The 135,159-nt window shown below is 37.7% G+C and overlaps 2 protein-coding genes across 3 annotated transcripts; both read right to left on the bottom strand.

Annotated features, from left to right (window-relative positions):
* Positions 1-7,524: 7,524 nt before the first annotated feature.
* LOC117329626 (methionine aminopeptidase 1-like) lies at positions 7,525-19,271 on the bottom strand. Of its 2 annotated transcripts, none has more exons than XM_033887653.1 (13): positions 19,144-19,271; positions 18,464-18,515; positions 18,011-18,093; positions 17,772-17,832; positions 17,286-17,377; positions 16,820-16,903; positions 16,527-16,594; positions 16,042-16,112; positions 15,711-15,842; positions 14,352-14,457; positions 13,862-13,899; positions 13,056-13,121; positions 7,525-10,457 (listed from the first exon to the last, which is right to left on the bottom strand). In XM_033887653.1, the coding sequence occupies exons 1-13, from the start codon at positions 19,258-19,260 to the stop codon at positions 10,291-10,293; spliced, it is 1,137 nt and encodes a 378-aa protein (XP_033743544.1). In that variant the 5' UTR covers positions 19,261-19,271; the 3' UTR covers positions 7,525-10,290. The 2 variants fall into 2 exon arrangements, with proteins under 2 accessions (XP_033743544.1, XP_033743551.1); XM_033887660.1 differs by lacking the exon at positions 7,525-10,457 and adding an exon at positions 10,762-10,823.
* A 46,832-nt stretch (positions 19,272-66,103) lies between these two features.
* LOC117329616 (FAD-dependent oxidoreductase domain-containing protein 2-like) lies at positions 66,104-129,891 on the bottom strand. The gene is made up of 10 exons (XM_033887642.1): positions 129,596-129,891; positions 114,825-115,037; positions 96,595-96,925; positions 94,997-95,130; positions 81,222-81,342; positions 80,725-80,955; positions 80,117-80,283; positions 79,475-79,640; positions 71,043-71,281; positions 66,104-70,722 (listed from the first exon to the last, which is right to left on the bottom strand). Exons 2-10 carry the CDS (start codon positions 115,012-115,014, stop codon positions 70,448-70,450), a joined length of 1,854 nt encoding a protein of 617 aa, XP_033743533.1. The 5' UTR covers positions 115,015-115,037; positions 129,596-129,891; the 3' UTR covers positions 66,104-70,447.
* Positions 129,892-135,159: the final 5,268 nt, after the last annotated feature.

Below are 135,159 nucleotides of genomic sequence, written 5' to 3'. Positions count from 1 at the left end.
AGGGACCTGATATTAGGCATGTAGCATGCTTGGGTGAAGGGCTACCAAGTTTGTTCAAATAAATGACCTTGACCTTCATTCAAGGTCATATGGATCAAATAGGCTATAATCTTCAAACGACTTCTTCTTGATAACTAAGAGGCCAAGGGACCTGATATTAGGCCTGTAGCATACTGGGGTGAAGGGCTACCAAGTTTGTTCAAATAAATGACCCTGACCTTCATTCAAGGTCACATGGGTCAAAAAGGCTATAATCTTCAAACAACTTCTTCTCAATAACCAAGAGATCCAGGAACTTGATATTAGGCCTGTAGCATGCTGGGGTGAAGGGCTACTAAGTTTGTTCAAATAAATGACCTTGACCTTCATTCAATGTCACATGGATCAAATAGGCTATAATCTTCAAACAACTTCTTCTTGATAACTAAGAGGCCAAGGGACCTGATATTAGGCCTGTAGCATGCTGGGGTGAAGGGCTACAAAGTTTGTTCAAATAATTGACCTTGACCTTCATTCAAGGTCACAGGGGTCAAATAGGCTATAATCTTCATACGACTTCTTCTCAATAACCAAGAGGCCCAGGGACTTGATATTAGGCCTGTAGCATGCTGGGGTGAAGGGCTACAAAGTTTGTTTAAATAATTGACCTTGACCTTCATTTAAGGTCACATGGGTCAAATAGGCTATAATCTTCAAACGACTTCTTCTCAATAACCAAGAGGCCCAGGAACTTGATATTAGGCCTGTGGCATGCTGTGGTGAAGGGCTACCAAGTTTGTTCAAATAAATGACCTTGACCTTCATTCAGGGTCACATGGGTCAAAAAGTCTCTAATCTTCAAACAACTTCTTCTCAATAACCAAGATGCCAAGGGACTTGATATTGGGCCTGTAGCATGCTGGGGTGAAGGGCTACCAAGTTGTTCAAATAAATGACCTTGACCTTCATTCAAGGTCGCATGGTTCAAAAAGGCTATAATCTTCAAACGTCTTCTCCTCAATAACCAAGATGCCCAGGGACTTGATATTAGGCCTGTAGCATGCTGGGGTGAAGGGCTACCAAGTTTGTTCAAATAAATTACCTTGACTTTCATTCAATGTCACATGGGTCAAATAGGCTATAATCTTCAAAAGACTTCCTCTCAATAACCAAGAGGCCCAGGAACCTGATATTAGGCCTGTGGCATGCTGGGGTGAAGGGCTACCAAGTTTGTTCAACTGAATGACATTGACCTACATTCAAGGTCACAGGGTTGAAATATTTTTAAATCTTGCCATAGCCAAGAGTCACCAAGACCTGATATTAGGCCAATAGTATGCTGGAATGAAGGACTAGAATATTTATTGACATGAATAAATCTAGCTTACTCTGATATTTGAATAAATTGGTTATCGGCATAGTATCTGTAGAAATAACTTCAATCAACTGCAAATTTGCTGTATAGCCAGGTGAGCGATACAGGCCCATTGGGCCTCTTGTTTCTTAATTTGATTTGCATTATTTTTTTCTGAACTTATATCATTCTATACCTCTACATACCAGACACCTGAATAAACCCGTCAATATGTTTAGTCTCAATGACTTACAGTTTAGATACATGTAGGTTACAATGTAATAATTAAGAAACAGCTTATTTTTACTTTCTAATTTCAGTATAGAATAACTTCATTTCAATAAAGTTGGTCTTCTAAAACCTGTTTACCAGTTTGTTAATGGTTTTACAGCTTATTTTGACATTTCCACCTCAATTACATCGGTATTTCGTTTATAATTTTGGTCTGATTAAGGCCTCTCAGATGGAGAGCTACAATCCTTTCCTTCAGGTCAGGAGCTAATCTTACTGTTCTGATGGCCTGAGGCTACACACCCTGCTTTGCACAGCTTCATCATTTGAAGCCATACAACCACAAATAAGGACATAGGTATTTCTGTGAACCCAGGACAGTACCTGTAGCTGGCTCCTAAAACGCACCTGGCATAGTTCTCAGGTGTGTCAGGCCAGAGTCAGTCATGCATAGCCAAATAAATAATAGCAATTATAACAGATATATACTGTCATTTATTATTGGTAGTACATAACTACATACTTGTGTGTACATTATGTCAGAACATTAATTTAACCAGGTTATGCCCCTAAATATTTAAAGTTGTAAATGTATATTTTTTAACAATACATTTAAAAATATAAACCTATATAAGCTATATTGATTATGTTTATTTTATAATTACTTGCCTGAACTGAGTACATGCATGTATCTGTAGTTATGTTTTCCTTTCACGTAGAGAATGTCTTATTAAAAAAAACACATAAGTCATTAAGTACTTTATATTTTCAATATTTTGAATAATCAATAACATAATATAGATACATTATCTAAACTTCCTTTACAGAAGTCATAAAGATGTATGTGTGCAGAAATAAATATTCTAATTGAAATAATTTTCACTTCCCTAATAAAATGAAATACAATTTAATTACATTCTAATAAAATAAGAAATAATAAGCAATTAACTTTCATAAAAACCTGATTACAGCATAAATTGTATAACTGTATTTTATGGATCTTAATCAATATAGATTTAACCACATGTAGGCATCATTACCATGTATTAACAATAAAATAAATATATAGACTAAACAAATGTAAATAGTAATATTAACAGAACAAAAGTAATTTGTAAAAATCTATTTATTTATAATAAATTATATTAAAAGCATCAAAGTATTAATATATTTATATGATATAGTCTGATTATAGACCCGGGGCAGACATGGTGTCTTATAGGACTCCAGGTAGACTCGGAGTCCACTTGGAGTGCACTCCAAGTTTACCTGGAGTCCAAACGGAGTGCACTCCAAGTCCAAATGGAGTGCACTCGGAGTGCACTTGGGTGTAACCTTTAGTCTACACTCAACTGTAGATGACGGGTGTCGTCGTGACCTAGATGACGGGTGTCGTCGTGACCTACATATGTAGATGATGGGTGCCGTCGTGACCTAGATGACGGGTCAATCAATCAATCAAATCTTTTATTCCTCTGTTAAGAAATTTACAAAATGAAAAGTTAATATTTACATAAAATTAGGTTGAATGTGATCAATTGAATTATTTTCTACATGTCCATGTATGAATTACATTACTATTGCTGTCACATTTAATACTGGTACTGTTTGTAGTATTGCATAAGTTACATGATGAGATAGTTTAGGAGAAAAACACATGTGCAGCACTTCTAATGTATTTAGCACTGTCCAATAAAAAGCCTAAGTAATCCTCTATAGATTCGTATATCTCTGCTGGAATTGTTTTGCCAAGAAGAGTTCTAAGGAAATTCTCATGGTGTAAGTTGTCCAAGTAGATAAATAATTCGATGCCATATTTATATATTACCAGTATTGTGAATATGTCACGAAGGTCAGCTGTAGCACTACACACAGTTACAAAGTGGAGAATGGCGTCTATGTACGATACATTACATAATTTACATCGTTGCTCCCTCCACACACGAACTTGACAATTTGGAGGTCTTAACAGTTTTTGGTGTATTCCATAGAATATATGGATATTTATTTGTATCATGGATGTCTCTAAATCTCAAAAAGTCTAAATCTGTCACAAGTCTGTCTTTCAGGAGGTGTCTTCCATTGTTTTAATAGAATGTGAGACAATCCGTTTCCAAGCCGTTTTAGAAGGGAAGTAGATATTTACCAAGTACTCCTGGGTGTCGTCGTGACCTAGATGATGGGTGTCGTCGTGACCTAGATGATGGGTGTCGTCGTGACCTAGATGACGGGTGTCGTCGTGACCTAGATGACGGGTATCGTCGTGACCTAGATGGTGGGTGTCGTCGTGACCTAGATGGTGGGTGTCGTCGTGACCTAGATGATGGGTGTCGTCATGACCTAGATGACGGGTATCGTCGTGACCTAGATGGTGGGTGTCGTCGTGACCTAGATGGTGGGTGTCGTCGTGACCTAGTGATGGGTGTCGTCGATGATGACACTTTCCCTTCCGTAACACCCATCTTATTATCCTTGTATTTCTATTTAACGGTATAGGTGTAAATATGTGTGGTCTATAACGTTTGGCATCGTTTTAACATATAGTCATACACAGGGTGTTACTATTAACATGTGGTAACATATAGTCATACACAGGGTGTAACTATTAATGGTCTCTGGTAACATATAGTCATACACAGGGTGTAACTATTAATGGCCTGTGATAACATATAGTCATACACAGGGTGTAACTATTAACGGCCTGTGATAACATATAGTCATACACAGGGTGTAACTATTAACGGCCTGTGATAACATATAGTCATACACAGGGTGTAACTATTAACGACCAGTGATAACATATAGTCATACACAGGGTGTAACTATTAACGGTCTCTGGTAACATATAGTCATACACAGGGTGTAACTATTAACAACATGTGGTAACATATAGTCATACACAGGGTGTAACTATTAACAACATGTGGTATCATATAGTCATACACAGGGTGTAACTATTAACGACCAGTGATAACATATAGTCATACACAGGGTGTAACTATTGATGGTCTCTGGTAACATATAGTCATTCACAGGGTGTTACTATTAACAACATGTGGTAACATATAGTCATACACAGGGTGTAACTAATAACGGTCTCTGGTAACATATAGTCATATACAGGGTGTTACTATTAACAACATGTAACATATAGTCATACACAGGGTGTAACTATTAATGGTCTCTGGTAACATATAGTCATACACAGGGTTTAACTATTAACGGCCTGTGTCATCATATAGTCATACACAGGGTGTAACTATTAACGGTCTCTGGTAACATATAGTCATACACAGGGTGTTACTATTAACGGTCTCTGGTAACATATAGTCATACACAGGGTGTAACTATTAACAACATGTGGTAACATATAGTCATACACAAGGTGTAACTATTAACGGTCTCTGGTAACATATAGTCATACACAGGGTGTAACTATTAACGGTCTCTGGTAACATATAGTCATACACAGGGTGTAACTATTAATGGCCTGTGATAACATATAGTCATACACAGGGTGTAACTATTAACGGCCTGTGATAACATATAGTCATACACAGGGTGTAACTATTAACGGCCTGTGATAACATATAGTCTTACACAGGTTGTAACTATTAACGGCCTGTGGTATCATATAGTCATACACAGGGTGTAACTATTAACGGCCTGTAGTAACATATAGTCATACACAGCGTGTAACTATTAACGACCAGTGATAACATATAGTCATACACAGGGTGTAACTATTAACGGCCTGTGATAACATATAGTCATACACAGGGTGTAACTATTAACGACCAGTGATAACATATAGTCATACACAGGGTGTAACTATTAACGGCCTGTGGTAACATATAGTCATACACAGGGTGTAACTATTGATGGTCTCTGGTAACATATAGTCATTCACAGGGTGTTACTATTAACAACATGTGGTAACATATAGTCATACACAGGGTGTAACTAATAACGGTCTCTGGTAACATATAGTCATATACAGGGTGTTACTATTAACAACATGTAACATATAGTCATACACAGGGTGTAACTATTAATGGTCTCTGGTAACATATAGTCATACACAGGGTTTAACTATTAACGGCCTGTGTCATCATATAGTCATACACAGGGTGTAACTATTAACGGTCTCTGGTAACATATAGTCATACACAGGGTGTTACTATTAACGGTCTCTGGTAACATATAGTCATACACAGGGTGTAACTATTAACAACATGTGGTAACATATAGTCATACACAGGGTGTAACTATTAACGGCCTGTGGTATCATATAGTCATACACAGGGTGTAACTATTAACGGCCTGTAGTAACATATAGTCATACACAGGGTGTTACTATTAACGGTCTCTGGTAACATATAGTCATACACAGGGTGTTACTATTAACGGTCTCTGGTAACATATAGTCATACACAGGGTGTTACTATTAACGGTCTCTGGTAACATATAGTCATACACAGGGTGTAACTATTAATGGCCTGTGATAACATATAGTCATACACAGGTTGTAACTATTAACGGCCTGTGGTATCATATAGTCATACACAGGGTGTAACTATTAACGGCCTGTAGTAACATATAGTCATACACAGCGTGTAACTATTAACGACCAGTGATAACATATAGTCATACACAGGGTGTAACTATTAACGGTCTCTGGTAACATATAGTCATACACAGGGTGTAACTATTAACAGCATGTGGTAACATATAGTCATACACAGGGTGTAACGAAACTATTGTTGAACCAATACTGTTTTACTGTTCAGCCATATGGGGACAGACTGAGCATAGGCTAATAAATAATATTCAGAACCGAGCTATGAGGATGTATTTAGGTGTGTCCAGAAATACTTCTTACGCGGGTAAAATCGGTGATATGGGTTGGATATCGTGTCTAGCCAAACAGCGGATAGAGGTTTTTAGACTGTGCTGTAGACTGAAATCAGTGGATTGTGATAGACTTTTGTATAAAGTCCATAAGTGGTCAGAGAGGAAGGGAAAGTCCTGGGATGCTAACGCAAATAAACTAGCAAAACATTACCAAGTCGACCAAATCATCACGAGGGCTACCGGAGCTACGAAAGCGGTCATGCGCGATATTTCTAAAAAAAATTTGAAGTTAGATGAACAGTCATGGTTTACAAGGGTCTGGACAGATAGTGGACAACAAAATGGTAATAAGCTGAGAACTTATAGATTGTTTAAGAAAGATTTAATACCCAAAACTTATGTGACCAGTATTATGCCTAGATCACACAGGAGCGTCTTAGCTAAACTATGATGTGGAAGTTTGCCACTATGTATAGAGACTGGTCGCTATTTTAAACCTGCAATACAATTATGTGATAGACTGTGTACATATTGTAAATCTAAATCTATTGAATCTGAAATTCATTTTGAATGAGGCATCTCTGCAGTATTTTATAGCTAGAACAGTGTTTTTTTATGTATGAGAAAACGTCGTTCTTTTAATCACGATTGATTTGTGTTAATGTTGTATATTAATTTCTGTGTCTCGTAAGCCAAATACTGGCTGGGCATTTTATAAATCATGCATTGTTTTAGTTGAAACTATTATGTATGTATTTTAAAATGTGTGACACGCTAATAAAATATTTATTATTATTATTATTATTTACTTTTAACGGCCTGTGGTAACATTAAAGTGCTACAGAGGTGTAACTGTTAACTCATTATTAGTGATGTTTGCATTATATTTTGTATGTTTGTGGACTTTTCCAACAGTTAAGATTTTGTCATACTGTGTATAGCTCTTTTTCTATCAAAACGGCAGTAGAGACATACATATTTCATCAATATTGTCTAATTCATGTAGAACATTGGCATTATCATCAATATTGTCCAATTCATGTAGAACATTGGCATATATCAACAAAATATGTCTCAAAATGAAAAAAAAAATATCAAGAAAAAGATTTTTTGCAAGTGAAAGATTTAATAGACTTCCAATGATTTAAGGAAAAAACCCTTAAATCTTTAAAATGTATCATACTGTATCATACACTCCTAGCAATTGTACTGGGCAATTGATTATCCAACCCGTCACATGTGTATCACTCACTGCAGAATCCATTAGAGGTACATGTATGCAAAACACAATGCTGTGATGTCACAATGGAAAAGGAACAATAAGGTAAAGCCATTAGAACAATCAAGTATAAAACTCCAAGAGAACATGATCAAATCGGGAAACATAAATTACCAGCACTAATTACCATTACTCTGCATCATTAACGAGAGATCCCAGAGGCATCTTGGCGCCTATCATTGAATAAACTTTATTTGGTACGTGTAAGACTGATTTTTTTTCAGTCTCATAATGGAATATGTACAACTAGGGACCAAATGGAACCTACATATGAAATTTGAGAAAGATCCATGGTGTACTCTCTGAGATATAGCGTAACAAGGACAGTTTACGTACAAACGATGAACAGATGGAGTGATGACAGACCACAGACGAAGGGAGATTTAAATAACACACCAATCAGTAAACGATGTTTAGTATAGCATATAAAATACATTGTTAACAAAAAGTTATGCTCTTCAATTAGTTTAAACATACATGTATGTATATTTGTATGAAAGTTACCTCCAATAACATTTTATTTTAAAAACACACCAGGATGACCAAAATAATAGATATACATTGTATAGGTATATGTACAGGTACTGTACCATTTTTTCACTATAACATAGAAAATACCAAGTTTTCACTCACAACAGTTATTAATGGTTTCTTATTGTCTTTGAAATGAAATGCACAAATGTACAATAAGGCAGTATACACCCTTAAGATAAAGTGTACAATTATACATTGTATGATATATATCTATAGTAGTATACACCCTTAAGATAAAGTATACAATTATACATTGTATGATATATATCTATAGTAGTATACACTCTTAAGATAAAGTGTACAATTATACATTGTATGATATATATCTATAGTAGTATACACCCTTAAGATAAAGTATACAATTATACATTGTCTGATATATATCTATAGTAGTATACACTCTTAAGATAAAGTGTACAATTATACATTGTCTGATCCAATTAAAAAAATAAGGTAGTATACATCCTTAAGATAGAATTTCCAATTATACATAGTAGTATATCTCCTTAAGATAAATTGTACACTTATACATTGTATGAATTGATACAAATCTACAATAAGGTAGTACACACCCTTAAAATGAATTGTACATTTGTACATTTATGATACGTACATTCAGACCTCTAATGGGCAATGATACTTATACAAGGACATTCAGCAACACAGTACATCAGCAGTCAAAAACATTTAGACCAAGATCCAAAGGATATGTGCTAGCATTACCAGTACAGTCACACCCAGTACAGATACACTATAATGCACAAATATAAACATTTCTTATCACATGCAAAATATAATTTCATCAGATCTTGTGATTCGATACATTCAGAAATAGTTCCAAAGCAAGGGACTGATAAACCATACCAAGAAAGTCTCCTTTATTAGATAATTCTGCTAGATATAGCGAGTTTTCTACCTAAAGCTTGATTTTAGTAACAACTGCATATTTTGGCGAGTTAAGTAACAATGCCATATTGTAGCGAGTTTACAATGCCACGCTATGGTGAGTTCATTTGAATTATAATCTATAGGCTCCTTTGAGATTTCATATCAAAGAAAAAGAAAATTTTCTTGTTATCAATCAAGGTGGTATAGTGAATGTTACACGTGCCTTTTCCAATGATGACCTCAGATCCATTTTCCAGGGTGACCTCGGATCGATTCCCAAATCAGACATGAAAAGGTATGAGATCACCTGGTCTGTGAAAGTTAATTCTAAGTTTGTATGTTTCCTTGCCCTTTAAGGCCCACTTCTATTGGAGCCAATAACAGTGATTATGATCAGTTGGTAAAACTTGACTCATATTTGTTGTTAATAACTCTGTTTCTATTTTATACAATCTTGCTTAATGACACCCCACAGCAGGCTACCACATGTCTAACACTTGGCCATTCTAAACACAAACATATTCAGAACTCTCCACAATGTTACTCAATATGTTTATAACTTCATAACTGTCTACTTGTGAGGAGAAATAATATAAATACAAAACAAAACAAATCAAAACATATCAATATGATATCAAAGTTGTACTAAAATTAATGCTTTGAAGTTTTGCAGAGTTTAAATGGCACTTACACAGTGACGGGTCTGCAGCAAAAACAAGTGTGTTACAGATCTCTACAGGACTAAATGATATGGTACACACATGCACAACAAAACAAAAGCTACAGCACTGATCAGATTTATTATGACATTAAACCATCAAAGCCGACAGAAGTAAAACATATCATAGTTTGTTTTTATGTGTATTATATGCAGTAAGATGCCTATGGTAGTAATCTGGTTATTTGCCATTGGACAATTCAAGCGATTTGAAATCTGGAGTGGGGAACGTAGGCTTGAGTTAATCTCGTGTGGTCAAACTTTACATAAATGAACAGCGACTTGACCAACTGTAGCATTTCTTTAACATCAAAAATGAATATAAAACATAAACATTTCATCAATTATTTGATATCACTTGCACAGGTACTGGCTCAGTGTTAATCTGATACCCCATACTTGTAGAAGTTGTATGATAATGTTTACTGTAGGTACATCACGGACACATCACCATCACATTTTGTCCATAAAGTGTGGTTGTCCATCATTATCCCTACGCCGTGTGAGAATCTCACAACCTATATCTGTGACAAGTAATGTCTGCTCAAACTGGGCTGACCTCTTCCCATCCTGAGTGACTGCTGTCCAGTTATCGGGCCACATCTCATCTCTCCATGTTCCTGTAAATATATGATCAACAAAGATCACAAGAAATGAATTCTATATCATCTCTCCAGGTCTCTGTAAATATATGATCAACAAAGATCACAAGAAATGAATTCTATACCATCTCTCCAGGTCTCTGTAAATATATGATCAACAAAGATCACAAGAAATGAATTCTATATCATCTCTCCAGGTCTCTGTAAATATATGATCAACAAAGACCACAAGAAATGAATACTATATCATCTCTCCATGTTCCTGTAAATATATGATCAACAAAGATCACAAGAAATGAATACTATATCATCTCTCCATGTTCCTGTAAATATATGATCAACAAAGATCACAAGAAATGAATTCTATATCATCTCTCCATGTTCCTGTAAATATATGATCAACAAAGATCACAAGAAATGAATTCTATATCATCTCTCTAGGTCTCTGTAAATATATGATCAACAAAGATCACAAGAAATGAATTCTATACCATCTCTCCAGGTCTCTGTAAATATATGATCAACAAAGATCACAAGAAATGAATTCTATATCATCTCTCCAGGTCTCTGTAAATATATGATCAACAAAGACCACAAGAAATGAATACTATATCATCTCTCCAGGTCTCTGTAAATATATGATCAACAAAGACCACAAGAAATGAATTCTATATCATCTCTCCAGGTCTCTGTAAATATATGATCAACAAAGATCACAAGAAATGAATTCTATATCATCTCTCTAGGTCTCTGTAAATATATGATCAACAAAGATCACAAAAAATGAATTCTATATCATCTCTCCAGGTCTCTGTAAATATATGATCAACAAAGATCACAAAAAATGAATTCTATATCATCTCTCCAGGTCTCTGTAAATATATGATCAACAAAGACTACAAGAAATGAATTCCATATCATCTCTCTTTTTATACTGTTTCCACACACAAGCAGATTACATTTGTCTCACAAGCAGATTATATTTGTCTATTCGATTATTTCAAAAGTTGATTTCAGGACCTTCAACCAAGGCCATCCTCATCCATACATTTTTGAATGAAAGGTCAATATTGGGTTCTATTGTATTTGAACCTACCTTCAGAGATCATGGGTTCTACTGTAAATGTGAACCTACCTTCAGAGATCATGGGTTCTACTGTAAATGTGAACCTACAAATGTACCTTCAGAGATCATTGGTTCTATTGTAAATGTGAACCTACCTTCAGAGATCATGGGTTCTACTGTAAATGTGAACCTACCTTCAGAGATCATGGGTTCTAATATAAATGTGAACCTACCTTCAGAGATCATGGGTTCTAATGTAAATGTGAACCTACCTTCAGAGATCATGGGTTCTATCGTAAATGTGAACCTACCTTCAGAGATCATGGGTTCTACTGTAAATGTGAACCTACCTTCAGAGATCATGGGTTCTACTGTAAATGTGAACCTACATGTACCTTCAGAGATCATGGGTTCTACTGTAAATGTGAACCTACCTTCAGAGATCATGGGTTCTACTGTAAATGTGAACCTACATGTACCTTCAGAGATCATGGGTTCTAATGTAAATATGAACCTAGCTTCAGAGATCATTGGTTCTACCCTAAATGTGAACCTACCTTCAGAGATCATGGGTTCTACTGAAAACGTGAACCTACCTTCAGAGATCATGGGTTCTACTGTAAATGTGAACCTACCTTCAGAGATCATGGGTTCTACTGTAAATATGAACCTACCTTCAAAGATCATGGGTTCTACTGTAAATGTGAACCTACCTTCAGAGATCATGGGTTCTACTGTAAATGTGAACCTACCTTCAGAGATCATGGGTTCTACTGTAAATGTGAACCTACCTTCAGAGATCATGGGTTCTACTGTAAATGTGAACCTACCTTCGAAATCAGAGATCATTGGTTCTACTCTAAATGTGAACCTACCTTCAGAGATCATGGGTTCTAATGTAAATGTGAACCTACCTTCAGAGATCATGGGTTCTACTGTAAATGTGAACCTAGCTTCGAAATCTGAGATCATTGGTTCTACTCTAAATGTGAACCTACCTTCAGAGATCATGGGTTCTAATGTAAATGTGAACCTACCTTCAGAGATCATGGGTTCTACTGTAAATGTGAACCTACCTTCAGAGATCATTGGTTCTACCCTAAATGTGAACCTACCTTCAGAGATCATGGGTTCTAATGTAAATGTGAACCTAGCTTCAGAGATCATTGGTTCTACCCTAAATGTGAACCTACCTTCAGAGATCATGGGTTCTACTGAAAACGTGAACCTACCTTCAGAGATCATGGGTTCTACTGTAAATGTGAACCTACCTTCAGAGATCATGGGATCTACTGTAAATATGAACCTACCTTCAGAGATCATGGGTTCTAATGTAAATGTGAACCTAGCTTCAGAGATCATTGGTTCTACCCTAAATGTGAACCTACCTTCAGAGATCATGGGTTCTACTGTAAATGTGAACCTACCTTCAGAGATCATGGGTTCTACTGTAAATGTGAACCTAGCTTCGAAATCAGAGATCATTGGTTCTACTCTAAATGTGAACCTACCTTCAGAGATCATGGGTTCTACTGTAAATGTGAACCTACCTTCAGAGATCATGGGTTCTATCGTAAATGTATGCCCTGGCTTCATCACACCGATTGCTTTGTTTTCTGAAAAGTGAATATTTCAAACATTTCAAAAGGGTTACATTAACAAATATTGTTAAATTCAGCTGGAAGCTTCAATTGTATTTTCATTGACTCCATCAGTATTGATGACTTTTTGTATATAAATTTCTAAGAATTAATATGTAATATCAAAACCTATTATTCAAATGATTTTAAATCATCATTAATAATTTGTTAAAATTTTAAGTAGTACTGGCAGAATGCAATATAAACTTTCCTACACACATGTAAAAATACATATCTGTTAATGTATTGTTAAAGAACAGTTCAATTGTTTAAAGACAAATACAAGATAATATTACTACACCTCTACAGATCAGGGACTGTACCACCTGAACTCCTTACTTAGCAATACCTATTTTTTTAACCTATCAACCTAATAGCTTTATACTTGATGTTCCTAAGAGACTAGCTAGTTCACTGTCGGTATAAGTGACTGGGAGGGGTGTCATGCCATTGTGTTGAGGTCATCACATTTCAGTATGAAGGCACTATAAAAGTTCCTTTGAATAGCATCCATCATCCACTAACAGTTTGATGACCTTGGCTGTGGCATGTAAGAAAAACTCCAAACCAATACACAAAATTAGGATTCTGAAACTATGACTGCCAATACATAAGAACGCCATGAAAAGCTTATGGCCAACTGTGTTTGGTAACATGATTACAGATGTATACATGTAAAAAAAGTAACAAACATGTTCTATAAACAAAATACTCACTGGCATAATGTGGTACACTTGGAGCTGTGTGGAAAAGTCTGAAAGTTTGTGAAACATAAGGTTAGACTTTACAAGCTGATGCTAGGCAGGGGAGATAAATCTTCTAAAAATGTTATTCAAATCTCAACAATTACAAAATAGATGTCAGAAAAATAAATTTTGCTTGGCTTACCTAGAAAAAAAACCTTGAAGTGATCAACACACAGATGTTGATGACAGTATATACGGAATCAAAGCTGATATCCAATCTAATCAAAATTATTTCTGCTCCTCTATGATGTACTGCAATTGTTTATAGTTTATAAGTTTTTAAGTTTATAATTACTGAGGTAAAAAAAATCAGTGCCAAAAACATACATGTTTAGTAAAAAAAGGCCAAAAACCTAAATCTAGAATGCAAAGCTTCCAAATTCTGCAGGACCATATTCAGGTATTAATAATCATACACTAATCATATATGTTGTGTAAGGAGTACATATGGTATACTGACTGGTGAATGCCATGTCCACAGTAGCTCCGCACTACAGAGTAGCCATGGGCCTGGGCATGTTTCTGTATTATGTTACCCATCTCTCTATAACGTACACCAGGTTTTACTGAAAAAAAAGACATTCATGCTGGATAAAAAATTGTTTAAAATCATGAAGAACTAGAACTGTCGCCAGGAAGGCTGACTTATACCCCCGCAATCTGCACAAGTCAATGGTGAATTGGAACTGTTAATTAGCTAACTAAGATAACCCAGTAATATAGTGACCAGTTGCCATAGCAACCATAATTTTGAAAAAAAAAGAAAGTGGCATGCACATCTACACATGGTCCTCTATATTTGTGTGAAGTTTCATTGAAATTGGCCATTTAGTTTAGGAGGAGTTGTCCGGACAAACTTAAAGCTATGGTTCTTATCGGAAAACCTGTTTATAGTGACCAGTTGCCATAGCAACCATAATTTTGAGAAAAATAAAGTGGCATGCACATCTACACATGATCATTAATATTTGTGTGAAGTTTCATAGGAATTGGCCCATCGGTTTAGGAGGAGTTGTCCGGACAAAATGCGTCTACAGACAGACGGACGGACGGACGGACGGACGGACAGACAGACAACCTGATTCCAGTATACCCCCCCTAACTTCGTTGCGGGGGTATAATTATTAGTACCTCACAATTACAAACTTGAAGAACAAAATCTAAAATTATCTTAAGGTAAAACATACATATGCTCACTCTAGGCCAATAAAGTAACATACATTCTTGTATCGGAATGGGAAAAAAACGGAAATGTAACAAACAAAAATTTCAAATCAGAATACAATCAGAATCAAGGAAGCAAACTACATCTAAATACTTTAGTTCACCAAGCCTCAAAGAGATCTGATGAAATCTGAAAGAGATCTCTCGACAAGATTAAATGCTATTAACATGAAAGGAAATAAATCTTTCAAAATCGTTTGTCATGATGATTGACTGTAATCATCTGTCCTATACCCATCCACTACATCATATGTCTGAGTTTAACCAATGTTATTACAAGTTTCAGGTGATAGCATGACCAATTTCTTTCATTTCTAATATTGTCTGTTAAAACCCTTAATGATTCAATCCATGTCAAATTATTACGTTGGTTGAAAATACTGTCTTCTAACATGTGTTGACTGAACTCAGTAATTGACAATTTTTTTCATTATAAAAAAGGTGATAAACACATATTATACTAAATCATAATGGTTTCCCTAACAAGTTTTAATTGGAGTATAAAAATGGTTTTGAATATTGTATTATTACATAGAGGACAAACTCGGAGAAGCTGCTGTAAAATTCAGAAAAAAACAATGAGAAAGATACTTACCTTCATCAATAGCAAATTTCAGACATTCATAAGTTGTCTTCACCAAAGATTTACTTCCTTCATTCACATTGCCAACAAAAAAGGTTTCGTTCAAATCCCCATGGAATCCACGGTGGAAAGTTGTAATATCAACTGTTAACAGAAAGATCACGTTAAATAACAACTATTTCAATAAACTATAGCAACCACTTCTGAGGAAATATTTCTGATATGAAATGTGAATGCATCATCTGGCCAATAAATAACTTCACTTTTGCCTTTGGTGACGTCAGAGAAATTGATATACTTTAAAACAAGGAATAACCACTGGTGAATGTTGTAGTGAACTTACTATTCACTATGTCGCCATCCTCTAGAGGTCTCATGTCTGGAATACCGTGACATATCACTTCATTTACAGACCTGTATCACAGAACATTTAAACAAATACAGGGAACTTTCTTCTGTCTAATTAATCGTTGAGCATATTTCGAAATATTTTACAATTCAAAAAGGACTCATACTTCAGAGTTGATTTAATAAATGAAAATATCATTTGCACTTTAAAATCATTTGCACTGTGAAATGGCCAAGAACATATTCAAAGTTAATGCAGTATTTTGTCATTGTTCCAAATGATTAATTCAAAGTATTTTATTCCACATGAACAAGGTTAACTTAACAATCTTTTTAGTTATACAGATAACTTTCTTTTGTATAATTAATTTAAATCAAAATATTTAAAAAATTTGAATTGTCATCAACAAAGAAGGTAGATCAGAAAAATCAATATTAGAGTATGTCTTCATACATATCACATAAGGCCTTCATACTTACGTGCAACAGGACTTTGGGAATTCGTAGTAATTTAAGGGAGAAGGATAACATTCTCGATCCACACAGGCCTGTTAATGAAACTTTATTATACTTACTAACAACAGTCTAACATCATTTTAATATCTCCAAAGTTCTTATGATAGGTTTTTATTTTCATATTTGATGAGTTGCTATCTCTAAATTTTGAAACAAATTCTGAATTATTTTCCAACATAGTCTTGATTTTTCTTCAGAAGGTTTTCATACTTTTACAAGACCACTGAGTTAAAATTGTGAGAAGAATAAGAAGCTACCTCATGGACAAGTCTGTCGATCTCTTCTGTTGTAACTCCTACACCTATGGCTGCTGCCCCTATATCGAGGACCTCTCGACCAAGCTATAGTGAAATTTAAAAGAAAACATGTATGCATAAATATTCAAGTATGAAGTTCATAGGTAAGAATTAAGATGTATTTTTTTTCTGAATGTACAGAAAACACAAGCATACTATATTTAACACATCTGTCAAGATTTCAAACTTATGCAAGAACATGGGACTTGAAAATTACAAGAGTGTACTAGGAATAAAATGAAACTCTCACTACTTTGATCTGGTCATTTCACCACCAGTAAGTTCATCATATGTACAGTTTCTTCTTACTTTGAAATAATGAATTCAAAAATTTTACAGAGTGTTATATAAATGTTGAATACAGTATAACAAGGTGTTAATATCAACTTTGAACACTGTTTAACCAACAGTGTGAATCCATACCTACCTTACAAGCGACTCTGAGTCCCTCTTGTTCCTCGTCTGACAAAACCTTTATGTTAGTTGTCCCTCTCATCTGTCTTTCCGATATTGGCACACCTGAAAACATAACAGTTACACAGAAGGTACTATCACTTTACAATTGAGCTGATATCTATATGTTCAGTGAAATGATAGAACTAAAATCATAGAAAAACTATTGTTCACACTTTAAACAGTTGGTGTGGAATTATCAAAAAGTAAAAAGAGCCTGAATTAACTGAAAACCAATAAAAGTCAAACAATGACTAATTAAAGTGTACTTTGAAAATCAAAGTTTCTTTTATTTAGTCAAAAAAAGAAGGTTAAGTAAAACTGCCCTGGTCTATGCAATATGAATACTACAGACAGGTATATATTAGCTATCACTTGTCTGTGGTATTTTATGGGTTTATGTCTCTCAAAACTGATGTCATTCTATGTGTACAGAATGCTCTGTAACAATGTGTGTTACCTTCTGGATGGTCAGCATAGTCTGGCCTTGGTATGTGGTCAGGAACAATCCTTCTGGGTGTCTACAAATCATATCGAAATAATGACTGGAAATCAATTTTAAAGTCAGCAATAAAAGATGTTGAAGATATATAACATCTAGGTAGAAGTTGTTATCAGAGATGTTTCATTTCCCTTCAGAAGTTGAGAATGTACCAGATGGTATCAACTTTGTTAGCAGTACAGACTAGTAGTACTCACCACCTTGGCTGCCCGCACCAGCCCTGTATATTTGAAGCCTGGCCATGGATTATATTGGTCTGATGACTGCTTATCATTCCCTTCTGTTAAAATAGAAAATTGTATATAATGTTAATAATCTTATAAAAATTAATAATATGACATATATGCATTTAGAATACAGGTTAGAGGTACATTTACATATATATGTATTACTTGTTATATTATTTACAGAAGTCAGAATGATTCTTATCTACTCTAATATACTGTAGGTAGTGGATAAATCACACCCTTCATGATACCTACATTATATTAAAGCCGATAGATATATACATGTATATACATTCTATATGCAGTCAGATTCATTCAGACTCACTTAACAGGTACAAAGTAATGTAATGCACACACAAATGTATCATTTTCTACAATATTTCTGATGTATACACTACATGCAGCATATAGCTTCATACTTACTGACCAACTTGTGAATTTTCTTGTGTTCAGACCAAAAAGCCTTGAAACAGTCCTAGTAAATAATGAAAATAATTGGTCAACTAGGCAATTTGTCAGGGAAACCAGACATATTGATTATGTAATTATAAGTTAAATTGGCAGGTAAATAGGACAGAAAAGGTAACTTATTTTACAGTATACACATTCTTCACAAACATCACAATAGTGAAACAATTAATATAGCATAGAGAATTATTTGGCCATTCCAAACTGTAAAGGAGTTAGGAATGGACATTTTTTAAAGTTGAAAAAAAATAAGTCTGCTGTACATGTCCTGAATTTGATTTTTGTAAATCAAATTCCAATCAGTGTGGACCACATACATTTAGAATATATATATATATATATATTATTTTTCTGTAATGGACATATCATGGCCATAGTGTTTTGTTAGAGCCTCCCGTGTACTCTAGTTTATATAGTTTGTAAGTTATGACCATATATATTATTTCAAAATTGGTCATGAACCGCCTTGTCCAATCAATAGACATGATATTTCAAACATACTATACGATATTACACAGTTCAAACGAGCTAACTAACTTAACCAGCACATTGTCAATACAATTTACACAAGTAGAGTGCACATATTCACATATGTAATTGACTTGATATTTATAGATCTTTAACGTAGTGAGAACCTGTGCACAAAAGAATGATCCTGGAACCCCAAGCTTAATACAAGTTGGACACTGTAATTTGGCATCTTTACTACAGCCTGGCGTTTCACACAATCGTGCTACCATGGGCGCCGCCATTTTATCACAGATACCGGAAGTAGCAAAAGTTATCTTTCTTAGAGTACGCGTTCGATCCGAATAACGTAGTCAGCAGATTTATATCCGGACTTTGGCCCCGGATATGACGCGACAGGTGGCATTACTGGTCAAGATGAAGTATGTGATTGGTCAATGTAACAGTAAATGCAATATGCAGATATGCAGTTAAAAACGAAACAAAGTTAAGATTGAATGCAAGCTGAATAAGTGAATGTATCTTTTCAAATGAAATATCAATATAATTATATTCCCGATTCAAATGCAGTTTTATTATCACCAAAAATGATTCAAACTGATATAATTTTGTTATCCGTGCTGAAACGCATTAGTTCGTTGATTTATTTCACCAGCCGTTATACATTATAACCACCAGCATTAAAACTATGCCGTTTATCTTTTTTAAAGATATTTCTTGTTTCGAGTGTTGTCGCAGCAAAATAAGAATTTGAAAATAACAGGACCGGAAACAGGAAAACACGAAACAAATAAAAAGAAACAAGGACTGTGGTATATCTCTGAATACAACAAAAAGACTTAGGATCAAACCAAACAGCCTAGCCATTGATAGACGATCTGATTTTAAGCTATAGCTCTAGGCCAACAATTGTAATTTGCTCGTACATTGACGTAAAGTCGGACGTTGACGCACCGATGTAAAATCGCGTTTTTCACTTAATACGATATCAAAAAATACGATGAGTGGCTAATGAAAATATTGGCGTTTTTAATTGGTTGTGCCAATCAAAAATCAATTATGACGTCATAATAGAATTTTGAATAGCCCGACAAAATGGCTGTCTCCGCTTGATTAATTATAAGTCATCCACGTTTTCCTGTTAAAATGTAAGTTTTCTAAGTTATATTATTTTCATCTCATGTATGAATTTTTTAAGAAGCTGGTCTCAAAGATTCAATTTTTGCTCGACAAATTAACGCTCGCAAAAAAAAAAAGAAAAAACAAAACAAAGTGTCAAAGATTGTTCCATAAGATCAGATATGAAACGAAAACTCATTTAGGTCTTATAATTTTGCATTTCATACATCAAGTTCATTGCGAAATTGCCCTCCGTGAACAAATAGTGTGATTTTCTCTGTTAAAAGTTAAAATTTGCAGTCATACTCCGATCAGATGTATCTCTAAGTTGTTTAAAATCACAACAGTAACATGGGGATGCTGTCGTTATTATGTAGTATAGATTAAAATTATAGGATACCTTAACTGTAAAATACACTGCGGCGTTCAAAATAGAAATCTGGTCTCTTTTTTTTTCAGGGATATTCAATTATTGCTTCAATAAATAAGCAAGATATCGCAAGCGTTGCAACTCCACTCACATGCCAAGTATGGTGGATGCAAAACATTCTACAGAAAAGAAGAATAATGAGAATAATGATATTTAAGGGGTAGTAAGGAAACTGATAAGATGCAATACGATGGAGGAACAGCCACATCATACATACGTTTGGAGGAATACTGTGAAAATTCGGTTTTGATGCAATTTAGGAGGGCAACTAGCGGTTAGCGCAAACACAAAATGGCGACCATGATAGCGTTGATAAACAACGAAAGTAACCCGGTAGGCCGGCAAGATCAGCTTCGAACCCAAACTCCAGAAATAACTCCAGAGTTGGTGCTGTAGACTGCAAAATTTCGTTCTCGAGTTCTAACGACAAGCTATTGGATTGGCAGAGATGTACAGAACACTTGTATATAAAATGTAATGGGGGGGGGGGGGGGGGGGGGGGGTGAGATTATGTGGTTTTGTAGCCCCTGCAGAAAAAAACGTTTAAAAAAAAACCATTGTAATGGATAGGGAAATTGAGGAGAGATGTAATGCCATGATGAAGCTGTTTAAAAGTAGGATAAAATTTCTTGAAGGAGAAATGGGAAAGAAATGTAACGAGGAACGGGTGAAGGCTATAGTCAATAACCAAATGCACAAGGTGCCAGGGCAAAGAACCAATGGGGGTCTCGAGGAAGAGCCAGAGAAAAGCGCAGCAGCTCTCATGAGTGAAATAAATGAGAAAAAAGAAAGAAAAAACAGAATGCAACATGACAAGATAGACAGGGAAGCAAGGAAAGACGGCGATGGAGAACTACTACAGGACAATGAATGTGGAGTGGACATGATACTATCACAAAGTGTATAAACTCAGTAGCCCCTACTAGTCACGTGTAGACATATAGAAGAGAGAGGAGGAACAAACTAGAAGAACAATACAAATCTGCAAAAACTGTTGTAATTATGTAATTATGTAATTTAAACACCAATATAAGCCCTTCTGGCTTCTGGAGGCGTATCCTGGTAGTGACCAATTAATCGATCAGGTAACACTGTAATACGTCGGAGCGAGTTTGGAGGGTTCAATGTGCCAGTGCTGGTTTAGACGCGATTTAAAAGAGTTCACAGAATTCGCAGACACCACATTTTCTGGTAAATTGTTCCAAATATCTACAACTCTGCTGTTAAACCGATGTTTGGTTACTTCTAGTCTGGACACTGGCTTCAAGATCTTCTTAGAATGACCTCTTGTGAAGGTAATGGGAGACATTGTAAACAATTTATCTTTGTCGACCCTATCGATGTTGTTGATAATCTTGAACACTTGAACGATATCTGTACGTTTTCTTCGATATTCAAGGCTTGGTAATCCTAAGGATCTGAGTCGTTGTTCGTAGGATAAGTTGGTTAATCCAATAACTCTTAGTGGCTCTCCTCTGGACACTCTCTATCACAATTTTATCCTTGAGCAGCATAGGGTTCCAAACGCAAGATGCATATTCCAGATGAGGCCGAATTACAAGTACAAGTTTAGGAACATTTTTCTGTCGATATAGGTGAAAGTTTTGGAAACCAGACCAGTTAATCTGTTAGCTTTCGAAACACAAATGGAGGCATGTTCACTAAATTTCATTTTGCTATCAAAAGTTACGCCGAGATCTTTTTCGGATTTAGTATTGGTTATTTCGCTCTTTTGACCTTCTTTTTCAATGTTATATTTATTAGTGTTTTCCTTGGAATTGCTAATACACAGGTGTTTACATTTTTTGGCGTTTAAGGAGTTGAGAGATGAGCCATCCATATCACTAGCCATTATACTCAGAAAATCACCAGAGGAGAGAAACGTACCAGTGGAGTGGAAACGATACAAAATCATAGCTATCTTTAAAAAAGGGGGAGTAAATCTCTTGCCAGCAACTATAGGCCTGTCAACCTAACATTAGTGATATACAAGACTATATAGAGAGGATTATAAAACATCACATCATACATATTTTACAGGTACATCCTCGTCACTCCTAGACAATATGGTTTCATACCAGGAAGATCTACACGGCTACAGCTACTAAGGTATGGCAGGGACACTGGGCATATCGACTATATGAAAGTCCTCAACACTGTCCTTAACAAGCGGCTACTAAAGAAGATGGAGTCATATGGAGTGGATGAAGATCTCCTTTCATGGATTCAAGACTATCTTAGAGAGAACAACAGATGGAAGTAAATGGAAGTACGTTGTAATGGCACAATGTCGGAATACTCCAGGGATCATATTTCGGAGCGATATTGTTCGTTATGTCCATTAACTACCTTCCTGACATCGTGGACGCTAGTGTGTACCTGTATACGGACAATACCAAGATCTATATGATTATGAAAGATGGAAATGATAGAGAAACATTACAAGAGGATCTGACAAGGACATTGGTGTCACGATAGATGACCGGCTGCATTTTGACCATCACATAATGGAAAAAGTGAAAAAGGCAAACTCAATATCTGTGGTCAAATATACAGGATCCTCCAGCAACAAGATGGGAAATCCTTCACACCTCTCTACAAAAGTCTGGTAAGGACTAAGGACACACCTGGATTACATCAGCTCGGTCAGGTTTCCACATAGAAAACAACATAAAGAGGCTATAGAAGGAGTAGATTCTTGACGTCACCGTGAAAACACGATAGAAGTGTACAAGACGACAATCAGAAATTCTGACAAAGAGGCAGTCAACTTTATCAAAATGAGGAACGACAACGTATCAAGGGCGCAAGGGGGAGGTAACTCTAAAATCATCCATGCACAAAGATTGTAGCGTGTTCCATTTAGCGGAACGTTCCGGTTGTTCCGGAACGAACCAGTCGTTCCGCTAAATGGTACGAACCGGTTCGTCGGGAACGTCTCATTTGTAGGGTACCAAGTTGGATCAAATATGGCCGCCAGTGATAGATTTACGATTACAATTTACACAAAATGCGTTATATATGTATGCATGATGTGTTAACCTGTACTTCAGCTGTTCCGTATCCTTTTAGCGATCCCAACTGCGGGAATTGTAATTGCTTTGAAAGGATTACGACTTGACTCTTCAGGTTATATCCGGTAAATTGTGTTTTTCGGTAACAAGCACAACAAAAGATGACAACAGGTGAAAAAATGATCAAAATTTATAGTACTTTCAGTGCGCTTCGTGTCAAATTTATCACAAGTGTCTAAAAGTATCCATAAGTTTTTTACGGGGAGAAGACAAACATACCTCAGATCTCTAAATGTCTCGACATGTTTGACGATGCTACTGTTTATATCAGAAACTTCCAATCACATTTTTGGAGCAGTGATGTTCAACAACTACGTAAACGTTTATGTATAAAGTTTTTGTAACCACCGTTGGAACGATCATTAGCCAAAACTATTTCTTTTTACTCTGAGGCATTTAGGAATGACTTGTTAGTAAATTAAATGATGATATTGTATATTGAAATATAAAACCAGATATTTGAAGAAAGAGAGTAAGTCTTTGGATTTGGCCAGTCTTTAAAAACAATATTAGACCGTTTACAACAGAATGTATTTACTGTCATTTTCCTCCTTAACGATTTTCCTGATAGCCAAATGATTCAAGAAAAGTCTGTCGAAACACTTGAAGGTAATTAAACTGGAATGGCTCATTATTTGGTCTTGAACCTATCTTAATTTCAAAAATTGATCTTTAAATATTTTTACCAAATTAAGGGCTACACACATAAAAGATTTTCTAGTCGACAGAAATGCTGACGAAAAAATAAAATAAACAGTTTCAGTTCAATAATTATCACCGTTCCTATATTTTTTTTCAAATTATCAACCAGGAACTCGCCATTTTGTAGTCACTAAAAATGGACATTTCGCCCTCAATCGATATGAACAGATTTTGTCCATAAAAATCACTCGTTCTTGCCTATTTTTTTTTTAAAGATAAACAATAAGAAGAACATTGGGAAATTGCGTATAACCGTTTTTTATCGATTCATCGACGTTGTTATGCTTTACAAGGAAAACATGTTTGTTTTTATGTGATATGACATGTAGACACGACATAGCGGAAGTAACGGAACATGACATACACACCAACAATCTGTCCTTGTTACGTTAGTTTGTAATTTCAACATTATGAACCCCGAGGGGTTATGCTGTGAAATATTATGGCATCATGTATATTGAATTAATTGTTACCATGCCCATTTGTGTTGAATAGTAAAAAATACTCCACGTAACAGTGTCTGTCAAGATTGTCAATGACTGGTGTCTGTCATGTTACGTGAAATGTCTGTCATCTTACGTGACTTGTCCTGTCAAAAACTGGGTAAAAAAGCATTCATTAAAATTCAGGTGATTGTTCGGGAAAAAATGCCCTAGACCAAATAATGAGCCATATGTTAATAGATAGCCTACATCGAAGTTTAATGTGACAAGAATGTTTGATTAATTGTGTCAATCGAATGCACGTGCAGGAGTTATCGCGCTTGTGAACTTTCCACCCACAATGTTTTGAATTGACTGAAACGTTCAAGTTCAAAAGTGAAATTAGAAGGCATCGTAAAAGGTAGATTGTGTGTTAGTTACCAGTTGGCCAGACGATGAACTCCTTCAACAATTCCATTATGGCGAGGACGACTCGGGCCTTAGTCCTGGCGATACTACTGACAGTGACATCGAAACGGTCTGCTATCTCTCTGTGTGAATCTTTATTGGCTAAGTACCATATGGTTACCAAAACTTGCTTTTCAATAGATATGGGCTTACGGCCCTGCCCATGATAGACAGGCACTTTACCAGTGCCATGAATAAGATCTATTAAGATTTCAAAACAACTCCTGGTCATTCTGAAATGTGAATGAAACTCCTGTTCTTCATAATATTAGACAATAGTCTCTACATAAAAAGGAATTCGGGTACGTTCGTTTCCTTTTGTACAAACCGCCGCTACTGTTTCTACAGTATCGTCTTCGTCCTCGTTGAAAAACGACAAAAACGTATAGGACGCTGACGCAATTATGGTCAAGTCCGCCATGTTGGATTTCGGCGTGCACAGAACGTGATTGGAACGTCATGTACCATTTAGCGAACCCGAAAACATCAGGGAAATATAGTTTCAGTGTCAGAGTCCCATATCTTTGGAACATTCTGCCAGAGAAGGCGGTGTGCTAAACCAGAAACCCTTTCATGAATAAGCTGGATAGTTTTTGGAAAGGACTAGAAGTGTTGTATAATTACAGGTTTAACTTCACCCTGGATACCATCAGCAGTCACAAATAAAATGACGAAATAAAGAAGTTCAACGAAGTGGACCTAATTCGGATCTTTGTTGGAAATCCACCATAAGTAAGTACATTGTAAGTACATTGTATATCCGCCTATATGTCCTACAATAAGGCTAACTAGCTCGGGGGTAGGCTTATATTGGACCAATATATTAAGCTTGATCAAAATCAATTTAAAGATGAGGTGGCTAGAGGGATGAAAAAGGATTTTATTGAAATGATAACATTGTCCTTGACCTTGGTACAGCGAAACACGAACTCGTTCGAGGTATTATCATACTTGATCAATATATGAAATTTGATTGCAATTACATTGAATGGTTAAGTCGCTGGAGCACTGACAAAAAAACTATAAACAGTACCAGTTTCTATGACCTTAACCTTGAAACCGTAAAACACGAACTCGCTTGAGGTACATTTTGTATTATCGTGCACTTGACAAGTATTTGAAGTTTGATCAAAATCTGTTTAAAAATGAAACTACTAGGGAGCCGACAAAATATTTTCTACAAATACCAACAACGATCTTGTCCTTGGGCTTGGCATAATGAAACACACACTTTGTTTGAGGTATTCTCGCACTTGACCATTATATAAAGTTCTATGTAAATCCGTTTAAAAGTGCAGTCACTAGAGCGATGACAAAGACTTCCCCGACATAAGTACGTATATAGTAACGTACACACGCGCCCACGTACAAACGGACCGTTTTATCCCCTCTCCGACTTCGTCACAAGGAGATAATGAAAACAGAACAGTAACAGACTTTCACACTTAGTCATTGTATCGGTATACTCTAATAGCTACACAGATAATAAAATAAATACGATGACACTATTCTGGATAGTAAAAATTCTAGATATTTTGCTGCAAAGAAAATGATAGAACCAAGGTGTGTAAATATAGGTATTTTAACTGCAAATTCCACGAGATGAAGATATATTCAATATTGTCACAGACGTGCCCATTAAGCTCAACAGCTGAAAACATGATTTATTGCAATTTGATAAAGTCCTCGATTTTTAACTGCAAAAGTATTTGTTTGGAATTGGTTAGCACGTTTTGCAGCTTCTATTGTTCCCACAATATTTTTCTGCAATAATCCGTTTCCACTTCTTGTTTTCACTTCTTTCTACCCTAGCTTATCACACCTTCACATCTTTGAGTACTTCAAAGTTATGCTTACACGTGTTTTTCTTTGTTTAATCCTCACCAGAGATGTCGTTAGCTGACGTTAGCTGCCTGTTCTACTATAAAGTCCTATTGTCGTGAGCTCGATGGCGTACTCCAAACACATCAATTCCTTGGGTGACAGATTCGCTCAAGGCTCTCAACAGTTGACGATACTGTATCGTAAAACATCATTGTACGTAGGAGTCCACGTTGGCCACTTTATTTCGATCGTACGATTTTTATTTTGTTTTTAAATCTCGTTCACACGACTTAAAATATCTTTTGTTCTAGCTTAAGTACCCCTACGCTCTTCACTTAGCACTCCTCTTAAAACAGTACCAAATGTCGGAGACATAACTACTTAATTATACCAACATGGTAGGGATTATATACCAGAGCCAGGAACCAAGTATTTTACACTTGGTTATAACAAATAAAGAGGAAATGGTTATGGGTATATCTCATCAAAGTCCAACAGGTAGTAGTGACCATCTTGCTCTACGTGTTGACTTCCTCCACACTCTACACAATACTGGTAAGGTATCGCACCTTCGTTTCAATAAGAGGGTTACACATTAGAGAGAAGATATGTCACGTGACTGTACAGGAATCTTACAACAAAATGCACAATACATTTACTAATCTAATCAGAAACAGTTCAAACAGAAACATTCCTAAATATATAGGCCATGAGCAACAGAACACTACTTATTACATTTTTACCAGTGAAATATCAAAAATTATTCATTCTATAAAAGTGATATTATCATATTTTTCACTAGTGACAATATCACTTTTGCTGATTTGACCAATCAAATTAATGATTAGAAAATACCAAAAGAATTGACCAATCAGAAAGTCCGATATATATGTCAGCACCTGGACAGGGGGAACTACTTTTTTGTTTACAAATTAGCGCTGTTTTATTTGATTTAAACATATTTTATTGTATCTTAATATATACATGGGAATTGGGCACAAGTTATCAAACTTATATTAAGCCCTTTCCCTATATAATTTTACATACATATAATACATTTATTTTACAAGATGACATATATTTACATATGAGAGAGAGAGAGAGAGAGAGAGAGAGAGAGAGAGAGAGAGTTATAATGAAGATATAATTTAAAAAAAAAATCATTATGACTATAGATTATCAAATGAATAAACAATTCAAGTAAACTATTCCAATAAACTATTCCGATGCCGATAGCAGAAGTTCACACTATTCACTTTTCAAAACACTCTGCTGTTTCTAAAGTTCATCACATCCTGTGCCATGGTTAGCTCTCTCCGTTCGCTTCCTATGCCTCCTGGAAATTCAATTCTCTTTTGCCATCGGCATCGGAATAGATATGATAAGCACACATAAATTTACACAGATATATTTAGAAAGATAAGGGGAATTAAAATCTATACGAATCAAGAATGTACTTCTGAGTGTTTTTACATATTGTAACATTATCCTCTATGGATAAATCACTGCTTCCATACAGTAATAGCTGCAGATCTAGCGGTATGAAATTGTTCAGATTTCGGTACAATTCGATTCTCTGTTCAACATAATTATTACAGACGAAGAAGAAATGATATGTATCCTCAATAGGATGACCACATTGACAGTAACTATAATCAATCAGATGAGATCGGAAAAGATCATTATTTAAAGTACTACAACTATTTCTTAATCTTGCATGCAATATATTAGATTTTCTATTTCCAACAGAGTAATAATAAGGGACTTTTGATATATTAGTGATAGACTTTTTAAAAACTAAGTATGAGTTACTTTGCCTAGTTTCTAAATCTAATTGGTTCCAAAGTCGAATAGTAGCCGGGAAAAACGAAATATTGGTCAAATGAAGTCGGAAATTTGGTAAAGAGTAGTTATTGGCGTCTCGGAGGTTATAGTGAGAGTTTTCAGATACTAAAGGAGGAAGTAGAGTGGATAAATAATTTGGTGTTAGGTGATAAACAATTATCGCTGTAGGCCTAGTTAGCATACGGGGTCGGTTTTTCGTTGATGAAAAATGTAATAAACAGAATATCTAACAGTGTCTTCAGTAATACCAAATATATTTCACTCGTGGGGCTAATATTTTGATATTTTTCACGAGTGCGCGAAAGTGAAAAATATCAAAATATTAGCCACACGAGTGAAATATATTTGGTATTACTGAAGACACTGTTAGATATCCTGTATTTATTTCTTTTTCAGAATTGACTCTTTCAAATGCGCCATTGAAAGAGTCAATTCGGAAGAAAAAAAAACAGACACGATGAACAAAAAGAAGCAGAAATTTAAAAAATAAACAAACATACGTAATCCACTAAAATAGGGAACTATAAAATCGAAGAGGACCTAAAATAGAAACCTAAGACACTTTCGAACTATCACACATACTAAAGTATACATAGAACAATTGATGCGTACAAGACATTAGGGGCTGGACAGACCGGGTCTTAAAACCTTCTCTCATCCTGAGAAGCTGCAACGATTAAACATACCATCACTGGAACACAACGTATCTAATATTCTATATAACATCTGTGACCATCGTGCCATATCCGATATTTTCCAGATGGATGTCAACCAGAGAACAAGAGGCCATATATAGGAAATAATCAAGGAAAATGGCCGATTAGAGATAAGAATAATCTGTTTCAGCTTCCGACTTGTAATAGACTGTGGGAACAATCAACGTGTTATTGATGCAACTGATGTAAAATAATTTGATATGAAATTTTATTAGACAGCACGTGTGTTTCATAGAGTTTAATGAGACACCAGTTGATAACATTAAGTATTTTGTTATCAACGAGGCGAACGTTCACATCAATACATCTTTGGAGTGAAAACTACATAAACACGTGAATCGTCAATGATTACTGGCAGTTCATTACGTTTGCAAATATAATACAGTTGGAATGTAACTCATAGGTTAAATAGATATAGTGTTGTATGTTACGACGAAAAAAAAATTGTTATGAGAACATTTTCCATAACGATTTTCACTGATCATGATATTTAGGACTTCAACTTTTTTGTCATGCATGTTTTATTTGACCGCATATTATAAAATGTATATGCCCATCTTATAGTAACCATACAGATCCACGAATATTGTTATAACTACGAGTATGCATGATATCATTCTTTATTCGGTCGAAGGCGATGCCAGAGATTATCACTCTACACGTGGTGGCGATCCCTAAAAACATTACGCAGGCATCCTATTTTGCAGACTTGTCAGATATCGCCCCGCCAGCCCAATCGTCCTGTCAATTCTATGTCGATTCCTTATTCGAAGATGGTGAGTCCTTTGCTAGAAGAAAACATTTTTTTCTTGGAACATTTCCTGGCTATTGTAATGCACACACAATGTAGTAAAGTTATGTGTATAGTTTTGCTTAATATTTTGTTTTGTCGGAGTCCTAAAACAGTTGTGGCCAAGACAAGACTTGGACGAAACCGCCAAATAGTGAAGTAGAAAGGTGATGTTGTGTTGTTAATAGGTGTGTGGGTGTTGGTGGGTGTTATTGCCTTTTTTCTGCTGTTGTTGTTTATCACATTTTACGTGTGTATAGCAAGATGAAAATAAATCCCCGCTGGTCTCCGCGTCAAATCATCATACATTTGTATGAGCTTCAATTGATAGAACAACATTTATTCACTTTAAATAAGCATTTCTACTGGATAAAACATTGCATTGTCACCCTTATTATCAGTCTCTACACAGGGAGAGGACAACAGGAAGGTGACTACAGGAAAGGGACAACAGGGAAGGGACAACAGGGAGGGGACAACAGGGAGGGCACAACAGGGAGGTGACTACAGGGAAGGGACAACAGGGAGGAGACCACGGAGGGCACAACAGGAAGGGACAGAGAGGGGACAACAGGGAGAGGACCACAGGGAGAGGACCACAGGGAGGGGGCAACAAGGAGGGGACCACAGGGAGGGGACCACAGGGAGGGGGCAACAAGGAGGGGACCACAGGGAGGGGACCACAGGGAGGAGACCACGGAGGGCAAAACAGGAAGGGCACAACAGGGAAGGGAAAACAGGAAGGGCACAACAGGGAGGGCACAACAGGGAGAGGACAACAGGAAGGTGACTATAGGTAAGGGACAACAGGAAGGTGACTATAGGTAAGGGACAACAGGAAGGGGACAACAGAGAGGGGACCACAGAGAGGGGACAACAGGGAGGGGACCACAGGGAGGGGACCACAGGGAGGGGACAACAGGGAGAGGACCACAGGGAGAGGACTACAGGGAGGGGACAACAGGAAGGGGACAACAAGGAGGAAACCACAGGGAGAGGACCACAAGGAGAGGACAACAGGGAGGGGACAACATGGAAGGGACAACATGGTGGTGAATACAGGGAGGGAACAACAGAGAGGGGACAACAGGGAGGGGACAACAGGAAGGGGACATCAGGAAGGGGACAACAGGGAGGGACCACAGGGAGGGGACAACAGGAAGGTGACAACAAGGAGGAAACCACAGGGAGGGGACAACAGAGAGGGGACAACAGGGAGGGGACAACAGAGAAGAGACAACATGGAGGGGACAACAGACAGGGGACCACAGGGAGAGGACCAAAGGGAGGAGACCAAAGGGAGGGGACCACAGGGAGGGATCACAAGGAGGGGACCACAGGGAGGAGACCACAGGGAGGAGACCACAGGGAGGGGACAACAGGGAGGGGACAACAGGGAGGAACCACAGGCAGAACGGACCACAGGTAGGGGATAACAGGGAGGGACATAGGGAGGGGAAAATGGGGAGAGGACCACAGGGAGGGGATAACGGGGAGAGGACCACAGGGAGGGGACAACAGGGAGGGGACCACAGGGAGGAGACCACAGGGAGGGGACCACAGCGAGGAGACCACAGGGAGGGGACCACAGGGAGGGACCACAGCGAGGGACCACAGCGAGGAGACCACAGGGAGGGACCACAGCGAGGGACCACAGCGAGGAGACCACAGGGAGGGGACCACGGGGAGTGACCACAGGGAGGGACCACAGGGAGGGACCAACAGGGAGGGACATAGGAAGGGACCACAGGGAGGGACCACAAGGAGGGGACCACAGGGAGGGGACCGCGGGGAGGGGACCACGGGGAGGTACCACGGGGAGGGGAACACAGGGAGGGGACCACAGGGAGGGGACCACAATGCGCCCTGCAAGAAATCGTGATATTAAAGATGTCTTATTAAAGCTTGATTGTAAATACCACATTGGGATGTGAATTTAGTGACGACACAACATTTTCTGATAAATGAAAAAAACCACGTCACACAGCGGTTATGTCCTTCTAGGGCTCAGCGGAAATTCACGGGGGAAGTAAGAATTTCAAAACGGCGCACGATGATAACAAGAATTAAAACATAGGAGGAAACAAGTAGGAATTAGTACAGGCTTACCGTCATATGGTAACGTTGCAGCTTTCTATTCAGGCAATTAGATTACAACTAATCTTACCAACATACCAAACCGCAGCTGTGACATGTACAGTACTTTCATATTCTTTATTTCTTATTACAGAATAACCTTACTTGTTCACTTACGGAACTTCAGTGTTAATTAAAAACTTAGAGTTTTTTGGGGGAAGTCAACGGTAAAGTTGAGTAAAATATTTTTAATTTAAATATGTACAGTGCGTAATGAATTGATGTTGTCTACAGGTTTATTGTATCCTCTATGTTTTATTATATTTTGATAGGTTTTTAATAAGTTAAATATTTTTTGTCCAAAATCGAAAATCAATAAGGTGGGATTATGATAATAGATAATTTCTAAACAGCTAATACTTGTCATGAATAGATATGGCAATCGACAATTGTACCAAAGCCCAAGTAAATGTGTAGAGATGTACTTAATCAAACAGCATCGAACAGCTGTTTCGTCCTTCTAAGACGCATAACACGAAAATGTGGGAATCTAGAAGTTGGAACAATCCCTTCGGTATGAACAATGTGAAATTCCAATATTGAAATAAGTATATGTTAAATTCTGAAACAGAGGCACAATTATCTATAATTTATATCAAAAGGCTGGATTAAATAATGTGTTGGCCAGGTTAGATTGTACTTTATATATCATACGTGTAGACCTCGTCAGGATTTGTTTAAAACACACGCCCACGATTTGTATGTTATGACTGTTTCATGTAAACTAAAATAATTCAACTTTTCCTTGAATAATTCACAGTGTTTATTCATTTAAACAGCAAATATCGATGCATGTGTCGATTCTGCCGGTGTAACGTTGAAAATGGACCCCCGTGGAAAATGGAACCCGGGTCCATTTTCAACGTTGAAAATGGAACCGGGATGCCGTGGAAAACGGAACCAAATATTAAATTTTCTTTACATACCCGTTGAAAATGGACCTCGTTGAATATAGAACCACATAAAAGTATTGGATCTCGGTACTAGTTTATATTGTCATGGACGTTGCGATAAGATATGCTTACATGCTACAATGTATAAACGATATTGAAGGGCAATGGTAAAATAAAATGGCCCGTGACCTTAGGTGACCTTTGATATCACATTAGGCTGTTATGAGAAGTGTATATAAAATGTATATAATAATTATGTACATTGATTAACACTTTAACTCGTGACATCTGGTGACCCAGATAATGACCATTAGCATTACTTTAAATAAGATGTCCCTATACATGTATACTATTTATCGACATTGATTGATAATTTGACCCGTGACCTTAATTGAACCTGATAATGACCTTTCGTATAACTTTACACTGTTTTAAAATATGCATATAAAATGTATACGACATTGATCGACATTAGTTAGCAATTTTACCTGTGACCTTTGGTGACCCATATAATGACCTTTGGTAAAACTTATCACTGTTCTTAGATATTCATATGGCACGTACACGATATTGATCGTCATTGATAAACAATTTAACCTTTGACCTTTGGTGACCCAGATAATGACCTTTCGTATAACTTATCACCGTTATAAGATATGCATATGAAATGTATACGACATTGGTCCACATTAATTAAGAATTTGACCTGTGACCTTTGGTGACCCATAAAATGACCTTTGGTATATATTCAAACTAAATTATGATATGCATAGTGAATGTATACGATATTGATCGACATTGATTAACAATTTGATCTTTGACCTCTTGTGACCCATATAATGACCTTTGCTATAACTCATCGCTGTTATAAGATATTCATTTAACATGTACACGATATTGATCGCCATTGGTACACAATTGAACCTTTGACCTTTGGTGACCCAGATAATGACCTTTCGTATAACACATCACCGTTATAAATTATGCATATGAAATGTATACGACATTGGTCCACATAAATTAATAATTTGACCTGTGACCTTTGGTGACCCATATAATGACCTTTGGTATATATTCAAACTGAAATATAATATGTATATGGGATGTATACGATATTGATCGACATTGATTAATAATTTGACCTTTGACACTTGGTGACCCATAAAATGATCTTTGAAATAACTTAACGCTGTTACAAGATATTCATGTAACATGAACACGATTTTGATCGACATTGATTAACAATTTGACCTGTGACCTCTTGTGACCCATATAATGACCTTTGCTATAACTCATTACTGTTATAAGATATTCATTTAACATGTACACGATATTGATCGCCATTAGTACACAATTCAACCTTTGACCTTTGGTGACCCAGATAATGACCTTTCGTATAACTCATCACCGTTGTAAGTTATGCATATGAAATGTATACGACATTGGTCCACATTAATTAATAATTTGACCTGTGACCTTTGGTGACCCATAAAATGACCTTTGAAATAACTTAACATTGGTACAAGATATTCATGTAACATGAACACGATTTTGATCGACATTGATTAACAATTGGAACTGTGACCTATTGTGACCCATATAATGACCTTTGCTATAACTCATTACTGTTATAAGATATTCACTTAACATGTTCACGATATTGATCGACATTGGTACACAATTCAACCTTTGACCTTTGGTGAGCCATATAATGACCTTTGGTATATATTCAATCTGTAATAGGTTATATATATGAAATGTATATGATATTGATCAACATTGAAACACAATTTGACCTTTGGTATAACTTATCACTGCTATATATTATTCACATAGCATGAAAACGATATAGATCGACATTGATAAACATTTTGACCTATGATCTTTGGTGACCCATATAATGACCTTTTGTGTAACTTTCAACTATATACGCATATGGCATGTTCACGACGTTGGTCCATATTTTTGAAAAAATCTGACTTGTGACCTTTGGTGTCAATTTTAATGACCTTTGGTATAAACTTCAAACTGTTATTTGATATGCATACTCTTACGTATACGATGTTAATCGACATTGACCTTTGAAGTTTGGTGACACATATAATGACATATTGTATAAATATTAACTGTCATAAGCTACATAAAACATGTATACGATATTGATCGACATAGATTTGTCCAATTATGTTTTTGGTAATTTATTAATTAACCAAGATCCACTATAACGTTTGAATATGGAACTGGTGTCACTTTGAAAATCTAATAACCGGGGTAATTTTCAGCAAATGATATGGAAATGGGTCAGTATATCGTGGGTTCCATTTTCAACGTTGAATATGGACCCGGGGTCATTTTCAGTACATAATATTGAAGTTGGTCAGTATGTCGTGGGGTCCATTTTAAACGTTGAATATGGAACCGGGGTCATTTAAAAAAAAATATTAAAATGGGTCAGTAAGTCGTGGGGTCCATTTTCAACGTTGAACATGGAACCGGTGTCATTTCCAGTAAATAATATGGACATGAGTCAGTATATTGTGGGGTCCATTTTCAACGTTGAATATGGAACTGCGCCATTAAAAAAAATATCTTGAAATGGGTCAGTATGTCGTGGGGTCCATTTTCAACGTTGAATATGGAACCGGGGTCATTTTCAGTAAATAATATGGAAATGAGTCAGTATATTGTGGGGTCCATTTTCAACGTTGAATATGGAACCGGGGTCATTTTCAGTGAATAATATGGAAGTTGGTCAGTATGTCGTGGGGTCCATTTTCAACGTTGAATATGGAACCGGGGTAATTTTAAACTTATGATATGGAAATGGGTCAGTATATTGTGGGGTCCATTTTCAACGTTGAATATGGAACCAGGATCAATTTTAAAAAAAATATGGAAATTTGTCAGTTTGTTGTAGGGTCCATTTTCAACGTTGAATATGGAACCGGGGTTACTTTTTAAAAATAATATGGAAAGGGGTCAGTATGTTGTGGGGTCCATTTTAGGACCACATATCACTCTAGACCACTTTGTGGGGGTATGGGGTATATCTATCAGAGCTCCTGCACAGTTTATTTCTATTACTTTTGACACCATGTCTCGCATGCTTTGTAGTAACCAATGACATCAGGTCTCAAATTGTGCATAATTACTGATAACCGTCGCCATATCTTCATAGATGACAATGCCAGTTCTTGAGCATTGTTGTTTCCTGGTGATTTAACATAGCATAATTATGCTACACAGTATTCGATGTTGATATGTCCCATGTTATACAATGTATATATATAATTACCTATGACATCATTTTCCATACTTAATGAATGTAACGATGACTTCATATCGTATTAACCAGATATGTATACAATGTATACTGTAGTTATCAATGACGCCACTGCTGACGCATTGTCTCATATTCTAAATCTATGATATTGCCCATTATATATTTCTTATGGTTTTTGGTGCTTGGACTAAAAAAAAGAAGAGAAATGGTTATTTCTTATTGAGCAATAATGACAGTTTAAATTTATTTGATGCAAAAGTTTGTGAAAGCTTCCGTTGCAAAGTGTATATATAATGCACATTCATATACAGTAAACCCCCACTTACTCGAATTCGTGTGGACCTGATCGAGGTTCGGGGATACATAGTATTCGAGTAATTCGAGGTAGATTTAATACGTATGAACTCTGTCGGGACGAAAGGAAATGTTCGACGAATGAGGGTATTCGAGTAAACCGGGTTCGAGTAAGTGGGGTTTTACTGTATTCAATCATTATCATATTGTTCTTGACGGCATATGGATTATCAACTTCGCTAGCCAAGGGTGTTCAATGCGATACTCTCCTTTTCAGTAGGAGAGTATCGTATTGAACACCCTTGGCTAGCGAAGTTGATGGATTATCAGTCCCCACACTATTAGAACAGAGGGAGTAATTTAAAGTTCACACCTTCTAAGAGTCTTTTACCATTTAAATGTACTCCGTTTGAATTAAAAGTTTTTAAAGTTAACATTATTTTTTCTGATTAGAAAAGACTTAATATAGAAAAATATAGAGTGATGTCAATGATGTGATTAAATACCCCAGTTCCATATTTAACGTTGAAAATGGACCCCACAACATACTGACCCATTTCCACATCATTTGCTGAAAATGACACCGGTTCCATGTTCAACGTTGAAAATGGACACCACAACATACTGACCCATTTGCATATCATTTGCTGAAAATGACCCCGGTTCCATATTCAAATGTTACAGCGGATCTCGGTTAACGACCCCCCCCCCAAAACAAAAAAAACTAAACAAAACAAAACAACGAACAAACAAACAAAAACGAACGCTTAATAGGAGAAATTGTTTATTCATGTCGATGAATATAATATACATGATTATCTTATTATTGTTTGAATTTATACGAAAGGTCATTATATGGGTCAACCAAGGTCAATGGTAAATATCGATCAATATTGTATACATTTTGTATGCATATCCTATTACCGTTTGAAGATATACCAAAGGTTATTATATGGGTCACCAAAGGTCAAAGGTCAAATTATCAACCAATGTCGATCAATATCGTTTGCATGTCATATGCATATCTGATAACAGTGATAAGTTATACCAAAGGTCATTATATGGGTCACCAAAGGTCATAGGTGAAATGTTGATCAATATTTTGTACATTTTATATGCATATCCTATTACAGTTTGAAGATATACCAAAGGTCATTATATGGGTCACCAAAGGTCAAAGGTCAAGTTTTCAACCAATGTCGATCGATATCGTTTACATGTCATATGCATATCTGATAACAGTGATAAGTTATACCAAAGGTCATAATATGGGTCACCAAAGGTCAAAGGTCAAATGTTTTACCGATATTGATCAATATTGTATACATTTTATATGCATATTATACAACAGTTTGAAGATATACCAAAGGTCATTATATGGGTCACCAAAGATCGAATTGTTAATCAATATCGATCAAAATTGTATGCTTGTTTAATTGTATACAGACTTGTTACTTATAACAGTGCTATTATTCAGAGAAACATGTACATGTGGCTCACTTTTCAACGGGTTCAGTTTTCAACAGGCTACACGTGGAAAAGAGAGACCTGATGGGGTCCATTTTCAACAGGAGGGTCAGTTTTCCACGGCATCCCGGTTCCATTTTCAACGTTGAAAATGGAACCGGGTTCCATTTTCCACGGGGGTCCATTTTCAACGTTACACTGGCACCTTCCATTTATAGGCGAGGCAAGACGCCAATAAAATCTTAATTTGTTATAAACATGTTAACGGTATATCGTCTAGTCCTATCGCTGTAACAATGGACATTAAGTGTCACTAATGACAACAGTACAGGTTGTAACTATAACCGATGTATCCATGTGCTGTTCAATGGTCGGAGCATACGAGGGAGCATGGCAAGTTGTCATTTATCCGTGGAGCAATGTTGATCCAGTATTTTACCAAATAATATAAGATATCAGATATAACTATATAAGATATCTTACAAGATGTATATATCGGAAAGAGGATGTGCGAAAAATACTTAGTAAAATAACAAAGTAAAAACTATCAATTGGATTTGGAATCCCCTTAAAGTCCTACTGACAATATACAAAACTATCAATTGGATTTGGAATCCCCTTAAAGTCCTACTGACAATATACTTGCCTAGCAGGTTTGTCGTAAGAATTGTACCTGATCTCCCAATTACATAATAATAAGAAGCATCAAAGTTTGGGATTTTATTTTTCCTCTTCTTTCCAAACACCCATTTTTCTCCCTTAACATTGCCCCACTTTTTGCATTTATTTGTGCGCGGGCATTTAGAAATGGTAGGTATTAATTCCTGCTTCGCGCTAATTCTGGAAGTGTAACGGTTGGTTTACCTGTTGTCAGTACAATGTTAACGGCGGGAGGGGGACATCGTCATGTGTTCGATCCGCAGTACACTTCCATGTGGAAGAATTATGAAGTCAACATCCGTTTTTCATGACCACAGGCGGCTTTCATGAACATATCAAACCATAAAAACACACCTACTTAATACATGATCACCTAGCATTCGTAGGGTGGCCGTTCTTAAATGACTGTAGCCGGTGACCGGAACTTTAGGAATATAAAAACAAATCTGGCAATATGCAGTAAGTGATGCAGAGATGTTAACAAGAGTACCGAGGACGGTACATAATACATCCACCCCAAAACCTATTCCCGCACTCACGGAAATCGCACATTTCCCGCCAACATGTTCAAATTAAGAAGTCAATACATTACAAGTATTACGATGAAATACTGATTCAGTAATTAAAGGATTTTAAAGAACATATACACTGATAGAAATACAAAAAAAAAGTTTTGAATTATGTGTATATACCAAATTTCAACTTCTTTTCAAATAAGAAAATTCAATAGCCATATTCAAATTTGCTTAGATTTTCCATGTTCAAAGGCCGACAGTCAGAAACGAAAACTGGATAAATCTCAAAATCGACTGTTATCTTCCTCAGCCAAATCCAGGTATACTATAAAAAAATTCATGAAAATCCTCTTGAGTAATCTCACGCTGTTGTCGGATGTAGAAAGCACAAATGAGAACGAAAAGTAACGGCACATGAAAATATCAAGAATGTGGTAACCGTGAATTCAGCAAAAACCAGAAATATATATGAAAGTCCATTTAATTATATAGAAAATTTGAAGTCTATATCTTTTGAAATGAAACAAAGCTTTGGCCATCATTATATTTGTTGAAAGTTGAAAGTGAATGAATCTCAAAATCGATCGGCTTCAGATATTCTTGCATACAACATTTGTATGAAGTTTCATTCGAGAAAGTCATTGCAAACGAAATGTTCACGGACTAACCACTGAAAGAACGGGCAAAGCCATGCCAATATACATCTACCCTTTGTGAAGGCATATAAAATTAAATTGTAGAACAAAAAGGCCTCTATTTATTGGCTCTGGTCCGGTCGAAATGAAGGTACTGTCAGATTTCAACGAAATTGGTGATAGGTGTATTATGACACTTCAACACATTGATGACATACTTAATGGGTAAAACGACAATTTGCTGGTCCCTAGAACATAAACAAAATAATATTTCGTTCCCACGCAATAATATTTCGTTCCCACGCAATAATGTTTCGTTCCCACGCAAAAATATTTCGTTCCCACGCAATAATATTTCGTTCGCACGCAAAATAATATTTCGTTCCCACGCAATAATATTTCGTTCGAACGCAATAATTTTTCATTCCTACGCAATAATATTTCGTTCCCACGCAATAATATTTTTATATGATGTCCGTTCCCAGCCACCGTAGGTTCCCAAGTTAAGATCATCGAGAAGAAAACATTATCAACCTTTACCAATTACTTTCAAAATTAACCCGGTTCCATATTCAACGTTGAACATGGACCCCACAACATACTAACACATTTCTATATTATATGTTAAAAATGGCACCGGTTCCATATGCAAATGTTACAGTGGATCTCGGTTTATGAATAAATAACTGAACGCTTAATAGGACAAATTGTTTATCCATGTCGATCAATATCATATACATGAATATCTTATTATTGTTAAAATGTATACGAAAGGTCATTATATTGGTCAACCAAGGTCAAAGGTCAATATCGATCAATATCGTATACATTTTATATGCATATCATATTACAGTTTGAAGATATATCACAGGTCATTATATGGGTCACCAAAGGTCACAGGTCACATCGTCAATCAATGTCGATAACTATCGTGTACATGTTACATATATGCATAACTTATGTCAGTCATAAGTTATACAAAAGATCGTTATACGGGTCACCAAAGGTCACAGGTCAAATTGTTAATCAATGTCGATCAAAATCGTGTACTTGTTACATGAATATCTTATCATGGTGATAAGTTATACCAAAGGTCATTATATGGGTCACCAAAGCTCAAAGGTCAAATTGTTTATCAATGTTGATCAATATCGTATACATTTTATATGCATATCATATTACAGTTTGAAGATATATCACAGGTCATTATATGGGTCACCAAAGGTCACAGGTCAAATTATCAATCAATGTTGATCAATATTGTATAAATTTTACGTGCACACCATGTTACAGTTTGAAGATATACCAAAGGTCATTATATGGGTCACCAAAGATCGAATTGTTAATCAATATCTATCAATATTTTATGCTTGTTAAATTGTATACAGACTTGCATCTTATAACAGTGCTGTTTTCAGAGCAACATGTGCATGTGGCCCACTTTTCAACAGGCTATATGTGGAAAAGAGAGACCTGATGGAATTCATTTTCAACAGGAGAGTCAGTTTTCCAGGCGTCCCGGTTCCATTTTCAACGTTGAAAACGGGTTCCACTTTCCACGGGGGTCCATTTTCAACGTTACACCGGCACCAAAGAATCTGGCGCAGTGGCGATGGTTCTGAAAAATCTCAAACTGGAATGGATATGGACGGATCTATTACGTGGTGAGGTAGATGTTAAGATCAACATGTGTATTACGTGGTGAGGTAGATGTTAAGATCTACATGTGTATGACGTGGTGAGGTAGATGTTAAGATCTATTACGTGGTGAGGTAGATGTTAAGATCTACATGTGTATGACGTGGTGAGGTAGATGTTAAGATCTATTACGTGGTGAGGTAGATGTTAAGATCTACATGTGTATGACGTGGTGAGGTAGATGTTAAGATCTACATGTGTATGACGTGGTGAGGTAGATGTTAAGATCTACATGTGTATTACGTGGTGAGGTAGATGTTAAGATCTACATGTGTATTGCGTGGTGAGGTAGATGTTAAGATCTACATGTGTATTACGTGGTGAGGTAGATGTTAAGATCTACATGTGTATTACGTGGTGAGGTAGATGTTAAGATCTACATGTGTATGACGTGGTGAGGTAGATGTTATAAGATCTACATGTGTATTACGTGGTGAGGTAGATGTTATAAGATCTACATGTGTATTACGTGGTGAGGTAGATGTTAAGATCTACATGTGTATTACGTGGTGAGGTAGATGTTAAGATCTACATGTGTATTACGTGGTGAGGTAGATGTTAAGATCTACATATGTATTACGTGGTGAGGTAGATGTTAAGATCTACATGTGTATGACGTGGTGAGGTAGATGTTAAGATCTACATGTGTATTACGTGGTGAGGTAGATGTTAAGATCTATTACGTGGTGAGGTAGATGTTAAGATCTACATGTGTATTACGTGGTGAGGTAGATGTTAAGATCTATTACGTGGTGAGGTAGATGTTAAGATCTATTACGTGGTGAGGTAGATGTTAAGATATATTACGTGGTGAGGTAGATGTTAAGATCTACATGTGTATTACGTGGTGAGGTAGATGTTAATATCTACATGTGTATTACGTGGTGAGGTAGATGTTAAGATCTATTACGTGGTGAGGTAGATGTTAAGATCTACATGTGTATTACGTGGTGAGGTAGATGTTAAGATCTACATGTGTATTACGTGGTGAGGTAGATGTTAAGATCTACATGTGTATTACGTGGTGAGGTAGATGTTAAGATCTACATGTGTATTACGTGGTGAGGTAGATGTTAATATCTACATGTGTATTACGTGGTGAGGTAGATGTTAAGATCTACATGTGTATTACGTGGTGAGGTAGATGTTAAGATCTACATGTGTATTACGTGGTGAGGTAGATGTTAAGATCTACATGTGTATTACGTGGTGAGGTAGATGTTAAGATCTATTACGTGGTGAGGTAGATGTTAAGATCTACATGTGTATTACGTGGTGAGGTAGATGTTAAGATCTACATGTGTATTACGTGGTGAGGTAGATGTTAACATCTATTACGTGGTGAGGTAGATGTTAAGATCTACATGTGTATTACGTGGTGAGGTAGATGTTAAGATCTACATGTGTATTACGTGGTGAGGTAGATGTTAAGATCTACATGTGTATTACGTGGTGAGGTAGATGTTAAGATCTATTACGTGGTGAGGTAGATGTTAAGATCTATTACGTGGTGAGGTGGATGTTAAGATCTACATGTGTATTACGTGGTGAGGTAGATGTTAAGATCTATTACGTGGTGAGGTAGATGTTAAGATCTACATGTGTATGACGTGGTGAGGTAGATGTTAAGATCTACATGTGTATGACGTGGTGAGGTAGATGTTAAGATCTACATGTGTATTACGTGGTGAGGTAGATGTTAAGATCTACATGTGTATTGCGTGGTGAGGTAGATGTTAAGATCTACATGTGTATTACGTGGTGAGGTAGATGTTAAGATCTACATGTGTATGACGTGGTGAGGTAGATGTTAAGATCTATTACGTGGTGAGGTAGATGTTAAGATCTACATGTGTATTACGTGGTGAGGTAGATGTTAAGATCTACATGTGTATTACGTGGTGAGGTAGATGTTAAGATCTACATGTGTATGACGTGGTGAGGTAGATGTTATAAGATCTACATGTGTATTACGTGGTGAGGTAGATGTTATAAGATCTACATGTGTATTACGTGGTGAGGTAGATGTTAAGATCTACATGTGTATTACGTGGTGAGGTAGATGTTAAGATCTACATGTGTATTACGTGGTGAGGTAGATGTTAAGATCTACATATGTATTACGTGGTGAGGTAGATGTTAAGATCTACATGTGTATGACGTGGTGAGGTAGATGTTAAGATCTACATGTGTATTACGTGGTGAGGTAGATGTTAAGATCTATTACGTGGTGAGGTAGATGTTAAGATCTACATGTGTATTACGTGGTGAGGTAGATGTTAAGATCTATTACGTGGTGAGGTAGATGTTAAGATCTATTACGTGGTGAGGTAGATGTTAAGATATATTACGTGGTGAGGTAGATGTTAAGATCTACATGTGTATTACGTGGTGAGGTAGATGTTAATATCTACATGTGTATTACATGGTGAGGTAGATGTTAAGATCTATTACGTGGTGAGGTAGATGTTAATATCTACATGTGTATTACGTGGTGAGGTAGATGTTAAGATCTATTACGTGGTGAGGTAGATGTTAAGATCTACATGTGTATTACGTGGTGAGGTAGATGTTAAGATCTACATGTGTATTACGTGGTGAGGTAGATGTTAAGATCTACATGTGTATTACGTGGTGAGGTAGATGTTAAGATCTACATGTGTATTACGTGGTGAGGTAGATGTTAAGATCTACATGTGTATTACGTGGTGAGGTAGATGTTAAGATCTACATGTGTATTACGTGGTGAGGTAGATGTTAAGATCTACATGTGTATTACGTGGTGAGGTAGATGTTAAGATCTACATGTGTATTACGTGGTGAGGTAGATGTTAAGATCTATTACGTGGTGAGGTAGATGTTAAGATCTACATGTGTATTACGTGGTGAGGTAGATGTTAAGATCTACATGTGTATTACGTGGTGAGGTAGATGTTAAGATCTATTACGTGGTGAGGTAGATGTTAAGATCTACATGTGTATTACGTGGTGAGGTAGATGTTAAGATCTACATGTGTATTACGTGGTGAGGTAGATGTTAAGATCTACATGTGTATTACGTGGTGAGGTAGATGTTAAGATCTACATGTGTATTACGTGGTGAGGTAGATGTTAAGATCTACATGTGTATTACGTGGTGAGGTAGATGTTAAGATCTACATGTGTATTACGTGGTGAGGTAGATGTTAAGATCTACATATGTATTACGTGGTGAGGTAGATGTTAAGATCTACATGTGTATGACGTGGTGAGGTAGATGTTAAGATCTACATGTGTATTACGTGGTGAGGTAGATGTTAAGATCTATTACGTGGTGAGGTAGATGTTAAGATCTACATGTGTATTACGTGGTGAGGTAGATGTTAAGATCTATTACGTGGTGAGGTAGATGTTAAGATCTATTACGTGGTGAGGTAGATGTTAAGATCTACATGTGTATTACGTGGTGAGGTAGATGTTAATATCTACATGTGTATTACGTGGTGAGGTAGATGTTAAGATCTACATGTGTATTACGTGGTGAGGTAGATGTTAAGATCTACATGTGTATTACGTGGTGAGGTAGATGTTAAGATCTACATGTGTATTACGTGGTGAGGTAGATGTTAAGATCTATTACGTGGTGAGGTAGATGTTAAGATCTACATGTGTATTACGTGGTGAGGTAGATGTTAAGATCTACATGTGTATTACGTGGTGAGGTAGATGTTAAGATCTACATGTGTATTACGTGGTGAGGTAGATGTTAAGATCTACATGTGTAAAACGTGGTGAGGTAGATGTTAAGATCTATTACGTGGTGAGGTAGATGTTAAGATGTATTACGTGGTGAGGTAGATGTTAAGATCTACATGTGTATTACGTGGTGAGGTAGATGTTAAGATGTATTACGTGGTGAGGTAGATATTAAGATCTACATGTGTATTACGTGGTGAGGTAGATGTTAAGATCTATTACGTGGTGAGGTAGATGTTAAGATGTATTACGTGGTGAGGTAGATGTTAAGATCTACATGTGTATTACGTGGTGAGGTAGATGTTAAGATCTATTACGTGGTGAGGTGGATGTTAAGATCTACATGTGTATTACGTGGTGAGGTAGATGTTAAGATCTACATGTGTATTACGTGGTGAGGTAGATGTTAAGATCTATTACGTGGTGAGGTAGATGTTAAGATCTATTACGTGGTGAGGTAGATGTTAAGATCTACATGTGTATTACGTGGTGAGGTAGATGTTAAGATCTATTACGTGGTGAGGTAGATGTTAAGATCTACATGTGTATTACGTGGTGAGGTAGATGTTAAGATCTACATGTGTATTACGTGGTGAGGTAGATGTTAAGATCTACATGTGTATTACGTGGTGAGGTAGATGTTAAGATATACATGTGTATTACGTGGTGAGGTAGATGTTAAGATCTACATGTGTATGACGTGGTGAAGTAGATGTTAAGATCTACATGTGTATTACGTGGTGAGGTAGATGTTAAGATCTATTACGTGGTGAGGTAGATGTTAAGATCTACATGTGTATTACGTGGTGAGGTAGATGTTAAGATCTACATGTGTATTACGTGGTAAGGTAGGTGTTAAGATCTACATGTGTATTACGTGTGAGGTAGATGTTAAGATCTATTACGTGGTGAGGTAGATGTTAAGATCTACATGTGTATTACGTGGTGAGGTAGATGTTAAGATCTACATGTGTATGACGTGGTGAGGTAGATGTTAAGATCTACATGTGTATGACGTGGTGAGGTAGATGTTAAGATCTACATGTGTATGACGTGGTGAGGTAGATGTTAAGATCTATTACGTGGTGAGGTAGATGTTAAGATCTACATGTGTATGACGTGGTGAGGTAGATGTTAAGATCTACATGTGTATGACGTGGTGAGGTAGATGTTAAGATCTATTACGTGGTGAGGTAGATGTTAAGATCTACATGTGTATTACGTGGTGAGGTAGATGTTAAGATCTACATGTGTATGACGTGGTGAAGTAGATGTTAAGATCTACATGTGTATTACGTGGTGAGGTAGATGTTAAGATCTACATGTGTATTACGTGGTGAGGTAGATGTTAAGATCTACATGTGTATGACATGGTGAGGTAGATGTTATAAGATCTACATGTGTATTACGTGGTGAGGTAGATGTTAAGATCTACATGTGTATTACGTGGTGAGGTAGGTGTTAAGATCTACATGTGTATTACGTGTGAGGTAGATGTTAAGGTGTATTACGTGGTGAGGTAGATGTTAATATCTACATGTGTATTACGTGGTGAGGTAGATGTTAAGATCTACATGTGTATTACGTGGTGAGGTAGATGTTAAGATCTACATGTGTATTACGTGGTGAGGTAGATGTTAAGATCTACATGTGTATTACGTGGTGAGGTAGATGTTAAGATCTACATGTGTATTACGTGGTGAGGTAGATGTTAAGATCTACATATGTATTACGTGGTGAGGTAGATGTTAAGATCTACATGTGTATTACGTGGTGAGGTAGATGTTATAAGATCTACATGTGTATGACGTGGTGAGGTAGATGTTCAGATCTACATGTGTATTACGTGGTGAGGTAGATGTTAAGATCTATTACGTGGTGAGGTAGATGTTAAGATCTATTACGTGGTGAGGTAGATGTTAAGATCTATTACGTGGCGAGGTAGATGTTAAGATCTACATGTGTATTACGTGGTGAGGTAGATGTTAACATCTACATGTGTATTACGTGGTGAGGTAGATGTTAAGATCTACATGTGTATTACGTGGTGAGGTAGATGTTAAGATGTACATGTGTATTACGTGGTGAGGTAGATGTTAAGATGTACATGTGTATGACGTGGTGAGGTAGATGTTAAGATCTATTACGTGGTGAGGTAGATGTTAAGATCTATTACGTGGTGAGGTAGATGTTAAGATCTACATGTGTATTACGTGGTGAGGTAGATGTTAAGATCTACATGTGTATTACGTGGTGAGGTAGATGTTAAGATATACATGTGTATTACATGGTGAGGTAGATGTTAAGATCTACATGTGTATTACGTGGTGAGGTTGTGTATTACGTGGTGAGGTAGATGTTAAGATCTATTACGTGGCGTGGTAGATGTTAAGATCTACACGTGTATTACGTGGTGAGGTAGATGTTAAAATCTACATGTGTATTACGTGGTGAGGTAGATGTTAAGATGTACATGTGTATTACGTGGTGAGGTAGATGTTAAGATGTACATGTGTATGACGTGGTGAGGTAGATGTTAAGATCTATTACGTGGTGAGGTAGATGTTAAGATCTATTACGTGGTGAGGTAGATGTTAAGATCTACATGTGTATTACGTGGTGATGTAGATGTTAAGATGTACATGTGTATTACGTGGTGAGGTAGATGTTAAGATGTACATGTGTATGACGTGGTGAGGTAGATGTTAAGATCTATTACGTGGTGAGGTAGATGTTAAGATCTATTACATGGTGAGGTAGATGTTAAGATCTACATGTGTATTACGTGGTGAGGTAGATGTTAATATCTACATGTGTATTACGTGGTGAGGTAGATGTTAAGATCTACATGTGTATTACGTGGTGAGGTAGATGTTAAGATATACATGTGTATTACATGGTGAGGTAGATGTTTACATGTGTATTACGTGGTGAGGTAGATGTTAAGATCTACATGTGTATTACGTGGTGAGGTAGATGTTTACATGTGTATTACGTGGTGAGGTAGATGTTAAGATCTATTACGTGGTGAGGTAGATGTTAAGATCTACATGTGTATTACGTGGTGAGGTAGATGTTAAGATCTATTACGTGGTGAGGTAGATGTTAAGATCTACATGTGTATTACGTGGTGAGGTAGATGTTTACATGTGTATTACGTGGTGAGGTAGATGTTAAGATCTATTACGTGGTGAGGTAGATGTTAAGATGTACATGTGTATTACGTGGTGAGGTAGATGTTAAGATCTACATGTGTATTACGTGGTGAGGTAGATGTTTAAGATCTACATGTGTATTACGTGGTGAGGTAGATGTTAAGATCAACATGTGTATTACGTGGTGAGGTAGATGTTAAGATCTACATGTGTATTACGTGGTGAGGTAGATGTTAAGATCTATTACGTGGTGAGGTAGATGTTAAGATCTATTACGTGGTGAGGTAGATGTTAAGATCTACATGTGTATTACGTGGTGAGGTAGATGTTTAAGATCTACATGTGTAAAACGTGGTGAGGTAGATTTTAAGATCTATTACGTGGTGAGGTAGATGTTAAGATCTACATGTGTATTACGTGGTGAGGTAGATATTAAGATGTACATGTGTGTTACGTGGTGAGGTAGATGTTAAGATGTATTACGTGGTGAGGTAGATGTTAAGATGTATTACGTGGTGAGGTAGATGTTAAGATCTGTTACGTGGTGAGGTAGATGTTAAGATGTATAATGTCCTTGGCTGTGATGAGTTACTCCCTTTCCACGAATACTTTCACAAGTTCACGACGTTATCTTTCAACGACACATCAGAAATAATAGCCACAGTAATGAAACATATACAAATGAAAACTGTTTATCATTTTTTTTTAATTATATAAACTATCTTATCTGCATGTAGTAAATATGGTAGCGATGGTTGGATTGGTGACAATAGAGACTTTGTTCAAATGCGACATTTCAGTATACAGTGCCCTAAAGTTAATTGTGCGAGGGCGTAGATGTGTGCTGTAGATCAATTTCGGGGATGTCTCACAAGGTGTGGAGACATATTAAACAAAAAGCCAGATTCTACTGGGCCAAAAATATGTCGCCGTTGAATTATATACAGTGAAACACAACAAGTATATCGGTTGAGATTTTAGATGTCTCCAAACAAGAAATCGCGAGCACAACTTCCTGATTCTGCATCACAATCTAGCCGATAGCATGTCTTACATTTCACTTGTGAGATGTACGTTCCGTGTAAAGAAGTAAAGAAAACGACCAGGGATGTGATTGTATTTCAATTAGATTGCTTCAACCGGAAACATACAATATGATACTCATGGTTTCTCCAGACGTATTTAAGTGTACTGAACGCATAAGTGGCCTCTCACGTAGGGCTGAGACAATCCTACAGAGATTTTACGTGTGACGATTTCGTGGTTCATAAATACATGTATTTGACAACATTTTCCATACTTTTTTACCCTAACACCACTGACAGGTCTTATATAAGAAAGAAACAGCTGTATCCCTAACATTACTGACAGGTCTTATCAGGACGAAACAGCTGTATCCCTAGCATTACTGACAGGTCTTATATAAGGAAGAAACAGCTGTATCCCAAACACCACTGACAGGTCTTAAAAGGACGAAAAAGTTGTATCCCTAACACCACTGACAGGTCCTAAAAGGACGAAACAGCATCACTGACAGGTCTGAAAAGAACGAAACAGCTGTATCTATAACATCACTGACAGGTCTGAAAAGAACGAAATAGCTGTATATATAACATCACTGACAGGCCCTAAAAGGACAAAACAACATCACTGAAAAGTCTGAAAAGGACGAAATAGCTGTATCTATAACATCACTGAGGTGTCTTAAAAAGACGAAACAACTGTATCCCTAACATGCCTGATAATTAAGTCCTAAAATGACTATTAAAGCAACTGTATCCCTAGCACTACTGACAGTTCCTAAAAGGAAGAAACAACTGTATCTATAACATTACTGACAGGTCTTAAAAGGATGAAACAGTTGTATCCCAAACATCACTTGCGTATCTTCAAAAGATGAAACAGTTGTATCCCAAACATCACTGGCGTATCTTCAAAAGATGAAACAGTTGTATCCCAAACATCACTGGCGTATCTTCAAAAGATGAAACAGTTGTATCCCAAACATCACTGGCGTATCTTCAAAAGATGAAACAGTTGTATCCCTAACATCACTGATAAGTCCTAAAAGTAAGAAACCACTTTAAGATGCATTTTCATATATTCATTTTTCGGAATAAAATTATCATTCACTATATTCTCATTTATAAAGATACTATTTGATTGCTAGTCTTGTGTGCAATCCTTTGAAAATGTGATTTTTGATCTCTGTTTGTCCACTTCCGGTCCAAGTATATCACAGAATATCAAATGTCATCCGTACCGCTATAAACAAATAGGGAGGGACCGTAGTCATAGCGGGCGTAAACCCCGTTAAATAAATAAATAAAACCGCAGTCTAGGACTTTCTCTATGTACGTGTCAATTCTCGCGTTGACTGATTTAGACTTGTTTTAATTGAGTAGCAATTCCACCCATTTCCCGGGACAAGCGGAATACGCCTAGAAATCATTGCCCTCGACTGAATGTTCCTTGTAAAATCTGATAAAACCAGATCTGGACAGCCATACTTGGTCAAGCCCTCGGAGGAGACACTATGACCTTATACGACTGTATAACATACTGAAGATAAGTTAACTCGTGGCCATGATACTCATTTGCCAGCTGTCCCCAATGCGTACGTCGCACTAGTTTACATGAAAGTTAATTACTCACAGAGGAGATTGACGCTGGTGATCAGCGACTTGTCGTCTTAATCAAACCTATCGATAGTCTGACTGCTACAAAATGGTTAACCACATGATTATCACCGACTCTCTACTGAACCCACATTGGTATTTAGTCTCCGTTACTAACAAGATGAATAGATGTACTTGTATCATCTTAGCCTGTCTCTGTGATTTATAAACAAAACCCCGTACCTGTTAGTCACACATACTGTTAGTCCCCGTACCTGTTACACACATACTGTTAGTCCCCGTACCTGTTATAGTCACACACATACTGTTAGTCCCCGTACCTGTTATAGTCACACATACTGTTAGTCCCCGTACCTGTTATAGTCACACATACTGTTAGTCCCCGTACCTGTTACACACATACTGTTAGTCCCCGTACCTGTTATAGTCACACACATACTGTTAGTCCCCGTACCTGTTATAGTCACACATACTGTTAGTCCCCGTACCTGTTATATTCACACACATACTGTTAGTCCCCGTACCTGTTATAGTCACACATACTGTTAGTCCCCGTACCTGTTATAGTCACACATACTGTTAGTCCCCGTACCTGTTACACACATACTGTTAGTCCCCGTACCTGTTATAGTCACACACATACTGTTAGTCCCCGTACCTGTTATAGTCACACATACTGTTAGTCCCCGTACCTGTTATAGTCACACATACTGTTAGTCCCCGTATCTGTTATAGTCACACATACTGTTAGTCCCCGTACCTGTTACACACATACTGTTAGTCCCCGTACCTGTTATAGTCACACAAACTGTTAGTCCCCGTACCTGTTATAGTCACACATACTGTTTGTCCCCGTACCTGTTATAGTCACACATACTGTTAGTCCCCGTACCTGTTATAGTCACACATACTGTTAGTCCCCGTACCTGTTATAGTCACACAAACTGTTAGTCCCCGTACCTGTTATAGTCACACATACTGTTAGTCCCCGTACCTGTTATAGTCACACATACTGTTAGTCCCCGTACCTGTCACACACATACTGTTAGTCCCCGTACCTGTTATAGTCACACATACTGTTAGTCCCCGTACCTGTTATAGTCACACATACTGTTAGTCCCCGTACCTGTTATAGTCACACATACTGTTAGTCCCCGTACCTGTTATAGTCACACACACTGTTAGTCCCCGTACCTGTTATAGTCACACATACTGTTAGTCCCCGTACCTGTTATAGTCACACATACTGTTAGTCCCCGTACCTGTTATAGTCACACATACTGTTAGTCCCCGTACCTGTTATAGTCACACATACTGTTAGTCCCCGTACCTGTTACACACATACTGTTAGTCCCCGTACCTGTTATAGTCACACATACTGTTAGTCCCCGTACCTGTTATAGTCACACATACTGTTAGTCCCCGTACCTGTTATAGTCACACATACTGTTAGTCCCCGTACCTGTTATAGTCATACATACTGTTAGTCCCCGTACCTGTTATAGTCACACACACTGTTAGTCCCCGTACCTGTTATAGTCACACATACTGTTAGTCCCCGTACCTGTTATAGTCACACATACTGTTAGTCCCCGTACCTGTTATAGTCACACATACTGTTAGTCCCCGTACCTGTTATAGTTACACACACACTGTTAGTCCCCGTACCTGTTATAGTCACACATACTGTTAGTCCCCGTACCTGTTATAGTCACACATACTGTTAGTCCTCGTACCTGTTATAGTCACACACACTGTTAGTCCCCGTACCTGTTATAGTCACACACATACTGTTAGTCCCCGTACCTGTTATAGTCACACATACTGTTAGTCCCCGTACCTGTTATAGTCACACATACTGTTAGTCCTCGTATCTGTTATAGTCACACATACTGTTAGTCCCCGTACCTGTTATAGTCACACATACTGTTAGTCCCCGTACCTGTTATAGTCACACACATACTGTTAGTCCTCGTACCTGTTATAGTCACACATACTGTTAGTCCTCGTACCTGTTATAGTCACACATACTATTAGTCCTCGTATCTGTTATAGTCACACATACTCTTAGTCCTCGTATCTGTTATAGTCACACATACTGTTAGTCCCCGTACCTGTTATAGTCACACATACTGTTAGTCCCCGTACCTGTCACACACATACTGTTAGTCCCCGTATCTGTTATAGTCACACATACTGTTAGTCCCCGTACCTGTTATAGTCACACACATACTGTTAGTCCCCGTACCTGTTATAGTTACACACATACTGTTAGTCCCCGTACCTGTTATAGTCAAACACATACTGTTAGTCCCCGTACCTGTTATAGTTACACACATACTGTTAGTCCCCGTACCTGTTATAGTCACACATACTGTTAGTCCTCGTATCTGTTATAGTCACACATACTGTTAGTCCCCGTACCTGTTATAGTCACACATACTGTTAGTCCCCGTACCTGTTATAGTCACACACATACTGTTAATCCTCGTACCTGTTATAGTCACACATACTGTTAGTCCTCGTACCTGTTATAGTCACACATACTGTTAGTCCTCGTATCTGTTATAGTCACACATACTCTTAGTCCTCGTATCTGTTATAGTCACACATACTGTTAGTCCCCGTACCTGTTATAGTCACACATACTGTTAGTCCCCGTACCTGTCACACACATACTGTTAGTCCCCGTATCTGTTATAGTCACACATACTGTTAGTCCCCGTACCTGTTATAGTCACACACATACTGTTAGTCCCCGTACCTGTTATAGTCACACATACTGTTAGTCCCCGTACCTGTTATAGGCACACATACTGTTAGTCCCCGTACCTGTTATAGTCACACACATACTGTTAGTCCCCGTACCTGTTATAGTCACACATACTGTTAGTCCCCGTACCTGTTATAGTTACACACATACTGTTAGTCCCCGTACCTGTTATAGTCACACATACTGTTAGTCCCCGTACCTGTTATAGTCACACATACTGTTAGTCCCCGTACCTGTTATAGTCACACACATACTGTTAGTCCCCGTACCTGTCACACACATACTGTTAGTCCCCGTACCTGTTATAGTCACACATACTGTTAGTCCCCGTACCTGTTATAGTCACACATACTGTTAGTCCCCGTACCTGTTATAGTCACACATACTGTTAGTCCCCGTACCTGTTATAGTCACACATACTGTTAGTCCCCGTACCTGTCACACACATACTATTAGTCCCCGTACCTGTTATAGTCACACATACTGTTAGTCCCCGTACCTGTCACACACATACTGTTAGTCCCCGTACCTGTTACACACATACTGTTAGTCCCCGTACCTGATATAGTCACACAAACTGTTAGTCCCCGTACCTGTTATAGTCACACATACTGTTAGTCCCCGTACCTGTTATAGTCACACATACTGTTAGTCCCCGTACCTGTTATAGTCACACACATACTGTTAGTCCTCGTACCTGTTATAGTCACACATACTGTTAGTCCCCGTACCTGTTATAGTCACACATACTGTTAGTCCCCGTACCTGATATAGTCACACATACTGTTAGTCCCCGTACCTGTTATAGTCACACATACTGTTTGTCCCCGTACCTGTTATAGTCACACATACTGTTAGTCCCCGTACCTGCTACAGTCAAATATCATTAGTCAATGATGTTCCCGACCTTCCACTATTACGTTTTTAATAATGACCTACCGATTTCCAACATACAGAAATCGCTTTTCTCGCGTAATATTTCCTAATACATTCGCCTCTTATATTGTACCATATTGTACCATTTGTACCGATACATTTCACGGAATTATATGACAGTAGCTAACAGATCGTACTGATACACAGGAAGACATACAGACTATAGGTTTAATTCCTGGTGACAAGGGCACCATACTTTCCTTTAAGACAGCGTTTTTATTACTTAACCGCACCTGAGTATCTATCTGTTACGGAAACATTCCAAAAAAGGATTGGCATATTACCGTTAATCTCTAGCCAGGTAATTGTGATCGCTACATACTAAGCGCCACTGCGTGGGTTTGAATGCTTTGGAAAATTACTGCTAGCTCAATGGAATTGTATCGAATGGGCACCGTCGTCAAAAGATATACGGTAACATGCCCAGAGGGTTGCCGTGTGTTATCGTCTGAAGATAAACGAGTATAACACGGCGTTCCATTTTCAGAATATTGTTCAAGATATGATGTTTCCGATGAATAATTGTCATCGGGGACTTGTTCTTCGAGACGCTTAGCAATGTTTTGATGAATTAATGTACACCCTATCATGCAGACACTGTTTTCTAAGATATGAATATAGCACGCGCTCTCGTGAAGTCATGGTCGTGATGACGAACACATATATGCCGCATACGATGTAGGTAATCAAAAGAATCGAAACAAGAGTAAGTATTCCCTACCCTATATTAAGTACTAATAGACCATGGTTTCGGCCAATCCCACGTACGCGGTGCCTACGTCATCAGACGCAGCAACATCACGAGCTCAGCAGCAATATCTGTCATATAAACACGATTTATTTACCGCCTAGTGAAGGAGTCATTGAAAAGCCAACACCACAGCGAGTACAATCGAATTTAGATTAACGCCAGAACAATATTCGTATAAACGTATCCGGTATGAATAAACGTCCAGCCGATATTTCTACAATCATAACAAATGGGCATGGAACCACATCAAAATCCTCGCGAGACTTCACAATATAGAATACACGAGTAAAGCTGACAACCTGGAGCCAATTTATTAATATCTCCGCCGACTAAGCATACCGGTCTAGCCGTACCGTCCTCCTATCCCCGGACATAATCTCTAATCCGTCAATGAATGTCCAAGTCGGTGATCACCGGGGATAGTCCATTGTCCTAAACCTTGGTATGTGTTAATCACTGTCCCCTCCGGATTTCCTCGCGTCAAGTCTGTCTTATATTGAAGGCCATTAATGACTGTTGCCATGGTATCCAGTTCTTTTCATTGGTTATCGTTGAATCCATTTCTGTTTCAAGTGTAACCAATGTTACAACGGAAACCCCTATACCCCAGTAACAGTTTTAACACCCGGGACATCCCCGATATCATACCGATAATCTGTGTATCCTTACCTCCCAATATTAAATCATACCTTCCCAATCTTTACAATGTGTTAATATAAACAATGTTTCATGACGGTACTTACCTTTGTCGACGGGGTTTTACTTGAGAAAAGGTTTGTAATTTAAGCAGGATGCCATAATTCTGATCAAAAGAACATAAAACAACAACGAACTGGTCTGGAGAGAGCAAAGAAGTCAATGTTCGTCGGAAACATACAAACAAGCCTTGGTTCGTCACAAACATACAAACAAGCCTTGGTTCGTCACAAACATACAAACAAGTCTTGGTTCGTCACGAATATATATACAATTGTATACAAACAAGCCTTGGTTCGCCACGAATATACAGACAAGTCTTGGTTCGTAACGAATATACAAGCAAGCCTTGGTTCGTCACGAATATACAAACAAGTCTTGGTTCGTCACGAAATACAAACAAGTCTTGGTTCGTCACGAATATACAAACAAGCCTTGGTTCGTCACGAATATACATACAAACAAGCCTTGGTTCGTCACGAATATACAAACAAGTCTTGGTTCGTCACGAATATACAAACAAGCCTTGGTTCGTCACGAATATATATATACAAACAAGCCTTGGTTCGTCACGAATATACAAACAAGCCTTGGTTCGTCACGAATATATATATACAAACAAGCCTTGGTTCGTCACGAATATACAAACAAGTCTTGGTTCGTCACGAATATACAAACAAGTCTTGGTTCGTCACGAATATATATATACAAACAAGCTTTGGTTCGTCACGAAGATACAAACAAGTCTTGGTTCGTCACGAATATACAAACAAGCCTTGGTTCGTCACGAATATATATATACAAACAAGCCTTGGTTCGTCACGAATATACATACAAACAAGCCTTGGTTCGTCACGAATATACATACAAACAAGCCTTGGTTCGTCACGAATATACAAACAAGTCTTGGTTCGTCACGAATATACAAACAAGCCTTGGTTCGTCACGAATATATATATACAAACAAGCCTTGGTTCGTCACGAATATACAAACAAGTCTTGGTTCGTCACGAATATACAAACAAGTCTTGGTTCGTCACGAATATATATATACAAACAAGCATTGGTTCGTCACGAATATACAAACAAGCTTTGGTTCGTCACAAACATACAAGCAAGCCTTAGTTCGTCACAAACATACAAACAAGCCTTGGTTCGTCACGAATATACATACAAACAAGCCTTGGTTCGTCACGAATATACAAACAAGTCTTGGTTCGTCACGAATATACAAACAAACAAGCCTTAACAACGGGAAACGTTCAGGAATTGTTTATAGAAATGGATTTGTTCGCTTTATTTGCTCACTTGTGAGTTGAGATAAAACTTTCATTGGTAACCGAGTCTTCCGTTGATGACAAAATGTTGGCTTGATAAGGAAACCTGAATGATATCCAACACATAATTGAAAATCATTTTGATTAAAAAAATACGTTATGTAGATGTTTGGAAGAATAGTGCATTCCTGAAATTCCTCAGCTATAACTATCAGGGTTTCGAGATGTTACCATGGGATACTCGCTAAAACAAAACAAACCATGTAATTTAATGGTTTGATAATGCGAACAGTGCCTGATAGATCTTCAAATCGGGTCTCGATGTACAACATCAAAGAAGGCGTATATAAGGTCTACAGGCCAGACCTTTCTTCACATGGGACTCCGTTGTCTGTTTGGTATACCAGTAAAGAACTTGAATCTAAGGACACTGCAGACTCTTCAACCTCAGCCACTAGCCTCCTTTACAATTAACCGGAACAGTTTACATCTAAGCTCTCTGAAAAGCATGTTTCCAACGTTCCAATTGTATGCTTTTTCCTTTTCTAGATAGTAGCACCCCGTTCTCCTACGGTGCCACGTGTCCCAGTTGATTAGACATTTTCAAGGACTTGTTCCCCTTATCACGATTTCTGCGAGAGAGATGTCGACTACTGGCGGAAGGTGAAGGTCGATGATGACCATTTAGATGCTTCGCGAGACATCATTACCTCATTCGATATACGTCAGACGCATTCGATGTTTGTTGATATGTCTGATGGTCCCGATGTCACCATCCTGGTTCTCATTTTCAGGATGCAACATATCCTAGATTTTACCAAGATGTTACCTATATCTGACCTAAATTTTTTACCTATATTTTGACCTAGATTTAACCTAGATTCTAGATTTAACCTAGATTTGACCTAATTTTGACCTAGATTAATATGGCAGGCTGTGTCGGGTAAGCAGAAGACACTTAACCTTTCAGAACGCCTGTATTTTTCAGAGATCTACAAACAAATCTACTTACCTGTGTATGGTTTACATTAATTCAAAAACTGGATGGATAACTACACTGTACATATGTCAAATGAACCGAAACAATTATGTATATACTTGTCACCGGTACAAGTATGGCGGTGACATACTGATCTGGATATCCATGATACTGAACAGAAACCCAAACGATTTCCTCAGTAGCACAAAACGGATGTAATACCCTAGAACACTTATTTCAGTTATTTTTATCTGTGCAGACAGCTGCTGTGTTTAACACCGAAAGGACCGACACAGCTAACGGTACACTAAGATACGTTTTATGCCGTCCAAATCCACTACGTTCACTTCTAATAACAGGAAAGAAGTCAGATAATGGAAAAGTGATTTTGTCAGAGCGCCCACACACAAACAGAAGACTGACTACTGACGGGACCACTCTTTCATGACTTTCAGTTCTGGCTATATTTGGTAAAATGATTTATAGGTTGTATTAAATGTGATCGAACGTTAACAAGGCAAACTGACTGAGAATTACCAGGAGATTTCAGCGATGGTCACTGTTTGTACATTCTGTCGTGTAACGTTTACTCAGCTTAATATAAACATGTTTTCTCTCATTTACAAAAACTACTTGATGCAGTGTTGATTTATACTGAAATGAGTCCAAGCATCTTACATTATGAAAATTTAATGAATATTTCAAGATGATGTATTACAGTTAAGTACATGTATATGGATTTTAACAATGTCCCTTATCTCTTGGATGGAAACAATCATTTTGCATTGTCTTGTCAATATTTCTACAAACTGTAAGTTAGCACAGTACGGGTGTCAAGATTTGACATTGAAACCCCGCAGAGTTCATTTCGTTTTCAGTAGCAATAATAGAATAACCCTTGAATTGTGTTTAGTAATTATACAACGCCAAATTAGACGCTGAAGGCATAGGGGAATAGTTCTCATTCGTACTCTGCCTTCAACCCCAAATAACTGTATTGGCATAGCAGCTACAAACCACAACAATTAATGTTTACTGTCATTTCTACGATTGCTTGTTTAAATGTAGTTACATCTATCAAAGACGGTGTTGCTCTCTCGTCACACTACAGTATCCGTCTGCACGTAATCATCACGTGCTGATAGGAGATGAACACGGTATAAAGACAGGCACGTGAGACAATATCTCACAGTGAGGGGACTGGGCTGTCAAAGATAATTCACTGTTTGTAGTTGCTGTGTTCACACGTACCAGATCACTACGGCCCGTTTCCTGGCGTGAATTTCACGATCGGAAATAGCCACATAAAATACCTTTACTTGACTACCTCTGTGTCATGATAAATCTATTTAACACCACATATCTTAGATAGCATATCAAAAGTGAAAGCATCGACACACTTAATGACCACATTTGGGAAAGAGATCCATCCTGTCCATATCTAAGCATTCAAATCTCGGAATCATCACTTGTAAACAATCGAAACTCTACAAGCTCTCAGATCCTACCTATGTAACTTACGACACTGTCCAAGAGGATTTAGAAGATTAGCGTATGCATCTCTTTTTACATCAATTGTGGAAAACGGAACAATCATTTGGGACCCTTACTAATCCAAAGAGGCAACAAAATTAGAAAAAAATAAAAGAGACGTGATGCAGGGTTCCTAACATAGAAGCCGAGAGAGATAGAATGCATGACGAAATGTTACAATAACTTATCTTCCACCCGTCATCCCAAACCATAAAACAACATCGACGTTGTAAAGGCAGATGTCAGCAATGCCATTTAATTGTACTTTAAAAAGCCTTCACCCTAGCATATTGTTGGGGAGATACCCACACCATAGACTTCTTGTATATTCAGAAGACGTTTAAAAAAATTTAACTTTGATCCATGTGACCTTGAATAAAAGTAAAGGTCATTCACTTTAGCGAAAAAGTAGCTCTTCATCGAAGCATATCACTGACTTCTTGTCATCACTCTAAGCATTTTGGGTTTCAGAATTGTTTAAATGTTTTAAACTTGTTTCACCCTTTTGACTGTCAATATATGCCGTCCTTAAATAACCATAGCTACTACCAGAACATTAAACAATATAAAGCAAAACCTTCAATATTAGTTCATTTCATTCATTGATACAAGCATGGTAGCCTTCATTCTAGCATGTTACTGGTCAAATACCATTATCCTAGGCATCCTGGTAGACGTTTAATCATATCTGACCCCTATGACTTGGATGTATCTAGGTCGAACACTTGATCAATGATACAATATCATGACCCTGGGCCTCTTGATTACTAAGAAGTCGATTAAACATTTTAACAAAACTTATCCTTGTGACGTTGTAAGTAGGTCAAGGTCAGACATTTGAACAAACTTGGTAGCCCTTCATATCACCATGGTACTGGTCCAATATCATATTTTGTTTTGATATTGGGCCACATGTTTGTTGATAAGAAGTCATTTAGAATTTGAAACTCAGTTGACCCTTGAAGCGGGTCAAGGTCACTTATATAAACTTGGTATACTGTCATACCAGGTATTAGCACATTTCAGTACGACTTGGGGTTTAACTTGGTTAATAATGGATGTCGAAAAAAAGCAATGTCTCTATCCGAATCTAAAATTGCATTATCAGGAGATTGTTCAACATTATAATTCATATTATAATTTTTATATGTATCACAGCTCGTATGCTAATTTGAAGACCTTTCTGCAGTGTATATAACTGTCTAAGATTAAGAAATGACCTTTTATCCTTTTATACCGTGTATCTCGTTTTCTCTATCACATCTTGTTTTATCGTTTCTGATTTGTGCTGAGTAAAATTCACGATGACTTATGAATCTTCTAATATTTTTGAAAATTCCTTCTTTGGTGTCTGCGATTCAAAGCGAATACGAATACAGTGTAGATCGTTTGCTACTGGCTGTGTCTCCGGACTCTCCTTCCTAGTCATATCACTTTCACTCATCATTCTTTATTTGATAGTTTTCATTTAGTTTGGTATCCTATTCCATACGTATCTTTATTTAAGCATTGAACTGTTTTTGAATGGTATTTATGATATATTTGATTGCCAGAGCTTTGCAAGCAAACAAATCATAATGTGCTAACGCACATTATATTGTTTGCTTGCAAAGCTCTGGCATTCAAATAGATCATAAATGCCATACAAAAACAGTTCAACGCTTATATTAACATTCCTTTTACTTTTTTATTTTTTAAATGCTATAATTCATATTTAAAATTCATAATTCCCGGCTTACCGACAGTCAGCAGATTTTTTGTCAGTCGTTGAACAGCTGGAACATGGTCACGTGCTTTTTGGCAAACAAAATAGCACATGGAAATTTAAAAAAAACTCAATTTTGTTAATCATTTCATTATCAACGTAATGCGCAAATTGCATATCTTTTGTAACAAATAATGTAGACAAAATAATTAGTCGTTAAACTTAATTATCCTGGATATTGTAGTTCCGGTTTGTGTTGTATTAATACGCTGATTAGTGTAGCGCGTGATGGATGGCATTTCAACTTACATCAATGCCAGAGCTCTCAAACAGACTATATAGTGACAATGCCAGACAAATGTAAATATATAAAGATAAATTTGTTCCGGAACTCCAAAAAGAAGAATGTTGTTTTCTCTCTCATTCCTTTCTTTAATTTCATAAACTATTTCTTCTCTGGTAGTTTCATACAATAGAGCCAAAACATTTATTAAACTGTCATACAACTGTTTCGTCCTTCTAGGACTCGTTAGTGTTGTTAGGGACATCATACAACTATTTCGTCCTTCTAGGACTCGTCAGTGATGTTAGGGACATCATACAGCTGTTTCGTCCTTCTAGGAGACTCGTCAGTGTTGTTAGGAACACCATACAGCTGTTTCGTCCTTCTAGGACTCGTCAGTGTTGTTAGGGACACCATACAGCTGTTTCGTCCTTCTAGGACTCGTCAGTGATGTTAGGGACATCATACAGCTGTTACGTCCTTCTAGGACTCGTCAGTGATGTTAGGGACATCATACAACTGTTTCGTCCTTCTAGGACTCGTCAGTGATGTTAGGGACATCATACAGCTGTTTCGTCCTTCTAGGACACGTCAGTGTTGTTAGGGACATCATACAGCTGTTTCGTCCTTCTAGGACTCGTCAGTGATGTTAAGGACATCATACAGCTGTTTCGTCCTTCTAGGACTCGTCAGTGATGTTAAGGACATCATACAACTGTTTCGTCCTTCTAGGACTCGTCAGTGATGTTAGGGACATCATACAGCTGTTTCGTCCTTCTAGGACTCGTCAGTGTTGTTAGGAACACCATACAGCTGTTTCGTCCTTCTAGGACTCGTCAGTGTTGTTAGCGACACCATACAGCTGTTTCGTCCTTCAAGGACTCGTCAGTGATGTTAGGGACATCATACAGCTGTTACGTCCTTCTAGGACTCGTCAGTGATGTTAGGGACATCATACAACTGTTTCGTCCTTCTAGGACTCGTCAGTGATGTTAGGGACATCATACAGCTGTTTCGTCCTTCTAGGACACGTCAGTGTTGTTAGGGACATCATACAGCTGTTTCGTCCTTCTTGGACTCGTCAGTGATGTTAAGGACATCATACAGCTGTTTCGTCCTTCTAGGACTCGTCAGTGATGTTAAGGACATCATACAACTGTTTCGTCCTTCTAGGACTCGTCAGTGATGTTAAGGACATCACACAGCTGTTTAGTCCTTCTAGGACTCGTCAGTGATGTTAAGGACATCATACAGCCGTTTCGTCCTTCTAGGACTCGCAAGTGATGCTAAGTATGGGGCGCCGTTTTACTATTTATTCCCATTTGGTGATATCACCTATTCAAATGAGTGATATCACCTATTCGAATAGGTGATATCACTTAATGAAACGAATAGGTGATATCACCTATTCGAATAGGTGATATCACCTATTCGAATGAGTGATATCACCTATTCGAATAAGTGATATCACCTATTCGTTTCATTAAGTGATATCACCCATTTGAATAGGTGATATCACTCATTCGAATAGGTGATATCACTTATTGAAACGAATAGGTGATATCACCAATTCGAATAGGTGATATCACTCATTCGAATAGGTGATGTCACTTAATGAAACGAATAGGTGATATCACCAATTCGAATAGGTGATATCACTTATTTGAAAAATGAATGAGTGATATCACCTATTCGAATGGGTGATATCACCAAATGGGAATAAATAGTAAAACGGCGGCCCATAGTGATATCACTCATTCGAATAGGTGATATCACTTATAAAATTTCATAAGTGATATCACTCATTCGAATAGGTGATATCACTTAAGAATTTTATAAGTGATATCACCTATTCGAATTGGTGATATCACCTATTCGAATGAGTGATATCACCTATTCGAATAAGTGATATCACCTATTCGTTTCATTAAGTGATATCACCTATTCGAATTGGTGATATCACCTATTCGAATAGGTGATATCACTCATTTGAAAAATGAATTGGTGATATCACCTATTCGAATAGGTGATATCACCAAATGGGAATAAATAGTAAAACGGCGCCCCATAGCTAAGGGCATAAAGTGTTAATACCCAGGAGGCGACTGAAATAGGTCGAAAGAAATGTCAAAACTAGATAGGGCAATAGCCCATTAGATCAATAGTTTCCACTTTTGGATTTCAAAAGAATATGGATTAAACCGTGAGGAATAGTTACGACTAAAGTCCACCGGCAGTAAATACAGTCATGACCCCAAAAATAAATCCTGAACCACAGACTTATTGCAGAAGGGTGGAACCTGAACCTCAAACTTATTGCAGAAGAGTGGAATTCCCTGTTAAAACCATTTGGTTGGTTGGTCCCAAAATAAATACTAAACGCCCTTATGTTTCGGATGTTTGTTTCTGCCATTACATTCCAGCTTATAGCCTCTAAATTTATTGATCAGATATTTAACACAAGCCTTATACGTAGAATGTCAAAAGCAGATAACCAAGCGATCTCACCGATATACAGATGAGAAGACCGCGTTCCTATGATTACGTATCCAATCATGGTTATCAAACAGTGATACACAGACTTAACTAGGAAAAAAACCTTAATGAGGACCAATTCATTCCAAGCATTCATATTAATGACTTCCAAAACAAAAAAATTGTCGAGGCGCACATGCCAATCACTGACCTTACCTAATCTAATTATTCAACCAAGCCCCCTGACTGGCTACTAATTGGATTAAATTAAGCAACACTACTCCGAGATCGTCATCTTGCAAAGCGAGTCTCCATCTTACGTTAGACAAGGAAATTACATCCTGTATTTATGACCAAGTCAGCTATCAATATTAGTTTTTTTTCTGATTGTTATATTACGAAATAACGTTATGTTGACCAACAAATGCCTGTACAATGCACGTCCTTTTGAGTTCTATCCAATGTCTCCGTTCCTAAAACCTTTAGACTATGCTAAATAAACACTTACAGGAGTGGAGACTATTCAACGTCACATGAAATGAACACTGCATTATCATAAAGATACCGATTTAAAATATTTATCAATAGCCAATGACAATGTTTTATTAAAAAGCCAATGACAATGTCCTATCAATAGCCAATGACAATGTCCTATCAATAGCCAGTGACAACGCTTTATCAAATAGCGAATGACAATGTTTTATCAATAGCCAATGACAATGTGTTATCAACAGCCAATGACAAAGTTTTATCAAATAGCCAATGACAATGTCTTATCAACAGCCAATGACAAAGTTTTATCAAATAGCGAATGACAATGTTTTATCAATAGCCAATGACAATGTGTTATTTATAGCCAATGACGATGTTTTATCAAATTGCCAATGACAATGTTTTATCAATAGCCAATGACAATATTTTACTGATAGCTAATGGCGGCAATTTATCAATAGCCAATGACAATGCTTTATCAATAGCCAATGACAATGCTCTATCAATAGCCAATAGCAATGCTTTATCAATAGCCAATGGCAATGCTTTATCAATAGCCAATAGCAATGTTTTATTAATAGCCAATAGCAATGCTTTATCAATGGTCAATTGCAGTGTTTTGTATCAATACCCAATGGTCATGTTTCATCATAAACGCAATGCCATGGTGACGTTTCCATGAACTGTCCAGGGTAGCAGTATGTAGATGAAACAACAAACTCTAGTGAATAGGAAAATATATTATTTTATTATGTGTCTTTGTTTAATAATTTTCTAGACACCAAATGTATTTTGGCAGGACATGTTTTGATGAAATTTGAATAATGACATTGGAAATGTCACTCTATTTACAGCAATGTGCCATTCTTTAAAAAAAATCTTTTTCCTGATTTTGCTTACGTTTGTAAAAAGAGCTATTTCCTCACCATAAACAGATTCCTTGTGTTCCATTGTAATTTGAAAACTTGAGTTCCCTGCTACAAAAGCGAATTCGGACTCACTTCATCCAGTTAAAATTTTGATACTAATTCAAAATTTATAGGATGATCTATACACCTACCTCCGTACTCAAACCAATATGTATAATTAACCTGCAAGATACATTTGCAAAATGTAGTCTGTATCTAAAACGTCTAAAATATTCTAATGTTTGTGAAACATTTCTTTAAATGTTTTTAGTGGTTTCGAAATATTACTTTAAATGTTAAAAGTATGAACAAATAAGTTTTATTGGTTTTTTAATGATCCAATTTTGTAATGACTGCACGATATAGGTAAGGTTGAGAGTGCCATTCCATAGGTAAACCACCAATGGATATCTCTTTATTCTCCCTCAGTAGACTTGATTTACATGAATTCCTTTCAACATAATCAAAGTAACATGACTAAAATGAATTAAATGAAAATTTAACAAATACAAATTTCTAGGTTTAAAATTAACAAAAAAACTTAATAGAATACAATAAAAAGGTCTATAATATATAAACTACATACAAAGAAATATTTTTTCAGAACTCGTTTTGGAAAATAACTCCCTTAACTAGGCAGTACAGAAATTTGTAACTTTAATCAAAGGGCTTTAGACTAGTAAAGAACTGCAGTGACTCTTCTACAGCAACTTAGCAATATCACAGAAATTGCTCATTTTCTGTATAATGTCAAAAGAAGATGTTAAGATAACAGTATATTCCACAAGATCTGGCTTAGTATACATCGTACAGGAAAAAATATACAATTTTTTATAATGTTCAAAAGAATTATGCAAGATTACAAAAACCTACACAATGTTAGTTAATGACAATCATATACAATGTTTGTCATGTCTCAACACAAATACAATGTTTGTCATGTCTCAACACAAATACAATGTTTGTCATGAACAACACAAATACAATGTTTGTCATGAACAACACAAATACAATGTTTGTCATGTCTCAACACCAATACAATGTTTGTCATGAACAACACCAATACAATGTTTGTCATGAACAACACCAATACAATGTTTGTCATGTCTCAACACAAATACAATGTTTGTCATGAACAACACCAATACAATGTTTGTCATGAACAACACCAATACAATGTTTGTCATGTCTCAACACAAATACAATGTTTGTCATGAACAACACCAATACAATGTTTGTCATGAACAACACCAATACAATGTTTGTCATGAACAACATATGAAGCCCCATATATTAATTAGTTACCTGTGCATTGAACTTATGTAATTAAATTCATGGTAATCAAGATAAACATCTATATAGAGATGTATATAAAGTATATATAGACTACCCTCCACCAGGTACATTGTATATTGATCAACTTCAAGGTAAGTTAGAGAGGTCCACTCTCTAGATGATGATCTCCGTATATGCAAACAAACAAAAATAAAATATCATGATGATTATAAAGCAACATTAGCAATTAACTAAGTAGATTACATATCACATGTCACTAAGTAGATTACATGGTTCAAATGACATTATAATTAGGGCTATATCATTATACTTGTTACAAATATACACACTCAGAAATGAATGTTTTACATAAAAAGACGTATACTTCAGAATCCTTCAGCTGTAATTATCATACCTATGTATATCTGGCCTCACGTTAAATAATAACATTATGACTTTTTTTAAGTATTGGTACATTGTATTGATGATATGACAGCAATTAAAAGATGGTCCCCTTCATTGCTATTGATGATATGTTGTCCTAGCAACAGGAAATCTTCATCTACTCTTTATGGTAGAAACATCTCTGTGTGACAACCCTAACTCACAAACAAATCTGTCTGTCAATCTCTACTAACAAACAAATCTGTCTGACAATCCCTACTAACAAAAAAATCTGTCTGTCAATCCCTACTAACAAACAAATCTGTCTGTCTGACAATCCCTACTAACAAACAAATCTGTCTGTCAATCCCTACTAACAAACAAATCTGTCTGTCTGATAATCCCTACTAACAAACAAATCTGTCTGACAATCCCCACTAACAAACAAATCTGTCTGACGATCCCTACTAACAAACAAATCTGTCTGTCAATCCCTACTAACAAACAAATCTGTCTGTCAATCCCTACTAACAAACAAATCTGTCTGACAATCCCTACTAACAAACAAATCTGTCTGTCAATCCCTACTAACAAACAAATCTGTCTGACAATCCCTACTAACAAAACAATCTGTCTGACAATCCTTACTAACAAACAAATATGAACAACAACCCTTACTAACAAACTACCCGAGTAACAACCCTTCACTTATTAACAGATCTTCATTCACAAATTTATCTGAAAAACCTTCATCAACAATGATGTTTTTAATCATACCTTTGACTTTTGCTTTTAAATCAGTGAGACAAAGTTTATCGGAGCACATTAGATTTTCCCACACAAGGAAAGGCACATGATTTTTAAAGAAAGCATTATGTGATACATATTGTTATAAAAAAAAACTTTCATCTACATTATCAAACCAATTAAATGATGTTTAAATCTGTATTTATTAACTTTAATTTCTTTTAAACATGGGAGTGTTTAGGAGAACAGCCATGGAACTGCCATTCCCCAGCCTCAACTAGAATTTTCTTCTTATTCTCGACACTCCTTTCCTCCCCACTCTTGTCTCTACATGAATTCCCTCCTCTCCCTGGTCTCTAAAAGAATTCCCTCCCTACCCTGGTCTCTAAAAGAATTCCCTCCCAAGCTGATCTCCACAAGAATTCCCTCCCCACCCTAGACTCCACAAGAACTCCCTCCCCAAACTGGACTCCACAAGAATTCCCTCCCCACCCTAGACTCCACAAGAATTCCCTCCCTACCCTGGTCTCTACAAGAATTCCCTCCCCACACTAGACTCCACAAGAATTCCCTCCCGAACCCTAAGACTCCACAAGAATTCCCTCCCAACCCTGGACTCCACAAGAATTCCCTCCCCACACTAGACTCCACAAGAATTCCCTCCCGAAAGCAGACTCCACAAGAATTCCCTCCCCACCATAGACTCTACAAGAATTCCCTCCCTACCCTGGTCTCTACAAGTACAGCCAATCCTCGATTGAACAAGAATTTACATCCCTCCTCATTTACAAGAGATTGGTGTCTATAATACCACTTTATCAACATTTATAGTTGTACTCTTAACAGAGTACTAAGTCCATTGTCTGTCAAAAGAAATTTGATTTACTATTACATTTTATATTTTTTAATGAAAAAAAATGGAAAAGTAAATATTTTATAAAATACAAATAACACTTAAAACAATTGTACCAATAGAGGTGGGAATGAAGGCTTAAATAAAATGAAAACAGACTAGAAAGACAATAGTGGATTATATATTGTAGTTTTGACATAATTGTAGTTTTCATTTAGTGAAAAACAGAGGTAATCTCCAGCAGCAGTTTTTATATAAACATTACTGGGATATACAATTGTGTAGAACAATTGTACAAACTTCAGTACAGTTTTGATTTGTGACTAATTGATACACATTAAAATATATTTTTTTAAAGTCTCTTATCAGACTTTCAAAATAGAAAACAAATATATTAATCTATATAATTATCTGCAGTCAAAACACATTCTATTGTATGTAATCATGTAATATGTAGCTATACTCCAAATTACCATTAAAATTGTAAGTTTTTGTCTTTATAATGTTGATATTTTCCAAATTATCTTCAAATATAAACATGTTAAATCATAAATTATAAAAATATCCAATATCCAACGCCAGAGGAACTAATTGCATATAGAGTCAAGACAACAGCACCCCAAACCCAGGCTGTTGTTATGGAGACTCCAAATACTATGGCAAGTATTCACCAAATTAGTTATTTCCTCACTAAATCGCAGTTCAACTGCACACAGCACATCTTCTGTACAAGTATATAGAATTCAGCAGACATTCAAGTTGAAACTTGGAGAATCAAGTCCACTTCTGGACTTTCATAGATTTTGGATAAATACAAACAATATGCATAATTAGGGTTAAACAGTGAATGATCATTATATAGGCACTGTATCTGATCAACTCTGGAATGGCCGACTACACCAAGCTAACTCTGCAGAGCTCGAAATCCAGTGAGACCCTGTCCTCCGAGGTAATCCTCGCAGAATACAGGAACAGTCCTTCGTGTAAGTGCCATTTCCAAACAGTCTTCACTGAAGAAGTTGCGCATGTCACTACTGAGCACGTTTTCCAGGTAACGACGTAAGGGGAGGATGTGACTGAGAGGGCCGTCCCAGACGGTAAGGAAATCCTCCACAATGTGATGCATAAGCTTTGGGCGAGGTAAGAGCTCATCTTTGGCAATACGCAGCATTTGTGATTCTGTCAAGGAATGAAATAATCTTATGTTTATAAAGAAAGACATGAAGCAATACAAAAATGAACATACATTCTTAATGAGAATTTAAACTAAAATTTATGATACAATGAAGGAAAAGTCACCATCATAACGTATGTGTAATTCATACATACAAGAATTTTACACTGCTAATGACCATATAATTGTTTGAAAATTCCTAAGACTGTCAGGTCTCTTTCTCAAACCATGACTGAGTGACAAGATTCATACATATTAATTCAAACTTAAGTTTTAATTTCAGGATAATACTAAATACTTTTAATAATTAATGAGAGCTACGAACTTGTTGGAAGTGTGTCGTAGTAGTAAACAACTGGATGGAGAAAGTTTGACGTGTGGGCTTCGGATGGCTCTCCGGTGGCCCGGTCTACACGGAAGATGTCATTTCCTGGCCCTGAGAAATTTGCTCCATACTGTAGCACGACTGCAATGATCCTGGATGCTGGATGTCCGGAGTCTTCCTCCAGTCTGTGTATCAGGTTAATAGGGTACTCCTCAAGGTATACATACTCCTTTCCATCACTGCCAATACAAGTGAAATCCATTACAGGTTTTTGTTACACTCACATGTCATATATATAATATTTTATTTTACTGCAGTTTACACATCCTATTTATATGTTGAATGAAAACTTTCTACTTGTTTCTGCCTTCCCCTACATCTCCAATATTTAATTTATTTATGTACATACATTCTGGTATACTGGTAATGAATAAAATGAAAAATACACACTAATATGCTAATTACTTTATATTGGCAGAGTTACAAAATTACTCCAAACAAGCTTTTCTCTCAACAGACACACCAAAGATAACCTCTGTCTGTCTAAAGCTATTTCAGTGACACAAGGGAACTCTGACTAAATTGACCAAAGATAACCTCTGTCTATAGCTATTTCAGTGACACAAGGGAACTCTGACTAAATTGACCAAAGATAACCTCTGTCTAAAGCTATTTCAGAGACACAAGGGAACTCTGACTAAATTGACCAAAGATAACCTCTGTCTGTCTATAGCTATTTCAGTGACACAAGGGAACTCTGACTAAATTGACCAAAGATAACCTCTGTCTATAGCTATTTCAGTGACACAAGGGAACTTTGACTAGACTTACCAAAGATAACCTCTGTCTGTCTATAGCTATTTCAGTGACACAAGGGAACTCTGACTAGATTGACCAAAGATAACCTCTGTCTGTCTATAGCTATTTCAGTGACACAAGGAAACTCTGACTAGATTTACCAAAGATAACCTCTATCTGTCTAAAGCTATTTCAGTGACACAAGGGAACTTTGACTAGACTTACCAAAGATAACCTCTGTCTGTCTAAAGCTATTTCAGTGACACAAGGGAACTCTGACTAGATTGACCAAAGATAACCTCTATCTGTCTAAAGCTATTTTAGAGACACAAGGGAACTCTGACTAGATTTACCAAAGATAACCTCTGTCTGTCTATAGCTATTTCAGAGACACAAGGAAACTCTGACTAGATTGACCAAAGATAACCTCTGTCTGTCTATAGCTATTTCAGAGACACAAAGAAACTCTGACTAGATTTACCAAAGATAACCTCTGTCTGTCTATAGCTATTTCAGAGACACAAGGGAACTCTGACTAGGTGTACTGTTGAGTTTGACTTGTAATGACCACATAATTGCTAGCTGTCCTGTTAACCACACACTGGCTTTGTAGCTAAACACAGCAATCAGATCAAATAAAGATTAACCTTCTTTTAATATTAGGTGACAATCCTTTCAGCTGACTACGTCACCACACAGCTCTGGCCGTGAATGAACCTATAACTAACACAGCAGTAATCTGCCACCCATTTAGCTTTCAGACTGTATTCATCATTCATCATTATACAATGATAGTCTGGTTACACCTCCTACTAATCACTGATCAGGTGTTCCAATCTCAAATGCGACAGAAAAGGATGTAATAATTACTCACACAATTCATCATTAACAGGTCCTTGTAGCTTGAATACTAAGATCTTTTCATACCGAATTCTCATTCTAAATGTACTTGTAGAGCTTCATTATTCTGATTAATGAAATATTCAGAGAAAAAATTGAAATTAATTTAAATCCAATAAAAGGCAGCACATCCTCCAACAAAAAGTACATTACACAATTTAAGAAACCTCATTTGTTCTGATATTAGCCAGTCACTAAGAAACCTCATTTGTTTTGATGTTAGCCAGTCACTAACATCAAACATGACACACCATTTTTTCACAGCGCCTTACCGTCCATAGTGTTCCTCACTATCAATAACATCAGATCATTAAATATTCACTACTGCATCACCCCATTAATCCACAAAAAGGCCACAAAAGGAAAATAAAAAATTCTATTCATTAACTAAAAGTTCTTCTAAAACAGCCACAATTGGTAATCAAGAGTCACTGAATATGATCATCACCATTACTTGGTTGAACATTTAATATGTAATGAAGCATGATACACATTCTTTGGTTGTACGAGGGCTGATTGATAAGTTGTGAGCCTCGTATTGAAGGAGGTACTCATTAAGGATGTTCTTTTTAAGTCCTTACTATTCTCTGACTATATAGGGCCGTGTACCCAAGGACTGGTTTTATTTGGTTAGTGTAAACAAGACAAGCAGCTTATGCAAAACGGACAAAATCGGTTAGGGTTAGGGTGAAAGAGTCTGTCATTGCCATGGCTGCCATTCATGATTATGGCTTTAAATTGATTGAGCATCCCCCTTATTACCTGATCTGGCTCCATCAGACTTTCATCTATTTCCAAAACTGAAAACAGCTATTTTAGTCTAGTCAGACTACAGTTTTGGCACAAAGAAATAGCAACAGAAAGAATTTTTGCTTTGAAATAAACAAGATATCATACTGATCAATGTATAAAAAATCTAAAAAAATCTAAGTTGGGGAAATAGTAAAATTTAGCGATTTAAAATGGTAAAAATTGCAGCAAAATGTATGGCATCTATAGGCCGCCGTAGGACAAAAGAGCTCTCAAAGGGCGGTAACTACGTCGAATCTCCGAACAATGTAACCAGAAATGACGGAATCAAAACAAAGCTTATTGGTTCCATTTGGCGGTTTTCATCAGAAATGGTAAGTGACTTTAATACTCATTGGTCTTATGTTGATAATAGAAATACTGGAATGAATATTTCTTGTTGTTAAAGCCTATTGTTACTCTTTCCCAATTCATCGTCTGCTATCGACAATACCGTGTGTTCCCGCGTATCATACTTTACATAATGTTGTTTATTTGATTATAACTTGTTGTTTTTAATAAAACTAATGATAAAAATGAACTATTGTATTTAATATTAGAGGCATTTGTCGGGTTGGGGGGCGTATTGATACTATAAAACCCTCAGTTTGACCAAAAATAAAATCTATGGAAGCCCATATTCCCGTGTTTGAGAATGTGGTGTCGGTTCACAATTGCAATGTATCTAGTGAAATATTATGCAATTTCCGGGCATTTTCTTCCAAACCAGAAGGCCAACAACAATGTAACTACACAATGTGATGTCTAAATGTACAATAATTTTTCAAAAGTTCGTCCAATTTTCAAGATGGCGGCCATGACCACCATTTTAAAATCGGTTTTTTTTGGCATAAAATGTCGTATATATGTATACTATATAATTTAATAGCGGCATTTTTGTGTTTTACCTATGAAAACCATATTTATTCTTACACGACGTCTATTTACGCTATTTTGTTTCTTGCAGGCGGATGCCTTTACCTGCATAATATGCCAGAAAACTATTGAAGATGGCCACTCATCTTCCTTGGCGTGAAAGGGAGTAATGGCATAAATACAGCAAGCCATGCGCGTGGTGACAATGTTATCGCCTCTACAGGAGATAAAGTACACGTTGAGTGCAGGCGTAATTTTTGTAATATAAATGTCATACAACGAGATGCTAGAGATTCCAAAGATAACTCTATTCAGAATACCCCAGGACGTTCACTTCGCTCCACAGAGGAGAGTACATTTCAATTTTCAAACCATTGCTTCTTCTGTGGTAAAACAGCTAAACATTCTGACAAGAAAAGGGGTCCAGATGTATATCCTGTTCGAACACTTGAATTTAAAAAAAACTGTAGAGCAGGTTGCCGGAATCAGAAATGATCAATGGGCGAATGATGTAAGAGGTCGACTGGAGTTTATCAGAGATCTGCCGGCTGCAGACGCTGTTTATCATCAAACATGTAGTGTGAATTTCCGAACACATAAACAGATTCCAGCGTTATTTACTCCAGAAAAGCAACAGAAAAAAACGTGTGGTAGACGGAAAAATGAAGGACAATTGGAAGCTTTCAATACAATTGTACAATCCCTCGAGGAACATCCCAAAGACCAACTTACGGTACTCAATCTTGTAGAGAAGATGAAAGGTCTTGTCGGTGATAATGCATACAGTGCTATATACATGAAATCAAAGTTGATTGAACATTTCGGCGAAAGAATTTTAATAACGGACATAAACGTTAGTGCGAATGTTGTGACATTTAAATCAACTGCATCTTACATTCTCAGGGATTTTTATAATTCACCACAGACTGATACTGAGACTGAAAAGAAAAAAATGATTGAAAGAGCCGCAAAATTAATACAAACTGACATCAAGGAAATCAATTTAGCCAAAGTAGAATATCCTTCCACGCCAGATATTGCATCGATAAAATCCAATATTGACTTTGTTCCGGCTAGTTTACAGCAGTTTTTGCGTTTGCTATTTAGTGAACATGACGCAGAGTTGAAAATCGCAGCTGTTGGACAAGCAATTATCCAAGCTACCCGACCAAGAACGCTTATCGCTCCACTTCAACTTGGGTTAGGAGTACAAACACACCATCAGTTTGGATCTAGGTTTTTGATAGATACATTGTATAGTTTGGGATTTTGCGTGTCCTATGGGGAAATACAGAAGTTTGAGGCAAATGCTGCAAAATCTGGAGGAACTGACATCGACGAGCTCCCGACAGGTCATGTAATACAATACATAGCTGACAACGTCGACCACAATCTACGAACACTGGATGGTCATGATACATTTCATGGTATGGGGATCATTGCTGGTATTACCCCCGTTACCTCTAAGCATAGACCGATTCCACGAGGAGACGTATCGTTGGATGAAGTGGCAGAGTTAGGTAGACTTAACATCGACTTTTACAAGCTGCGTTCAAATCCCCTCGAATGTTTAACATACGGAAAACTCAACTTACTTGACGATTCGGAAGCAAGTAGAAACATTGACCTTCTCTCAACCATTGTTTGGCCATTAAAGACTTCTAGACAAGGATGGTCCGCTACAATGCAAGCCGTTCATCATGGTACATTTCCTGGACAATCATCCATTGTATTCTTGCCGATGATCGACATGGATCCCGGAGGTCTGTCGTGTATATATTCCACTATGCGTTTTGTCAGTAGAGAAGCCGCTCGACATGGATGTCATCCTATATTAACTTTTGACCAACCACTTTACTGGAAGGCAATGCTGATCGCTACAAGCAAACCACATGGAAGTGATGTAAAGAATATCATCCTTCGCCTCGGCGCTTTCCACATGGAAATGAGTTTTCTAGGATCTATAGGACATCTTATGGGCGGATCAGGTCTACAAGAAGTATTGGAGACTATATACGCGTCAACAGCTGTATCTCACATGATGACAGGAAAAGCAGTATCGAGAGCTATTAGGGGACATTTTCTTGTTGACACTGCTCTATATACAATTTTGTTATCCGATATCTACGATATGGCCCTACCATTATCAGCAAAAGAAAGTACCGTAACTGTCAACAACGACGAACCAGCAATCAATGAGCAGATACCGGAAAATTTAGAAGTAGAACACGAGAATGACCTTCAAGTTGCTGCGCGAATGTATGACATGTTGATGTCAGGTGATATCACATTAGAATCCATTGAGAATTCTGACAGGCTCCTCAGTATTCAGGAACGATTGAAAACAAAGATATCTTCCCTTTCCGGAAACAGAACTTCCAAGCTCTGGCTCCAATATATGGACATGATTGCGATTCTTCGACGTTTTATCAAGGCGGAAAGAACCGGGAATTGGAAACCTTCATCTTGTTTCTGTACAACAGATGCTACCATACTTCGCATCATCTGGACATAATCTTTACACCAAATCGGCTTACACCTACTTACAAACAATGCTTGATCTTGAGAAAACGTATCCCTCTGTCTACGAGCTGTTTCAATCCGGTCACCACGTTTTACGGCGGAGTGAGAGATATTGGGCGGGCCTATCGACAGATCTAGTAATAGAGCAGGTTCTGATGAGGAGCGTGAAGTCCACAGGTGGTTTGACAAGAGGCCGTGGCATGAGCGACATACAACGAGCAGTATGGCTCCTTTCCATGCCAGCTTTTGCGGACGTAAATAACGCCATGCAAGAGCTATGTGATGTCAATTTTACCACGAGTGACCAGCACAAGGAAAGTGGAAAGTCGCGTCGGGAAAAAGACAGAAAGGATACCGAAAACATCCTCGGTTTTCTTTACACCAGGAATCCGTTTGAAGGCGAAGCCTCTCTTCGAAACATCGAAACGGGAGAAACTGACGATGGGAAATCGAATGTCGAAACGTCTAGATCCATTGGGAACAACATCATTCAATCTATGGAAGGGCACAACGTTTCTGAATATGTCTTCAGGAAAGCAGCAAAGGCCATAACACTAAGCACAAAACCTACAAGTGTGAGTATGGGAAATGAACATTTGAACGTCGACCCTCAGTTGTTATTTCAGAGGCTGGTTGCTGCGATAAATTTAAATCGACTAGACGATCTGTCCAACGTGTTCTCGTATGAACTCGCAGCTTCTCCCTCTTCGTTATTTGAGGCATCCGGCCTCATGAGGGCGGCGCAGAAATCGGCTTTGGCGGAAACTATTTGGGTCTCAGGCGATTGCTCATCTGCCATACCAGACGTTGTGCATTACGTACTTGATGGTGGATCCCTTTTGCATCGGCTTCCGTGGATTAAAGGCTCAACATTTAGAGATATATGTAATGACTTTCTTTACAACGTCATCCCAGTGGCAGACTTATCTACTGTGACTTCGTGTGCTTAACTGTATTGAGTGAGACGTTATCTGATCCGGGTAAAACAAAGCCATTGGACACGGATCTTATAGCAATACCATTGTTGCAAAACTTCTTTAATGGGCGAGAATGCTTACTTAGCGTATTATTATGGATTATATGACATATACTGTTCTGTGAAGGAACATGACACACAACAAGTTGCTTTAAAGTGTTTTTTAAGATAAATCAACCCTTAAACAATCATTTTGTAATTTATTTGGAAGAGAAGGATGATTGCATATCTTCAATTGGTCAAAATGATTTTTTTTTTGTTAATTTTAACCTTTGACCTTCACGTGACCTTGACCTTATTACATACTTTCATGTTTTATAGCTTAAACGTTATGCTTTATTTAACTAGTGTGTTATAGATTATAATGAATTACAATATTGATTAGAAAACAAAATACAACGAATTTAGTTTCATTACCCCTATCAATATGATTCAATATTTCTTTGTAAGGGTCATTTCATAAATGAGTAAAAAAAAATATTTTCCCCACATTAGATTTTTTTAGATTTTTTTTATGTTGTACAGAACATTTCAAAGGTGACAAAAATGCAAAGATACTTTCTGTTGCTATTTGTTTGTGGTTTGGCGATTTTTTTGCCAGAATGACTAGACTATTTCAGGCACCCTAACCCTAACATGCAGTGAATGACTTTCTGAACAGCCAAGAAAAGGAGTCTTATAAAAGTGGCATTGAGGCCCTTAAACACTGCTGGCAAAAGTGTACAGATACTGAAGGGGATTATGTTGAAAAACAAAACAATATGTCCGGCAAAATTCAAATCCTTCAATATGAGGCTCACAACTCATCAATCAGCCCTCATAATGTTGGTACATTTTTATTATGATCTGGGTCTACAGGTCCCCAGTGGTCCGGACAAATTCTTCTGCTTTATTCAATGCTTTGCACCAATCCTTACTTTTACCTGTACCGTGTCAAAGTTGACCTTTGACATAATAAATCACCTCTGTTCTACATACACAATAAGAATCACTCTAAATGTTAGGAATCTACAGATAATGTTGTTTGATGATTTCAAAATAATTGATCCGTGTGACCTTGAAAAAGAAGTCAAGGCAATCTATATGAGGGAACTTTATGATTGATACTCCATCCCTGGTACCTACTCTCCAAATATTATGACCACGGCTCTTCTGTTACTTATAACAAATATAAGCTGTTCAAAGAAAAATGTTGAAAATATCCGCAAGGCGCTGGGTACCACACAAGTCAATTTAATAGTTCTAAAGTTTGGTATGTACAACAAGGGGAGGATTAACATTACTATGTTGTGATATGTGGATATGTACCACACTCACTTCAAGGTCATATCTCACATAACATCACTATGTTGTGATATATGTACCACACTCAATTCAAGGTCGTATCTCACATAACATCACTATGTTGTGATATATATATACCACACTCACTTCAAGGTCATATCTCACATAACATCACTATGTTGTGATATATATACCACACTCACTTCAAGGTCATATCTCACGTAACATCACTATGTTGTGATGTATGTACCACACTCACTTCAAGGTCATATCTCACGTAACATACTTTTTCAGGATGATGATGTCACCAAGGATACCAAACATCTGATAGGTACCAGACGCCTCGTTGATTCTCTTGATGATGTGAGTAAGGAGCTGTGTGATTGGTCCTGTGGTAGAGGGCCATGGCACCTGGTGGTAGCGCCACTCCATTAGGTGGTGTAGGGCACGTGCTGAAGAAGACAAGTTCAGTCATGATACATACAGTTTAGTTAGGTATATAGGTTTACTGTCTATTGCTAGGTTTTGTTTCTGTCACTATATAGCCTTTCAGTGTGAGGGTGTATAACCTTCTGTTTTGAGGACAATTACAATCACTTATTGTACTAGTACTGTATCCCCCAAAAAATCTACCGCAACAAAGTGATTCCTTGTTTACGTAAACCTGTAAACCAATAAGATAAGACCATGTATATGTGAAATATTTATATAAAACAGCTATAAATAGCCAGATGAATACTTGTACCAGTAAGTGTCTTTGCTTCTTAATCGGTTTCATTTTATTTATTTTTTTATTTCCATGTCTAGCCAGGTAAATGCTTTCCTCTGTTGAGATAACCATTGGATTTTATCTACATAGAAACCTTTAAATTTGGCTCCTTGAGTGTGTTGACCAGCGGATAGTGGACAAGACATGTAATATACTGACCTGTATAACGGTAGCCATGGATGAAGCCTCCAGCAGATTTGCGGAAGTCGAGGGAGTGAGAGGCCACTCCGACCACATACATCCCAGGGTTGTTCACAGATTGGTAGTCATAATCTATCTTTGGAAATTTTTTTGTTCTCCCTTTTCCTAACACCATTTTTGAAGTCCTATAAGAATATAAAACAAAAGTAAGTATTGTCATAAAGAATATACATTTATACCTTATAATCAAACCATTCAATGATCTGAAATGGTTTCAACTGAGATTTTAGGGTTAACTTTACTTTACATAACAGGTGCTCTAACATCATACCATATCTTTTTTATCACACTCTCAACACTAAACCAAAAAATGTTGAACTGTAGTGATTTTAAAAATATCTCATAAATACTGATATACAAAGATATATGTTAAAATGGAATTTTTAAAAAAGGTCATATCTACCAAACTTTATTATAAATGAGCAGGATTTAAAGTGAACAACAACATTCAGTAAAGCTGAAGAGTCGGCCATTATTGTACTAGTAGTATGTGAAATGTTACCAAACAACAAACAACACAATCAGCACAATGTCGGAAAGTCAGCTCTATCCTAAAAAATACTCACTCATTAAATATACTGGTGTCGAACTTGAAGCCCAAGCACCTGACAATGCGATCGTATGGTTCACGAAGTGCAAAGTTATCCAGGGGAAACAAGGAGTCTTCATCTTCGTCTTTAAACTGGAGAATAAACTTTGATCCTTGCTTGACCAGTTTGACCTCATCCAGTCCAGCTTCTAGGACGCCATCAAGTGACTTCAGCTGATACGTGTCTAAAAGTCCATTGTTTACAGCTCTGAAGATGATAAAACGGAAAATTAGTAACAGGAAATTTGATTGGTTGCAGAGAATTAGAAACACAGCATGTGATAGGTTACAACATAGGCTGTTGAGTTTGTATGTGAATAGACTTTCATTACAACCAATATTGGATTTTTATGTGCAACATTTCCGCAACTACACTCTGGCTATAAGTTTTAATAACAATAATACTGAGTATCTATAACAGGAGAGGTGTTATAAGTCTTGTGTACAGCTAAAAAAAAAACAATAAGTCCTTACCTAAGATCCCCAACATAGTGTGTTGCCCAGGCAAGTCGAACTCTGGATCTTCCAACCATATGTATTACATTTGTTGAACCATATATTGAATCTGCTACTTCAAATGCTGCATTTCCTCTACCTAAAACCATATTTAAATGGTGTTTTAATTGCTTCTGATCAAAACTCATGGTAGATATAGTATACAAGTAAGTATCTATAATAATAGTTACTGATAATTATATTTTTAGTTCGACTTGATACAGAATTCAATGTAAGCACAGTAACACATTGTCGACTTGATACATAATTTAATGTAAGCACAGTAACACATTAAAGGGACATCACGGTAAAAACGTTGTAATTTTCAATGAATGTACGTGTTTTGTTCCTTTCCAGTTATGTTTCTGTGCTGTCCCAATGTTCACAGTCGATCCTCATGTCCAGCTTGACCACTTGATTTAGTTGGGAATCCCCCTCTAAATTTAGCGCGGAAATTATTTTTAAATCATCACGTAACTGTTTTGAAATCGAGGCAACACAAACACACGATAGTTTACAAGGCGAATTGGATTAGTTGGACAACGATATTATACAGTGGTCTAAATGTTAAATAACACGTTCTGTATATATTCCGGCACATATATTTATGTGTAAATAAGTGTAAACACCGTACATATAGTATAGTGACAGTAGCAATGCACTGGTACAGACTGTATTTATATATTACCGAGTTTGTAAATATTACCGAGATTGTCATGACCTACTATCCAGCAATCAAGCAGAATACGAGCAGCGTCCGTATTACTGCTGTTTTCATGTTTGAACTGTATTGTACTGCTTCCCCAGTTTAATTCTAGGATTGTGTTTGACCCATTTTCCAATTATTCTCTTCATTGCGGAAGCTGTTATCGTTTTCAACCGCAGTCGATTCACATTGGAAGCCATTTTTGTTTTCAGGTGTTTTAGTGTGTTGTGCACATGCGTGTTATCGTATATGTCACAAAATTTGCATATTCAGACTATTGATCAACGAATTGTGATAACCTTTTTATAATTAATAATTGATGTTTTTTAAATACATATATCATCAAATTCGAATGTATATTGTTCATAAGGATATTTTTTTTAAAGATATACCCAATAATATGAAAAAATACAAAATAAAAATTGGTTTACCGTGATGTCCCTTTAACAGTTATGTATCGCAATACTCCCAGTAACACACATTAACAGTAATGTATCTCAACACTCCCAGTAACACATTAACAGTAATGTATCTCAACACTCCCAGTAACACACATTAACAGTAATGTATCTCAACACTCCCAGTAACACACATTAACAGTAATGTATCTCAACACTCCCAGTAACACACATTAACAGTAATGTATCCCAACACTCCCAGTAACACACATTAACAGTAATGTATCTCAACACTCCCAGTAACACACATTAACAGTAATGTATCTCAACACTCCCAGTAACACACATTAACAGTAATGTATCTCAACACTCCCAGTAACACACATTAACAGTAATGTATCTCAACACTCTCAGTAACACACATTAACAGTAATGTATCTCAACACTCCCAGTAACACACATTAACAGTAATGTATCTCAACACTCCCAGTAACACACATTAACAGTAATGTGTATCTCAACACTCCCAGTAACACACATTAACAGTAATGTATCTCAACACTCCCAGTAACACACATTAACAGTAATGTATCTCAACACTCCCAGTAACACACATTAACAGTAATGTCAAACCCAGTAACACACATTAACAGTAATGTATCCCAACACTCCCAGTAACACACATTAACAGTAATGTATCTCAACACTCCCAGTAACACACATTAACAGTAATGTATCCCAACACTCCCAGTAACACACATTAACAGTAATGTATCCCAACACTCCCAGTAACACACATTAACAGTAATGTATCCCAACACTCCCAGTAACACACATAAACAGTAATGTATCCCAACACTCCCAGTTACACACATTAACAGTAATGTATCCCAACACTCCCAGTAACACACATTAACAGTAATGTATCCCAACACTCCCAGTTACACACATTAACAGTAATGTATCTCAACACTCCCAGTAACACACATTAACAGTAATGTATCTCAACACTCCCAGTAACACACATTAACAGTAATGTATCTCAACACTCCCAGTAACACACATTAACAGTTATGTATCTCAACACTCCCAGTAACACACATTAACAGTAATGTATCCCAACACTCCCAGTAACACACATTAACAGTAATGTATCTCAACACTCCCAGTAACACACATTAACAGTAATGTATCTCAACACTCCCAGTAACACACATTAACAGTAATGTATCCAAACACTCCCAGTAACACACATTAACAGTAATGTATCTCAACACTCCCAGTAACACACATTAACAGTAATGTATCTCAACACTCCCAGTAACACACATTAACAGTAATGTATCCCAACACTCCCAGTAACACACATTAACAGTAATGTATCCCAACACTCCCAGTAACACACATTAACAGTAATGTATCCCAACACTCCCAGTAACACACATTAACAGTAATGTATCTCAACACTCCCAGTAACACACATTAACAGTAATGTATCCCAACACTCCCAGTAACACACATTAACAGTAATGTATCCCAACACTCCCAGTAACACACATTAACAGTAATGTATCCCAACACTCCCAGTAACACACATAAACAGTAATGTATCTCAACACTCCCAGTAACACACATTAACAGTAATGTATCTCAACACTCCCAGTAACACACATTAACAGTAATGTATCTCAACACTCCCAGTAACACATAAACAGTAATGTATCTCAACACTCCCAGTAACACACATTAACAGTAATGTATCTCAACACTCCCAGTAACACACATTAACAGTTATGTATCTCAACACTCCCAGTAACACACATTAACAGTAATGTATCTCAACACTCCCAGTAACACACATTAACAGTAATGTATCTCAACACTCCCAGTAACACACATTAACAGTAATGTATCTCAACACTCCCAGTAACACACATTAACAGTAATGTATCTCAACACTCCCAGTAACACACATTAACAGTAATGTATCCCAACACTCCCAGTAACACACATTAACAGTAATGTATCTCAACACTCCCAGTAACACACATTAACAGTAATGTATCCCAACACTCCCAGTAACACACATTAACAGTAATGTATCCCAACACTCCCAGTAACACACATTAACAGTAATGTATCTCAACACTCCCAGTAACACACATTAACAGTAATGTATCTCAACACTCCCAGTAACACACATTAACAGTAATGTATCTCAACACTCCCAGTAACACACATTAACAGTAATGTATCCCAACACTCCCAGTAACACATTAACAGTAATGTATCTCAACACTCCCAGTAACACACATTAACAGTAATGTATCCCAACACTCCCAGTAACACACATTAACAGTAATGTCAAACCCAGTAATTTACCCTGAGTTTACCGTACTTGTTGAGCCACCAACCAAGTAAATTAACCCTGTAGTTGCTTGCTATGTCACAAACCGAGTAATTTCACTCTATGGTTATTTGTTGTGCCACAAGCCCAGTGCTTACTCTATGTAATGGTGAACAACCCTATAGTGAAAGCCATTAATGGTTTGAATGCACACTGTATTCGAGAACATTGTGAAAATTTACTGACAAAGAAACACATACCCAGGAATCAGATATACATGTACTTTTTTTATATTTTTAGATCTTTTTGGCTTGATAGAGTTTGCCTGGAGATAAAAGTGGTTCTTCTCTATCCCTGTGGAACATCGCTGTAAACATGTGGATCACATGATATCAGCTATCTACAACACCTAATTGCTATTGAACACTCCTTTCCCCGACACATCTCCAGGTTGGGTAACTACAGACAGTGTGTTTCTGACACCCACTCCCAAAGGTCTGCCACAGTCACTCCTCCATAACACCAGTAATCAAATGACAAATTGCAACATTTATGCGAAAGTGTCAGAATATTGATTGAGTGTTTCCCACAATTATTAGCTTGTTAGGAAATCTCTCCTCTAAATTCAGAAAATTCTCCATCATATCCTTTTGTTGTGGAAGCGAAGGGAAAAAGTGACGTCCTATTAGCTGGGGGCATCTAACAAAGAGTCACGTAGCTTTGTGTACCTAGTGCCAATCGATCCCTGTAACTTCAGTGATTGTCCAATCTTCACTAATGAAATACACAGACTGGATATTTACATGTTAATATACCACCTGATGAGGAATGAAAGGACTTAATTTGCCATGAATGAAATTTCCATTACAATAACAACTTTAAAGGATTTTGCTGATTAAGATGTTATGTTGATTCACATAAAAAGGAATGCAAGAGTTTGAAAGAAACCATGTAAATCAAAAACAGGCACAAAGTACACAATACATCAGGAAATGCCTTTTTCACCTGAGAATCATATCTGTCCTTACGGTAAGTTTGGAACAATACACCTCACCAGTAGATGGCTTAATTGGTGACTTTGGGACATAGACCTGACTGGTAGATGTCCTAATTGGTGACTTTGGGACATAGACCTGACTGGTAGATGTCTCAATTGGTGACTTTGGGACATAGACCTGACTGGTAGATGTCTCGATTGGTGACTTTGGGACATAGACCTGACTGGTAGGTGTCTCAATTGATGACTTTGGGACATAGACCTGATTGGTAGATGTCTCATTCATGTCTTTGGGACATAGACCTGACTGGTAGATGTCTCAATTGGTGACTTTGGGACAGAGACCTGATTGGTAGATGTCTCAATTGATGATTTTGGGACATAGACCTGACTGGTAGAGGTCTCATTGATGACTTTGGGACATAGACCTGACTGGTAGATGTCTCAATTGGTGACTTTGGGACATAGACCTGACTGGTAGATGTCTCAATTGATGACTTTGGGACATAGACCTGACTGGTAGATGTCTCAATTGATGACTTTGGGACAGAGACCTGACTGGTAGATGTCTCATTGATGACTTTGGGACATAGACCTGACTGGTAGATGTCTCAATTGGTGACTTTGGGACATAGACCTGACTGGTAGATGTCTCAATTGGTGACTTTGGGACATAGACCTGACTGGTAGATGTCTCAATTGATGACTTTGGGACAGAGACCTGACTGGTAGATGTCTCAATTGATGACTTTGGGACAGAGACCTGACTGGTAGATGTCTCAATTGATGACTTTGGGACATAGACCCGACTGGTAGATGTCTCAATTGGTGACTTTGGGACAGAGACCTGACTGGTAGATGTCTCAATTGGTGACTTTGGGACATAGACCTGACTGGTAGATGTCTCAATTGGTGACTTTGGGACATAGACCTGACTGGTAGATGTCTCAATTGATGACTTTGGGACAGAGACCTGACTGGTAGATGTCTCAATTGATGACTTTGGGACAGAGACCTGACTGGTAGATGTCTCAATTGATGACTTTGGGACATAGACCCGACTGGTAGATGTCTCAATTGGTGACTTTGGGACAGAGACCTGACTGGTAGATGTCTCAATTGATGACTTTGGGACAGAGACCTGACTGGTAGATGTCTCAATTGGTGACTTTGGGACATAGACCTGACTGGTAGATGTCTCAATTTATCAATTAAATGGTGATACGTGTGTCTACATTGTGACAAGATCCTGACTTGTAATCAATCCCTAATCCTCGTCAGTTACATGAAGCTGATGAATTCGGCCACAACAAATTGCCAATCTATAGGATATAGAGAATCTCATAACAGTCCCTGGGATCAAAATACAGATCAGGAATTGAAGGATGAAGTCGTCACTGAGTATGTATATACACCACCTATCGCCATGACTACTTAATTGTAGCTTTCACCACCTTGACCTGCATAGAAGGGTTATATAGTTTGGTTTGGTGTATTACATCCTATACCATCATGTCCACCACAGAGTGGCTATCTATACCACCATGTCCACCACAGAGTGGCTATCTATACCATCCTGTCCACCACAGAGTGGCTATCTATACCACCCTGTCCACCAGAGTGGCTATCTATACCACCCTGTCCACCACAGAGTGGCTATCTATACCACCCTGTCCACCAGAGTGGCTATCTATACCACCCTGTCCACCACAGAGTGGCTATCTATACCACCCTGTCCACCACAGAGTGGCTATCTATACCACCCTGTCCACCACAGAGTGGCTATCTATACCATCATGTCCACCACAGAGTGGCTATCTATACCACCCTGTCCACCACAGAGTGGCTATCTATACCATCCTGTCCACCACAGAGTGGCTATCTATACCACCCTGTCCACCACAGAGTGGCTATCTATACCATCCTGTCCACCTTGCTATCTATACCATCATGTCCACCACAGAGTGGCTATCTATACCATCCTGTCCACCTTGCTATCTATACCATCATGTCCACCACAGAGTGGCTATCTATACCACCCTGTCCACCACAGAGTGGCTATCTATACCACCCTGTCCACCACAGAGTGGCTATCTATACCATCCTGTCCACCACAGAGTGGCTATCTATACCACCCTGTCCACCACAGAGTGGCTATCTATACCACCCTGTCCACCACAGAGTGGCTATCTATACCACCCTGTCCACCACAGAGTGGCTATCTATACCACCCTGTCCACCACAGAGTGGCTATCTATACCATCCTGTCCACCACAGAGTGGCTATCTATACCACCCTGTCCACCACAGAGTGGCTATCTATACCACCCTGTCCACCACAGAGTGGCTATCTATACCATCATGTCCACCACAGAGTGGCTATCTATACCACCCTGTCCACCACAGTGGCTATCTATACCACCCTGTCCACCACAGAGTGGCTATCTATACCATCCTGTCCACCACAGAGTGGCTATCTATACCACCCTGTCCACCACAGAGTGGCTATCTATACCGTCATGTCCACCACAGAGTGGCTGTCTATATATACCATCCTGTCCACCTTGCTATCTATACCACCCTGTCCACCACAGAGTGGCTATCTATACCATCCTGTCCACCACATAGTGGCTATCTATACCACCCTGTCCACCACAGAGTGGCTATCTATACCGTCCTGTCCACCACAGAATGGCTGTCTATATATACCATCATGTCCACCACAGAGTGGCTATCTATACCACTCTGTCCACCACAGAGTGGCTATCTATACCACCCTGTCCACCACAGAGTGGCTATCTATACCACCCTGTCCACCACAGAGTGGCTATCTATACCATCATGTCCACCACAGAGTGGCTATCTATACCACCCTGTCCACCACAGAGTGGCTATCTATACCACCCTGTCCACCACAGAGTGGCTATCTATACCACCCTGTCCACCACAGAGTGGCTATCTATACCACCATGTCCACCACAGAGTGGCTATCTATACCACCCTGTCCACCACAGAGTGGCTATCTATACCATCCTGTCCACCACAGAGTGGCTATCTATACCACCCTGTCCACCACAGAGTGGCTATCTATACCGTCCTGTCCACCACAGAGTGGCTATCGATCTATACCACCCTGTCCACCACAGAGTGGCTATCTATACCGTCCTGTCCACCACAGAGTGGCTATCTATACCACCCTGTCCACCACAGAGTGGCTATCTATACCACCCTGTCCACCACAGAGTGGCTATCTATACCACCCTGTCCACCACAGAGTGGCTATCTATACCACCCTGTCCACCACGGAGTGGCTATCTATACCACCCTGTCCACCACAGAGTGGCTATCTATACCACCCTGTCCACCACAGAGTGGCTATCTATACCATCCTGTCCACCACAGAGTGGCTATCTATACCACCCTGTCCACCACAGAGTGGCTATCTATACCATCCCTGTCCACCACAGAGTGGCTATCTATACCATCATGTCCACCACAGAGTGGCTATCTATACCACCCCGTCCACCACAGAGTGGCTATCTATACCATCATGTCCACCACAGAGTGGCTATCTATACCACCCTGTCCACCACAGAGTGGCTATCTATACCACCCTGTCCACCACAGAGTGGCTATCTATACCATCCCTGTCCACCACAGAGTGGCTATCTATACCACCCTGTCCACCACAGAGTGGCTATCTATACCACCCTGTCCACCACAGAGTGGCTATCTATACCACCCTGTCCACCACAGAGTGGCTATCTATACCACCCTGTCCACCACAGAGTGGCTATCTATACCACCCTGTCCACCACAGAGTGGCTATCTATACCACCCTGTCCACCACAGAGTGGCTATCTATACCATCCTGTCCACCACAGAGTGGCTATCTATACCACCCTGTCCACCACAGAGTGGCTATCTATACCACCCTGTCCACCACAGAGTGGCTATCTATACCACCCTGTCCACCACAGAGTGGCTATCTATACCACCCTGTCCACCACAGAGTGGCTATCTATACCACCCTGTCCACCACAGAGTGGCTATCTATACCACCCTGTCCACCACAGAGTGGCTATCTATATATACCACCCTGTCCACCACAGAGTGGCTATCTATACCACCCTGTCCACCACACAGTGGCTATCTATACCACCCTGTCCACCACAGAGTGGCTATCTATACCACCCTGTCCATCACAGAGTGGCTATCTATACCACCCTGTCCACCACAGAGTGGCTATCTATACCACCCTGTCCACCACAGAGTGGCTATCTATACCACCCTGTCCACCACAGAGTGGCTATCTATACCATCCTGTCCACCACAGAGTGGCTATCTATACCATCATGTCCACCACAGAGTGGCTATCTATACCACCCTGTCCACCACAGAGTGGCTATCTATACCACCATGTCCACCACAGAGTGGCTATCTATACCACCCTGTCCACCACAGAGTGGCTATCTATACCATCCTGTCCACCACAGAGTGGCTATCTATACCACCCTGTCCACCACAGAGTGGCTATCTATACCGTCCTGTCCACCACAGAGTGGCTATCTATACCACCCTGTCCACCACAGAGTGGCTATCTATACCACCCTGTCCACCACAGAGTGGCTATCTATACCACCCTGTCCACCACAGAGTGGCTATCTATACCACCCTGTCCACCACAGAGTGGCTATCTATACCACCCTGTCCACCACAGAGTGGCTATCTATACCACCCTGTCCACCACAGAGTGGCTATCTATACCACCCTGTCCACCACAGAGTGGCTATCTATACCACCCTGTCCACCACAGAGTGGCTATCTATACCATCCTGTCCACCACAGAGTGGCTATCTATACCATCATGTCCACCACAGAGTGGCTATCTATACCACCCTGTCCACCACAGAGTGGCTATCTATACCACCATGTCCACCACAGAGTGGCTATCTATACCACCCTGTCCACCACAGAGTGGCTATCTATACCATCCTGTCCACCACAGAGTGGCTATCTATACCACCCTGTCCACCACAGAGTGGCTATCTATACCGTCCTGTCCACCACAGAGTGGCTATCTATACCACCCTGTCCACCACAGAGTGGCTATCTATACCGTCCTGTCCACCACAGAGTGGCTATCTATACCACCCTGTCCACCACGGAGTGGCTATCTATACCACCCTGTCCACCACAGAGTGGCTATCTATACCACCCTGTCCACCACAGAGTGGCTATCTATACCACCATGTCCACCACAGAGTGGCTATCTATACCACCCTGTCCACCACAGAGTGGCTATCTATACCATCCTGTCCACCACACAGTGGTTATCTATACCACCCTGTCCACCACAGAGTGGCTATCTATACCATCCTGTCCACCACAGAGTGGCTATCTATACCACCCTGTCCACCACAGAGTGGCTATCTATACCACCCTGTCCACCACAGAGTGGCTATCTATACCACCCTGTCCACCACAGAGTGGCTATCTATACCACCCTGTCCACCACGGAGTGGCTATCTATACCACCCTGTCCACCACGGAGTGGCTATCTATACCACCCTGTCCACCACAGAGTGGCTATCTATACCATCCTGTCCACCACACAGTGGCTATCTATACCACCCTGTCCACCACAGAGTGGCTATCTATACCATCCTGTCCACCACAGAGTGGCTATCTATACCATCCTGTCCACCACAGAGTGGCTATCTATACCACCCTGTCCACCACAGAGTGGCTATCTATACCATCATGTCCACCACAGAGTGGCTATCTATACCACCCTGTCCACCACAGAGTGGCTATCTATACCACCCTGTCCACCACAGAGTGGCTATCTATACCATCCTGTCCACCACAGAGTGGCTATCTATACCACCCTGTCCACCACAGAGTGGCTATCTATACCACCCTGTCCACCACAGAGTGGCTATCTATACCATCCTGTCCACCACAGAGTGGCTATCTATACCACCCTGTCCACCACAGAGTGGCTATCTATACCACCCTGTCCACCACAGAGTGGCTATCTATACCACCCTGTCCACCACAGAGTGGCTATCTATACCATCCTGTCCACCACAGAGTGGCTATCTATACCATCCTGTCCACCACAGAGTGGCTATCTATACCACCCTGTCCACCACAGAGTGGCTATCTATACCACCATGTCCACCACAGAGTGGCTATCTATACCACCCTGTCCACCACAGAGTGGCTATCTATACCATCCTGTCCACCACAGAGTGGCTATCTATACCACCCTGTCCACCACAGAGTGGCTATCTATACCATCCTGTCCACCACAGAGTGGCTATCTATACCACCCTGTCCACCACAGAGTGGCTATCTATACCATCCTGTCCACCACAGAGTGGCTATCTATACCACCATGTCCACCACAGAGTGGCTATCTATACCACCCTGTCCACCACAGAGTGGCTATCTATACCACCCTGTCCACCACAGAGTGGCTATCTATACCACCCTGTCCACCACAGAGTGGCTATCTATACCACCCTGTCCACCACAGAGTGGCTATCTATACCATCCTGTCCACCACAGAGTGGCTATCTATACCACCCTGTCCACCACAGAGTGGCTATCTATTTACCATCCTGTCACCACAGAGTGGCTATCTATACCACCATGTCACCACAGATGTGGCTGATATATACCACCCTGTCCACACAGAGTGGTATCTAATACCACCTGTCCACAAGTGGTATATAATACCACCCTGGTACCACATGATGAGTGCTTCTAAGGACCATGTTAGAAAGAGAGCTGGCATCTATAACAACCTTCAAAGCTTGCTATTATACTCTGTCCACACACATGATATTAACACTGCACCCAATGGCTAAACCACGTACCAAGAGTGGCTATCAGATAAAATCATTCACCAAAGGTATGATATAACCCGTGAAAACAAGGGCGTATTATCAATGATGTCACACAGAGTGGCATTTATATCACGTCCCTGTCACCAAGAGTGGTATCTATAACACCCTGTCCACCACAAGTGCTTATACTCTGTCCACACAGTGGCTATCTAAACCACCCTGTCCTCAAGAGTGGTATCTATAACCCTGTCGAGTGCATCTATACCATCCTGTCCACCACAGAGTGGCTATCTATACCATCATGTCCACCACAGAGTGGCTATCTATACCATCCTGTCCACCACAGAGTGGCTGTCTATACCATCCTGTCCACCACAGAGTGGCTATCTATACCATCATGTCCATCACAGAGTGGCTATCTATACCACCCTGTCCACCACAGAGTGGCTGTCTATACCACCCTGTCCACCACAGAGTGGCTGTCTATACCACCCTGTCCACCACAGAGTGGCTGTCTATACCACCCTGTCCACCACAGAGTGGCTGTCTATATATACCACCCTGTCCACCACAGAGTGGCTATCTATACCACCCTGTCCACCACAGAGTGGCTGTCTATATATACCACCCTGTCCACCACAGAGTGGCTATCTATACCACCCTTGTCCACCACAGAGTGGCTGTCTATACCATCCTGTCCACCACAGAGTGGCTATCTATACCACCCTGTCCACCTTGGTATCTATAATACCACCATATCAACCGAACAACAGTTGCTATGAGCTGTTTTTCATCACAAGCAATGTTATGAAAGAATTCCTCCTGATGAAAATGAAAAGGTCTAATTTGCCATAATGAATGAAATCTCATTATCAAAGCAAAACCATGAGAAAAGAGTAATAAAATCAGAAAATTCAAATATAATTGAGTGATAACGGAAAATTGTATGTGGATATTGTAAATGAATTGTCAAGGGAAATATCAATAATAGGTTGTCTTGTGCCGGATTTACTCTGACTTAATCACCCTGTATAATACTTCATTTACTCAGGCTAAATCACCCTGATATCATTAAGGCGTATTTGTCTGTGATTGATTATACAATATCCCTTAGGCAGCCTTATTAGGCAGCAAATTTGTTGTATATTATACAAGTGAAGTACTTTATGTCCATATATGGTATTATAATAAGCAGGAGTGGTATCTTATGTAGCAGGTGCCCCAAGGACATCAGGGTAGAAAGAACCTGCCACTCATCACAATTCAATTTCATGGAAGCTTTATTGATTTCATATGCATCAATTAGAGTTATTAAACTAGCTAAAACTGTAAAACGCACGTAACAAATAATCCCCTGCTTCCACAGAAAAAAATATCACAAAAGCGATGATATCTCTTTTTAGAAAGATCCTTAAAGGGCCTGTATTATTCAACTGGATATTCCAGCAAATATGGCAAAATATCCTTGTTCATTTGTTCATAGCAATGTAACAAAATTTCCAGTTTCGCCATCTTTAGTTTAATATTTTCTGGTACCAAAGATGGTTCATTTCAAAATCCAAATAACCATGCAGACCCTCCATCTAAACAAGGCATCGTTAGTGATATGAATACCCTTGCATACCAACTATACCTGACGAGATATCCTAAAAGCCCTGAGGCCAATTCGCTCAAATAGAAGAGGAATTATGATTAAATCATACTTCACCAAAATATGATGCTTGATGCTTGATAAAAATCTGATGATTTTCTATATATAGTAATGGTGACCTTGTCCTAGACTTTGGCACCCCGAATCACACTCATTCACAGTATATTCTCATACTTTACCATTATAATAAGTTGGATCCAAATCCATCTAAAATGAATCTGCATGGGGAAGGATTTACCTGTATTTTCCCTATTGGGCCCCATCCCTCTGCCCCCTCAGTATAGCAGACATTAGCAGACAGTATTATACAGCATTGAGTCCCCTTCTTCAGATAATGCTCCAGATTGAATTTAATACAAATCCATTCTGGTATTCTGGACTACAGTACTGATTTAAAGAAGAGGTTGATGACAGACACATGACACTGTGCCATGGCATGCTAAAAATTCTACAAAATTTGTGGTTCTTCCTCAAATGAACGATAAATTCTACACTTTATAATGTAATTTAACTTTTATTGGTTTTTCAACCTTTATGATAAGCGATGAAAGTGTTTATCATGCTCTAAAATACTGGTACCTTGAAGTTAGGCTGTAATTAACATTTGACAAATATGAGATTTCACTAGAATAGTTAAACAGAACAGTACTACGTACTACATATTTCACTGATATTTCCACAAAATGTATGCATAAAATAGTGAAGAGGGATTTTCAATTAATTTGTGTACAATGCCAAAGGTTCATACTATATAAAATACTGTCTCGAGGCTGACAGAAATTGTTTATTATATACATACCAAGAATAAGAACAGACTGTCCCTCGAAGTCCTCCGGGTTTATAGACACAGACTCGTATCCATCAGCGTATTCCATACCAGGGACTTCTGTGGGAATGTTTGGGAGCGCTATACCTGTGGCAACTATCACTTTTCTGAATAAGGATAGAAAATATCAAAATAAAACATTTGAAATGAGAACTCCCCTATTATATAATCAATTATAAATAATCAAACTGTCTGAGAAACTTATGTTAACTAAAACATTAAATTTAAAGATATTGGAAAAGTAACAACATTGTCTTACCTTCACAACTTTTCGTTGCATTTGAGACAGAAATGGTGTTGAAGAGTCTTAAAAAAAATCTATAAAAATGTTCAATCAATCTATATTGAAAAACCAAACCTCATAATATTACAAAACCTTTTGTACTGGTTGGTAATTTTTTAAGTACAGAGTAGATGGAGTTGTACACAACAACAGTAAGAACACTTAGCGTGTGACATTCTGATGACTATACTATGTCACCTTCATGTAGCAGCCGGTAAAAGTCATCACAATATGTCATGCATTGGCCAGCTCTAATCAAGATGGATCAGGTACGAAACAAACAATGGATCAGGTACTAAACAAACAATGGATCAGGTACTAAACAAACAATGGATCAGGTACTAAACAAACAATGGATCGGGTACTAAACAAACAATGGATCAGGTACTAAACAAACAATGGATCAGGTACTAAACAAACAATGGATCAGGTACTAAACAAACAATGGATCGGGTACTAAACAAACAATGGATCGGGTATTAAACAAACAATGGATCAGGTACTAAACAAACAATGGATCAGGTACTAAACAAACAATGGATCTGGTACTAAACAAACAATGGATCAGGTACTAAACAAACAATGGATCAGGTACTAAACAAACAATGGATCAGGTACTAAACAAACAATGGATCGGGTACTAAACAAACAATGGATCGGGTACTAAACAAACAATGGATCGGGTATTAAACAAACAATGGATCAGGTACTAAACAAACAATGGATCAGGTACTAAACAAACAATGGATCTGGTACTAAACAAACAATGGATCGGGTACTAAACAAACAATGGATCAGGTATACGTACTAAACAAACAATGGATCGGGTATTAAACAAACAATGGATCGGGTATTAAACAAACAATGGATCAGGTACTAAACAAACAATAGCTAACAAGACTTTTGCTGGTCACTTCTTAATTGTTAGCATCTATCATTTTTATTGTCACATTCTGTTATTTGAAACCAACTGAAATTGTCCTTTTTTATTGTCACATTCTGTTATTTGAAACCAACAGAAATTATCAATAAGTCCACAATGTAGGTAAATCACCCTGTCTATGGGATTATCATTGTGTAGACTTTGACAAGACGTCTTAATGGTCATCATTAGTCTGATGAAGGTGACAGTATAGTCAATGATGTGTCACATGTCACCTAATTGGATGCTCTAACACACTCTATCTAGAAATCATTCACTGAAAACAAACCTATATATCTATGTATATCTCTACATCAAAATCTTAACTACATAGGATAAATAGTATGTCATAAATCAAAGACCTACGAGCATGTGTAGGGGCTGCCATTATCATCCTCCATCATATACACATAGCCACCAGATGAGGAATCGTTGGCCACCTTCTGTATGTTTTGCATATTTGAATTAAACTGGACGTTCAGTCCTAACTTTGTGTGAAAGTCTTGTAAATATTGCACCAAAGCATCTGCATGTGGAAACATTTCCTTGGAATAATGTTTAAGAAGAAGTGATTCGTCATGGCTGATTAGAGAATTCCAGTCATGGCGCAGGTTGAACTCCTTGTTAGATTTGCCTGTGTGTCGCTTGTTGATGCTGATTAACTTTCGGTGTCTGGGGTACACTGTGTAGAAGCTGCCTGAAACCAAAATAAAAACAGTACAATAAAAAGATATACTTGTAGTAGATTGATTTTCTGTATCTGGGTAGTCCTGAAAAGTAACAAAATAAGCACCATTCCTTGGCCTATAAACGTTTCGTATTAAAGTTAGGAGAGGGTTTATTTGTGAACAACTTTCAGCTTAATGTTTAATGATAAGATTGATGGTTCTGAAAAAGACTAAGATGAGGCTTATGACCGGGCAGCGATTATTTGTGTAAACAGTTATCCTATAATTACCAGTTCTTCAGCTAACAACACCTTTGCATGTATATCAAACTTCATTATCGAATACTGTTATAATTGAAGCATTTCATTAAGGTTTTTTCGAAATGCAACTTCACAAATATTAAAAGTAACTAATAACTGTTACAGCCCACAATCTACCCAAAGTAGAACATTAGGTAGTTTGCAACAAAAGTGGACAAAGGCATTCATTGCAAATGTATGCATGGTCATTTACCCATTTATCAAATCCAAACACAGAATGAGTACTTTTGGACATGTCCAGTGCATGAGCCATCAATATTTCTTCTTGTTATTACATACACATTCCTATTCAAAGAGTTCCAGCATAAAAACTAATAAAACTCCACAGACTGGTATAAATAGGACTGAAGAGACGGCATAGACAATGGGTCCTAGGCAATGCTACAGGTGTTTGATAGCCAACGAGGGGATTGAGAGATGACTAGCATTATCTGCCTTGAATACCAGAATTACCGAGAAGATTGGTCAGTAGCATCATTTTCAGGAACATGATGGTTATTATACGTATTATGGACTGCTATAGACAATTTAAACTCTCCTGAATTACACTATAGGTGTCAGATCCATTCATGTTTCTCCTCCATTTTTGCATAACTGTATATTCCCCCTGGATCCCAAATGTCGGGCAGTCTGGCAGGAAAACAAAACAAGGTTGGTATATTGAAATGAGGCATTCAGAATTTTCCTGAAGGATGAGATAAGTAGACTCTGGAAAAGTAATTATTCAGGCCTACCAACCATAATTAATTAAGAAGACTGATCAGGCCTACCAACCATAACTAATTAAGAAGACTGATCAGTCCGTACAGAACTACAGTGCATTCCGCTTAATCGGGTTGCCTATTTGCGGGGACTTTTTACCCGATTAACCGACTTACCCGATAAGCCGAAATGCACGTCGCCATCTTGGATTTGGTCCGTAATGGTAGTAAGACTTGGGTCGATTTTGGATGAAAATATTTGCGTTATTATTGTTAATAAACGGTGTTTTTGTTTGTGCTTTTACTGATGTCAAATTGTCAGATTACTATTACTAATTGTATAAAAATGTGTGTATTAAAATAACAAAACCTTAATGATTTTCTTATTCGTGGCACAGTACAATCGTAGCACCTCAAATCGGGGGGTCATACATCCCTGTTTCATCCGTGTGTTCCTAATTTGACATACGATCTAAGGACTCGCCGACAATTACATCTAAAATCATTTATGTTTATCATAGAGACATTCTTATGTTCGCTTTGAAGTTTAAAATATTCCATATTATTTCCAATTACCAAAGCACAGAGATCGGAGAAACCCGAGTTTATTTAAGTCGTTTCCTGTGGTATAAATTTATACGAACTTGACACTGGCAGTCACTGATAAAACAACACGAAATCCAATGTAATGTTTTTTATTAACCAGTTCTAATCCTAACCTGAATAGGAATATTATGAGCTAACGTCGGGCGTCTGTCCTATTACTGCTCGCTACTGATTTTTAACTCACCTGTGTATCGGTGTCGTCACATTTCCCCGTGGCGAACCCCTCACTTTGGATTCGCCACATACAGTAAGCGGTGATATCAATCGATCTGTAGCAATATCAGACCCAGGTAAAAACCTATTGTTTTGGTTTTTGCTTCGAAGATTTTACATCCCAGACGTAAAAATTTAATTGTCTAGTCGCTTAATTATGCTTTTAAAACCCCATTACGTTTTGCCTGCTGCTGACTCTAAAAATAACATTTAATTTTACCCACAATTCTTAGTCGACTTCCTGTTGGGGAAAAACCACACGAGGCAGAATCAACAACAACACAGTTCTGAACATGACAAAACCCCGACATAACATTACCGTTTAAGGTAATATTTAACTGTTTTTTTGACATTTGAACCATCAAAATTACACTATTTGTTGATAAATGTCTAAAACTTAAAGAAATACGCGATGACTTTCGTGAAAATTGGAGCATTTCTATTTTTTGTCCCGATTGTTCTATTCGAATAACCGAAAAATACGACTTTTCCAACCCAATTAAACGAATTTTTTTAACATGATTTAAGAGAAAATGGTTTTGGTTTTTGAAATTTTACCCAATTAAACGAAATACCCGATTAAGCGTTACCCGATTAAGTGGAATGCACTGTATATAGTTATAATTATATCTGATTACTGAAGTTTGTAATAAATATGGTCTCAAGCACACTTTGATTAATTTTTATAAAGTAGTGTTTCAACAAATTATCTTATAGCTAGCTAAATGTTCTCATAATGCATTACCATAATTTCCTACGAATTGTCCACTGGCTATACAATAAAAAACACTGATAAATGCCTTCTGATGGCTATCTTATGAAGCAGGCTAACTGACAAAATGTATTCCTTAAACCATAATAAAAACTCTGAGCATATGTCTGTCAAATCCAAGATGATTTAATCTAATGATTCAATATCAGACCTAATTTCAATCATATATCTTCCTAAAGAACTGACTTTCTTATAAATTGTATGTCAGTCATTTAGAGTGCCAGCCACATGACCTCTGGTGAAGATCCGAGGTCGAGGTTTGTCGTTCCCTACTTTACTGGTGTTGGTTTGTGTTTCTCAGGAAGCTAATAAACAGGTCGGTCTGTGCTGTCCTGATTGTGTCTTTGAGCAAGATACTTCACCCTATAATTGCTCTGGATGGCATGCAACAGGCCTCCCGTATGTTGTTCAGCAATGTAGTCACAAACTACTACAAGGGGACCATGCCTCCAAGACTTCATGTGCTACCCACAGTTATTCTATTGTATTTCCTATTGAGAACTTGGTGAAGTACCTGTTGTAATACTTGGTGTAGTACCTGTTGTAATACTTGGTGTAGTACCTGTTGTAGTACTTGGTGTAGTACCTGTTGTAATACTTGGTGTAGTACCTGTTGTAATACTTGGTGTAGTACATGTTGTAGTACTTGGTGTAGTACCTGTTGTTGTACTTGGTGTAGTACCTGTTGTAATACTTGGTGTAGGCCTAGTACCTGTTGTAGTACTTGGTGTAGTACCTGTTGTAGTACTTGGTGTAGTACCTGTTGTAATACTTGGGTGTAGTACCTGTTGTAATACTTGGGTGTAGTACCTGTTGTAGTACTTGGTGTAGTACCTGTTGTAGTACTTGGTGTAGTACCTGTTGTAATACTTGGTGTAGTACCTATTGTAATACTTGGTGTAGTACCTGTTGTAATACTTGGTGTAGTACCTGTTGTAATACTTGGTGTAGTACCTGTTGTAATACTTGGTGTAGTACCTGTTGTAGTACTTGGTGTAGTACCTGTTGTAATACTTGGTGTAGGCCTAGTACCTGTTGTAGTACTTGGTGTAGTACCTGTTGTAGTAATTGGTGTAGTACCTGTTGTAATACTTGGTGTAGTACCTGTTGTAGTACTTGGTGTAGTACCTGTTGTAGTACTTGGTGTAGTACCTGTTGTAATACTTGGTGTAGTACCTATTGTAATACTTGGTGTAGTACCTGTTGTGATACTTGGTGTAGTACCTGTTGTAATACTTGGTGTAGGCCTAGTACCTGTTGTAGTACTTGTTGTAGTACCTGTTGTAGTAATTGGTGTAGTACCTGTTGTAATACTTGGTGTAGTACCTGTTGTAGTACTTGGTGTAGTACCTGTTGTAGTACTTGGTGTAGGCCTAGTACCTGTTGTAGTACTTGGTGTAGTACCTGTTGTAGTAATTGGTGTAGTACCTGTTGTAATACTTGGTGTAGTACCTGTTGTAATACTTGGTGTAGTACCTGTTGTAGTACTTGGTGTAGTACCTGTTGTAATACTTGGGTGTAGTACCTGTTGTAATACTTGGTGTAGTACCTGTTGTAATACTTGGTATAGTACCTGTTGTAATACTTGGTGTAGTACCTGTTGTAGTACTTGGTGTAGTACCTGTTGTAATACTTGGTGTAGTACCTGTTGTAATACTTGGTGTAGTACCTGTTGTAGTACTTGGTGTAGTACCTGTTGTAATACTTGGTGTAGTACCTGTTGTAATACTTGGTGTAGCACATGTTGTAATACTTGGTGTAGTACCTGTTGTAATACTTGGTGTAGTACCTGTTGTAATACTTGGTGTAGTACCTGTTGTAATACTTGGTGTAGTACCTGTTGTAGTACTTGGTGTAGTATCTGTTGTAGTACTTGGTGTAGTACCTGTTGTAATACTTGGTGTAGTACCTATTGTAATACTTGGTGTAGTACCTGTTGTGATACTTGGTGTAGTACCTGTTGTAATACTTGGTGTAGGCCTAGTACCTGTTGTAGTACTTGGTGTAGTACCTGTTGTAGTAATTGGTGTAGTACCTGTTGTAATACTTGGTGTAGTACCTGTTGTAGTACTTGGTGTAGTACCTGTTGTAGTACTTGGTGTAGGCCTAGTACCTGTTGTAGTACTTGGTGTAGTACCTGTTGTAGTAATTGGTGTAGTACCTGTTGTAATACTTGGTGTAGTACCTGTTGTAATACTTGGTGTAGTACCTGTTGTAGTACTTGGTGTAGTACCTGTTGTTGTACTTGGTGTAGTACCTGTTGTAATACTTGGTGTAGGCCTAGTACCTGTTGTAGTACTTGGTGTAGTACCTGTTGTAGTACTTGGTGTAGTACCTGTTGTAATACTTGGTGTAGTACCTGTTGTTGTACTTGGTGTAGTACCTGTTGTAATACTTGGGTGTAGTACCTGTTGTAATACTTGGGTGTAGTACCTGTTGTAGTACTTGGTGTAGTACCTGTTGTAGTACTTGGTGTAGTACCTGTTGTAATACTTGGTGTAGTACCTGTTGTAATACTTGGTGTAGCACATGTTGTAATACTTGGTGTAGTACCTGTTGTAATACTTGGTGTAGTACCTGTTGTAATACTTGGTGTAGTACCTGTTGTAATACTTGGTGTAGTACCTGTTGTAGTACTTGGTGTAGTATCTGTTGTAGTACTTGGTGTAGTACCTGTTGTAATACTTGGTGTAGTACCTATTGTAATACTTGGTGTAGTACCTGTTGTGATACTTGGTGTAGTACCTGTTGTAATACTTGGTGTAGGCCTAGTACCTGTTGTAGTACTTGGTGTAGTACCTGTTGTAGTAATTGGTGTAGTACCTGTTGTAATACTTGGTGTAGTACCTGTTGTAGTACTTGGTGTAGTACCTGTTGTAGTACTTGGTGTAGGCCTAGTACCTGTTGTAGTACTTGGTGTAGTACCTGTTGTAGTAATTGGTGTAGTACCTGTTGTAATACTTGGTGTAGTACCTGTTGTAATACTTGGTGTAGTACCTGTTGTAGTACTTGGTGTAGTACCTGTTGTTGTACTTGGTGTAGTACCTGTTGTAATACTTGGTGTAGGCCTAGTACCTGTTGTAGTACTTGGTGTAGTACCTGTTGTAGTACTTGGTGTAGTACCTGTTGTAATACTTGGTGTAGTACCTGTTGTTGTACTTGGTGTAGTACCTGTTGTAATACTTGGTGTAGTACCTGTTGTAATACTTGGGTGTAGTACCTGTTGTAATACTTGGGTGTAGTACCTGTTGTAGTACTTGGTGTAGTACCTGTTGTAGTACTTGGTGTAGTACCTGTTGTAATACTTGGGTGTAGTACCTGTTGTAATACTTGGGTGTAGTACCTGTTGTAGTACTTGGTGTAGGCCTAGTACCTGTTGTAGTACTTGGTGTAGTACCTGTTGTAGTACTTGGTGTAGTACCTGTTGTAATACTTGGTGTAGTACCTGTTGTTGTACTTGGTGTAGTACCTGTTGTAATACTTGGTGTAGTACCTGTTGTAATACTTGGGTGTAGTACCTGTTGTAATACTTGGGTGTAGTACCTGTTGTAGTACTTGGTGTAGTACCTGTTGTAGTACTTGGTGTAGTACCTGTTGTAATACTTGGGTGTAGTACCTGTTGTAATACTTGGGTGTAGTACCTGTTGTAGTACTTGGTGTAGTACCTGTTGTAGTACTTGGTGTAGTACCTGTTGTAATACTTGGTGTAGTACCTATTGTAATACTTGGTGTAGTACCTGTTGTAATACTTGGTGTAGTACCTGTTGTAATACTTGGTGTAGTACCTGTTGTAGTACTTGGTGTAGTACCTGTTGTAATACTTGGTGTAGGCCTAGTACCTGTTGTAGTACTTGGTGTAGTACCTGTTGTAGTAATTGGTGTAGTACCTGTTGTAATACTTGGTGTAGTATCTGTTGTAGTACTTGGTGTAGTACCTGTTGTAGTACTTGGTGTAGTACCTGTTGTAATACTTGGTGTAGTACCTATTGTAATACTTGGTGTAGTACCTGTTGTGATACTTGGTGTAGTACCTGTTGTAATACTTGGTGTAGGCCTAGTACCTGTTGTAGTACTTGGTGTAGTACCTGTTGTAGTAATTGGTGTAGTACCTGTTGTAATACTTGGTGTAGTACCTGTTGTAATACTTGGTGTAGTACCTGTTGTAGTACTTGGTGTAGTACCTGTTGTAATACTTGGTTTAGTACCTGTTGTAATACTTGGTGTAGTACCTGTTGTAATACTTGGTGTAGTACCTGTTGTAATACTTGGTGTAGTACCTGTTGTAGTACTTGGTGTAGTACCTGTTGTAATACTTGGTGTAGTACCTGTTGTAATACTTGGTGTAGTACCTGTTGTAATACTTGGTGTAGCACATGTTGTAATACTTGGTGTAGTACCTGTTGTAATACTTGGTGTAGTACCTGTTGTAATACTTGGTGTAGTACCTGTTGTAATACTTGGTGTAGTACCTGTTGTAATACTTGGTGTAGTACCTGTTGTAATACTTGGGTGTAGTACCTGTTGTAATACTTGGTGTAGTACCTGTTGTAATACTTGGTGTAGTACCTGTTGTAATACTTGGTGTAGTACCTGTTGTAGTACTTGGTGTAGTAACTGTTGTAGTACTTGGTGTAGTACGTGTTGTTGTACTTGGTGTAGTACCTGTTGTAATACTTGGTGTAGTACCTGTTGTAATACTTGGTGTAGTACCTGTTGTAGTACTTGGTGTAGTACCTGTTGTTATACTTGGTGTAGTATCTGTTGTAATACTTGGGTGTAGTACCTGTTGTTATACTTGGTGTAGTACCTGTTGTAATACTTGGGTGTAGTACCTGTTGTAATACTTGGTGTAGTACCTGTTGTTGTACTTGGTGTAGTACCTGTTGTTGTACTTGGTGTAGTACCTGTTGTAATACTTGGTGTAGTACCTGTTGTAATACTTGGTGTAGTACCTGTTGTAGTACTTGGTGTAGTACCTGTTGTAGTACTTGGTGTAGCACCTGTTGTAATACTTGGTGTAGTACCTGTTGTTGTACTTGGTGTAGTACCTGTTGTAATATTTGGTGTAGTACCTGTTGTAATATTTGGTGTAGTACCTGTTGTTGTACTTGGTGTAGTACCTGTTGTAATACTTGGTGTAGTACCTGTTGTAATACTTTGTGTAGGCAATCTAAAACAGTTTGCAACATAAAGGAGTAATCTAAAGGAGTGGGTAATCTAAAGGAGAGTGATTAATCTAAAGGAGAGTGAGTAATCTAAAGGAGAGTGGGTAATCTAAAGGAGAGTGGGTAATCTAAAGGAGAGTGAGTAATCTAAAGGAGTGGGTAATCTAAAGGAGTGGGTAATCTAAAGGAGAGTGGGTAATCTAAAGGAGAGTGAGTAATCTAAAGGAGAGTGGGTAATCTAAAGGAGAGTGGGTAATCTAAAGGAGAGTGAGTAATCTAAAGGAGTGGGTAATCTAAAGGAGAGTGGGTAATCTAAAGGAGAGTGGGTAATCTAAAGGAGAGTGAGTAATCTAAAGGAGAGTGGGTAATCTAAAGGAGAGTGGGTAATCTAAAGGAGAGTGAGTAATCTAAAGGAGTGGGTAATCTAAAGGAGAGTGGGTAATCTAAAGGAGAGTGGGTAATCTAAAGGAGAGTGGGTAATCTAAAGGAGTGGGTTATCTAAAGGAGAGTGGGTAATCTAAAGGAGAGTGGGTAATCTAAAGGAGAGTGGGTAATCTAAAGGAGTGGGTAATCTAAAGGAGAGTGGGTAATCTAAAGGAGTAGGTAATCTAAAGGAGAGTGAGTAATCTAAAGGAGAGTGGGTAATCTAAAGGAGAGTGAGTAATCTAAAGGAGTGGGTAATCTAAAGGAGAGTGGGTAATCTAAAGGAGAGTGGGTAATCTAAAGGAGAGTGGGTAATCTAAAGGAGAGTGGGTAATCTAAAGGAGTGGGTAATCTAAAGGAGAGTGGGTAATCTAAAGGAGAGTGGGTAATCTAAAGGAGAGTGGGTAATCTAAAGGAGTAGGTAATCTAAAGGAGAGTGGGTAATCTAAAGGAGAGTGAGTAATCTAAAGGAGAGTGGGTAATCTAAAGGAGAGTGAGTAATCTAAAGGAGAGTGGGTAATCTAAAGGAGAGTGAGTAATCTAAAGGAGAGTGGGTAATCTAAACAAGAGTGGGTAATCTAAAGGAGAGTGAGTAATCTAAAGGAGAGTGGGTAATCTAAAGGAGAGTGGGTAATCTAAAGGAGAGTGGGTAATCTAAAGGAGAGTGAGTAATCTAAAGGAGAGTGGGTAATCTAAAGGAGTGGGTAATCTAAAGGAGAGTGGGTAATCTAAAGGAGAGTGGGTAATCTAAAGGAGAGTGGGTAATCTAAAGGAGTGGGTAATCTACAGGAGAGTGGGTAATCTAAAGGAGAGTGGGTAATCTAAAGGAGTGGGTAATCTAAAGGAGAGTGGGTAATCTAAAGGAGAGTGGGTAATCTAAAGGAGTGGGTAATCTAAAGGAGAGTGGGTAATCTAAAGGAGAGTGGGTAATCTAAAGGAGTAGGTAATCTAAAGGAGAGTGGGTAATCTAAAGGAGTGGGTAATCTAAAGGAGAGTGGGTAATCTAAAGGAGAGTGGGTAATCTAAAGGAGAGTGGGTAATCTAAAGGAGAGTGGGGTAATCTAAAGGAGAGTGGGTAATCTAAAGGAGAGTGGGTAATCTAAAGGAGAGTGGGTAATCTAAAGGAGAGTGGGTAATCTAAAGGAGTAGGGTAATCTAAAGGAGAGTGGGTAATCTAAAGGAGTGGGTAATCTAAAGGAGTGGGTAATCTAAAGGAGAGTGGGTAATCTAAAGGAGAGTGGGTAATCTAAAGGAGAGTGGGTAATCTAAAGGAGTGGGTAATCTAAAGGAGAGTGGGTAATCTAAAGGAGAGTGGGTAATCTAAAGGAGTGGGTAATCTAAAGGAGAGTGGGTAATCTAAAGGAGAGTGGGTAATCTAAAGGAGTGGGTAATCTAAAGGAGAGTGGGTAATCTAAAGGAGAGTGGGTAATCTAAAGGAGAGTGGGTAATCTAAAGGAGAGTGGGTAATCTAAAGGAGAAGTTAATCTAAAGGAGAGTGGGTAATCTAAAGGAGAGTGGGTAATCTAAAGGAGAGTGGGTAATCTAAAGGAGAGTGGGTAATCTAAAGGAGAGTGGGTAATCTAAAGGAGAGTGGGTAATCTAAAGGAGAGTAGGTAATCTAAAGGAGAGTGGGTAATCTAAAGGAGAGTGGGTAATCTAAAGGAGAGTGGGTAATCTAAAGGAGTGGGTAATCTAAAGGAGAGTGGGTAATCTAAAGGAGTAGGTAATCTAAAGGAGAGTGGGTAATCTAAAGGAGAGTGGGTAATCTAAAGGAGTGGGTAATCTAAAGGAGAGTGAGTAATCTAAAGGAGAGTGGGTAATCTAAAGGAGAGTGGGTAATCTAAAGGAGTGGGTAATCTAAAGGAGAGTGGGTAATCTAAAGGAGAGTGGGTAATCTAAAGGAGAGTGGGTAATCTAAAGGAGTAGGTAATCTAAAGGAGAGTGGGTAATCTAAAGGAGAGTGGGTAATCTAAAGGAGTGGGTAATCTAAAGGAGAGTGGGTAATCTAAAGGAGAGTGGGTAATCTAAAGGAGTGGGTAATCTAAAGGAGTTGAAGGTAATCTAAAGGAGAGTAGGTAATCTAAAGGAGAGTGGGTAATCTAAAGGAGTAGGTAATCTAAAGGAGTGGGTAATCTAAAGGAGTGGGTAATCTAAAGGAGAGTGGGTAATCTAAAGGAGAGTGGGTAATCTAAAGGAGAATGGGTAATCTAAAGGAGTGGGTAATCTAAAGGAGTTGAAGGTAATCTAAAGGAGAGTGGGTAATCTAAAGGAGAGTGGGTAATCTAAAGGAGAGTGGGTAATCTAAAGGAGTGGGTAATCTAAAGGAGTGGGTAATCTAAAGGAGTGGGTAATCTAAAGGAGAGTGGGTAATCTAAAGGAGAGTGGGTAATCTAAAGGAGAGTGGGTAATCTAAAGGAGAGTAGGTAATCTAAAGGAGTGGGTAATCTAAAGGAGTGGGTAATCTAAAGGAGAGTGGGTAATCTAAAGGAGAGTGAGTAATCTAAAGGAGAGTGGGTAATCTAAAGGAGTGGGTAATCTAAAGGAGTGGGTAATCTAAAGGAGTGGGTAATCTAAAGGAGAGTGGGTAATCTAAAGGAGAGTAGGTAATCTAAAGGAGAGTGGGTAATCTAAAGGAGAGTAGGTAATCTAAAGGAGTGGGTAATCTAAAGGAGTGGGTAATCTAAAGGAGAGTGGGTAATCTAAAGGAGAGTGAGTAATCTAAAGGAGAGTGGGTAATCTAAAGGAGAGTGGGTAATCTAAAGGAGAGTGGGTAATCTAAAGGAGAGTGGGTAATCTAAAGGAGAGTGGGTAATCTAAAGGAGAGTGGGTAATCTAAAGGAGTGGGTAATCTAAAGGAGTAGGTAATCTAAAGGAGAGTGGGTAATCTAAAGGAGTGGGTAATCTAAAGGAGTGGGTAATCTAAAGGAGTGGGTAATCTAAAGGAGAGTGGGTAATCTAAAGGAGAGTGGGTAATCTAAAGGAGAGTGGGTAATCTAAAGGAGAGTGGGTAATCTAAAGGAGTTGAAGGTAATCTAAAGGAGTGGGTAATCTAAAGGAGTGGGTAATCTAAAGGAGTGGGTAATCTAAAGGAGTAGGCAATCTGAAGGAGTAGGCAATCTGAGTAAGTGGGCAATACGCAAGAAACTAGATAACCTCCGGAATGCTGCTTTTAAGGTTTAATGGTTCTTTCCACGTCTCTGTTCTATTCTTGAACAAATCCACGTTATATTGTACCAATTCAATAAGATCATAAACATGGCTGGCTGCTGGTGGCCATTTTGTCTTTCCTGTCCATCTCATGTTACTACTAGTCCTATATACAGAATGTATATAGGGACAATATGTGGCCATTTGTTTTATTATAATTCCACTCTAACTGATATTGACCACACATGACTTTACACCTGAAGCACCAACATAATGACATTCCCAGTTTGATGATGCTACCTTTTAGACCATACATCTAAAAAAACAGCCTTCTAATGAAAGCAGGTTAAAAACTTGACACATCTTCCGGACATGTGTGTGATGTTACACTGGAAAAGTCAAATACCATGATTGTGACTATGGACTTCATTTGACTGCTGAATATTTCCCACAATCCTTTACTACTTCTCTGACCAGCATTCTAGAGAGTTCTAACATAAATTTTATTATATACTGGAGCATTTTAAAACTTCCAATAAAACTTTGCAATGCTGTCATCATGTCAATGTTGCTTTCGCCAGGGTGATTTGATAGACTTCCCTTTTCTTTGAATGTTCATGTATGACAATCAAAATCTGGATAGTAACATTGATTTACATGGGAAACATAACCTTGGAATAAAGCAACTGTTTCACAACCAGTCTGATAGGTGACATCTTTGACCTATAACTATAACTAATTAATCACAGACATTTCTCATCAACAGTGTCACATAAACTTAACCCACAGGTATGTCTTATTACAGTAAACACTATAAACAATGGGAACAGTTACAGCCAGAAGGCTTGTTTGTGGCAGCTATGTGACAGTTTCACTAGGCAAACAAGTCATGGTCATAAGTACAACAAGAGGCCCATGGGCCTTAACGGTCACCTAAGTCTTTAAAACATATAACTCTCTTCTATGTATTTAGAATGGTACAGACAGAACACCACCTAACACAGCTATAGAACAGACAGACCACCACCTAACAAAGTTATGGAACAGACAGACCACCACCTAACACAGCTATGGAACAGACAGAACACCACCTAACACAGCTATATAACAGACAGAACACCACCTAACACAGCTATGGAACAGACAGACCACCACCTAACACAGCTATAGAACAGACAGACCACCACCTAACACAGTTATGGAACAGACAGACCACCACCTAACACAGCTATAGAACAGACAGACCACAACCTAACACAGCTATGGAACAGACAGACCACAACCTAACACAGCTATGGAACAGACAGACCCCCACCTAACACAGCTATGGAACAGACAGAACACCACCTAACACAGCTATGGAACAGACAGACCACCACCTAACACAGCTATGGAACAGACAGACCACCACCTAACACAGCTATGGAACAGACAGAACACCACCTAACACAGCTATGGAACAGACAGACCACCACCTAACACAGCTATGGAACAGACAGACCACCACCTAACACAGCTATGGAACAGACAGACCACCACCTAACACAGCTATGGAACAGACAGAACACCACCTAACACAGCTATGGAACAGACAGAACACCACCTAACACAGCTATGGAACAGACAGACCACCACCTAACACAGCTATGGAACAGACAGAACACCACCTAACACAGCTATGGAACAGACAGAACACCACCTAACACAGCTATGGAACAGACAGACCACCACCTAACACAGCTATGGAACAGACAGACCACCACCTAACACAACTATGGAACAGACAGACCACCACCTAACACAGCTATGGAACAGACAGACCACCACCTAACACAGCTATGGAACAGACAGACCACCACCTAACACAGCTATGGAACAGACAGACTACCACCTAACACAGCTATGGAACAGACAGAACACCACCTAACACAGCTATGGAACAGACAGAACACCACCTAACACAGCTATGGAACAGACAGAACACCACCTAACACAGCTATGGAACAGACAGACCACCACCTGATACATAAAGAAAACTTTTTTCAGATGACAAAAGCAACAAAATTGAAATGAAGGATAACTGACATAGCATTCCATGTGTCACGTTCTTAGGCAGCACAAAAATACATCAGATATAATTATCTGGTCAAAATCATCGGCGATACTCTCCTTTTCCTGAAATATGTATATAGGACAGTTGCATTGATTTTTAGGTATGCCCGTTTCGTCGTGGTTGAATTGTAATGAACACTCATGTTATCACTTACAAACTTGTGATTACATTCTTGGTTTTCTAACAATAGATCTAATAGATGGATTCATATTACAGTATAGATATTGATTTGACTGTTATCAATATGTATGAACAGAGTTTGAAGGTCCATGGATATATGTGGTATAGGTATCCAGCTAATTCTATTACAGCAGTTTCAAATAAACCCTACAACAGACTTATACATATATCTACTTACCCAACACTCAGGGCACATAAATCTCACAGACCTATACATACCCACTTACCCAACACTCAGGGCAAATAAATGTTACAACAGACCTATACATATACCCACTTACCCAACACTCAGGGCAAATAAATGTTACAACAGACCTATACATATACCCACTTACCCAACACTCAGGGCAAATAAATGTTACAACAGACCTATACATATACCCACTTACCCAACACTCAGGGCAAATAAATGTTACAACAGACCTATACATATACCCACATACCCAACACTCAGGGCAAATAAATGAAACAACAGACCCATAAATATACCCACTTACCCAACACTCAGGGCAAATAAATGTTACAACAGACCTATACATATACCCACTTACCCAACACTCGGGGCAAATAAACCCTACAACAGACCTACATGTATACATATACCCACTTACCCAACACTCAGGGCAAATAAATGTTACAACAGACCTATACATATACCCACTTACCCAACACTCAAGGCAAATAAATGTTTCAACAGACCGATACATATACCCACTTACCCAACACTCAGGGCAAATAAACCCTACAACAGGCCTACATGTATACATATACCCACTTACCCAACACTCAGGGCAAATAAATGTTACAACAGACCTATACATATACCCACTTACCCAACACTCAGGGCAAATAAATGTTACAACAGACCTATACATATACTCACTTACCCAACACTCAGGGCAAATAAACTCTTCAACAGACCTATACATACCCACTTATCCAACACTCAGGGAAAATACATTCTACATCAGTTGTACAAATCCATTTACCCAGCACTTAAGACAAATCAAACAAGAGGCCTATGGGACTTATAATTAGTTCTGAAATACATGCCGATAGGTGGTGTTTTTGTTTCTAATTTAAGAATTTAACACCAGCTTGACTGGTGTGACCTTGAAGGTAGGTCAAGGTCAAGGTCATTTCATTTCAAACCGTTTCAGTCAGATATCAAAGCATGCCTACGTCCCTATGTCATGATCCTTGGCCTTTTTTTTTTGTCAAATTTGACCCCCCCCCCCCCCCCCCGAGACCATAAAAGTAGGTCACGACTTCATCTCAAGTGACCTAAAACAAACCTACATAATAAATGTTCAGCTTAATCAGACAATATTCTCAATTTTGACCATTCAGAAGTCTCCAATAATATATGTTTCCATTGTTCTGGGAAGAATCTAATGTTTCAAATTTAAACTGATCTAAGGACTGATACCTGTAAGGTATTGACCATTACACAAAACCAGAATATAGCAATCTGGTTGTCATGGCAACAAAAATTTCAGGAGGAAAAAGTCTGCATGCACATCTAGACAATGGTCCTTTTAATAACATTCCTGTGCCATTTATTGTTACCAGTTACCCAATGAAGGGCATCCATTTTTCAAACTTGTGTGAGTACTGAAATGAACTGGATTTTGGTAAATTTGCCATGCACAAATACTCTATTTAAATCAAATAAATCAAAATATCTATTTTTTACACCCTGAAATTCATTTAGGGCATTTTCAAAATATGAAAGCAAAATTTAGTATACCTATCAATTCATACTCCTACTTAGTTTAAATATGTTTTTAACAATCTGAAATCAATTTATTGTTATAAATTATGAAGTACTATATTAACTTACACCCCAAGCAACACATCAATAAGTTAACAGGTGTTTACTCATCTAAAATCAATACATTTGATATTTTGTATTTCTATCAATAAATATTCCAATTAATTACAGAACTGCAGTGTATACATTGTATCAATAACAGAGAAGACTGACTAATTGATTTCTCTTACAAAGCCTTGCGGCTGATATTGAATCTCACAGTTTAGTAACACTACGGCTACACAAGTATCACTACGGCTACACAAGTATCACTACGGCTACACCAGTATCACTACGGCTACACAAGTATCACTACGGCTACACAAGTATCACTACGGCTACACAAGTATCACTACGGCTACACAAGTATCACTACGGCTACACAAGTATCACTACGGCTACACAAGTATCACTACGGCTACACAAGTATCACTACGGCTACACAAGTATCACTACGGCTTCACAAGTATCACTACAGCTACACAAGTATCACTACTGCTACACAAGTATCACTACAGCTACACAAGTATCACTACAGCTACACAAGTATCACTACGGCTACACAAGTATCACTACAGCTACACAAGTATCACTACGGCTACACAAGTATCACTATGGCTACACAATTATCACTACAGCTACACAAGTATCACTACAGCTACACAAGTATCACTACAGCTACACAATTATTACTATGTAATGGCTACACAAGTATCACTACAGCTACACAAGTATCACCAGCAGACACAGGATACAGTAACACTACAGCTACACAAGTATCACCAGCAGACACAGGATACAGTAACACTACGGCTACACAAGTATCACCAGCAGACACAAGTATCACTACAGCTACACAAGTATCACCAGCAGACACAGGATACAGTAACACTACGGCTACACAATTATCACTATACAGCTACACAAGTATCACTACAGCTACACAAGTATCACTACGGCTACACAAGTATCACTACGGCTACACAAGTATCACTACGGCTACACAAGTATCACTACGGCTACACAAGTATCACTACGGCTACACAAGTATCACTACTGCTACACAATTATCACTACGGCTACACAAGTATCACCAGCAGACACAGGATACAGTAACACTACGGCTACACAAGTATCACCAGCAGACACAAGTATCACTACAGCTACACAAGTATCACCAGCAGACACAGGATACAGTAACACTACGGCTACACAATTATCACTATACAGCTACACAAGTATCACTACAGCTACACAAGTATCACTACAGCTACACAAGTATCACTACGGCTACACAAGTATCACTACGGCTACACAAGTATCACTACGGCTACACAAGTATCACTACTGCTACACAAGTATCACTACGGCTACACAAGTATCACTACTGCTACACAATTATCACTACGGCTACACAAGTATCACCAGCAGACACAGGATACAGTAACACTACGGCTACACAAGTATCACCAGCAGACACAGGATACAGTAACACTACGGCTACACAAGTATCACCAGCAGACACAAGTAACACTACAGCTACCCAGGGAAAGACAGCTGGCACGCTCTGTGACGCTATTCACAATAGCATAACGTCATCATTTTATGTGGCATAACCATGCTACAAATTGATAACATCATCAATTTCAGCACACAAAAAAAATATTTCATGGGACATTCATGATGACGAAATGAAAAGGTTTCACAACATCTTACAATTTGTTACCTTTCTTAAGTATGTGAGAAAAATTATCAAACATGGGCCTTTACCTTGGACAGGCCAGGATATCTCAACCTTCATGTCAGAGTTTGGCTGGCTAGCACTTGGCAAGCCTCGTGCTGACCAGCCAAAATCTTACACTCGGGTCAAAATATCCCTGTCCAGAGAAGTGAGGCCATATAAGATTCTATAAGTCTAAGTCTTCCTTTCCTATAGGTCTAGTGTTCTCAGACAAGGTGTCAACTTACAAACTAGATCAATGATAAAGTTAGGGTGGATGATTGGCACAGTGGTAACACACTTGCCTTTCACCTCGGTAGCGGGGGTTTGAATCCCTGATCGGACGTAAAAAGGTATGGGGTAACCTGCCCGACCACATGGGTGCCTCCCACAGTAAGATCCCTTGCACGTTTCCATCCAGTTGTACAGTTTACAAAGTTAGGGTAACAAGTCTGGACAGACAGACATCAGTTTACAAAGTTAGGGTATCAAGTCTGGACAGACAGACATCAGTTTACAAACAGGTCAGGTTTTAAAATACACTTTAGTCTATAGTTAGTAAAATTGAGGGACAAAACAATGTACAGTACCTGTACACTTTAGTCTATAGTTAGTAAAATTGAGGGACAAAACAATGTACAGTACTTGTACACTTTAGTCTATAGTTAGTAAAATTGAGGGACAAAACAATGTACACTACCTGTACACTTAAGTCTATAGTTAGTAAAATTGAGGGACAAAACAATGTACAGTACCTGTTGTATTTGCCCGTTCAAAGACGACATAATCTCTGTTGCTTTGTTCCAGGAAATATGCCATCTGGAGACCGCCTGGTCCTGCTCCAATAATACAGTAGTCATGATAGGTTGAGGTCGTCACCACAGTTACCAAGGTCAACAAAGCTCCCAAAAGACTGAGGTATTGATGAAGCAGGTGTGAAAGCATCTTTTCTCTGTGTTGTTATCTGACTGTGTAAGGAAACAAACAATTAAGTAAGGCTTCACAGTTCACACTTGGTTCCATGAGTATCACATAGGCCAACACGAAATACACCTCAACATAAAGTTTAAAACACTTGCTATGAGCTATTAAATACAACTATAGTAGTGATGAGCTGGGAACCAAGCATGTGTACTAGCAATGCAGTCTATACTAGCTATAGAGCTCATGTTTATCACAACTCTCAACGATCAATAAGAACCATTGACGAAGAAGTTAAGTCTTTTTCATCAAATAAAAGTAGCAAAACATACATGGTCTATATACATGTGGCACTCCCCTCCCAAACAGTGATCTATAGTTACCTACAAGATACCGGAGGCAGTATGGACCGCAGAAATAGACCCTTAGTACCTACTGTATGTACTTGAGGCAGTATGGACCGCAGAAATAGACCCTCAGTACCTACTGTATGTACTTGAGGCAGTATGGACCGCAGAAATAGACCCTTAGTACCTACTGTATATACCTAAGGCAGTATGGACCGCAGAAATAGACCCTCAGTACCTACTGTATGTACTTGAGGCAGTATGGACCACAGAAATAGACCCTCAGTACCTACTGTATATACCTAAGGCAGTAAATGGACCTCAGAAATAGACCCTCAGTACCTACTGTATATACCTAAGGCAGTATGGACCGCAGAAATAGACCCTTAGTACCTACGGTATGTACTTGAGGCAGTACTATGGACCACAGAAATAGACCCTCAGTACCTACTGTATATATATATACCTCAGGCAGTATGGACCAGAGAAATAGACCCTCAGTACCTACTGTATATACCTAAGCAGTAGATGGACCTCAGAAATAGACCCTCAGTACCTACTGTATATACCTAAGGCAGTATGGACCTCAGTATAGACCCTCAGTACCTACTGTATAAATAGTCCATCAGTATAGCCCATCAGTACCTACTGTACAAATAGTCTCTCAGTATAGCCCCTCAGTATAGCCCCTCATTACCTACTGTATAAATAGCCCCTCAGTACCTACTGTATAAATAGAACCTCAGTACCTACTGTATAAATAGTCCCTCAGTACCTACTGTATAAATAGTCCCTCATGTACACTGTACCTACTGTATAAAGAGTCCCTCAGTACCTACTGTATAAATAGTCCCTCAGTACCTACTGTATAAATAGTCCCTCAGTACCTACTGTATAAATAGTCCCTCAGTACCTACTGTATAAATAGTCCCTCAGTACCTACTGTATAAATAGCCCCTCAGTACCTACTGTATAAATAGTCCCTCAGTACCTACTGTATAAATAGTCCCTCAGTACCTACTGTATAAATAGTCCCTCAGTACCTACTGTATAAATAGTCCCTCAGTACCTACTGTATAAATAGTCCCTCAGTACCTACTGTATAAATAGTCCCTCAGTACCTACTGTATAAATAGTCCCTCAGTACCTACTGTATAAATAGCCCCTCAGTACCTACTGTATAAATAGTCCCTCAGTACCTACTGTATAAATAGAACCTCAGTACCTACTGTATAAATAGAACCTCAGTACCTACTGTATAAATAGAACCTCAGTACCTACTGTATAAATAGTCCCTCAGTACCTACTGTCCTAATAGTCCCTCAGTATAAGTACCTCAGTACCTACTGTATAAATAGACCCTCAGTACCTACTGTATAAATAGAACCTCAGTACCTACTGTATAAATAGAACCTCAGTACCTACTGTATAACTAGTTCCTCAGTACCTACTGTATAAATAGTCCCTCAGTACCTACTGTATAAATAGTCCCTCAGTACCTACTGTATAAATAGTCCCTCAGTATAGTCCCTCAGTACCTACTGTATAAATAGAACCTCAGTACCTACTGTATAAATAGAACCTCAGTACCTACTGTAAATAGCCCTCAGTACCTACTGTATAAATAGTCCTCAGTACCTACTGTATAAATAGAACCTCAGTCCTACTGTATAATAGTCCCTCAGTACCTACTGTTAATAGCCTCATACTACTGATACTACCTCAGTACCTACTGTATAAATAGAACCTCAGTTCCTACTGTATAAATAGTCCCTCAGTACCTACTGTGTAACTAGTCCCTCAGTACCTACTGTATAACTAGCCCCTCAGTACCTACTGTATAAATAGTCCCTCATCAGTACCTACTGTATAACTAGTCCCTCAGTACCTACTGTATAAATAGCCCCTCAGTACCTACTGTATAAATAGTCCCTCATCAGTACCTACTGTATAACTAGTCCCTCAGTACCTACTGTATAAATAGCCCCTCAGTACCTACTGTATAACTAGCCCCTCAGTACCTACTGTATAACTAGCCCCTGATCAGTACCTACTGTATAAATAGAACCTCAGTTCCTACTGTATAAATAGTCCCTCAGTACCTACTGTATAACTAGCCCCTCAGTACCTACTGTATAACTAGCCCCTGATCAGTACCTACTGTATAAATAGAACCTCAGTACCTACTGTATAACTAGCCCCTCAGTACCTACTGTATAACTAGCCCCTGATCAGTACCTACTGTATAAATAGAACCTCAGTACCTACTGTATAAATAGTCCCTCAGTACCTACTGTATAACTAGCCCCTCAGTACCTACTGTATAACTAGCCCCTGATCAGTACCTACTGTATAAATAGAACCTCAGTACCTACTGTATAAATAGTCCCTCAGTACCTACTGTATAACTAGCCCCTCAGTACCTACTGTATAACTAGCCCCTCAGTACCTACTGTATAAATAGTCCCTCAGTACCTACTGTATAACTAGCCCCTGATCAGTACCTACTGTATAAATAGAACCTCAGTACCTACTGTATAAATAGAACTTCAGTACCTACTGTATAAATAGAACCTCAGTACCTACTGTATAACTAGCCCCTCAGTACCTACTGTATAACTAGCCCCTCAGTACCTACTGTATAAATAGCCCCTCAGTACCTACTGTATAACTAGTCCCCTCAGTACCTACTGTATAACTAGCCCCTGATCAGTACCTACTGTATAAATAGACCCTCAGTACCTACTGTATAAATAGACCCTCAGTACCTACTGTATAAATAGACCCTCAGTACCTACTGTATAACTAGCCCCTCAGTACCTACTGTATAACTAGACCCTCAGTACCTACTGTATAAATAGACCCTCAGTACCTACTGTATAACTAGCCCCTCAGTACCTACTGTATAAATAGAACCTCAGTACCTACTGTATAAATAGTCCCTCAGTACCTACTGTATAAATAGTCCCTCAGTACCTACTGTATAACTAGCCCCTGATCAGTACCTACTGTATAAATAGAACCTCAGTACCTACTGTATAAATAGTCCCTCAGTACCTACTGTATAACTAGCCCCTGATCAGTACCTACTGTATAAATAGAACCTCAGTACCTACTGTATAAATAGTCCCTCAGTACCTACTGTATAAATAGTCCCTCAGTACCTACTGTATAAATAGAACCTCAGTACCTACTGTATAAATAGTCCCTCAGTATAGTCCCTCAGTACCTACTGTATAAATAGAACCTCAGTACCTACTGTATAAATAGCCCCTCAGTACCTACTGTATAAATAGTCCCTCAGTACCTACTGTATAAATAGTCCCTCAGTACCTACTGTATAAATAGTCCCTCAGTACCTACTGTATAAATAGTCCCTCAGTACCTACTGTATAAATAGCCCCTCAGTACCTACTGTATAAATAGAACCTCAGTACCTACTGTATAAATAGTCCCTCAGTACCTACTGTATAAATAGTCCCTCAGTACCTACTGTATAACTAGCCCCTCAGTACCTACTGTATAAATAGTCCCTCAGTACCTACTGTATAAATAGCCCCTCAGTACCTACTGTATAAATAGTCCCTCAGTACCTACTGTATAAATAGAACCTCAGTACCTACTGTATAAATAGTCCCTCAGTACCTACTGTATAAATAGTCCCTCAGTACCTACTGTATAAATAGTCCCCTCAGTACCTACTGTATAAATAGAACCTCAGTACCTACTGTATAAATAGTCCCTCAGTACCTACTGTATAAATAGTCCCTCAGTACCTACTGTATAACTAGCCCCTCAGTACCTACTGTATAAATAGTCCCTCAGTACCTACTGTATAAATAGTCCCTCAGTACCTACTGTATAAATAGTCCCTCAGTACCTACTGTATAAATAGCCCCTCAGTACCTACTGTATAAATAGTCCCTCAGTACCTACTGTATAAATAGTCCCTCAGTACCTACTGTATAACTAGCCCCTCAGTACCTACTGTATAACTAGTCCCTCAGTACCTACTGTATAAATAGTCCCTCAGTACCTACTGTATAACTAGCCCCTCAGTACCTACTGTATAAATAGTCCCCTCAGTACCTACTGTATAAATAGTCCCTCAGTACCTACTGTATAAATAGTCCCTCAGTACCTACTGTATAACTAGCCCCTCAGTACCTACTGTATAAATAGACCCTCAGTACCTACTGTATAAATAGTCCCTCAGTACCTACTGTATAAATAGTCCCTCAGTACCTACTGTATAAATAGCCCCTCAGTACCTACTGTATAACTAGTCCCTCAGTACCTACTGTATAAATAGTCCCTCAGTATAGCCCCTCAGTACCTACTGTATAAATAGTCCCTCAGTACCTACTGTATAAATAGTCCCTCAGTACCTACTGTATAAATAGCCCCTCAGTACCTACTGTATAAATAGAACCTCAGTTCCTACTGTATAAATAGTCCCTCAGTACCTACTGTATAAATAGTCCCTCATGTACCTACTGTATAACTAGCCCCTCAGTACCTACTGTATAAATAGTCCCTCAGTACCTACTGTATAAATAGCCCCTCAGTACCTACTGTATAAATAGTCCCTCAGTTCCTACTGTATAAATAGTCCCTGATCAGTACCTACTGTATAACTAGTCCCTCAGTTCCTACTGTATAAATAGTCCCTGATCAGTACCTACTGTATAACTAGTCCCTCAGTTCCTACTGTATAAATAGTCCCTGAGATTGTGTGTTTTACCGGTATACAAAATTGAAGCCTCTTCACCCCAAGGATCCTTCAGTCCACGTATGGACCCAATCTCTTCATTTCCACAAAATAAGAATTTTAAATAATTTGCTATATTTCTCATACTACATCCCACCCCTCAGACAACTGTTGACTGCTTCAGGACAAATATGGACCAAACCACCCATTCAAAGGATTTTAAAGAATTTCCTATATCCCTTACTGGATCCCTACCACCAAATCCTTTCAATCCTACTGAAGAAGGATTTTTAGAAAATTTACCAAATTTTCCTTATAGAGCCCAATGCTCCTCGGTCCCCTGGGTTCAGACCCATCATTTATACAAAACTGGTTCCCTTTCATCCATTTGAGATGCTTCAGACCAAATTTGGTAAAAATCCATGACCACTAATGAGTTGTTCATGACTAGTAGCGATTTTTATGAAAAGTTGGACGGACAGAGGGACTGCACCATGTCATAAGCTCAGTGACATTTTAAGCCATTGCATGAGCTAAAAAAATGTGACAATTTTGTTTTGAAGTTTCCTGAGTTTCTTCAACTGTGTAAAGAACATTTAAATGTGATGTTGTTTTGACATGTTGGTATTTCTGTTATCTATCAACAAATAAGTTCCTGTAATACAAGGATGCATATATATATATATAGTGCTATGGTTAGAAATTGGCGTCGTTACACCTTAAAATACAGTAACGTAATTACTACCTCCCCATTATGTTATTGATTGTATTATGTCATAATGTTGTTACTAAGCATTAAAAAGTAATCGCCTGAAGATAGCCGATACACGGCTTGAAAACGTTAGCGATATTCAACCGGAATTGTCTTGTTGTGTCATTTATGTTTACGTTTTTAAGCGATATACAATGTCATCATCAAGTTGAACTATATATATATATATAAATACTAAAATAAAAAGTCAAACACAGACAGCAGATCTGTGTTTGACTTTTTATTTTATTATTATTTACCATCACATGGACATTTCAACTTGATTCTATATATATATATACAGTGTACCTGTCACAGACAGCCTTCCTGATAATTCATTTGCTGATGACACTTACCAGGAATTCCACAAATAGTTTTTAAAAGTGCTATCAATCACGACAATAAAATATTGCTGTGTACCAGTAGGGTTGCTGTATTGTCTATGAAAACATCTTGGTAAAACATAAGTAATATGTCTGGTGACAATAACTGACAAAATCCAAACATATTAATGGCCTTCAGGGAAAATTATTCCAGAATGTTCACCCATGCGCAACTGGGAGCTAGAATTGTTTACTTGCTTCATATTTAACTGGGTTTCTTTATTTTTATGACAACAAATATCACTGGAACATTGTATTAGCGTCTCTATGTTGGAACTTGCACAAAAACATCCTAATTTTAGGCCTGAAACATCAACTGTAATTGTACCCTCAAAGTGATTCCAACTCAACAGACAACATGGCCAATCCTATAAACTGTCTCTCTCTCCTACAACTCAACAGACAACATGGCCAATCCTATATACTGTCTCTCTCTCTCCTACAACTCAACAGACAACATGGCCAATCCTATATACTGTCTCTCTCTCTCCTACAACTCAACAGACAACATGGCCAATCCTATATACTGTCTCTCCCCTACAACTCAACAGACAACATGGCCAATCTTATATACTGTCTCTCTCTCTCCTACAACACAACAGACAACATGGCCAATCCTATATACTGTCTCTCTCTCTCTCTCCTACAACACAATTAACAGACAACATGGCCAATCCTATATACTGTCTCTCCTACAACTCAACAGACAACATGGCCAATCCTATATACTGTCTCTCTCTCTCCTACAATACAACAGACAACATGGCCAATCCTGTATACTGTCTATCTCTCCTACAACACAACAGACAACATGGCCAATCCTGTATACTGTCTATCTCTCCTACAACACAACAGACAACATGGCCAATCCTATATACTGTCTCTCTCTCTCCTACAATACAACAGACAACATGGCCAATCCTGTATACTGTCTATCTCTCCTACAACACAACAGACAACATGGCCAATCCTGTATACTGTCTATCTCTCCTACAACACAACAGACAACATGGCCAATCCTATATACTGTCTATCTCTCCTACAACACAACAGACAACATGGCCAATCCTGTATACTGTCTCTCTCTCCTACAACACAACAGACAACATGGCCAATCCTATATACTGTCTATCTCTCCTACAACACAACAGACAACATGGCCAATCCTGTATACTGTCTCTCTCTCTCCTACAACTCAACAGACAACATGGCCAATCCTATATACTGTCTCTCTCTCCTACAACACAACAGACAACATGGCCAATCCTGTATACTGTCTCTCTCTCCTACAACACAACAGACAACATGGCCAATCCTGTATACTGTCTCTCTCTCCTACAACACAACAGACAACATGGCCAATCCTGTATACTGTCTCTCTCTCCTACAACACAACAGACAGCATGGCCAATCTTATATACTGTCTCTCTCCTACAACACAACAGACAACATGGCCAATCCTGTATACTGTCTCTCCTACAACTCAACAGACAACATGGCCAATCCTATATACTGTCTCTCACTCCTACAACACAACAGACAACATGGCCAATCCTGTATACTGTCTCTCTCTCCTACAACACAACAGACAACATGGCCAATCCTGTATACTGTCTCTCTCTCCTACAACACAACAGACAACATGGCCAATCCTGTATACTGTCTCTCACTCCTACAACACAACAGACAACATGGCCAATCCTAATCCTTTAAAGTGTATATCTCGAACAACTTAGCATTAAATCAATGGTTTCTATATTATCTGAGATCTGTGATGCGAGCGTCTAATCTCTACTGGAATCATTTTCTCATTCTTGTCCTTTTATGTATGAAAGATTTAGTCTTAAAATAGTTATGTGTTCATCAACAATACCAAGAGATGTTATTTTTACTCAGAGTGAAGCACAGCAATGCCAAAGGTGGATTACAATGTTAACCCTAGATAATGCTGATTTACTGATGAAGTATCGGGAGACAGGTCCAATTACATCCTCATCATCCAAGTTCACTGCATGAGATGTCAATCAAAGACAAAAACTTTTTTGAGGTTGTTTCACCTGCAATGTTTGTATGGACTTTTAATTTGGCTAACTGACAAATGTGCCAACGGTTTCATCAGTATAGATTCATACTACAGTCGAATCTGTCCAAGCGACCATCTCTATTTAGCGACCCTCTGTTCTAAGCGTATATATATAGCCATTCATATACACAGGATTTTATTTCTAAACCAATTTGTGATAAGGTTAAAGAACAATTAATATGACTTCATTTTTAGTTGTATTATATTCTTGATCTATTTTTTTTTTTTTATTATTTGCTTTTGGTGCTTAAAGAATTGCAATGAATGATAATTTCACTAATTCCAGCTTTTGTCTTGTTTTCCACAACATACATGCATATAATTGTGTGTGTACATATACCAGTACACGTAAATGGTAATTTGCATAATCTGTTAAAGTTTGATGTATGAGATTTGATATGTGTAATAGCTTTAAACAGTCTGTACGTACCAAAGCCAAAGGATTACATGATCCCTGAGATATATAAGTACCTCTTACTACAACCATCTAGTGTTACTAACCATCAGAAATGATAGCTACACGTACAGTACACCTTTCATAAAGTTTAACATGGCATCCCTGATAAAGCATCAGCCAATTAGGAATTAACAAAAAACTTTTAAAAGAGAACATTAAAAAAATCAATGGCTGAAGCATGCACTGAACAATCCGAAAATTTTGAGAGATCTTTCAAGAACATAATTCTGATTTAGGTATAGAACTATAGCTAGATGCCAACATTAGAGGATGGACAATGATATACAGTATAAGCATGGCGTGAGAGGTGTGGTGACAATTTATTACTGTACTGTCCACGACCTTAGCAGTACATTCACATTCACAATTAAGTCAAAGTTAGCAGTTGTAGCTCAAGCTCTAACTCCAGACTTCACCACTACGGTCAACATCATTCCTACATTTCATTTTAAGTTATCAGTAATCATAAATGTGTTTGCTTAATGATATTGCGAATGGTTTTTGATAGATAACAACTGAAACACTGTATAGTTAAAAAAAGTATCATTAAGGAACGTGAGTAATCAATACCAAGAATTCCACAGAATAATACCCGGTATGTATCACTTTTGCTGGAATAAATGCTTTCTGTAAAATGTTCTGTGAAAATTCAAATAAAATCTCAATGAATAAGGCAAAGGTTATGTTTTCACGAGAACGTTGTTTTTTAAGGTGTGTACAAAATTTCGGGTCAACTTGAAATCTAACAAAGAAGTAACTGCCAGTTTTCAAAATATAATGAAAATTCATGTTTTTTACCAAAACAATTTGATCCTAGTATTTCGATTCCTACAGTCCTGATAAACTCATACACGGTCCTATTCCATTAATAACAACATCAAGAGTAATTGGTCATTGTAGAATATTACAAGGACATAGTCGTCAAGATCCCCATGGCCAGCCCATGCAAATATTGTATTACATGAAATTGAAGTGGGCAACATGCATAAAAACATGAAACACATGACAAAGCATTTAGAATCATTACATGTATTTTTGTTTAGCCACCAAGTTCCTGTGAAAGTAATCAACATAATTAGTAGCAAGTCTACCAAGCAAGTTTCCTCAAAATCCAATCATTCCTCCAAAAATATCGTGCGGAAAGCAATCAGCCAATCAGAACACGTACAGCAGCCTCATTAAATATGCACAGAATATAACGATAATCAAACTTGAGTGAGGGGTTTAGGTAATAAGGCTACCAAGCAAGTTTCATCAAAATCTGATCATTCCTTCAAAAAAATCATGCGGAAAGCAATCAACCAATCAGATCACAGCAGCATCATTAAATAGGTGCAGAATATGCCAATAATCGAACTTGAGTGAGGGATTTAGGAAAAAGTCTGCCAAGCAAGTTTCATCAAAATCCAATCATTCCTTCAAAAGATATGGTGCGGAAAGTGAATCTAGACAGACAGAACCCATTTGTATATATCCCCCGCCAAATTTGTTGGGCGAGGGATAATAACTTTATATGCGTATAAAGAAAATAAAATCAAAATGTGTTGTGAAAACAAGGTTACTATAAAGAGTGAATACAGTATAGGCCTGTTCCATTAGGACAGCCCATCAACAAACAGCATCTCAATCAGCACCTGCCTATCTGGTCAGGTGACACGTTTAATTCAGCCAGCGTGATTTCCAGCAAGTCAGCTTTAAGGTTGACGGCATACAGCAGCAACCATTTACCCCTGAGGGCCAATGTTCATAGACATCCTCAGATAGCAAATTAAAGGTACTGAAAATGTTCAGCAAAGAAACCAGACCAGTCAAACAATTGAGGTAATATTGGTAGTGACCTGATCAAGCACTGAATTACAAACTTAGGAATTTGAAGAAGCAAGTCTATTAGCTACCTGGAATTTAATTGCAGTAATCTCCAAAATCTATATACACATTTCATGTCAGGTATTATACCAAAGTCCTACTAAACACATGGAGGTGTGTCTATTTCAGGTTCCTGAGTAAATAGAAATATATTTCAAACAAGAAAAATAATACATTTGACATGAATAAAGGAAATATAATAATAGCTGGATTGAGTTCTGATGTCTTGATCAAATTAAACAAGTGGGCTTACAAGGAAACTGGTTCAAATTATCATAGAAAAAAAAGAAAATTGGCTCCAGGAGAACTGTAAAACACCAGGAATTAGAGACATGACCTTGATTTTGTTTTAAGTTACAATTGGCTGACAATAACGTGTTCAAACATCAACAACTAAAACATACACCTATGTCTACAATGATAACCTAATTTATAGCCCAGCAGGTAAACACCTCATAGCTAAGTCAATAAATCTGGTTTCTTCGACATGTCCAATCAGGAAAATCAAGCAATTTAAACAAACTTCATTTACAAATAAAAGGAGATTTTGTCTTCTTCCTTGTATTATAATAAGAATTTCATCAAAGCAACTATATACAGTGGAGTTAGGAACCGACACATACAAAACATACTTCCTTATACATGGAATAACTAGTGACAAGTACTCCAAACAGGTTATTTAGCATTAGCTTTGTTAGTGAGTGGGTTGCTTCCTGATGTAAAAAAAACTGGCTGTATACCGCAATTATATTCATCACTTTAATCAGATTCACCAGATAAAACATTCTAAGAGGAGGTTAGGAATATGTATACAAATGTCATATCTGTTAATGTCAACTTCAGGTTAATATTACATTTTCCTAAAAAAAAACTAGAAACAACCCACAATTTATTTCTCTATATAATCCAGGAAGTAAAAGATATGTTTTTGTTATTACCAACTCATTATGAGTGTGATCTATTCACAAATCATATTTACTTCACCAGGTACAAATTAAAGCATGCCTTAGAATTGGCCATGGTATGTCATGTAGAAGAGATATCGAGTCGTTGATATTGCCCCGTTATGAGGAATACACAGAAAGTTCCTGGTATATACCAGATCATTACATTAATAGTATTGATTCTGGGACCTAGTTATATATGTTACTGGTTGTCTATTGTGGGCTAAATTATGGTCTAGCTAGCCTTTGAATGTGATTCGTTTGGTAGATGTTTGTTGTTATTAGTTATTTACAGCTGTTCCATTGCAGTATACATATATATATGTACAGCTTGAAAGTGATTGCTACAGTAAATTTTAATATGGAAGTCCTTTGTTTGTTGCTATTGGCTTATTTAAGATATTGTATATAACCTTGAAAGTAAATCCTAAATAAGGTCAATTTTAATGTTACATAGTCAGTTACAAAGCAGTTGCCGCTCCTCTCTTTCTCCTCTCTATCTTACATTTGTATAGCATTTGAGGTTGTACTGTTCTATGCAGGATACATTTCAACACAATACAGTATATTTATACAGACTGATGCTGCAATAGGAGCAATCATTTCTGTACAGTAATTTACTCATAGAGTAAATTTTTACCTTTATAGGACAATAACATTTGACTGTTCTTTTTAATACCTGTACTGGTGTTTATATATATATATTAATTATAAATGAACCTAATACTGTGAACAGTACAATTATCATTTTTTTTACATATGAGTAATTTTATCACCGATGGGGATCATCATCATCATCATCATCACACATCATCATCATCATCATCATCATTAAGGAAATTGGAGTAGAAGTATTGGGGATCATCATCATCCTTTGTTACAATTTTTGACAAGGTTTGTAAATGGCATGTAACACCTAACGAGTAACAATTCACATTGTTTCATTATTACATTTGTACAGGATCCAGGTGATGATAAGAAAACATATGTAAAGGACAAAACCATACAATTAACATCATCTACCTGACAAAATAAACATATTCATGTGCAATTAATTTCCTAATACATATATAATGTTACCTTTTTCACATTTAAAGACATTTAAATCTCTAAGATATTTTCTTTAAAAATTAGAAGCCATTCATCAACCATGACTTATAATCACTTTTGTTTTTAAATGGTGGTAATTCACAACATCTTGCATGAATTAAATCTAAAATATTACATTAAATGGTGGTAATTCACAACATCTTGAATGAATTAAATCTAAAATATTGCAAACTTATAAAAGTTGACATTTCATATCACTTGAATTATTTTATTATTTTTTATAAGTTTCTGGTTGGATTCAAAACATTTATTTATCAGAGAGACCACTTTTGACAGATTTCATAGTTTGTTATGCATACATAATAAACCTCACAAAATAGTCAAACTTGAGCAATGTTGTTTTCTACATGAAATTTAAAACAGGCTCTGCCTGCTTAAATTAGGGGGAAAAGGCAGTGTCATTAACATATGTGCAAGATATTCTTGATGGCTTGCTAATTTTGTGAAAATAACATAAGTCTTGGTAGGTTGATAGTTTGGCTCAGGGTTCACATTTACATCCTGTTTTCAGCTGAAAAACAGGGCAAAAATACATATGAGGCCTGAATATGTCAACATTTCTGATTTTCAGTCGATACATATATGAATTTAAGACCAAGGTACCATTTTCTCTCAACTCAAGAAAGACAACACTTCTACAGCGCAAACATTGTAAATATGAAGTATTTGTTTCAACCTAATTAAGCTTACACAAGAAAACAAGTAAATTTGTGATGAGTGTACATGTTGACACCACTTCAAATCAGAACACAGTATAAGGATATATTACAGTAAACATTCACACAACATTGTAGAACTTTATATAGTTTGATAAACATGAACACTGTATATATGGAGATGATCAGCAATAAGAATATGATAACAATACACATCACTTGAAATCCATTTTGTGTGTAACTACAGGTAGTTAATTATACATATATACATAGGTCACAAATGCCCATTATTCTCTTTTAAAAGTTAAGGAATGGAATAGGAGGCAAATTGAAATATCTGACCAATGCTGGCTGTCATTGTACATATACATACAAAACCGTTAAATAATGCTAAACACCATTGAAAATGACACTGATTCTTAATCTGATGAATCGTGATGTTAATAATAACACATTTAGATTTTACAGTTACCTGGTGGCGTATTGATCTGCATCGATATACATTGTTATATCATATATAATTATTGAGTAAGTTTTCAGAAATTCCGGACAAGTTGTTTTAAACAGAAATTGTAAATGTGGAACTAGAACTATGCCAAAAAAGCAAAGCTGCCCAATTGGCTAGAATTCAGATTGATGAATGAATGTTTGTCAGTGTGTTATTGTATCTATATCAAACTAATAAGTCTGTGGTACAATATCGAACCCACTGTTCTTATAAACCATTTTATTTATTTAAAGAAGCAGGGTAAAATTAAACGTGTAGGTAGTTTTAGTGTTAGTTTTTATGGAATCTTCATAAAACAAATCCTCATACTAGTTTAAATTATCCATGTGGTAATTAAATCAAACACAGTTATTAACAACCCCATGTTAAAATCCAATTTCAGCAATATAATTTATATATGCTATACTGACAGTAAGGTATGTATCATTGATAAAGGATTTTAACTCAGGTGCTAATTATATATAAATACCAGATATAATTGTATGCGAATTGAATCATAATATATATATACAAAATGTATATACTTGTTAACTTACTAAACTTGCATACCTCAATAATTGTATGCGAATCATAATACTTACTAACTAAACTTGACAAATATTCAGATATGTGACAACGCAGTCTTAGGAAAGCAAAAATGAGCATGCCAAATAGCTCTACTCTTATAACATTAATTTGATTAATATATAACAAATTAACAACAGTAGATTATAAGCTTACATGTTTAATTAAAATTGCAGGATATCTAAAATGACGGATTGAAATAGGAAAAAAAAAGAAAAAACTTACCCGAATTTTTAGACTGTCAGTCTGGTGTATTCTACATTCCAGATATCAGCTTGTATAACTCCTCTGTTATCTATGTGCGTGTTGTGCTAGCTGACAAACTGAAAGTCCACAGTAGCCTCACGTATTCTAAATGACAGACCCACGTTGACAAGCTCAGCGATGCGGAACAGGTCAACAAACACTCAAGCATGGCGATCGTCCAACTTCATTGTCACAATGAGCATCATCCTGTCAACAAGCCGCAAACATATGGGATCTTATGTTTTTTCCATCCCGGAAGTTTTTATAGAGATCAAATAGTTCATCGCGCGTGCGCCCGGCTATTTGTCACTGGCTGTAATACATGTACGCAACTTCTATAATGAAACACCCATCGTGCATTCCTAAATTGGGAAATTGCTCACTTTCAAGTTTGAGTGAACATAAATTGGTGTTATTTATTAGACTTTTTTCTCTACCTGTAACCGATTTCAAAACCTGCCAGTTAGACTTAATATATACTCTATCCGGTTACATGTATATTGTTCTCTATGTTCTGGTTCTTGATTTTTGCCACTGATTATCCAACTTATTTTTAAAAGAATTAATATTTATTGCTGCAGGCGCGGATCCAGGAATTTGAAAGGGGGGGGTCCAGTAATTTGGTGTGTTCTCCTTTCTCCCACTTTTTAAAAATAACGTACATGTAGGGACAGGTACATGTATGTTGTGACAGTCATTATAGTCTGCTTCATATATACCTTACCTGGATTTTACCTGTGTTCTCCCACATTACCTGGATTTTACCTGTGTTCTCCCACATTACATGTTGTTCACCTCTATTTTACAGAAACTTTGAATTCATCTCATTTCATTACTATTAAATCCATTTTTACATACCATATACCATTTTCATCAACTAGATATCAGAAGACAGCTATAGTACAACAACGTATATATATTATAGATATTTTACTTTTTTAAATGATTAAAAATGCAAAACAAAACCACACATCTGGCCATTTACTACTATACGATAACCCTTATCAACATGGCTAAATATCGCTATTTTTCTTGCTACTTATTAACTTAACTGATTACAAATCATATTATTATACATATAGGATTGGAAAACAAGCTAAAAGCTAGATACTTATTCCATTCCTAAAACACGATTTTGGCGTTAAATAATGGACATTTATTACACACAATAATAAGAAGAACGAATTATCTTCTCAACAAAAAATTACTTCAGTTGATTACATCTTTGATACTTTAAATTCTTGAAAATTTGATGTAACCTCAGTGGTGTTGAAAACTAATCAAATATTGACATTATTAAAACATTTTACTGCTACAAATGAAATTTTGCACAGAAATGAATATTTCTTCATTTTCCTTAGTGTTTAGCGATTGATCACCCACTAAAGAATATCTAGGTTTTCATTAATATCATACTTCGTCATTGCATTTGATAAATATCATTGTTGGATTAAACTATTGAGATAAGTATGTCTATCACTATTCCCTGTCAACCAGTAACAAGGCAAATACAGATTCGGATGAAATTTCTTCAGTACAAGAACATCACCTACAATGGATACATACAGGACCCCAGGACAAAATATCTACGGTTATTTTATTAGTTGTGTATGCATGTTTATTTTTTTTATTGATCAATCACCCATCGTCCTGTGCCAAGTATTACTAGTTGTGTATGCATATTAAAATTTAATGAATAATCTATCATCCATTGTCCAGTGCTAAGTGTAAATGCCAAATATTCCTTGTAAGCATGTAAACAATTACTATTAACTGCTAATTAGTAATTACTATTAGATAATGATGTGTTTCATTTTATTTTTAATCAGCCAATGTCTAGTGCTAAATATTCTAAGTATGATTTTTACTTTAGCATTTTCACTTCAAGCACATATCACGTACAATGACATACATATTCTGTACTAGTGTATTCTCTGTATACATGCAAGTGTTGAATTATACTATCTTTCTTTCTCCTAATGTTAATTGCCATATGCTTCAGAATTTTTGTATTATGCTCTGATATTGAACTTGGTTAGTTGAATCTGGAAAATATCATTATTACAAAAATAAATAAATAGAAGATATACACAATATTGAAACATTGACAGCCGCCTTTAATATAATAAACAGATATATTGTGATATATATAGTACATGTAGTATGACTTGATAATGAGATAATACAGGTAAATATCTACCTGTATATATGCACATTCCCAGAACAGACTATAATTGGCGTGCCATTGTTCTCAAGTGTTTATATAATTCTTTTGATCTCCAAAAAGTGGGAGAAAGGAGAACAAACCCAGTAATTTAGTGGTAATGCGAGCGCCTTAGGCGCGAGCCGAATTATTTTTAATTTTAATCTGACTTGTTTGGGTTTTTTTTTTTTTGACCCCGGATATGACGCGACAGGTGACGTTACTGGTCAAAATGAAGTACGTGGTTGGTCAATGTAGCAGTAAATGTAGATATGCAGTTAAAAACGAAACAAAGTTCAGAATGAATGCAAGCTGAATAAGTGGATCTATCTTTTCAAATGATACTTTAATAAAATCATTTTCCTGATTGAAATGCAGTCTTATTATCACCAAAAATGATTCAAAATTATATAAATTTGTTATCTGTGCTGAAACGCATTAGTTCGCGAATTTATTTCACCAGCAGTTTTACATTATAACCACCAGCATTAAAACTATGCCGTTTATCCTTTTAAAAGATATTTCTTGTTTTAATATTAATTGGATTTAAATTTTTAAAAGAATTGATGAAATCAAAGATTTTTTAAAGGGGCATTCCTTCGTTCGGACATCAGACACATGCACAATTAATATTGATAAAATCTATGTCCGAAGAAAGAACTTTGGTTCATTTAATTTGAGTAAAAACTGCTTATCAATGTAAAGATAATAACCGCCTCGCCCAATACAGCCTGATTGACTACGCTGACGCAGCATCACGCCTTCTTTACTTGAAGTAAAGATGAAAATCTGTGTATGAACTGTAATGCCATTATTGATAATGTCATATACTGTATATGTTTTTATAACATATTTTTTTTTATAAATTGAAATGTTATGTTTTGTAAATGTAGGTGTATCCTTATTTTTTCATGTTTAATTTCAACTACATGTAATAGTAGTGCTTTCTTTTCCAATGTTGTATGGTGACTGAAATGTATGTAATTTATAATTTCTTCGTGATATATGTTGCAGGCTGAAATGTATGATCTATATGTTTCTTATTTGTTTATGTTTAATTTCAACTACATGTACATGTAATATTAGTGTTTTCTTTTACTTGCTGACTGAAATGTGTGTTTTATGAATAAGGGTTTTAACAGAGAATTGTTTCCCCACATTTTCACAGGTAAGATGTACCTGTTCCCCCTTTATACATTAAACAGGTAAATGACTACAGATCAGACACAAGTAAAATTAATATGGTACAGACTATAATTGGTTTCCCTTTGTTCTCCTATATTAACAATTTTCTTTGAACTTTAAAATGTGGGCAAATGGAGAACACCCTCTTGATTCTTATCTCATACAATACATACACGTCTTTCTGACAGGACTATCAATATATTAATTTCACACCGTTATTTCGATCTTTTAGCTAGAGTCTAGTAGCAAGACGGGTGATATCGTTATTGATCCAGTGCTTATTGAGATTGCTCGTGAATGAACCCCTATGATGAGTTGACCACTGCTGACGGAGGACCGTTCCAATCATCGATAACTCTCACTGGGAAAGAATGCTTCCTGATATTCAATCTTGTGTGTGGTTTTACTTGAAAAGAAATCTGTGTCCCCTAGCTCGTTCTGTATGCTCCAGCTGAAACCATTCCGGGAGTTTACGCCAAGCCTGATCAAATGAACGTTTGGCGATGTCCATTTGTTCACACTAGATTATTCTACGTGCTACTTGTGCACTGAAATTCAGCGTGTTGTCGAAAATCACTCCTAGATTTCTGATTTGATTTGAACGTATTTTATTGCTTGGACACAATTGGATTAGGCACTTGTTTTTAACAACTTATGAAAGTCCTCTCCACAAATCTATATTACAAAGATCGTAATAGCTACACAGTATACTTATAATAATGATTACAAAGAAAGAACAGCCAAGAAGAACGACAGGAAGAAAGACAGATGTAGAGATCTAAGAGTAAGACAAATGTTGCTATATAAGGATATAAACAGACATAGGGTTCATAAACGAAGTACACAATATATATCTTTAAATACACTTGATTAAATCTAATTAAAAACTAATGCATGGCACATTCTAGCTACACATCACGTCACTTATCCATTGTCCACAAAAACACATTCCTCAGTTCCTTCATCTGGTCACTTATGAACTTTATAGTTTCTTATTCATATGCCATGCATTCGAGATTTATTATAAACTGTAAATGATATACGTAATATATGAACCAATCACAATATTGATATCAATAAAATGCAGACTTTAAAGGGGCATTCCTTCGTTTGGACAGCAGAAGCATCCAAAATTTCTGTTGATGAAATCTATATCCAAACAAGTATTATATGAGTGTTTGTGCCTACTAATGATGAAATTAACGCTTGAATGTGCAGAGCAATGACAAATCATACACAAATACCGTCTGTCTTCGCGGTAATTAGTGACACTTCGGGTCGAATTAAGACTTTTTAGGATTTAACACTTGAAGAACATTGGTTAAACTTAAACGAAGAAATGTACCTTTAAGAGTGACAGGATTGGGCAGGTCCGATATATTCACAAGTTTAATTTTAGTGGCAATCCTTTTGCCGCTCTCGAGATATTTTTTGTGTTGATGGCTCCACTCTAACAGATTGTTAACTGTCCATTCTAACAGATTGTTAACTGTCCACTCTAACAGATTGTTAACTGTCCATTCTAACGGATTGTTAACTTCCATTCTAACAGATTGTTAACTGTCCACTCCAACAGATTGTTAACTGTCCACTCCAACAGATTGTTAACTGTCCACTCCAACAGATTGTTAACTTCCATTCTAACAGATTGTTAACTGTCCATTCTAACGGATTGTTAACTGTCCATTCTAACAGATTGTTAACTGTCCACTCCAACATATTGTTAACTGTCCATTCTAACAGATTGTTAACTGTCCACTCCAACAGATTGTTAACTGTCTACTCTAACAGATTGTTAACTTCCATTCTAACAGATTGTTAACTGTCCATTCTAACATATTGTTAACTGTCCATTATAACAGATTGTTAACTGTTCACTCTAACAGATTGTTAACTGTCCATTTTTTGTAATGCCACGGTTATATCATGCTGCTGACGTGTCTAGTTACGTCTGATATTTTTATTATCATAGATATTTTATAGCTCTTTAGTAATGTTCTCAATTGAGATGTGCTCAAACTGTTGATGTCTGTTATAAGTCATTGGCTTGTGTTTACTTCTATATATACATGTAGCGACGTAAAATATAGATAACTTGACGTGTACATGTAATCAGAGATGTATAAACATGTATGTGATACCAGAGATATATATA

Source organism: Pecten maximus, chromosome 1 (assembly GCF_902652985.1).
Source record: "Pecten maximus chromosome 1, xPecMax1.1, whole genome shotgun sequence".
Lineage (NCBI taxonomy): Eukaryota > Metazoa > Mollusca > Bivalvia > Pectinida > Pectinidae > Pecten > Pecten maximus.
Note: the sequence above shows the minus strand (reverse complement) of the source record. Positions and strands in the feature narration are given on the sequence as shown.

Coding starts and splice junctions, on each gene's coding strand:
- LOC117329616 (XM_033887642.1), bottom strand. CDS start 115,014: ATGCTTTCACACCTGCTTCATCAATACCTCAGTCTTTTGGGAGCTTTG. Junction 80,284..80,724: donor GACACCAGTATATTTAATGA/GTGAGTATTTTT, acceptor ATATTCTTATAG/GACTTCAAAAATGGTGTTAG. Junction 70,723..71,042: donor CTACGACACACTTCCAACAA/GTTCGTAGCTCT, acceptor ATTCCTTGACAG/AATCACAAATGCTGCGTATT.
- LOC117329626 (XM_033887653.1), bottom strand. CDS start 19,260: ATGGCGGCGCCCATGGTAGCACGATTGTGTGAAACGCCAGGCTGTAGT. Junction 18,516..19,143: donor GATCATTCTTTTGTGCACAG/GTTCTCACTACG, acceptor ATTATTTACTAG/GACTGTTTCAAGGCTTTTTG. Junction 18,094..18,463: donor GAAAATTCACAAGTTGGTCA/GTAAGTATGAAG, acceptor CTATTTTAACAG/AAGGGAATGATAAGCAGTCA.